Raw genomic sequence first — 134,241 nt, 5'->3', positions numbered from 1 at the left:
AGGCTAACTTTTGTTACTTGTAGTGACTTTTGGATGGCTCCTCTGAATAACCTCTTTTCTTGCATTTTCGACCTGATTCATATGATGAGATAAGTAATGCTTTTATCAACAGCCAGCACACTATTTTTGGCGAGCTGCCTTGAGCCTGACATCAGCACCATATCAGCAGTAGACTTTGGTGCTCAGCATCTTTTCACATGTCTCTGAATGATCCATGTGCTATTGGTATGCTACCGGTTACAGTCTTGTAACCGTTTTGTCCAAAAGCCAGTTCTTTCCTGCTGGCCTATGTAGGGCTGAGGTTTAATGAATTAGTTCCCAGACCCCGAACCTTACTGCTTCGGAGTTTCCTCACACATTTTTTATGTTTCTTTTTTAAACAAAAGAGGGCCACTCTCAATTATACCAGAGAACTCTGCTTTTTGTGCATTGATTCTTATTTTGACGTTTCTACTGCTACTTACTGTGGAAAATAGTTTCTCTTCTATTCTCTGCAGTGATGAAGACAGTTTTGCCTAGTGTCCTACTGCTTGGATGAATGATTAGTGAAATGACTCAGATGGTTATGGGCGTTATTCAAACTGTCTTCTTGTTTTGTCGCTAGTTATAACAACTGAAGAGTTTCCTTTGTTCCTTGGGAACTTTTGTAATTATTAGACACATAATTAGCTTTGTTCAAGTCCTATTGGCTGCATGGTGAAAGCAAGGCTGGCACATGAAGTCAGCTGCCCTGGGACAGCCACCTCTCATCCTCAGTGTTTGCACATTCTGTCTGAGGAGTTAATCTGACCCTCAGCAGATGACCATAGGAAAAAAGAAACACTCAACATGCTATTGGTATGTGTAAAATATAAAACATATTAAATAGTTGTCCCATTGTGTTTGCCAGGGACAAAGCCTCAGCTGAAGCACCATGTCCAGGTATGTGTGATGCACTTCAAGAGGGCTGTAGAGAGGAGTTGGGACAGTAAGGCTAGGGATACAAAACACAATCTGCAGGGAAAGATTGAAAGAAATAGACTTGTTTATTGAAGAAGAGACTGAGGATAACATAATCTTCAAGACTGAAGAGTGGTTGTACAGAGGAAAGGAATTATCTTTCCTCCACCACTTGTATTAGCCATTAGAACAGACTTTCTAGTGATATGGACAGTGCTAGATGAAACTGACTGAGGAGTATGCAGTGCCTTTGGCATCACCAGCTTTTAAAAACTGTTAAGCAGCTGTTTCTCAGGAGTAGTTTCAGTCTGGATGACCCAGCCCAAGCACCAGGATGGACTCTCAAGGATCTTTCCAGACCCTTTTTTGGTAAGTATTCCATGACATTTCCTGCTCCAGCATCTAGTAGATGTCATCTAGGCATACAATGACAACACATCTTACAGTTTCCAACTTAGCAACAGACTCTGCTGTGCAGAGTAGAAGGAGAAAGGAAAGTGAAAGCAGAAATAATAGTAAATGTTATCTTGTAGCCTTTTTGTTAATAAACATTTTTTTATAACCTGATTTGGGCTCTGGCATTGGCAAGAGCCAAAGGTCTTTATCATATCCTAGTTTTGTGCATATAAAAAGACTGTGTTATTTGGTTTCAAGGCATAAAGGGTAAAGGAATACAGGGCAGTTCCGGGCTTTGAGTGGACAAGAGAGTCATACAGCATGAGTTCCCAGCAAGGCAATTCTAGTAAATGTAAACCTGTAATCCAGTCAAAATTTTCTGAAAGTGTTGCAATCTTTCAGCAGGTCCTGGAAAATTGATTTTTCTTCATTTCTGAGACTCCCTACAGAGATAATAATTCCTATGTGTGTCACAGTGTTGGATTTGATGTTATTTGAATGAGCAAATGAAAAGCTGTTAAAGATTCTCAAATAGAAAGGCACTACAGAAGGCTTTTCACTACTATACAATACTTTCCAACCTCAACAGGCAATCTGCGAAGCAGGCTGTTGTCCTCTGACCACTTGCCAAATAGAGATAAGTCACAATTGCTCCACAAAGGCATTTGTCCAACATGGCACTGCAGCTAAACAAGTAACAGCTGGAAGAAATGATGCCAATTTGAATGCTAGTAGATGCAACACAAAGAAAAGCAAACATGTCTCTATGCCCATCTAAAAAACAGGTATCACATGGTGTAAGATATGGCCTAACCTTTTCCACAAGAGGACATGATTTAATGTGTTGAATGAAGGACAGAGAGGCCAGTGTGACACCAAAGAACATGGTACATACAGTATGTCTTCTACCGCTTTCAGTACACCCCTTACTTTGGCAGTACACAATATCCAGGGAGAGTAGAAAGCATCTGCTGGGGAAAATAAATATTTGCACTTGACTATCCTGTGAAAGCAGAGTTGCAGTTGAAGTAGTTCTACGGAAACAGAAATGTGACTCACACAAGACAAAGGACAGCGAGATGTGGTGGCAGTGACCTCGAGCTGTGTCCTTCACAGCACAGGATTTAGTTTGATCAAAACACAGAAATACCTGTGTAGGAAAATTTCAAAGTTTCATTGTTGTTACTTTTTAAAGGAGCCTCACTATTGTCTTTCCCAGTTCCCAAGTTTTGATTATTTTTCCACAGTGCCTATGCATTAAATCATTACCCAAGTAATCCCGCTTTTATTCTGTATACCACAGTCTAGTTTTAGGTAATCCAGCTTTTCCTATCAGTGTTTGAATACCATTTCCTTCTTTTTAATTTATTTTAATTTAAATTAAATTTAATTTAATTTAAAAATGTACTTTAAAAATTTGTAAAATTAAGCATTTATGTAACATCAGATTTTTTTTTTAATTAAAAGGTTTTAAAAAGACAGGATGCTTTCTGAAGAAGTAATTTCTTGCTTCACAGGCCTGCTGATTTCACAGCACGACAACATCAGGATCCCAGAATTAACACCATGTTTGGCCAAGATGAGTTGATTGCTGTTAACCTTGAGCAAGACAGGTTACTCTGCACAGAAAGGGGAAAATAGCTGTAGGATTTTGTCCTTACAGTAGTCATCTGTCACAAAAAAACACATCTTGGGCAAATCACTCAGATTCTTCAGTATGCAGTGGGATTCCTTGCCGATGCTGCAAAGCAGCAGCCACAGGTAGGAACTCACATCTCTACTTTCTTCCAGTAGCAAAGCCTGATAGAGTGGGAAAGTGGTAGTCTTCCAGGGGCTGAACGGGCACAGGCTGCAGTGATAGACATGTTGGGCTTCTGGATGTTCATACACCTTCCTCTATTTTCCATAATTGTCCTCCCCTACACGGGGTTCTGTGGATGCTGGCAACATGGCAGCACTGATGTAGCAGCTCACTGCTAACAAAGAGGATGCTTCTTTACTTTCCTGCATCCCCCTCCCTTTCCCAGACACAGTTCTGACCCTTTGCTCATGCTGTTGACAGTGCTTGTCTGACACACTAGCAGGTTCAACTCACTAAGTTTACAGAAAGTACCATCCAAAAGTAGTCTTTTGCCAGCTGATGGAACTGAATTGGTTTCACGTTGGCACCAGTGCCAATGTAACAGAAGTGGCAGGAGTGCATGATTTGCAGCGGGTTCAGCTTTTTGGAAGCATCAAACTATTAGAATGGCTCAACATCTCACAGGACTCAGCCACAATTACCTGGCACAACAAAAATGTTTGAGGGGTTGCAGTATGCATCCTGCCTTTAAAGCCAGCTCCTAATGCCTTTGACACCACCTTCTAATGCCTTTGACCTCCTGTCTGACTTGCAGTGTGAGCAGGAGGTGGCATTAACCACCAGACATCACACAGCACGCTAACAACTTTTTCTGACCTTCTTCAAGGTCAGAGAGCAGAGACTGCAAACAAGGAACAGCCATATTGCAGCTTGCAGGCTGCCAGCTGGACCGTAGGTAAAAGTTCATCTAAGGACTTCAGATGGCTTCCTAAGTACAGCTAAAAATGCAGCTAGAGTCTAGGTAATTCATGCAGGACATGGGCTGGCTCTGTTTCAGCCCTAAGACCATGGGGAATCCAGTCCTGCAGAATTAAAGAACGAGCTTACATATTTAATTGCTTTTCCTTTCAAATGCAAAGACACCAAGAAGACAGGGAAAAGAGAGACAAAAAAGCAATTAAGAGTGACATAGATAAACAAGATAAGATAGTGCAACTGAAAGCTGAGACAAGAGACATGAGGAGAACAGGCATGTATAAATTGTGAAGAAGCTTCTACTGGTGCTAGACTGTTTGAAACAAGAAGAAGGGGTTTCTAAGGGAAAACAATAATGGATCTTTTGAAAACAGATAAGCTGCCAGTTCTGTAACAGCTGACGTGAGGATTAAGGCATTTAGGTAGTTTGTTCTGGAGGAAAGTGCTACTGCTGAAAGTTACTTCTCTTGACACCTTTAGCAGTCTGAGAGCCAAAATGATCCAAAGAAAGTGGCTGGAGGTTGAGCTGAATTTCCTGGAGGCGGTCTTGAGGGACCTTGGAAGGCCACAGCACCATGCAGTCACACCTCAGGAGACGCAGCATGGCCATTCTTCAGGCTGCTTGGAGAGCAGGACATAGCAATAGATTATATACTTCCACTTGGATGGTGTTAAACATTGGGGGGTAGTAGTATTTATAAATTTTATGGGAACTAGCCCAGCTCTTGTAGTTCTGACACATCCTGCATTTTATACGTTTCCGAAAGTCATACATCCACTGTTTTTATTATTTTTATATATTAAACTACAGTCCCTACTGAAAGGCTTCTATGATGGATACAATTGTATGTGTATGAAAACACGGTAACTATAGAGGCTACACAATGTTTTTTCAAATGCTTCTCAGCAACATGGAAAGGACAGCACTTTTTCTGATGTTGATTGTCACTGCAGAGTCCATTGTAAGACTGAATTTTGGAGATTATAAACAAGATGCTTTGTATTTCTAAAACCTTGGAGAGCAGAAGCAGTTCCAGAAGTATGGGAACCCCAGAAGATGGCTTTTGATTAACAGAAAGGAGTGGGAGAGGTGCAAAGAGTGAGCAATGAAGTGTACAGTATAGATGATCTTATTCTCTCCATACTGTCTGGCATATCATCCGGGCATTTAAATGGTGGTTAAAGACTAGGGGGGAAAAATCACAGTGGTGTGCAGACGCCTGCAGCTCCATCTATTTTATCTGAACAGAGCTCATGCAATTAGCTCAACAAGTCACTAATCAGCCAAAAAAAAATCTTAGTTTAACCACTGCCTGCATCACCACTACAGAATGATACAGCTCCCAAAGTGAACTGCCCTCTCACCTGACCATGCTAACACGTAGCTGTGCATGAGTCTTTTCAATATAAATGTTACACCCCTAAACTGAAGGATGTCAAGTACCAGATTAGTTGTGTCTGAAAAGCCCTCTAAGCTTAGCCGGACACTGGCTTCTGGATACCTGCCCAGAAATGGTTCCAAGAATTTACTTCAGCCCACATAGCCTCTGCAGCAGCTCTGCGCTGTGCTGTGGTCCCCGACCAACGGCAATAGGAGACAGAGCTGCAGCAGCAGTGAGACCTTCAAAACTTCAAAATGCAGGAAGACAGCATTAGGAATGGAACACCTGGCATGTTATCACAAGTGCAGCACTTCTTATAGCAGAAGAAACCAGAACTTGGACTCTTACAATCATAGCTGTTCTCTCTGTGCCACAGAATTTTTATTTTTCTGTTTCACATAAGAAACAATGAGAGCATTTTTGCATTTTCTTAAATAACATTCTTAGTCAAAATCAGCTTACACAGAAAGCTCAGCTGAATATATATATATATTTTTTTTTTTTCTTCTTAGTTCTTCTAAATCCAATACAAAATACATCAGTTCTCTGGAAAACAATTGTCCAGACAGGCCACAACATTCTTCCTCTCATCCAGTGCTCTCACTCCCAACAGTTTCAGCAACCCCAGAGTATATTTACCAGGTTTGGAGTATTTGCTGTTTGCTGACCAGTGGCGATGGGATCAGGCCCTAGAGCTTCTCATTGACATTTGCTTCCTTCTCCTTTACTTTCCCCATTCTATTTACTTCAAATGCACTGGAACAACTGGAAATGTAAATGTTAATGAATGATAGGCTCATTAAATGGACGTAGGTTTGCCTCCAGGTTTTAGCTGATTGCTCTTAGCCTTGTGAGGAGTGTCCTGTGAAAATGCTTGGAAAGACAGAGCTCTGATTATATCGGAGAGCAGTGGTGGGAGGACTGATTATTATTTTGCAAAGTTCTCAGGGCATACGTTTTGGAGGCAAAAACAGGGAAAAAAAAGTCTTGAATGAAACGGGACAGGTGCCCGAGGATTGGAGGAAAGCAAATGTCACTCCAGTCTTCAAAAAGGGCAAGAAGGAGGACCCGGGTAATTATAGACCGGTCAGCCTCGCCTCTGTCCCTGGGAAAGTAATGGAACAGCTTATCCTTGGTGCCATCTCAAGGCATATCAAGGATAAGAGGGTTATTAGGGGCAGTCAGCACGGTTTTACCAAGGGTAAGTCATGCTTGACCAACCTCATAGCCTTTTATGAGAATGTAACAAGCTGGATGGATGATGGCAGAGCGGTGGATGTCGTCTACCTTGACTTCAGTAAAGCCTTTGACACAGTCTTCCACAGCATCCTAGTTGCTAAGTTGAGGAGGTGTGGTCTAGACAATAGAGTAGTGAGGTGGGTTACAAACTGGCTTAAGGAGAGAAGCCAGAGAGTGGTGGTCAATGATGCGGAGTCTAGTTGGAGGCCAGTATCTAGTGGAGTGCCTCAGGGGTCAGTACTGGGGCCAGTATTATTCAATATACTCATTAACGATTTAGATGAGGGAATAGAGTGCACTATCAGCAAGTTTGCTGATGACACTAAGCTGGGAGGAGTGGCTGACACGCCAGAAGGCTGTGCTGCCATCCAGCGGGACCTGGACAGGCTGGAGAGTTGGGCAGGGAATAACCTGATGAAATTTAACAAGGGAAAGTGTAGAGTCCTGCATCTGGGCAGGAACAACCCCAGGTTCCAGTATAGGTTGGGAAATTACATAGTAGAGAGCAGTGTAGGCGAAAGGGACCTGGGCGTCCTGGTGGACAACAGGATGACCATGAGCCAGCACTGTGCCTTTGTGGCCAGGAAGGCCAATGGCATCCTGGGGTGTATTAGAAGGGGGGTGGTTAGTAGATCAAGAGAGGTTCTCCTTCCCTTCTACTCTGCCCTGGTGAGACCACATCTGGAATATTGTGTCCATTTCTGGGCCCCTCAGTTCAAGAAGGACAGGGAACTGCTGGAGAGGGTCCAGCGTAGGGCAACAAAGATGATTAAGGGAGTGGAACACCTCCCTTATGAGGAAAGGCTGAGGGAGCTGGGTCTCTTTAGTTTGGAGAAGAGGAGACTGGGGGGTGACCTCATTAATGTTTATAAATATATAAAGGGTGAGTGCCACGAGGACGGAGCCAGGCTCTTCTCGGTGGCAAACAATGATAGGACAAGGGGTAATGGGTACAAGCTGGAACACAAGAGGTTCCACTTAAATTTGAGAAAAAACTTCTTCTCAGTGAGGGTAACGGAGCACTGGAACAGGCTGCCTAGGGGGGTTGTGGAGTCTTCTTCTCTGGAGACATTCAAGACCCACCTGGACATGTTCCTGTGCGACCTCACCTAGGTGTTCCTGCTCCGGCAGGGGGATTGGACTAGATGATCTTTTGAGGTCCCTTCCAATCCCAAACATACTGTGATACTGTGATACTGTAATGAAAATCGACCAAAATATGCTCCCTGGATTTTTGTCAGGATGCTGACAACTGCTCATCCTAAACCAAAGGTCTAACCTCACATCTTCAAATATTAGTCTAGAAATGCTGATGTTAAAATATTTCACTAGTGCTTAAGGTGCTGTTGCAAAAGGTGCAGCTGAATTTATAGAGCAGATGATCCTCTAAAGAGGACGTTAAGCCTAAAGACATGTTGTTAAGTATTGCACTGCAAATACAGAGATGTATATTCAAACATTGCTCTGAGCTCATACAGGCTTTGCTCTGTTGATTCTAGTTGATTGTGGCCATTGGGGTGAGGAGTCAAAGGTGGCAAGGTGCAATAGCAGTCACTTTGAAATTTTGATGACAGAGTCTGGCTGGTTTTATTCATAGCACCACGCTGGTCCATCTTGGCTCCAACATGTCTCAATTTTAAAATCCTCTCAAGCGTAGACTGAAATGTTTGCCATCAATGAACACCATGCACCCAGATACAGACACTCACCACCCCCACCTAACCTTACTTGGTACTTGAAGAGGTGCTTGCAAACATGAACTTTAAAAGGTACAGTCAACAGAGCAGGCAGGAGCTCTGTGGGACAGGTAAAAATATTTAATAAATCTCCTTTCTCAGAACTGCAGCTCAGCTCTGACTGCCTGTGTTTTGAGACCAGATTTGAATATCTGAACTTTTCCCTGTGTAACACATGACACAGTGAGTTTGTGCCAGGTTCCAAATCCAGCTCCAAGAGACCTCTCCTGACCAGATAGGAGCCAGTGCAAGCAGTGTGACCTTACTGTGAGGTCGCTCTGCACTGGTGTGTTAAAAATAAGTCCCTTGCTTTCTGCTTTATGCTTCTGTAGTTGCACTAATGGATTAATGTCTGAGTTACTGCAAGCAATACAAAGAGAAAAAATACAGTACTTACAAAATAAATGTGTGATCATGAGAAAACTAGGAAGAGTAGTGCACATGGAAGCTGTTTATATATTTGTAAAGAATGCATAAGATCCTGTAGCAAATGCATCATGTCTTTTGGTAATATAGTGCTGTATTTTATGTCAACAGTAAATTAATCACAAGCATTTGTTAACATAAGCCTTGTCTACAGAATACAAATTACTATGCCTTCATACGTTCAAGACATTCAACATGTTCATTAATAACAGTGGCAATAATGATGATGCATCAGCTAAAATATTATGCCAACTGTGTCCATTCACAGTAATAATTCAGACCATCCTCTTTCTTAGTTTAAATATGCTCAAATGCACTTCCTTGCAGAGCAAGCACCGAAAAACAAGTGGGAAACCATAAAAGAATTGTACCTAAAATTTTGCAAATATTCATTGTTTGGCTTAATTTGCTCTTACTATACGCTATTAACATAAGAATTTGTGTTTGAATTAAGTCGAAATAAAGCCATGGTGTCACTTGACAGAGCATGGAAAATAAAACATTGCATTGTAAATCACAGCTCTTGCCTTGAAAACTACATGATTAAAAACTGTAACAACTACAGTCATCTTATTATTACTACTGTATCACACACCACACAAAACCTGAACACACATATATTCAACAGTCTTTACCTCTCAGATTTCTACTGGACATTTGCATTAAGACTAAATTATCTGATCACCTGTACATTCTCAATGAGTTATATATACAAGTCTATGTGTGCAGTATATGCAGTCTGTAGCTTTCCTAGTTTTCATATTTAAAAAAATATGAGCTAACAGCAGTTAACATTACATGTATGTTAATACAACTTCTAATTCATTGAGGTAGATATATGAATAACAACAGTATTGTTGAAATATTGGGAGAATAGCATGTCTGTCTTTCTCTTCTTTGTGCCTTCTGATAAACCCATAGCTATTTCTAGTACAGTTTTTAAGTTTGTAGGTCTTTCATATTAACGGTATAAAAGGGCAAATAGAGGCCAAACAAATTCTGAATACAACTGAAATCGCACTGATAGTGAAAAGAGGCAAAGGGGTGCAATTTGTACATGATTTGTAATACACACCCTTATTCCTCAAGGCTTTAAAAGGTCCTCATCCAATACACTGCACTTCTGAGCTGTTAGTAATGAGTCTTTGGGGTACTTTTGTGGGTTCCGTTACTGTGCATATGCACATTTTATGATCAAAGAGACTGAAATCAAAAGGTGGAAGCCCAAGTCGAGTGCCAAGAGCAAGACCTGAACATCAACAGGAAGCTGCTGCCTCCCCTGAGAATCAGAAGAAAATTACTTTGATTCCTAAATACAGACTTACAAGCTTATCCTTGAATACCCTAGAAAGCAGCACCACTAGAGCAGGGCTGGGACATGGGATTTTCCATCTGTAAGTCCAAAACTCATCCCTTTTTTGTATTTCTCTTTCCACATTAACATTTTCTAAGACCAAATGCCACTCTGTGAAAACAAACTGTGCAGCTCTCTGAAGACCAAACTCCTGCAGCAGTACCACTGAAATATTTTATTGTGTCAGTATCTCAGGTTCTTACTATCCCTCTTGAATATCCCTGGTCTCTATAGTTTTGTTTCCCTCCATATAGAAATACATAATAATTTGTCACAACTGCATTAAATCAAAACAGAAGTGATTAATGAATAAACACATTTGGTCAGTACAGCTACCAGCCGTCACAGTTGTTTTCAGGAATGGAGAATATCAGTAGAAATCAAGGAAATTAATAAGAAGAATTTTTCTGGCCCTTTCAGTGGCCCACAACAATCTGAAGATCCCGTCTTTGTGGTTCTGTTTTTCTCATGAAGTCCTCAAAAAAACAGTTGCAAGTAAAAATCACTGCCCTGAGCCTCTGTCTGCGCAGAGGAAACTCCAATTAGTACAGACATGTTGCACCTACAAGTAGTCAGGTTGCTCCTCTGGCAAAGCTGACTCCCAGAAGCAGCTTGCTTATAAGGTAGAACTGCATGGAGAAACTGAAATGGTGCCTTCTGTGTTCAGCAACAGCAGAACTGTTAAATGAACTAGTGGAGAATTTCCTTTTTTTTTTTCCTGTCTCTATTTCTTATACGAAGCATGTGAGTGCAGGCTTTGGATAAAAGCCAAGTCTTTAAATAGCACTGGTTGCCAGCAGAAATCCAAAGCAGTAGATAATAAACTCAGAATAACAGAAAGAAAGAAAAACTGTCCCGATTTCCACGGTGTTGCTTTTAAGTGTCTGGCTGGGGCTTGCCGCTTTTGCTTTACCACAGAAGGGTTTGAAAGCAGAAGCCAGCGTCTCTCCCGCTCCTTAGGGGCTGACCATGTCACTGCACCCTGCATGCACTCACCATGTGTCTGCAACAACCATAACACAAGTCAACTCCACAGCTTCTCTCACTTCTGTTCAGCACCAAACCATTGGAGAATGGTGAGGAAATGCACCAAAAAGGCAAGCAAAATAATTTACATATATTTGTTGTTCAGCATAGTGCATCTGTTGCATGGTTTCCATATTCATGTTGTTCTCAGTGGAGAATCATTTGCTTTGTGCTATAAGAGCATACACCCCCGAGCTGCCTTCTTTTCTCTGCATTCACTTGCTCCTGTATATATTAATTATTTCAATGGGATTTCTTCCTCGTTTTCTATCCCCATAGAGTAATAATGATTTGTTCTATCAGCCCTCACAGTAGGCAGATAAACATAACTAGCATAATTTCACGCCTAGAGAATCTGAGACAGGAGGGTTATACACCCACTGCTGCCACAGCGCGAAGAGTGGCTGTAAACACCACTTTTGGCACACAGGATTTTCTTTGTTGCCTCCCACGCTGTTGAGCTTTTCAAAAGTAAAGGACAGCATAACCTCTTAGGAAAAAAAACAACAAAACCAAATCTAACAGGCACTGTGCACATCATGGCCACAGTGGTTTTCATTTACAACATAAAAATACGTATGCTCAATTTTGGCTGTGCATATGTGTCCTTCCTATCTCCCAATACACGTTTCTTGCTTGTATACATGTAAATGCTCATGGATTGAGGTGTGCATATATGTCAGGATGTCCAAGATAGGAAATTTGGTATCATTTAATGTCTGGTGAGCCACACGTAGAGGAATGTAGGTCTAGACCACATTGCAGAACAACTCAGAAATAAGACAAACAGAGGGAGCCTGCGGCTGCCCCCAAGACTGTGGCGGGTGGACGTGATCTCTTGGCATGGCTGAAACAAAGCAGCCTGACCTCACAGCACCTCCATAATCCTTTGCTTACACAGGGATATCCAACACCGCCTTGGCTGGGCACTTGGGCACAGTCATTAAACAGTAAGGAAGATGATGGCAGCTAAACCACTTGACACATGTGAGGGTTTTACTTGCTCTTTCAAATGTCAAAACCAGGTCAGAACTATGAGGCAGCAAAATTAAACCAGGAAGAATCCTCAGGGTGGCAGCTAATGCAATTAGCATAGCTGGGAGCTAGTGAGGCAGAGCGGGCAGCGGTCCTGCCTCACCTCAGCACGGCCCCACCACTCACCAAGGGTTATTTCAGGACAGAGAAATTGCCAGAGATTATTCCCTATCCTCCACGTGGCCATATCGCTTGCTCTTTCTTTCTAGAAATGTCCCTCCCTGAGGCTGCACATGATTTATAAGTTAATAAAGGGGATTCAAGAATACAGGAGATTTCTTCCAAACCCTTTGTCCTGCAAAACCTACAAATCTATGCAGAGGAAGGTAACATTTCAATGTTACACTTCCTGGCCTCCAGCAGTTCTTGGTTGAAGGGCTTCTTCCTGAGCCAGAAGTGCTTAATAGACCTTTCTGCATTTTTTTTCCATGACTCTTTCTAATTGTTTTTACAATAATCTAAACTTTTGGCATCCACAGCATCCTGCAGCAATAAGTTCCACAATATAACTATGCACAGGATGTTAAAAGCCACCTTGTTTTGTCTCTTCTGAACCTGTCACCTCATCATTGTCTTGATGTTCCCACATTCACTGACTGACAGCAAATACTTGACCTTTTCAACTTTCTCAGTGCCCCTGCTAATTTCAAAGACCCTCTTCATACTCACCACCCCAGATACCTGCTTTTAAAGGTGATGTGTCCTATTCCATCTTCTTATTTCACTCCTTGCCTCTCTTCTTACTACTATTACTACTTTCATCATACCCTTTTGACATGGAGAGACCAGAGCTGCACACGGCTTTTGACATTTGGGCATACAATGGTTATATACAAAATGTGTATGTATATATATGTGTGTGAGTGTGTGCGTACAGACCTATATACGGCAGAGATGTTTCTGGTTTTAGTCTCTATTTCTTTCTTAAAATTTTGTTAGCAGTTTAGTTTTCTTCTCAGTACTCAGAACTGCTCTTATGTTTTCACGGAAGTATTTATTATCACTTCAGGCAACTCTGCCCTGAATTGTATTCATTAGCTAAACTGCTTTTTATATGTAAAGCTTCCTGGTAGAAATACATGGGCTGGTTCTCCCATATCTCCTCTCTACCTACAGTATCACAGCCCTGCAGATAGACTTCCACGTGCCCACTGGCCCAGTAACGGAACCAAACAGTGAGGAACATCCTGGTTTATCCAGTGTGAAAGTACTGACAACTAATACAGCAATTTTTCAGATAAATACGGAAAATGTGCAGCCAGATGTCGATGTAGAATGAGTCACGCTGAGCTCCATAAGGATCTGAGCATCAGACAGATCCCTAAATCCACCTTAACGCAGTTTGTGATCCATCCTATGTTTACAACACTCACAGCGAAATGGAAGGACCCAGCCCTCAGCTCCCTTTTCAGTAAATATTTGTTCTGTAGAGAAGGCTGGAAATCTCCATCATCAGATCTGAAAAACAAGGTAGACAAACACCTCCCCAGAGTAATGCACGTCTAACTAATCCTTCTGATGCAAGAAGACTGGCTGATTGACCTCTCAAGGTCCTTTCCTTCCCTAATCTTAAAGTGTCTAAGATTATGAGCCATTTCACAGATAGGTAAACAGATCAGACCTTATTTTCTCAGAGCACATTTGGGGGTGACAATTTGCAAAGAGCTTCCTCTACCATTCTTCCATTAAAATTCCCCATTTCATAATGGTTTCTGCAGTACTACTGTACCTTTCTAAACCAGTATAAACCCGAAGAGAAGCTGGGTGATACCTGCTAACCCTCTGACATATTCTTTGTTGCTCAGGTCCCTTTTTGATTTTTACAGAAGGAGGGAACAGAGTAGACACAAAATTCTTATCAGAAAATAATAACAAATCTATCTTGGGTTCTTTGAAAATAATAGCAGGTTTGTACTTGTAGCTGACAAGTGTTACGAACTCAAGTTACTGGATTGCCATTTACGAGCTGTTTTCCAAAATGCAGTCATTTATCCCTGCTGCCTGCTTTCCTCTGCAGTATTTTAAAACCAAAAGTTTGATCTCCCCATTTCTCTATAATGTCACCTTTATTCCTGCCATCGCCCTGCAGCATCTGCAGCAAGGCTTGCTTTACAAATGTGGCTGATTATGTTCTTTATTTATCACCTGCTGGCAAATCCAGTGCCAGAATTTCAGGAATAACACCGTTAACATGCTGCGTGCTCTGTTGATTATTTCTCTATTGACAAAACTGAGAGCTCGCACTGCATAACAGTGAACTAAAAAGCATGCAGTGATGAATTAAAATGGCAGAACTCAATTTCAGGCTTCAAAACATTTACCAAGCAAATGCTATTTCGAAAAATGGCAACCAAGTGAGTTTAGCACAGCGGGATTAGCCCCTCTAATGGTTAAAAACTCAGCAGACTCAAGCTCATCACATGGAGCTGCTAATTATCTGGAGAGAATGTTATTTGTGTGCAGCATGCAAATGGCCAGCAGCCCAGAAAGGCTGTATCAGTTACAGGCCCATGATCAAATTCTTCATGCACTGGCCCTGGGGCATTCCAGGTGACATGGGAGTGACACCCACACCAGTGGCGAAAGCGCTGGCCTGCCATTCACGGGCTCCTGCCCTGCCATCTAGTGGGGTGTTGCTGTATGTCATGGGCACCCGAATAAGAATTCTAGAAACTCTTGCATCTGAAGGGCAAAGACAGAGATCCAGTGCGGGGAAAGCCTTCTTAGAGTCTTCTTTATAGGGCTCACTAAGTTAACTGAAGACACAGCTCAGTGTCTTCGGGAGAAAAGTAAGCAGAGAGATGAGGTGGCTGTTCAACCTGAGAGGGGTGTCTGTAGATGCAAGTTGTAACCCTGGCTTAAGATGCAGGAAAAACAGCTGCGGTGTGAGACAGAGCCATGAGAGGCCTTGCTGAGACCCCGTGCCCCCATGGCTCAGCAGCTGCATCCACACTCAGGCCCTTCCCTTGCTCCCTGCCTGCGTTACAGACTGCAGCTATGCTGGGCCTGGCCCTGCATCTTTCTGGTCGTAGCCCTGGCTTGACTTTGAACCTTAGTTCAGCTCCAGTGGCTTCACTGCGAGCACAAGTAGTTAAATCTCTGCTCCCCTTTTCCTTAAGTTTGGAATGGAAGGAGCCCTTCCTGCATATCTCTGAGTCAAAGGACTATACAACTTTGTATTTCAATAGGACTAAAGTAGGGACTCCTACCAGAACTAAAGCTCCGGGCACTGCAGAATCTGAATGCTTCTCCTTCTGTGCACATGTGATTTCCACACAGACTCATCTTGACATGCAGGGCAACAAACACATTCTTCTCTGAACAACATCCCTTTTCCAACCCCTCTTGTCCATTCTGCATAGGGATATAAGGATGCTGTTTTTAAGCCAATTGTGTAACTCGTCTAAACCGGTATGAATGACAGCACATAGTTCATCTAAGCATCACTGGGTGACAGAGAATAGGGCTAGAAAGGACCTAGACACACTCTGTCCCTCTGTTGTGGGGCAGCATCAGCTATTATCTATCTGTATCATTCATGTTAGATCCAACATGCTTTCTGATCTCACCTGAGCAGGTTTCTAGCCTATTGTCAAAAACTTGCAGGGACTGAGAACTAGGCAGACAGCCTATTCCTCGCTTCTCTATTGACAGTACTGGAAAGCATTTCCAATGCCTAATCTAAAACACCCTTGCAGCAAAATAAACTACTCATATTCCTCCTAGCATAAATTGACCATGGTGGACAGACTACTCCTCTCCTCTGAAAGAAATTAAAATCTCTGGTGACATATTATTTCTGGGTGGAACAAAATCATTATTTCTCTTTCTACTCAGAGGCTGTGTTTTTCAGACCCCTCCTTATTCCCACTGCTCTTCTGAACCCTTGCTGATTAGTCCATACCTTTTCAAAGTGCGCTGCCAAAGCTGGAGTTGGTGCTCCAGGAATGAGCAGAGATTAACCCCTCACATTTTTAAGACAGTAGATTTTCTTACATATAACATCACTACTTATATATTCCAGAATGGTGTGGGCTTTTCCTAAAACAAGTAAGACAGAGGATTTTGGTTCAGCTTTGGATCCACCAGTACCTCAGATCTTTTTCCGTAGAACTGCTGCCCAGTTCTCTGTCCTGAGTCTGACCTTTTTTGCTTTGCGCTCAAGAGCACAACATCAGAGCAGCCATATGGAGTGCAGCATCAGTTCAGCGTCCCCTGGCATTTGCCAGCAGCGGAAGCCTTGGGAAGAACAGAGGACCAGGGCCAGTGGAAGGCAGCACTTCCTGCACATATCCTCTCAGCTTCCAGCAGTGTGTGGCTCAGAGCTTGCCTGAACCTTGTGTTGCATTTTTGTGTTTAAAAGCCCTGGATGGATTTTCCTTTAGTAAATTTGTTTGGCTGCTCATTGACCCACTGGCCTTATCCAAGTGCCTTCTGATTATTCAGGCCATTTGTCCAATGTGTCAAGATAATTTTTTAATTCTAAGTTTGTCCAAAATGTCAAGATCATTTTTAAATTCTAAATTCAATCTCCAATACATTTGTGGTCCTTCCCAACTAAATTTTGTTTGCAGCTGTAGTGAATGCATCCTCAACTCCAGCATTCAGCACATTAGTGAAACACTGAACACTAGCAGACCCAAGAGAGGAGCAGGCCTCTCTACTGTAGTTCTTTTAGTCAAATGGGTCACTAAATCTAAAATAGGGCTGCAGTTTGGGGCAGCACCTTGCTTCAAAGTTCTCATTTTGGCAATTCCAGTTCTCTTTTGACCTGAAAACACACTAGTTGTATTGCAGCCTGACACCCTCACACATCCCCAGTAGTGGGGTTTTAGGTGAGCTGAACTAGTGCATGTGAAGTCACAGATAAAAAGGCTCTTTGTTGCTGTGCAGCGACCTTTCTGTCTGTTTGAAGAAGTGCAGCCAGACGTCAAGCAAAAGAGCTGTGGGTGTACAGCCAAGGAAGGAGAGGATTTTCAGGGACCCAGCCACAACGGGAAGAATTTTAAATACTGTAAACGCCTGGGTAACAACACCTATGTTTCTTCTGAGTGCAGCAGGGGTTGTTGCTAAACTGAAGAACTTTCTTGCAGTCTCAAAAGTGGTTCCTGTGTCTCTGATATCCTCATCCATTTAATCCAGTCTAACATCTTCTATTATTTGTGAGTAGATCACATCTGAACAGCTACACTGATGACCAAAGCTTGACTCTTTCAAGTGCCCATCTTGGGATCTAAGATATTGGTTTAGTACACTGCCAATGTAGATATCTAAATGACAAATTTTGGCTTGAGATGCAGAAGTCTCCAAGGATTGCCAGGGACTGAAAGGCTGGCTGTATTGCATAACCTAAACACCTGAAAGAGTCAAATTGATGGCCTGGTTTCCTGAGGTCACTTCCTAAAGAGTAAAAAGGTTTAGCATCTAGAGATCAAATCTTTACAGTCCTGAAATTCCCTGGAAAAGGAGCTTGAACAAAACCAGTTAGAGGTACAGTTTCCATCTGGGTAGGTGGCATGAGGGGCTACAAAGTCACACCTCCCATTTCAGTCCTAAATTCCAGGCAGGTTTATGAAGACCCAAGCAGATCACATGCTTGTCACACATCCTCTCTCCCAATGCAGCAGCCTCCATACCAGGAGGGGGGCACAGGGCACCGACTGCCTTGCTAAGCTTCTGGTGTCAGGTCTTGCTCAGTCATTTAATCTTCAATTTTTCAGTTTCTCTTTACCAGGAGAGAAGTATACAGTTAGGACTCTCTCCACCACATCCAGTAAATGATGTAAAACATCATCACCATGTGACTTTCACAGCCTCCTTAAAGGTTAGGAGAACACACTGGTCCCATCCCTTGCTTCACAGCCCAACCTCACCTCACCTCTCTTCCTCCAGCCCCACCTCTCCTTTATTTCCACTGACTGCACTTGTCAGGAGACTTTGCTGGGGGCAGGATCTCCTCCCTTTTCACACAGCTCAATGGGAGTTGCCACAATGGGCTGAAAATGTACTGTTTACTTAGAAAAAGAATAGCAAAGTATCTGCCATTTTAATCCAAGACACAATTAGTTGACCACAGTCATATCAAATTACATTAAAAGCATCATCTATAAAAATACAGGATTTCCATCAGTCCTTGGAGATTTACACATCTTCAAAGATGAGGTGCATTGTCAGAAAAACATGTCACATCATTTTAGATGTCAGTCAGCACCTAAAAAGACCCTGCTGAGGAGGGGCCACCTTTGTAACCTACCACTCTGCAATGTATTAACCCTGGCTGGATGTGAGAAATGCTTGAAGGGGCTGCCTGCATGGAAAGCAAGTGAGGACCACCAAGGTTTTCTTCAAACTATGCTGTTTTCTTAAAAAAAAGAAAAAAAGAAAAAAAAAAAAGGTATTTTCTGATCTAGTTCATCACATAGTATCAGCACATGACATAATAAAATATTTATATGGCATCACAGGAAATTTTCAGCACTGGTACCTTGGTGAAGTGCTTCTTCCAAAGCCTACACCAACTAAAACATCACTAACTTAATCCTGGGGCTTATTCAGGGTTTTCTGAGTTTAAATTAGTCTTAAAAGCAACTAAGGATGCTAAAAGGATGCAAAACCTTGTCATGCCAACATTCGTAGACTCATTTAAAGCTTTTAAAACTTGTTGTTGATTTAGCTTAACTCTACATCAAATTGGTGTTCACACAGGAGCCTTGACCTATTTAACCAACACATTTTAAAATAATATTTCCCATTTCACAGCTGCCATTCTACGGCAATACTACCTGAAGGTCCATCTCCCTCAGCAGTTGTGCCTAACAGTTTCTACCCTGATTCCAGTAAATTAAGGCAACCATTGAATTTCTAAGAGGTTTCAATACTACTACAGAAATATTCCTTTTTCTAGAAGAATCTCTTCAAAATAAAACCAAATTGAAGCACACCTACTAGCCCAATGTTTTTAGCTGCGTATTACACTATGGAGAAGGAGCCAAATGTTCCCCTGTCACTCAACTCACCGCTAAAGATGTAAGTTGCTCTTTTTCCACTGTGGTCTGTAAAAGGAGGGGGTATCTTTTATCAGGCCAGATGCCACTGAGAAAAAACAGATAAGCCCCCTTTTTGGGAGCCCCTTTTTCAGGCCTGAAATACCAGCAGTACTCTTGAAAGAGAAAACCAGCAGAAAACAACTTATACATTTAATTAGATTACATAAGCGGCTAGACGATCTGAAAAAAAAAAATTAAAAGGGAGCACTGATAGCTGGAGCAAAGGATGGGATAGCAGGGGAGGAGATAAAATGTGACCTCCTCTAGCACACACAAAGAAAGCAACGAGTAATTTACTGCCTGGGGAGGGTGAAGGACAGCGAATTGTATCCTGTGCCCTAGTGTCTCTGTGAAGTCCGGGATCATTAACAGCATTAAGCTTTTTAGGTCCCATGATGTCTTTTGAAGGTATTTTGCCAGTGCCCCCTAAGAATCAGGGTTCATGGGAGGTCTACATTTATTTCAACTGTGACAGGCTTCTGCAGAAATGTTATGTGCCAGGGGGAAAAAAAGAGGCCTACGTGTTACTGTTCTCACTGTCCTTCTGCTTTTCATCTTGACCCTGACTGCTGGGCTTTATCTCACTTAACTGTGGAAAAATATACCTGAAAAAATGAAAAACATGTACCTGCTTCAGTCAGTCCTTCTGCATACACAGAAGTGGTGTTTGTGAGCATACCCAACTCAATTTATCTGAGGCAGTAATAACAGGAAGAGTCTGTCAGCTCCTTAATTGTTTGCCCATTTTAAAAAAGACATCACTTATTTGGAGAAAGCACAGCACTGAGTACAGTTCAACACATGTCAGGGCCCTGAGAAGGTGTCAGGAGCTCCTCAGCGGTAAGCACAGCCAGCATTGCAGCAGTCATTACAGATGATGGAGATCATAGCGAGACACCCTGCAGGTGAGAAGGCAGCAGCTGGAAGCAGTCAGGACAGCCCATACACACGTTATCGGGCAGTTAATAGTGTGAGCACAGCAGATGACATGGTGGCACCCCCAACCGTGGTGTGAGACAAGCAGCAGCACTTCCTAGACATGCTTGGGAAAGGTTCGGAGCATTTCTCCTTGAAAATTGAGCTTGTGCCAGAGCTGAGGGGTGAGATTCATGCCCAGGTCAGTGAAAAAACAAACAAATAAAAAACAACAACCAAAAAAGACCAAACAGCAAGAGGAAGAAGGCTCCAGCTGCTGGGCAGATTTATAAATAAAAGTGAAAGTTTTTTATCCAGTTCAGGGTTGGGGGAGCATTTTTTTCATACTTTATATAGAACTATAGAATCATAGAATGTCGTGAACTGGAAGGGACCCACAAGGATCACCGAGTCCAACTCCCGTCCCTGCATAAGACAACCCCGCAGTTCACACCATGTGTCTGAGGGCGCTGTCCAGTCTCTGCTTGAATACTGAAAGGCTTCAGGCTTGGGGCCTGTCAGTCGATCTGCCACTCTAAAACACAGTGAGGCTCATCACAGTGGCAGACCTTCCTAACGCCCGGCTGGGGAGGACTGGCCTTAGACCGCAGCGTCTCCGGCCTCGTCAGCACGTCACTCTCCTGCCAACAGAACCCTCCTGGCGCCTGCGGGGAGCCGGTTTCGCTGCAGAATCCTCCCCCACCTCACAAACGCCGCCACAACGGCCTCGGAAGTGTCGCCCCCCCGGGCACCAACCGCCTCCTGCCCGATGGCCGCGCGGGGGCGCCGCGCGGGGCGTGGTGGGCGGGGGGAAGAGGGCGCGCGTGCGCGATGACGCGCCGGGACGTGCCCGCTATATGAGCTCGGGCCGGCGCTGACTCGGCCCTTTCCGCCTCGCTCCCGCCCGCTCTCGGGTCGCTGCGCAGAGACCCGCGCCGCCGCCGCGCGCCCCCCGCCGCCGCCATGATCATCTACCGGGACTGCATCAGCCGTAAGGGCGTGCGGCGCGGAGGGGAGGCGGCCGCGCTGGGGAGGGACGCGAGGAACCGGCTGCTGGGTCGAAGGAAGCAGCTGGTGCGGCCTGGGCCCGGGCGCGGGGCCTGGCGGCGCCGCGCATGCGCAGTGCGGGCGGGGGGGTATGGTCCGCCCGGGCAGAGGCTGCGGGGACTGGGCCGGAGCGCCGGGCCCGAGGGTGGCGGTGGTGGGGACACGGAGCGGAGCGCGGCCCGCAAGGGCGGCCGAGGAAGGGTGGCTGCGGGCCGGGCGCGGGGAGGCGGAAGGCGGAGGCTGACGCGGCGGCGGCCGCCTGTGTGTGTCTGTTCCCCTGCAGAGGACGAGATGTTCTCGGACATCTACAAGATCCGGGAGGTGGCGAATGGCCTGTGCCTGGAAGTGGAGGGGAAGGTGAGTGGCCTGCCTGCCCCGCGGAGGGTGGGGGGAGGCAGGCGGGCCTCGCCGCGGTAACGCAGGGCTGGGCCGCGGGCGGGGGCAGGGTTTGGGGCTCTAGAGGGGGTTGGCTGCCCTGCGAGGGGTTCTGGAGGAGGGGGGACCCACCATGGTCTGGTGCCTGTGGCGGGGGCAGGGCCGGGTGATGCTGCAGTTGGTGTGTGAGAGGGCCTGGGGTAGCCAGGGCGGAACGCGGTGCTGGTGTAATGAAGCTTGGGTCAGGTGTTGGGAGAAAAGCCTGGCTTAAATCTGTGCTTGGGCTGCAGTCTGATTCGTTGCACTGAACTGTGGCTCTGAAATCATGCCCTGCTGTCAGGTCATAGATGTGTGAGAGCAGTAGCGATTGAATTTTTGCAGAGCAGTTAAGTTTTTTGATGTCTCTAAATCTAGATGGTCACCAGGACAGAGGGTCAAATTGATGACTCTCTAATTGGTGGCAATGCCTCTGCTGAAGGTCCTGAGGGAGATGGAACAGAAGCCACGGTCATAACTGGTGTTGATATAGTAATAAACCACCATCTTCAGGAAACCAGCTTTACAAAAGAATCCTACAAGAAGTACATCAAGGACTACATGAAAGCGTAAGTGTTGGTTGGCTTTTTCTTTAAATGAGATGGGAGGGTTGTTAGGTCATTGAGATTTTAAAAACAATGTTGAACTTTATTCCTAGTAGGTATTAGTTCTGATACAGGTGCCAAACTGGTGGTGAACTTCAATACCATCTTAATACTTGGCAGACCTGGAGCTCTAAAGAATTGATATTGGAGTATCTAAGTTTATCTTGGCTGTAGTAGAGGACCTGATCATGTGCTTTGGATATTTGTAACCTTGTTGTTTTCTTTTGTATTCCTGGATGCCAGACATTATGGGGAAGGGGGTGGGGTGGTGAAGAAAGCTTCAGGAAGCTTTTCTGATATGATAGTTTAAATGTCCAAATATAATGTATGTGAGTGTAGCTTTCTGTCAATTCAAGGTATAATTTGTGTTGCTTGGTGCTTAGTGGGTTGGCATTAAAGGCAATAAAGATGAAAAAATCAATTATAAAGTGCTGATGCTCTTGGTGCCGTGGAAGTGGCTTGCCTAGGAGTAAAATGAGTTTGATATGAATGGCAGACACTATTCTGCTAACTCGCTAGCAAAATAAAGTTAAAATTTGGGGTCTTTGCGTGGGAGAGAGGGGAAAACAGCGAAGTCAAACAGTTTGACTGCCTGTAACTCTTTCTGCTATGATTTGGTGCTTCATGGTAAAGTTATTAGGCTAGAATATGTTTTCAGAGCTTTTTTTTTTCCTTCCAGAATTAAAGCCAGACTTGAGGAACACAAGCCAGAGAGAGTAAAGCCTTTCATGACAGGGGCTGCAGAACAAATCAAACACATCCTTGCCAACTTCAAAAACTACCAGGTAATGAAACTTAAGTATTCATATAGCAGTATTGCAGTGATATGGACTGCAGTTGGTTCATCTGGTGAACTAGCCTGTTTAGAGTTTTGGAGGCTCCTGTTGTGAGGACATTTAAGTTATCCTTCTCAGATAGTATTAGGGGCTTTGAAAGGGAGGAGAAACAAAGAGACTCCTAAACATTTGGGGATGTCATTTCAGCTTACAACATCTGTTGTTAACTACATTTGCAGTTATTTCCGCTTAGAAACTGTGGAGTTAAAAACCTGAAAGGTGGATCATTTTGGCCCCTGCTGTGTCTTGCTCTGCTGTTCGTAGCAGTGTGGTAAAATTATGGGGCATTAAAATAGAGAAGATGCACAAAGCAAAGTCCTTGCAGCTGGTCATGGGGACCTTTAAACTGAACTAGTAGAGGTTATAGCTTGCTTGTATAAAAAGCACTTTCCCCTTGTTGTAGCTCATTAAATGTCTCAAACATGTTTCTCTGAAGTTCTTTGTAGGAGAGAACATGAATCCAGATGGTATGGTGGCTCTCCTGGATTTCCGTGAGGATGGTGTGACCCCATATATGATTTTCTTTAAGGACGGCTTAGAAATTGAGAAATGTGTAAGTATTGACCTGAATAGGATGAACACATTTAACTTGCATGATCAGCTCTTTAAGTGCATTGCTTGTTCTGTCATCTCCCTGTTGAAGTTGAGCAGTAACTGCCAGTTTAAAAACTTGAAATTCATTTAAGTATAGCCTGATTGCTGCTTTGTATTATATAAAGTGTGTGAAACTTCCTTTGTGTACTATTGAATCATACTCAAAGGGGGCGTAGCTTCACTGCAATGACTCATTGGTGAATTAATGGCTAAGAAATGCAGTAGGGATTGCCTTGGTCAGATGTGTATAATTGGTAATGGTTTTAAACTAAGAGATTAAAGATGATGTCCTCTGCAGTGGAGCATTTCTATTTTGCATCCCTCTTGTGGGGGTTAATTGTGAAGTACCTTACATGGTCATGTTCCATCTTTCACTTAATCTGATGCCCTTATTTTGTTATGCAAGAATCATCTGTTGTATTGCCCTAAATTTGGGAACATGGTAATACTTGACTGAGTACTTAACCTTGTTCTGGCTGGAATCTCCCAACTGCCTGAGCTCAGGCAGCTGCTGTGATCTGCTTTCTTGGTACTTAGGCTGAGTTGAAATGTGGCTGCAACAAAACAGTCTTTGGATCCCAACATTTGAATTTTTTTTGGCTTATTCTGAGTGCTGTGGAATTCACTGCAGACTAGTAGTGTGGGATCACCAATTGCTTTGCTCAGTCATTTTAGACTTAGGAAGCGTATTTATAGCCAGCTAAATTTATCTGTAGAGCCTTTTACATGCTTTCTGGTATGCAAGTCATGTAAAGATGCAACAGCTTCTAATGTGGAGCAGCAGCCCAGCTAGAAGAGCACTCTTATTGGCCCAGACACACCACCTCCTGCAGCTTGATGGGAGGGCGATGTCTGTCTTGGACCCTAGAAGAGATCTGGAAGGTACCTCTTCTGAGCAGAAGCTGGTGTGCATCTTCCCTACTTGGGGCAAACCTTTGGGTGTGTAATGTAGATAACCCCACCTACTTAGAGATGGGCTAAAAGAATAGCAAGGTGTTCCACTGAGTAAGAAAACTTTGAGCTTCTTGGCACAGCTCTCCTAAGAGACAGCATGTACCTTGTAAGCTTTAGTACTTGCTTAGGTCATGCTCTTATTTGAGAGGACATTTGAAACTTGATGCGTCAGTCAGAAAGGGTGTGAATGAGTGGCTTCTCTGGCTTGCTCAGCAGCTGTTGCCCATTGCTCTGATTGTAGAAATCCTCAGCATCCTCTGATAGACCATGAGCACTTGTCCTATTGCTCTCTGGTTTGCACTAAGATGCAAAAATAACTTCCTTGCGCTTTCTGCCTGCCTGACTGTGGCAGCTCAGATTGAATTAGGGAATACACAAATAGGTTGCAGAAACTTACCCTGTTATGATCTTGAACTAACACTTGTTACTCTTGTTTCAGTAACAAACAGTATGATTTTGGATCACCTGTCTTCATAGCTGGCTGCTGTTTCTTCTTCATTGGCACAACACCAGGAATTGGCAATGTCTAACAACTGGACTGATGTCATTTTGAGCTTTATTCACTTATTTTGACCCTGATTTGGAGTGGAGGCATTGTTAAAAAAAAAAAATCCAACCATCTGTCGTGTAGATTGTCTAAAATAAAACTCATTTGAACCCGTTCCAGGTGATGCCTTTTGGTCCAGTGTGTTTCTTAGGGTGACTTGCAGGAGAGGTTGCAGCAAGATGTTTGTCCAAGGATTTTGTAGTGTCAGTAGTACAGCTTGATCCTAGTGCATGACTACTGACTTTCTCCAGACAGACCTTGCACAGTTTCTACTGGTGGCATTGGAGTACAAGAGCAGGCTGAGGGAATAAGGCAAAGCTCAAGAAATGTTATCGTAGTGGAGTGGCCCTTCATCCTTTGTGATTGCACAGAGGCTTCTATCTCTGGAAGATACCAAAATTAATAAAAATGCAACAGAATGGAATATGTGCTAATCAGGATTTTGTCAGATGCAGATACTGGAGTCTGTCTTCAGTTTTAGTAGGACTTCAAGATTAAGGTAGGAGGATGGAAGCGTGCTGGTATTAGACTGAAGCTCCAATCTGAACTCAGGTAGTGGGAACATTGTGGGGTGGGGGTATAAGCACCAGGTTTTCCAGCACAGCCTGGCTGTGGTATGAGCTCTGACAGCTATTCAGGAGCAGATTAACTAGAAATCAGTCAGGTTACAGGTGTTTGTGCTTTTCTATACTTGCCTTGTGCTTGGGGTGGGAACTGTCAGAATGGCCCTGCCCTGTCCTGGGCTTATTATGAAGTAGGTACATCTCTGGGCTTGAGACTTACCTGAGCATTTGTAACTTCTGTTGCTGCTGTGTCCCTCCTTAGGAAATGCATCTGTTTGACAGACCTGGAGCAAATGGCCATTGCTTCTCTGGTTCTTGCTGAGATGCAACAGTAATGGGTTCCTTGCGCTTTCTACCTGCCTGACCTTGTGGCAGTCTGGATTGAATACAGGAACACAAACACCTTCGCAGAGCTCCACTAGGGGAAGGGGTGTTCTTGTTGCTGCTGATACTATGACTAGGCCTGCCCAGGGATGTTGCCTCGATCTGCAAATCATTAATTGTTACAGGCACAGAAGTTGAGGTGCTTGAAAAAGGGGAGGCTGTTCCCTGCTCACCAGCTGTTGATCTGTGAGGCCTCTGGCCCACACTTCAGCAGAGTCTTGGCATCTTTGCCTTGTGTTGGGGTTTGGCCTGTGGTGCTAGCAGGCTGAGGAGGAGGCAGGTTTCTGCGGGAGTAAGATAGGAGCAGCAGTGGGCTTGGGAGGAGTGAGATACCGTCTGTGGAGGTGGGAGAAGAGTATGCTCTAGTTATCTTGGGGGTACTTGTCTGGTTTAAACACACACAGTTTTAGTTCTGTGGGAGCTTCATTTACAGTTTTTTGTAGCTTTCCCAATAAAGGGTCCCAGGCCAGCTGTGCGTCTGGCTGAGGTTCAATTTTGGTGTAACCTGAGTAATGTAAATTATTGCTTCTCTGCCTTCACCCAAGGGTGCTGAAAGGTGAAGAGGCAGGTTCAAAGTCTCAACAAAATCAGTGCGAGGCAGCTCTTGCTTTCCTTCTACAGGATTTGTTTATTGGGGCCGGGTGAGGATGTTCTCTCACTCTTCCTGTGGCATCTTTGTTAAAAACTAGGAGCCTTAAAGGAAGGGGCAAATAGGCACTTAGTTTGAGACTTCTGTGCTTCTTGGTGGAATATGTCTAGTATGGACAGGATAGTGCTTATGTGGCGGTGTAGCCCCTAGTGCCTCCAGCTCCTGCTTCCAGTGAGTCAAAGTGTTTAAAACTGAGTGGAGCTGGGATGTGGGGATGAATAAAAGCAGCTGTTCCCCCACCTGGCTAATTATACTGGGGCTGGAACCCTGGCACAGGCCTGGAGCAAATTGCTGTGTGGCAGCTGGGTGCAGATGATGAGGTGCTGCTTTGAAAAGCAGGTGCTTAAAAGCATGGTGAGCATAGCCTTGCTGTTGGGTTGAATGGCTTAGGGCAAATGTGTGTGCCTTCCTGTCTGTACTCCAGGCTAACTGGGATATTTAATTGCTGCAAGCATGCCTAACTAGTGGGTTACATGCTCCTATGAATCTTATATAGTTTTCTGTGTGGCAAAGCCTCTGATGGGAAATCTGCCTTCAGCCCGTTGTAGGAAAGTATCAGTTCAACAGCTCCTGAGATGCAGGATTTTGTTCTGTTTGTCTATCCAGTGAGCTGCAAGAGAAGTGGTTTTGCTGCTGGCTGCCCTGCACTTCCCAGAAAGGCATTGCTGCCTGCAGCTTCTCAGGGAAAAGGGCAAGTCGTGTCGCTCTGCAGCGTCCACCCTGCCAGGCACCAGGGTGGAGAGGTTAAACCACACTTGGTGGCAGGGAAGGACCGTGGTGGTGACAGGCAGCAGTCACAGCCATGCTGCTGGCGTAGCTGCCTGCAGAGGAGGCAGGGCAAGGGGAAGCCGGGATCCACCTCCTTGCGCTGGGAGTTGCTACGTGTTGTGAAGTGGGAGGCCCGTGGGCTTGTCAACAGTTTGTGATGCAATTCTGAGCTGGAAATGAAGTCAGCATATTTCCGTGTAACCCAATTCCTCTTCTGCCCCCTATGCATTTCAAGCAGCTGTTTTCTGGGACTGAGAAGCTGAAGTGATTTGAGAAGGCAAAGCTTCATGCTGCTGTAATGCTACAGCTCTGCAGTTAATAAATTGATAAAGTCCTCGTCATAATAAGTTACCCTGGTGCTGTGTAATCACAGCCCTAACTGAAGGACAGCTTTAAAACCTACACCCCTTGTTTTAAAAAGTGTGCTTATCAGGCTTGTATCTCATGTTTCTGGGAAGAAATTATCTGTGGCTGGAGGGGCTGTGGAGCTGGGAAGGATCCAAACAGCTTTTTTTGTGGAGCCTCCCAGAGCGGGTTAAGCGGCTGGGTAGAAACCTTTTCTCTGTCCTGGCCTCAGGAGGCTGCTACTGCACCCTCCATGAGCCCAGCCAGCTGCTGGCAGGAGAAGGATGGCTGATTGCTCACAAAGAGGAGAAAAAAACCCTCCCTTCCTAGTTTCCTACTTCTGTGGTTAAGGGAGTGATGCCTTGGGGCTGGAGGAAGCAGCTACTGTGCTGGGCACATGTCCCATGGTCCCCTTGGCCTTTCAGTGTCCCACCCCACTCCCCCTCAATGCTCCGTCTTTGTCTGACAGTTTTGCTGCCCCAGCTGGGTCTTGGCCCATCTACAAATCCCGTCTTTTGTTGTTTTTCCCCCTGTCTCAAAGCACCCCCACAGCATCTCCAGCTCGTGGCCTGTGTGAAGGGGTTCAGCCAAGCGCTGGCAAAAAATCCCACCTCCCATGGGGTGGTGACCATGTTGTTAACATGGAACCCCTGCTGCAGCAGCTTGTTGCTCCTTGCTGGCTGCTTTGAGAAGGGCTGCAGGCTCAGAGGAAACATGGAAACATCTGGTGTGCTGGGAGAGGTGCTGGTGGGGCCATGGAAGCTGGAAACCCCTTCTGACCCCTCTTAGGTACCTAGGAGAGCCATTCCTTGGCTTTGTCCTCAGTGTGGGCAGAGGGTGAGTGCTGGAGCCTGGGTGGGGGATGGTCCTGGAACGTTGTACAGCCCTCAACTTTGGCACAAGGAGGGAGAAGCTGTGAAGGGAAAACTTAAAATGGATGTAGGGAAGAGAGTTAGGTTTGTTTTGTTTGTGATTGGTTGGTTGTGGTTTTTTGTTTTGTTTGGGGTTTTTTTTAATGTGGTTTAGCTCAGTGCCAGAAGGGACTTTTTGTAAGCTTATGACATGCTTGTTGTCAGAGGAATAAAATTTCTTGTTTTTTAAAAAAAAAAAATCTATAGAAAACTTAAAAGCTGCAACTTGCTTCTTTCCCTTAGCAAGTCTCTGACTGTTGATCTGCCTCAGGCCAGCCAGCTGCAGTCCTGGTGGTGTTTTCAGCCAAAGCCATCTAGGGAGGATGTTTTTATTAAACAACAGTAGTATCTGCATCAAGATACTTCTACTTTTTCACACACTGCTGCTGCCTTGGAGCAGGCGAGGTACCTCCCTCTGCTCCTGTAGACCCACAGCTGCACTTCAGCTCTGCAGACACTTCCCTGGAATGCAGCTGCTGTTGTAAACTGGGACATTTCTGCACCAGCCAGCAAAGAAATCTGTGTCATCACCAGCCCAGAGCAGAAGAGCAGCCATTAACACTGTGTTCATTTAGCTTGTTCATTTTCCTCCTCAGTAGGAGGAAAAAAGACCTCACCAAGCCTGGAGGTATTTATCATAAACAGCCCCAAATGCATTGCCTGGAGCACAGCTGTGCTGGTTTGTGGTCCCTGCACCTTGGCTCCCTTTTGGTTGAAGCTGCAGCTGGAAGCTGTTGTGTGAACATCACAGTAAAGTGGCTCTGGCCAGGGCTGAGGGCTTGGGGGAGCTTTTTTTGGGTGCCAGCAAATGCTGGTGACCTTGGAAGTGCGTTCTGCAGGAGTGTGGTAGGATGTTGATGTGTGTAGCTGCTGGGTGTTCTGAGCCATTAGAGTTGCATTCATCTCCTACTTCTGGCAAAAAGAAGCACAACACCCTTCTATGCCTATTTAGACTACTTTGGTGTGTGATGCTAACCTCGCCAGTGAGGCAGTGGCTGAGCATGGTGAGAAAAATGCAAAGCAATCATTTTTCTGTAGTCCTGTTGCCCTGAGGGCCAACAGCTGGGGTTCACCTCCCCGTGACCAGCAGCAGCAGGAAGGACCACTCAGGGCATTTCAGAGAGCAGCCCCCTTTACTCCCATTGTATGCAAGGTATGGGCGTGCTGGCAGCCCTGCCAAAGCATTGCAGTTGTTTCATTTTTATAGGGCATGTCCAAAAAATTAAATGCCCGGAAGGGCTTTAAGGGTTAGCTTCCTAAATTCTTTGTGATAGAGTAGCTGAGGAAAGGCCATGTAAAGCTGGTTGCTCCCTCCCTGCTCACTGTGGCTGCTCAGCCAGCGAAGCCCCACTGCTGCTACTGGAATAGTCTGGTTTAAGGGCTGAGCTCCATCTCCTCTACCTACAGCTCTTTCTGTGCCAGCACCCCTGGACCCTCTGGTTGAGGTAGGGAGGGATGAGTTCTCTGCAGGTGTGTGGTGGCTGCAGCCGTGGAAGTGCCTGCAGCTGATGGTGCTTGGGTATGGTGCCCACAAAAATGTGTTTAAGGGGGTTGGTGGGGCTGAGTGCTTTGACCCCCATAAACTCACCTGATTTTTAATCTGAATGGGCAAGATGGCAACTGCCCACAAGTAGAAGGGGTTTCTGTTCATCACTGCCACGCTTACTGCAGGCCAGGCAGCTTTGGGAAGGACACGCAGGAGGAAAATCTAATGTCTGGGGGTGAGAGAGATGCAGCACTTAGTGCTTGCAGCCTCTCCAGCCACTGGAGTATAAACAACCTCTTCCCAAGGCTGGGCTTGCCTGGGTGGTGGAGTGAGGCTCTTCAGGAATCCTCACTGGCTTTTACGTGAGTGAGGCTTTGGAAATTAGAAAACAAACAAACAAACAAACAAAAGCCAACACCAAACAAAGCCAACACACCAAACAAAGCCAATGCCATCCTAACTTAAATTAGATGTGTGAAGCCCAAAGCAGGTGGGTCTCATTTTGCTCCCCTAGTGCTATCAGCCCTCCCAATACAGGCCAGTGGGGCAGCTGGATGAGTGCAGGCATGGGCCCGGATTGCTGAGCAAGGATTTTCCATAATCTCCTTCACTGCTTTTTTATCAGGCCTTTGACCTGGCCTGTTCCTCTCATCACAGTATCACGGTATGTTTGGGATTGGAAGGGACCTCAAAAGATCATCCAGCCCAATCCCCCGCGGGAGCAGGAACGCCCAGGTGAGGTCGCACAGGAACATGTCCAGGCAGGTTTTGAATGTCTGCAGAGAAGGAGACTCCACAACCTCCCTGGGCAGCCTGTTCCAGTGCTCTGGCACCCTTACTGAGAAGAAGTTTCTTCTCAAATTCAAGTGGAACCTCCCATGCTCCAGCTCGATCCCACTACCCCTTGTCCCACCACCTCTTGTCCCACCACCGTCACCGAGAAGAGCCTGGCTCCATCCCAGCGGCACCCACCCTTTATACACCTATGAACATCAACAAGGTCACCCCTCAGTCTCCTCCTCTCCAAACAAAGACTTCTCCCCAGTCTTCTCTTCTCATGCTCAATACTTACTCATCTTACAGCTGCCAAAAGCCTTCCCTGCCTCCTGGAGATGCTCAGGTCTCTGTGGAAATCCCACTCTCAAGAGTGAGCTCCAGAGGTAAAGCTAGTTAATGGAACAGAGCAGAAAAAGCAGTCTTTCTCTTCCTTTCAAGACTGAAATCCAACTGCTGCAGCTTCTCCCTTATTGATGTGCCTGTAGTTGCAGACATACTGGCTACAAAAGCCCAAACCCCTTTACAAGGCCATCAGGAGCAGAAATGCCCTCTTGGACAGCTGTCCTCCGAGGAGCGCCTTTTGGCTGAGGTGCTGCTGAGACCAGCACCGCGCAGCTCCTTTTGCTGAGCGGGCAAGAGGACTGGGTCACTCTCAGTTCAGCTGCTGGTGCTTGAATCTCACTCATTACACAAGCCCTTAGTGTGGTTTGCAAAAGCCATGCTCAATGGCACCTGTGTTTGCTGATCCCTTTGGCTTACAGGTGCCCCATGTTTCTCAGCCGAAGGTATTTATCAATTCCTTATTCCAAAATTAACTCAAATTTTTGTGTGTGTGGTTTATGAGAACTGAAGGTGGAAGAGTTTGACCCTCTTAAGCCAGAAGACAGATGTGAACTTTAAGACACCTGCTGCAGCACAGGCTGCTGAACTCTGGTGGAAAGGGCCTTTTTTTGATCTTTCCTGTTTGTCATCCTTGTGCAAATAATTAAGCACTCCATGAGGAAGGCTGACCCTGCAGCCTGGTAGCTACACATGGTCTCACTTAGGAGAGCCAAGAAGGAGCCTTCCAATCCTGCTACCAGTGTGAGAAACAGGCCAGGTTGTACCCAGCCGCAGCTCTTCGAAAAGCTGAAGCAGCAGAGCTGTCTTCTAGGTGAACCTGGAGTAATGGTTCAGCCCTGATACTGCGTTAGTGAGAAAAATGATTGGTTAGGAGTCAATAAATGCAGTGACTAATGAAAATGCCGTCCTCACTATGGGGATATGTGAACGTGGGTGGGCACAGCTGAGACACGCAGGAGGTACATTCAGCTAGAGCCAACTCCAAGCAGCTGGTGGAGACAACGCGTAGCTGACTGAAAGCATGGATGACTTGGGGAGTACTGAGACTGCAGCAGCTAGTGAGCTCCCATCCCACCCCAAGCTCTGTGTTGAAGACATGGTGTCAGCAGCAGAGGTCTCAACCACATCATGTTCTGCCAGCCAGCAGCTCATGTTCGCACTTTGTGCTTCCTGCTCCTGTTCCTCACACTGCCCTGTCTGTCCCACCAGCAAGCAGCCTCTGGACTGGCTGCAGCCAGGCTGGTGGAGGATGGGTGGAGCTGTGAGCTGGTGCAGAGGGGAGCAGGGCAGCACTGGGACCAGCCTGTCCTGTGCTCAGTTCAAATCCACGGCCCTTCCCCAGGCAGCAGTGGCAGGTGCTGGGCATGCACCTTCTCACCTGCTGCTTATCTGAGGGAACTGGGGCTGTTCAGCCTGGAGAAAAGGAGGCTGAGGGGATACCTGATCGCTGTCTACAACTACCTGAAAGGAGGTTGTAGCATGGAGGGTGTTGGTCTCTTCTCCAAAGTAGCAAGTGATAAGATGAGAGGAAACACCCTCAAATTGCACCAGGGGAGGTTTAGATTGGATATTAGGAAAAAGTTCTTCACGGTTGTCAGGCATTGGAACAGGCTGCCCAGGGAAGTGGTTGAGTCACCATCCCTGGAGGTGTTTAGAAGAGGTTCTTAGGGATGTGGTTTAGTGCTAGAGTTAGGCTAGGTTATGGTTGGACTCAATCCTGAGGGTCTCTTCCAAACAAAACTGTTTCCAGCCCACTGGAATGGAGATTTCTCTGCTGGGGCAGCTACATCAGCTCAGATCCATGCTGGTACCACATGGGCTTACTATGACAATTCTCATGTCTCAACTGGTCATTCGTAAGGAGTAATGCTAGACAGGCTTTTAATCTCATTTAATGGCATTTAGCACATTGATACTTCTGCTTGTGCCTGTGGGACCTGCTCATGGACCAATGTTTCAGCCACTAATATGCAAAAACATCTGCATGAGCAGAGTTCAGCAGCGAGCAGAGGCAGCAGCACATGGGAAGACCAGCGGCAAGTTGGTGTTCAGCACTGCTGTGAGTTCAGAGCTTAAATTAATCCAAATGTGGGAGCTGGGGAATCAGACTTGAACACCTACAAGCCGCCTCCTCTCCTTCGACAGATGGCAATCCTGCTAACAGCACTTCTGTAAGGTCCCTCTACAGCATATGCTGAGGGAATGGCAGGAAGATGTGCCAGGGGAGGTTCAGGTTGGACATTAGGAAAAGGTTCTTCACTCAGAGGATGGTGGAGCACTGGAACAGGCTCCCCAGGGAGGTGTCACGGCCCCAAGCCTGACAGCGTTTAAGAAACCATTTGACAATGCCCTCAGGCACATGGTGGGAATTTTGGGGATGTCCTGTGCAGGGACAGGAGTTGGACTTGATGATCCTTGTGGGTCCCTCCCAACTCAGGACATTCTATGTTCTATGAACAAGTGAAGCAGAGCTGGAGATTTTTTGCTGGTCGTTACGTGTTGGATCTAAGTGACAATGCCTCAAATACTGAATCATTATCACAGCCTCATGTGAAATTAGACTGGTCCCACAGTACCTTGAGTTACTGCAGAAGGGAGAACGTGGGGCCTGTAGCAGCATGTCTACCCCAGATGTTTCTGCCTCTGGGGTGGGGTGTGCTGCATGATCCCTGTGGCTTGGCTGCAGGCTGGATGATGACCTGCCAGCGGCACCTAACAACTCCACCTTCATCTTTCCCATGTGCTGCCAGCAGGCAGGAGCCAGCAGAGCCCCTGAATACCCGGCACAGGTCCTGGTGCCGGCACAGGTGAGCATCTCTCATCCTCTTGGTCATCACCTCTGTGGGCTCATTGTTCTTGTCTCTCAGGCTATGTGCATTTTGTGGCCGACCTTGGGGTTAAAATCTGAGTTGCACCCTAACAAGCCAGAAAGCCTTCAAAATCATGCAGGAAGCAGGTAAAATGATTAACAAGCTGCCTGGGTTCTGGACTGTCCACTGGGTATGTTTTCTTATTTGATCCTGGTGTAATGTTTCCTGGTTCTTTTTTTTGAAATGGAGTTTCCTCGCTGTCCCGTTCCCTATTGTACCTTGAAAACTGGCGCTGCTTCAAAGGCTGCAAGTGAACCAGCGCACCTTGGCTTTCCTCAACCTTTTTGTTGCTCGTTGATTGAAAACTCCACTGCTTGTTTATTTATGGCATTCTCCATGTTTTTAATGATCCCCATAAAGATCAGTTTTTTTGTAAAAAACAAAACCCATTAAAAAACAGTGTGCTTGGTACGCTTTCCTTCACTCCTAACTAGAACCTATTTACCCTGTCCAAAGACACTCTGCAGATCAATAAAATAATACCCACTTTATTTAGATCTTCTAGCATTCCATGCTGCTGATTAGGTCCCTCTCAACTGAAGACAAATTGTGAAGCAGTATACTGACACAAAACCGAAAATACAGGCAGATCCAAAATACCTTCCTGCCAAACTAATCCTGCTGGGGCTCCCACTGAAGGTAACATTATCCCTCTGAAATGGCACAGTCATTTTTACTCTGAATACAACACTCCTAAATGCACGGCATTCTCCTGCATGGTTTTAGAAGACCGCGTGAGGACAAACACAAGGGAGAAGCTGACCTAGACTTTCCAGGTGCCTTCGCTGCTCGAACAGGATGCGAATGTAGCAAAGGAGCCCAGCTCATGCAAAAACTGGAGTTCTCGTCCTACACGCTTGCAAATGGAAGTCTCTGGAGCACTCAAACAGGAAGAGGACGACAGTGTGTGCAGGCTCTGGCTATTGCTGGGGAGCACATCATGTTCCATGGCAAGACATGAAGGCTGACATCCTGGGTTCCTCTCAGCATCCTCGGATATCTCCGGTGGCCATCAGCAAGCTGCGTGTTGCTCGCAGAGCCTGAGAAAATGGGAGTAAATGGTGATATTTATGAAATCACACACACACATCCCTGGAACGTGGTCTGTTTTTAAAAACGTCTCAGCAGTCCATCTAGGAACTGGATGCTTTGTGCCACGGAAAGATGAGCACCAGCAGGAGGCGCATCTGTAGAGAGATACTTTCACAAACAATTACAGAAAAAAATTAATTGAGCAAAATTAAAATGTGTGACTTACACACAGGGGGTCAGAATTGTTTTACAAACTTCCAAAGGCGTCTGACCCCCATCTGAACCCTTCATTGCTTCCAATTGGACCAATAATGGAATGTTTGCTTTTCACACAGATCCATTATTTTATTACTATGTGGAGAAGTGATGCACACATCTGATGGGCCTGAGGGAATGTGAAAGTTGTGCTATAAAATCTCACCTTCTGGTTCATTTACAGGTATACTACTGATTTTTTTCCCCACTCTGTTTTCTTTGCTGTTTTTTAACATAAAAACTTTGAGAATATATTTAAATAGTCCTGTTCCATCCCCCTTCATGCTCCCCACAAAAAGGATGCTGAATAGACGACCATTGCAATATGCATTTCAAAAACAGGGGAACAGAGACACAGATATATTAAGCAGTCATCTCCAAACACAAGGATACCCTGTAGCAAAGACGGCAATAAAAACACAGTTTGAAAAAACCATTAATACCTATGCTATCTTAATGACAACACGTGTTCAGTCAATAATGTAGAATGTTGCATGGTAAAAATTAAAATAATGTTTTTATTGGTACGCTTAAACAGACAACATAGGTAACATCATTTTAAAAAAACCCAAAACAGAACAAGTGAAAGATAAATCTATTCCTTGATGTACCTAATAGACAGACATTTCATTTTTTTTCCCACCTGGAGGGGACTGTCATCTTTCCACTGACCTGTGTGTCAAACTGCCTTCGATTTAGGCCTTTTTAACTGTGATGATTTGTTCCCATGGAGCCTATGGACTGTGATGAGCACTGCGGTTGTGGCTGTTTCTCCTAAAACCTGATCCTAAAGGGAGCATCATGTCTGTTCCACTCAACCACTGTACAAAGGGTTGTGCATCTTTTCAGCCCTCCAGGTGAAGCCCTGGCAGATCCCAGCAGGAGTGGGGGAATTAACCTGGTTCTACTGGAATGTGAAACCACAAAGTTACGGGTTTCTCTAGGACAAGTTTTCCTTCAAAGTCATCGAGAAAAAGCAAGATCAGAACTCAACAGAATTCTAATAAAGATAAATCTAATAAAAGTTTATTCTATAAATATTTTTCCTGTCAAAAGACAAAACACTTATAGAAATGTACAAGAAATATTAATTGGAAAAAAAAATGAAGCCACAGAAAGTGACAAAGTATCAACTCCTTTAATTTAGCTTTAATCTTCCAGAATTGCGCTACGCTCGGTCCTGTCTGTAAACCCACCACGGTCCCCTCAGTGCAGTCACTAATTTGCTCTTCATAAAGACTTTTGTTAATCACTCTTTTCTTCTCCTTGGTAGTGTCTGTATTCTGGCTTCAGCTCCCATGTGTTTTTGTGAGTCCCCTTCACGTTGTAGATGCCTATTTCTCTTAAAATTTCTTTCAAGTATATCTGAAAGGAAACAAAAATTAAAATTATGTAGGCAGGTGATTTCCACACAATGTCACACGATCTGCTCAATCACATCCACTTGGTTCATAAAAACAACTCGCTGGACAGCAGCGTTGGCTGATCGGCGCTCATTTGTGTCATTAACAACTCTCTGATAGACTCTGACCCCAGGCACCAAGAGGGATTAGAGCAGCCTGGGTGTGATGCCCAGTGCAAGCCCCAGGGATTACAGAACCATAGAATGTCCTGAGTTGGAAGAGACCCACGAGGATCATTGAGTCCAACTCCTGTCCCGGCACAGGACAACCCCACAGTTCACACCATGTGTCTGAGGGTGTTGTCCAGTCTCTTCTTGAACACTGTCAGGCTTGGGGCCGTGACACCTCCCTGGGGAGCCTGTTCCAGTGCTCCACCACCCTCTGGGGGAAGAACCTTTTTCCTAATGTCCAACCTGAACCTCTCCTGGCACATCTTCCTGCCATTCCCTCCTGGGCAGTCCCTGTGCAGCCCTGCTGGGGTGCAGAGAGGCAGGTTCCAGCTAGATGGGTGCTCCATACTGAAATGAAGCTCCCAATGCCTCCGAGAAGCAGTGCTGAGGTTACAGCAGACCTGCAGCAGCAGCACCCACAAACACGTGAGCTCACAGAGATGCTCCCCAGCTCCGGTCTCAAGAGGAGGTGCTTGCAAAATCCAAAGGCAGAGACATGGCTGAGGTACCTCAAGTGTCAGACATGCAGCGGGTCTGAAAGTTTGTACATTCCTATATTTCTCACACAACTGTGGAGGAGTGGAGGTACAGGCAGGCTTATCATAGAATAGTTTGGGTTGGAAGGGACCTTCAAAGGTCATCTAGTCCAACCCCCTGCAATGAGCAGGGACATCTGCAACTAGATCAGGTTGCTCAGAGCCCCATCAAGCCTGGCCTGGGATGTCTCCAGGGACAGGGCACCTACATCTCTCTGGGCAACCTGGGCCAGTGTTTCACCACTCTCAGTGTAAAAAATTTCTTCCTTGTGTTCCTCATTGCTTGCACATTTCTTTCTGCCCTGGCAGTTCCCCAGGGTGGTAGGACTCAGCTGCTCTGCAGGTCTGGACATTGTTGCCATCTCACACGTCTTCCTCCTGCTGGACTTTCTCCACCTGAGCTAAAAGCTCTTGGCTTTTCAGCTTCCTTGGGCTGGGATTATTTCAAAGCTCTCTGCCCTATTCAGAGTGCACCGAAGCCCCAAGCTTTTGGTTTTCATGCTGTTCCACAGAGCTTTAAGCATTTTATTATGGCCTCATTTTTAGAGGAGAGCTGAGTAGGTGCCAGTGATTTTTCTATTATATTGCAATATTAAGGCTAGGAAGATAAATTTAAAAAAAACAACAAGTCAAGCTATGATAATCAGTAGTATAACCTTCGACACAAGATAGCTCACTAATATCATCCTCCTTTACTCTTTACAATAAACACCAGTAATTTGTTTCATTTTTTAAAGAGCCGTTTGCCTGCTTGTTTGTTTAAATATTAATCGGGACTGACTCGAATAGATTGCCATGGCAACCACAGACCACAGTTTAAGAATCCCCACATTAAATTCATAATGGCTTTAGTTTGAGCAATTTAATCCTCTTTGAGTGTGTATATTGAACTGGAGTTACTGGAACCCTTGTATTTTCTGTATCTACAGTTCCACTAAGTGAAAATATCAACATAATCCATATCATTAAAAAAGCAAATATTTGTTGATGACATAGGAAAAAAGAAAAGCCAATTGCCTGGTCTCTTCCCATTTTTGCCAGAAGTCAGGAAATAAGTAAAAAGTATGTTCTCAAGTCAGTAAATAAAGTTTCTTTGAGAGAAATGGATGGTTTCTCTCCAGGTACACATCAAAAACGTACAAAGCAAAAAAAATTCAGATCCTACACTAACAACGATACTTTGTTTGGACTCATGTAGCAAAGTAATTCTTAAAAACCTATCTCGAAGCAACAAGGGGTATTTAAAAGATGACTGTGTGCAACAAGTACACAGACTGTGTATACAAGCCAGTTTCTTAGGGTGTTGCCTTTGAGCAGGAGCCGCGCGCGGGGCACAAGGGGTTCATTCTGCACTGTGGGGATGGCTCCTCTGTCCCAGGTTCCCAGCACAAACCCCAGCAGGTGGCAGCAGGAGATCAATACACGTCTCCTAACACACCTTTCCACATCTCTATTGCAGGAATGCTGTCATTATTTGAGAGTCAGGCGTTCAAGAGAAACGGCACTTGCTACTACAGCAATTAGTGCGCAAGCGGTTTGGACGGTGACGCTGTTGTTGCACAATGCATTTTTTAAAAGCTGATCAAAGCAGGTGTAAAAGCAGTTTCTATATGAGTATGTGTAGATGTGTACACCTGCGTATCCACTGCTTTGTCTGCAGTCCCTGTGCATGCACACAAAGCAGCTTTCAGGAGCGTCACCAAGAGGCACTTCAAAAGATGGCAGAGTGGGTGGAAGAAACACACTCAGAGTCAAGGTTAAATTCCACTCCGACACAAATTCCACACAGACAGATTAATGAGAACTCGAAGAAAAATCATGATTGCACCTCGTCCTGTGAAGCGCATCTATATGCAGCTCCTGGGCTGAGAGACCAAGTCTGCACCTGGGAAGCCGGGTCACGAGGGTGACGATGCCCAAGGGCCCAGGCAGAACGAAACCGCTATGGCCGTGTGGCCCGTGGCTCCCAGCAGCTCGCTGCGGTTTGGCGGCAGCGTCTTTGGGGGACATTTTGCATGATGCAATTCTCATCTCTCAATACATGCTTACGCCTCCAAACCACCCACTCAGTTAAATGAAGGCTACTTTTAATTTCAACTCGTTTTCAGACCCAGTTCCCCAAGCTGTTCTGCTCTTCTCTGGGCAAAACTTCCATGAGTTTTGATACAACAGCATAACAAATTTGAACAAAACCAACCCATACTGAACAGTGACTTAACGTCTCTGCCACAAGTATCAGCACTTCAAGCTGGGACTGTGAACTGCAGCAAGTGAGGACTTCCAACATATCCCATGTGCCATCTCCACTGTGGAGACGCAAGTGGTTTTGGGGAGGGTAGCTGAAAGCATCAACCCAAAAAATCACTCTGCATGGACAGATAACGCTGAAATATAGTGGCTTTTAGATAATTACAGATCAAGGATAATCCTGCTGTACTGTACCATACTTGAGAACAAGTGCCTTGATGAGTGCAGGGGATGTTATGAATTTTCCTGCAGGATGACTTTTCCTTCCAGAAAACAGGACCCTCCACCTGGGTCATCAAAAGAAAACTCTCACTCCATTTCTTTCCAGTGATGCCAAATACTGAATTTTAGAGCCTGGTGAGCGCTAATCAGGAGCCCACAATTTCTTCTCAGAAAGGGACTGAATATGTTTAGATACATATAATTCTAACACAGAAGCTAATCTGTAAGTAATCGGTGCATTGTTCCTGCTCCGGCAAGGGGACTGGACTAGATGATCTTTTGAGGTCCCTTCCAATCCCTGACATTCTGTGATTCTGTTCATTTATGGCAACCTCTGCTCTGTTATACCTTCCCTCATGGGTTTTTTTTGCATAAAAAGTGATATGTTATTATAGAATTACAGCATTAAAAACTCAACTTCCAAGCTCTGACAACCCTTCTGAAACTTTGAGGGGAAAAAAAACCCCATCATATTTAGGATAACCATTACTTAAAGCTGAAATAAAAGAATAAAGTACAAATAATCTACTTTATTTTGAAAAAAATACAGTTCATATCAGACCACTGGTTCCATACTGGCTCCATTCTTCATTGGTCACTCACATAAAAAGCATATTTTATTCTCAGCCATTAAGTCCAAATCTAGAATTACTGCAATATTTCCATGGAGCACTTGGTATTTATACTTGGGTAGGTGGTAGCAGATCTGCCTACTATGGCAAATTGTTATTTTTCATTAAAAAGGAAAACAAATAAAACGAAGTTTCCCTAATACAACGGTATGTTGCATTCAGAAGAGACTTGTTTTGTGATTTCATGACTGCAAAATAAAGATGGCAGCAACCTCCTGTGTAACATGCAACATATTCTGCTACAAGGATTTAATTTACTATTTACATTTAACACCGTGTAAGAAAAATGCCCTAAGATGGTGATTCCCTTAGACAAATGCATTTTAAATATTATTAGCCAGTGATGTAAGCACGTAGAACTTCATTTTAACAGAAGCCGAGGAGACAGCAGCAGCATTTTTTCCCTCATGACTGAAAATAACCTCAACATTTAGAAACTCAGAGGAGAAATTACATACCCAGACAATCTTAGACACTATGACAGAAAATAAAGCAGTAGAACACTCAGCAGAGATTAATTAGCAGCCAACCTCTGTACAGCAGAGGGAAAGCATGCCTATTCACCTGTTGGCATTTTACATTTTTTTGTCAGGTATAGCTGCTCTGTGAACAATAAAGTCACAGTGGGCATTAGGAATAGATACTTTATTTGCAGGAAAAAAAACCCTAAGTTGCATACCAGAGGTTGAAGTCCACAGCAACAGGGATGCTCGCGCAGGAAGGAACCAAGAGATGGTATTTTTAAATGGAAATGGATGCTGTTAGCAACTCCCTACAGAAGTTTTCAACAGGAACCCAGATGGGAAATGACGATAGCTTTGGATGACAGGTAGATGACGTACTGAAAGATAGTTTTGAATTTATCACCATACTGGCTACCCAGTGAACAAAGGAAGGCAGAGGATTTTGGTCAGTTATTTTCTCAGCATATTTGAGTGCAAGGAAGCTGAATGGGAACTGACACTGATGGCAAAACCCCAGCTGGGAATGAACACGAAACCTCTCACTTTCGCACACAGCTCAGAACTGAGACTGCACAGCCCACTCGAGAGAAGAGGGTTTAACAGTTTGACTGATCTCAGGAGCCCTGTGGGACTTTTAACTGTCAATAAAGACTCAAATAAGAAACACAGGTGCAATGATACAGCCCAAATAACAGATGATGTTGGGTAAAATTAATTTACAATTTCCTTTTAATGTATCTGCATTACTACAGTAGTTAAACAAAAGGGCTAGATTTGCTGAGACGAAAGTACACAGCACAGATCCACTGTGCCATGAGCAGAATATATTCAGGAGCATAGTTTAAGAAGGACAGCGATGGGCTACGAAGTTGTACGTCTAATCCAAAGACAAAAACTGGAGTAATCTCGCCCAGCTTTTGGTGCTTAATGAAGAAATTCATGTCAGAAGTGCAGTTTTCCAGGCTCCTTTGAGCTGACGCAGAGAAGCCAGTACATTCAAGAGGCAAATCACATCAGAGAAGGAAGAACACTTTTGTTCTCCCATGGCTTAAGTGGGAGTTGCGGGTGACTATTTCTAGCTGAAGTCGTGTTAGATGGGCTAAATCTGCATCTACTTACATTCAAAGTGATCAAGATAGTGGCTGTCACACCTATCTCTTAAAAAAATGAAAAAAATCCTTCAGATTTTCTTGCCAGTCCCTCCATATCTTCCTCCTATTCCTTCCTCCTCAGCTCTCACGATCCACACATCTCTGCCACACAGATAAGGAGTTGACTTATTACATAAATGAATGGAGTAGAAGACATGAATACATTATCCAACTGGTTTCTTCTGAGGTACTAGAATACCGTGAACCGACATGTATTTGAATTGAGTAGTATCATCTTTGTGCAGCTTCTTAACTGAACAGATTGTGCACCTCATTTATACAAATTCTGATACAGATCCACTTAATTCTAAACATACAAAGTGAGTAAAACTAGTAAGCATCTCCATTTTTCCCTCTCTTTTACAGAGGAATAATAGTTTAATTTTTCATTTTTTTAAATCCAGATGTCACTATTCCTTCTTCTGTCTCAGATCAAACAACCTTTGAAATCGTTGTTACGTTTAGATTCAAACATAATTAAGTCCCTTTTAAGTCTTCTGAAAACTGCAGCTAGGTTGAGGATATATATCAAAGTCAGCAGTGACAAGCATCAAATCATCAAAGATATTTAATGTATCCTTGTCTTCGCCTGACCCTGCCTGGTCTGCTCAAGGAAAGCTTGAACAAGGGAAGAAGGGAAAGAACTGGAAAGTTCAGGTTCATAGATGAAGGGGCTGGCAGGCACTGCAGGATAACACGATCATCATTTGAGCACACATCTTCATGTTTTTCTTGCTTGTATATCAAAACAGCGTTTAAAAAATAAAAACAACAAACCACATATCATACCCATAAACTATAGTCTAAAAATTATTATAATTGTAAAGGAAATTAAGTGATATTAGGGGTGTTGACATGATGTCTGAGCTCCTAACATGGATAATGCATACATTTAATACTAATATAATGAAACGCAATTTTCTAGACCCACGGAAAAAGAGTAACCCTCACTGCTGTTCCAAGATAAAGTTCAGAAGCTGAAGGAAGGGCTGACCACTCACACCAGCTCTATAATGCCAACAACAACAGAAATAGGCCATCGCTTCAGTGAGGACAGGAGTGTAACATGGGAGACATCAGAGCATTATAGAACTTGGTTTCTAGTATTAAAGAGAACCTAAATAAGAAAGAGACTGTTTAGGTTAGTTAAACCACCTCTGTCAAGAGAAAGCATACGCTCTGCAATGCTTAGTATCCTACACAGTGCTACGATAGCAAGTTTAAAACTTGATGATTTCCATTTGTTGTAAAAGACATTTAGAGAGCTCTTTCAAAGGTATATGGTGTATATTAAACTGTTTTCTGGGTATGGAAAATATACACAATAGTAACTACTGAACGTGGTTATATTGCAAGACTACTAGTACGTACCACCGGCTGTTTTGTTATGTCCACCAGGTCTTTAATGTTGTAATACTGATGTTTCTCAAAGGCTGAAAAAAGCATGTCCAACACTTGTTGTTTATCAGCTCGAGCCCGTTTTCCATCTTCTTTCTTCTTCTTCTCATATTCAATCTATCAGATACAAAACACATTTTAAAGACATTCATCTGTAATGCTGTATAATTCTCAGTGCTGAACATTAAGACATAAAAAACCCTCTTATATTTAATAAAACACTGTTCAATGACTCAGTTCTTTTCATCTGGAAATTTTTCTTTTGAGCACTCAAATGTTCTTTTACGAACATAAACTAAGCATTTTGTCCTCCGCACAATAAGCTTTTCAGATATATATCTCTACTTTATCCAGTAAAAAAACCCAGAAACAGAGACTTCATGATGTCCCCAAACATGGAGAGAGAATTAACATTAGTACAGGATTCCAAACTTAGATGGTATTTTCACTCCACTTCTGTTGATATCAGCTTCTGAAGTATAATGACAAATATCAAACAACCTACAGATTACTATATTTGGGAAAATCCACAGACCAACACGTCTACATCCCCTATCATAACAACCACCTGCCCAAAGGATGCTCAAATGGCCCTTGGGTGCTGCCTCATCTGTTCCCGAAGCAGCACTCAAGGCAACCACTCCACCAACACAAAACCAATCTTCACTGAGTGAAGACACACTTCAAGGATGTGTTGGGTGGTATCTCTTCAGGAGAAACCTGAGTGGCACACACAAAGTTCCACTAGTCCAAAAAACCCCACTCAAGCAAGTAGAGGCCCCTTGCTGCCGCACACCATCCTATTTCAGAATGCATATTAGAAAGTATTTAGCTACTATAATCTGCACAATATCACAAGATATTTTTGCAGAAACTTTTATCTCTGCCAGCCTCCAAAACTGTTTCTTGCGTTTCCTCACATTCATCCTTGGAAGCAAGACTTACACAGACCTGCACATCCCAAACAAGCCCCAGTCACTGCAGAGCACCAACCGCAACACCTGCCAGCACGTCACCCACCCCCAACACCACCCACCCTCGATAGCGAAAAACCACCAAGCTCCTAGGAACCAAAAAAAGTGACCCAGAAAGTAACAGATTTCCTGCAATCATCATGTGCTTTCAGGCAAACTGCACAGGTGGATCCCAAGAAGCACAACACCCAGCAGAAGAGAAGCCCATGAGCAATATGGGACACACACTTGGCTCCCAGTGGGATAATTTTGTATGGGAGTCGTTCCACCTCTGATGTCTCAAGCCTGATCCTCAAAATGAAGACCTTCAGAGAAGAAGCTTAGAAATGAAAATTCACAGTTCTACTGGATACCAAAAATCTTATTTTTTAGGAGAGATTGGTTTTATGGCACAATTCATTTTTTCCTACGTCTCCTTGCCAGCTAACCCCCTCCTACTCTCTGAGAGAAAATAGCCTGTCTCTTGGTCTCTGTCCCAACGTGGCTGAAGACTATTACCACCTTTGCCGTTGCTCACAGGTCTCTGGCCAGCCAACTCTCTCTTTCAAATCCCAAAACAGATGGACGTTGTTAAACTGAATGCAGAGCAATTTTTCCCAACCTGTACCTTGAAATCTGTTGCTTCTGCTGAAAATCGAGGATGGGCTTGGGCAACCAAATACTTGTCTGCTTTTCCAATTGCATGTTAGTGTTAGGGAAGATACAACCTCTCCACACAAACCCGCACTATTGATTTCTATCCACTAATACACGTTAGTGTAGTTATTTAACTCTTTAGCCTCTGCATTTAAAAAAAACAATCTTCAAAACAGTAATAGCTTTGCAACAATAGCAAACTGTAGCACCAAGTAAAACGGCTTCACAGAACATCATCTTGGCTGCCATGATCTACAGCAGAACTGCTACGCCAGGAAAACTACAGTAGCAACAAAAATCTAGGACACTGGCCTTGCTATAAACAATAGTAATAAAAACATTTATTCTGAAAGTCCAACAGACAATTCATTAGGAACCTCTGCTGACCTTGAGAAGGTTTTACTTGTAAGTTTTGGAAGCCCGACTGTGGATTCAATCTCTGTTTGTCTGCCGGGATAGTTTCACTACACAGGATAATGCCAGTAGACTGCATCTAGTCGTAAATACATGAACTAGAACTGCAATGGCATTGAAATATTTATGAACACGTCTACTCAGGTGACGCTCTTTAAAACTACAAATCCAAAATACAGTCAGGAAACATAACAGAATATTAGTACACAGCTAAAGAGCATAATATGACACCATTCCCGTGGCTGCAAGCTGAACTCTTTACCAAGTGTCATGGGCAGGCTGCACTCAGGGTTCCCTGCAACTCCACCAACAAAGCAGTCTCTACTGCATATATTCATGTAGTCATATAGCTATTGGAGAAGCAGGGAAATTCTCATTCACCCAATAGTCTACTGTGACCTACAGCACCATCCATGGCCTGATGGGTGAGCACAGGTTTCTGTATGAAGCATCAAAATAGATTATACAAAGAGTGGGATGTGGGATGGCCCTTTACTGCATGAAATATAAGATGAAACCAGAGATGTGTGAAAGTGCTTGTCTCTTCTGCTACCTGCAAGTAAGGAATACACTCAATCAACTACCTGACTGCCAAAAAAGTTCTCTATGCTGTATTTTCATCTGACCTGACAATAGGCAGTTTGAGGCATTAAAAATGCTTTTAATTTACACCTCGCTTAAGTCAGAATTTACTAAGATACATGATGAACATTTACATTTTTCCTGCCAGAGAAACCATCTCTCCAGGGCAATGATTTACTACCACTGTCATGTTCTAACTCAGTGCAAAGCTGTAGGGACTTGCTGCAAGGACAGTGGTGCATTCTGAGGACAATGAAGTATGCAGGGTTTTAGACATGCATTTTGAATTTATTTTAGCATGATAGCTGTCCCTTTGGTATTAAAAAATACATGGACCTGTCACATCTCAGGCTACAGTGTTAAGCTGATACTTCATGCTAGCATTGAAAGCACCTGTTATGATCAGAACCCCATTACACTGCGTATTTTGGAAGTTGCATTTCCACTTACAATAACAAATTTGGTTTCTATTTTATAGTATTATTTGAAAATGGCTTATTTGCCTTTTAAGCTGGAGAGAGTCAAAGAGCAAATCCACCAGCCCACAAGCAGTGAGACTGAAAGTGCTTCAAATAAACAGATGAGTAAGATCATCACAAAGTATGGCAGTATCGTCATTTTACATGGAATGAGACCAAGGTAGAGAGAATACCTGGCATGCACAAAGTTGCAGACAGCACCATGTTACATTATGTTTTCAGAAGAAAATTAGTCATCAGAAGCAACCCAAACATTAAAAAAAATCTAATCTAGTTGAGTAAAACAAGTTTTTGTCCAGTCTGAATACTGCTCCAGATTTTTTCTCTTTTGGTATTCCATAGTCAAACACAGGAATTACCGTCCCATAGGATATACTGTACATTTCTTTCCACATAAGAAGGAAAGCAAGAACTACAACTTTATGGGATCCTCTTCAAAAACCAAGACACTGACAGTATGTTCTTCTGGAATCAGAATTTTCTAGTTAGCCACTGCAATTAACAGTAGTGAGTCTTTCTTGAGCCTGAGTTTTCAGCCTTTTTTGACTCAGGGATTCAAAGAGTTTTCCCATTTCTCTGTGCAGCTGCTGATCAGGTCATGGCTGATACTGGTTAACACCACCTTACTGGATTTCAATAGAGCCCTACTGCATTTGAGGCACTGCCTTATGGGAGACTAGGACCAGGGACTTAATGTTTTGAATATATGCACATGTTAACATTTCACAAGAGGAGGAGATGGATTAACCTGCCTTAATTTGCTGCCAGAAAAGCTTTTGGTACTTTAGAGGTCAGGTCCAGAAGACAGTAGGTGAGAAAAAGGCATATCTCTTTACAAAGATTGTCCGAGTTCTGGGTTCCTATGTACATTTGAGGTCGCTTCTCAGTGAAGACCATATATTTGTTTTTAAGGTTAGCAATTTTTCCCTGACTCAAAGCAATTCAAGTTGAAGGATGTGATGTGAAAGATAAAGACAGCCAGTTACAGGCTGCATCACTGCCCTAACAGCAGCTGTTATGCCTGCTCTTACCAACCCTTCTGCAATTTTCTACCCCTCAAACAACACAAACAAAATGAACAAGAAGAAAACCAGAAACAAACTGCAACATCCTCAGGCGGAAGGTCAAACTGAAGTGATGGAAGAAACCAATCTTCTCCTTTCACCTGGGGAGCACTGGGAAAACTGTGACCAGCAGGAGGAGGTAGGTTCTCCTCTTCCTTTACTCTGCCATGATGAGGCCGCATCTGGAGTACTGCCTCCAGTTCTGGGCTCCCCAGTTTAAGATGGTCCAGAAATGACTGGAGGGAGTCCAGCAGCAGGCTACGAAGGTGATCAGGGGCCTTGGGACATCTTTCTTATGAGGAAAGACTGAGAGAGCTGGGTCTGTTCAGCCTGGAGAAGAGAAGGCTGAGAGGGGATCTTATCAGTGTTTATAAACATCTCAAGGGTGGGTGTCAAGAGGATGGGACCAGGCTCTTCTCAGTGGTGCCCAACAACAGGATGAGGGTCAATGGGCACAAACTGAAGCACAGGAGGTTCCATCTGAATACGAGCAGAAACTTCTTTACTTGGAGAGTGCCAGAGCACTGGAAAAGGCTGCCCAGAGAGGATGTGGAGTCTCCTTCTCTGGAGACATTCAGCTCCCACCTGGACACATTCCTGTGTGATCTGCTCTGGTGAACCTGCTTTAGCTGGTGGGTTGGACTAGGTGATCTTTAGAGATCCCTTCCTTCTAACCCCAACCATTCTGTGATTCTGTGGGTTTTGTTTGGTTTTGTTGTTGTTGTTCTTTTCTTTTTTTTTTTTTAAGGAGCAAGAACAAGGGTGAAGCACTGAAGTTATTATTCCTTCTGTGCCTGACAAAGCTGTGGGAACAACGCGTAAGTAACACGGCATAATGGGAAAAGCTACTGGGACTCTCAAGCCAATCTCTGAGAGCAACAATGAAAAATCCATGGTACTGTTTGTGCCTCTTCAAATGACATATAGCGAAAATGTGCTTAGCTAGCAACTAGCTACGAGCTACAACTCTCTCCATGTGAAGAAAAAAAATGACTCGCTTTAAAATTGATGCTTCCTACACAAAGGAGCAAAGTAACAATAAGGAAATTCAACATTAACTTCACTGATCTTGGGTCTCTGACAGGACTATTTCACAAATGGGTATAAAACAGTCTCCTGGAAATAACATGAACTAGACTTTTTAACCAAAGCACAATCTTTTTTTTTGCTATAATAGTAAATTGTAATGCTCAGCATTCTTCTTTTTCTATTGTTTTAGTGCACACTCTTCCCAATAGGAACATCTATTTTAAATTCTTTGGATGATCTGAAGTAAATCAAGGATGAGTATTTGCATTCCATTTACAAATGCAATGTGGATATGCTAAAATTCTTAATTCATTAATGTATAAAAACAACTTGCACAGAAAACTGAATATCAAACCCTCCCTTTGTTGAAAAGTTATTTGCAGCTGGGGCCCCAGTTGCCCACGTTTTAATTAGCAACATTCCGGCATCTCCCTCCAACTTCAGCAACAGCTCCCGCTGTTGTCTGAAAACACGGAGCGCATTGTCAAGTGATATTAAAAAAAAAGCGTGGTATCTGTCGCTGTTTTCTTCTTTTTGTCTTGTGAGTACACTGCTCACAGCAAGCTACAATGCAGCCTTTCATTTTTTTCCTTCCTGTTTTCCTTGCAAACAGGATTTTTTATGCAGTAAGCGTAAAGCACTTGTTGAGAGCCACATTAGAGAATGCATGTACACGGTAAACTAATTGGATTTCTTTAAAACTGTGTGGTTTTTAAATTTAAAAAGCATTAAAACATTATTTGATTTAATGGAAGGACCATTTTAGAACAAGCTGTCTGGAGTGGAAGGTGTTTTTCCCTGCAAGACTTCATACAGAAATCAATTTCTCTTTGTTTACCTTCTCAGGATGTTGCTAAGTTTGCTGAAAAGCTGCCAGAATTTCCCTCTTGAAGGATTCATTAACACTGAAACTGATGTATTACACTGCTTCGGTAGACAGCTAATATGAAGGTGATAAAGAAGTGAGACTAAATCTAAAGTTTCATTTAAAGATGTTTGAAAAAAGTCTTAAAGGTTTATGCATCCCCTGAAGCAGAGGTACCCATCTCTTTAGTACAGGAGAGTGGGAAGAGGGGAGACCACAAAGAAGCCTCTGAAGGGGTAACCAGGACCACTAGAGAACTCTCCTGCTGTATTACAAAAAATAATTAAGTCACAGAAAGATCCTAACTGCAAGAACATTTACTGCAACCTTTTAAAGATGCGTATCACATACAGATATACGGAAAACGAAGGTCCCTTTCCCAGAGATGAAAAGCTAAATTATAATCCTGGCATATATCGTAATGGAAATGCAATTTCTTCTAATAAAAAGGCAGGCTTAATGTAATTTCTTGGGAAAAAAAAAATCACTTTCCCCATCCTTGTATTCAAACAAGCTATTACTATTTCCCTTCTACATGTAATTTCTTACTCTCCTCCTTCCTGCTGTATGTTCATTTATGGGTACACACTTAAGCTCCATTTAATATTCTATCACCTCTTAATTCAGGAAATGTTGCTCCTTACTTTCTTATTTAGTAGATATTCCTTCTTTCTTCAGAAACTCCTCAGTAGATGACTGAATGTATCAGCATTTATGGTAGATTGTACATTTTCTGTTCCTTTTTGTGAAAGGTCTTGTCCTCAACAGGTCTGTCATGTTCTATGATTCTATAATTCTATGATTCTACGTGACTATAAGCAATACAGCAAGTTTGAAGAAAGCAACTACTGCTTGAAAACATCAGAAAACTTCAACCAAGAGGTTTTAAAAGATCATAGACGTATTCTCCCAGACGTACATCCTTTCAGCCATCTAACCTGAACCTTAATAAAAGACTTAATGAAAAGTAAGGTATTGTAGAAAGTAGCCATGCCTGGGCCTTTAGAAGCAATGCCAAGAGTGACTCAAGTATAAATAGGTATGTCCTACTAGATTTTTTCCATCAGAACAACTTCAAGACAGACAGGAAAAGTAAACACACTGCCAATGGATTTCCATAAGCATGGACTGCTATGTAACCTCTAAAATCATTACAATTAGGACACAAGAACGTCATAACTTGTAAGAAGGCTGATTACATTTTGGTTATACCCCCTGAATCTCATATAAGATTTAAATTTCTGTAATGATACGACAATTGGCAACTGGAATAAAGATTCAAAGGTTGTCTCCAGGTTGAAGTCCTATTGTTGTAATGATGCTAGTGTCAAGGAAATGGCACAGAATCCAGGTAAAAAGAGAAGCTGTACATCACTGTACCTTATTCCAGAATTAAAGAAGAAGAATAACAGTATCATCATAAAACAATATACTCATATAAAATTGCATTTGCATAGCAGGATATACCAGTGTGACTATTTTGGTTAAATGTCATTCCCTTAGCTGAAATAGTTATATTGGTATGATTATCTATGTATAGATCAGACTTTGAATAGTAACTACTACAAAACAGTCCCATGAGAGATAAACTATTATTTTTGGTTCTGTGGAGAGACTGCCTTTCAGAATAATGCTTAAATATCACCCAGTATATTGTCATTTGTTTTATGTAAATAAAATGTTAATAAAAAGTGTAGAAGTTTAAATGACTAATACAGTGATTCATTTTCAGTATGACTTACCATTTCGCACATTCAACAGTAACAGTGATTATATATGCATACATACAAATTACTCAAAGAGGATCTTTAAGAAAAAGTACATTATAGTTTGTATGTACATCAACTGATTTGAAACAGCAGTGTGGGTGTAATATTGACAAAGATAATGATGCAAATAACATGTACTAGGAAGGTATGAAACTGGGAAAAATTATCACCTGTTATTCTTTTCGACTTGTTGTCATCTCCTGCGAAGAACTGGAAACTAATGATTCTTTTCAAGTCTTTTACCCACCTCCATACGATATTTTATTTGGCTCAAAGGAGTGCTTCCACACCTCATAGCACAAAGCCAGAACTGCCTTTTATCCCCAAATTTCAAAATTACATTTCAAAAAGAGTCCAAAGGAAGAATGTAATAAAGACACCAGAAAAGGCTTGGGTAAAAGTGGTCTGCCCTCATCAGGTAACACAGGAGAGTTCGAATTGGCAGACCTCAGCCCCAAGGGTGACATTGGTCTTGAGACAGAAAGGACATCCCCAAAAGACAAAATCAGGGAGAAATGAGATAACATGGAACATTTCCAAAGACAGTGGCTAACTGTGACCCAAAGGGCTGCGGGACGGCAGCAGAATGATTCTGGTGTCCTGAGTCAGATTCTGGCTAGGAGAATAAGGGAAAATACTGAAAGGTACTTACATTATATTGATGATTAGCCACTGGTTTGTAGTTCGTGGTTACGGCTTTGTCCAGCTGCTGTGATAGCCTTACAGGTTTAGAAGATTCTTCTATCTGTAATCTGCAAAATAAAAGAAGAGAATTAATAAAAAGTTCAGACAAGCACACACTCAAAATGAATTCTAAAAATCTGCAAGTATGAACCAGCCCTTATCAAAGGTCAGCTGAAAACAAATCATGAGGCAAAACAGCTGCACTCTTCTGAATTAAGTTCTTCCTACTCTGTTTTTGCTTGAGGACATCATGGATTATTATGACATTACATGCTACAGGAGATACTGAAATACTAAAAACCAAGCAACTGTGAAAGGAAGATGCTAAAAATCATGTCTGAAGACAAATTTTATTCTAAAAGCCTGACACGCAGGTGGAAGAAAAGCCCGTGCGCTTTCAGACGAAACCCAACACAAATGAACCCAGAATCTCCCAGCTCACTCAGCTGAGGCCTGAAAAAGCATTTGATCCACTCCTGCCCAGAACACAGCAATGATCAGACTCTACGACCTTCTCTTAGATACTTTAATGTAAAAATATAAATTTCTGTGACCTTTTTTTCAGCGTTATAGTACAGTAACAGAGCACAAATAACTGTTTTTAAAAACATGAAGATAAAGAAATCCAGCCAGGTTCAAACCATCATACAATCAAGTCTCAGTCATACAGCTACCAATAGGTGACCTTCAGTTCTCCTTGGGGAAGGCTCTCAGAAGGTCAGAGGTTGAACACATTTTGTCAAGCACATCTCTATATAATTTAAAGCTTATGCATGATGGTGTAGAAGTGCTCCCTTAACTTCAGGTTTAACACTCCTTGAAACGAAAACGCACAAACCCAAGCTTTAGAAAAATGCAAGACAACATCCCTTCAGAGAAAATAGCCCAATGGCACATACAATTAATATTGAGATAAAACTAGGTTATCATCAGTGATGTTATTTTGTTTCCAAAGGTTTATCTTATAGGCAGAAGAGTCAGTTTTCACTGAACACAATGTAAGACTTATAGCCCAATAAATGTACCATGATGTTTGCTTCTTTCCAAAGGAAAATTAATATGATGTCATTAATGCAAATAATAACTACAAGTTTACTAAAGTAAAATACAATAGTGACAAAAGAGACTGTACTTTAAAAAACACTGTGTTTCAGATCACTGATTTCTTTTCATAAAAATATAACATACATCCAAAAAGCTACATTTAAATTCAGCATGCATCTGATTTAACACCTGAAAAACCTAAATAAATTACATTTAAAGTAAGCATTAAATTAAGAAATAAATTCTCTAGTTGTAGCAACTGGAAATGAAGCAAATCATCCTTCATATTGCCGGACAGTAGTAGCAGGCAGTTTGGTCTCATATGTAGACAGAAACTTGCTTCCTCTTGCATCTTTGTAGGCTTGCCATTTGTTCTATGGTTTTAACTACCCTTAAGGGACCATTGCCTTGTATTCTACATTGCTAAATCAGGAAAAGGTACGTCAATGTCTTCTTCTGTCCAAATGTAGCACATTTTTTCTTAGCTTGAAAGAAAATCAATGGGAAGGTAGATGAGCGGTGAACACTTTTCACCCCATTCTGGCAAATAAAGGCAGAAGTTTTTATCACAAGAGTTTATCTTTTGGCCTTCAATCTAAGTAAATGATTTTAAAGATTTTATTGATCTGGCTACCAAAGGTCTTCTAAGTTCACATTTCATAAAAAGGCACAGGCTAAAGATAAATCAATATATTTTTTCCAAATCTGCCTTTTTTTTCCACTTCCTCATTGCTTATTTTTTTTTTTTTTCTTTTTGGTCTCAGTGACTTTTTTATTTTAATAGTTTGGCTTTAATTTTTTTTTTTCTTAGCCATTTTTCCTATTGTTTTGACCTGGGGAGTTTTCCAGTCCCCACTGTAGCTATTTTTCACGTCATTTCTCCCTTCTCCCATTTTTCCTTTCCGTAAAGGAGGTTTCCTGCTCAACCTTTTTTACTGATAATGCTCTGGTTCATGAGACAGGGGTTCCTGGAGATGGACTAGGAATTTACATCTCTCTTTTCCACTTCAAGGACACTGCACCACCTTCATGTGGACCAGATTTAGTTATTTGATTTGTGATGATGTTCCAGAGTCCTTCTCATTACAGCTGCAGCTCAGGCGAGCAACACACAAGGTTCCTAACAATACTGAAATACATCAGATGGTATCATGTTTTCTGGGAGCGCTAGGCTTTCAATGGTGGCATTTCTCTGTGATTAAATCCTTCTTGCATCAAGCTTTATATTCATTATTCTTTACAACGTACATTTATAATATCCTCCATTTCTTTAGGAAAACGGCTAAAGAACAATGATGAAATGCCAGAACACGGAAAATACAGATTGAACACCTCAGACTGCCCTCAGAAGGAAAAGCTTTAGAATGGTGATGTCAAACGCCCTTCAGTTCCTGAATCAGTTAGATACTCGAGCATGCAAACTATTGATAGCTCTTCAGCCTAGAGCCTGTCATGACCCTTAGACACCACTCAGCGTTGAAGGTCTTCACTTGTTCTGGCATTTTAAATTTACAACACAGGAAATTTCAGTCCCTATTTCACCACATCTTCCATAAATCAATCCTTCTTTGCACAAAAGAACACCAGCGATTTATTTCTTAACATTTTTCACTTGCCATGCAGGATATACACATCAGCTTTTTTATTTTAACCTGCTAATTTCCAAACCAGTAGAAAAACAAATGCGTAAGAGAGTTCAGGGGCCTCCAAATGTTGATGGCAGTGAAGTTACATTTAACATGTGAAGTTCCCCAACATGGAGTCTTGAAAGCAAACAAAAACTTCTTGCTTGCTTGGGATGGAATGGAAATGGACACACTAAGTTTGTTTGTGAAATGGCAAAAGATCTCAGAAAGATCCACCTGTACCAACTAAGAAATAGATCAGCTACAAATGTATGTGGCTCTGAAAGAAATTTCAGAGATAATCATGTTGGACTTCAAGATTTCTTGCCAATAGTTGCCAAATTGTGACCCACAGATCTCAGATGGCTAATAGTACAATGTTAACTTCTTTTTCTTTTTCCAGTTGATAAATTGCTGTAGTGCAAACTAAAAGTATATACGTTCCTGGTATTACTTTTTAATGCAAGCAATTACAGCAAGTGCCACATGTCAACGTGGAAATCTAAATGGGAAGCACAGTGACTCAGGAGGCAAACCTTTTTATTAATATGCATTTATTCTACACATGCATCTTGCTCTTCTCCCTAATGGCTGCCCTTCTCATTTCTTTTTCTGCGGCTTTCAAGATCTCCTGGAGAATGACAGAGCCTCAGGTTGTCTTCCTTCCACTCAGCTTCCCTGTGGAATATGGTCACACAACCCTATCTGGAACAACAGCTGCTGCACATCTGCAGTTAGCGCCTCCAGAATGCACAAATACAGGTAAAAGGTCTGACAAATGTGCTATAAACCCCAAATTAGCAAATGCTTCCTGTGTGGATGAAGCAGTGAAATTTGCTTAGTGCATTACAAAGGGTAAGACAAATAGCCTGTAATCATTTTGTCCAGATGATTTGTTGGTACACGCACTATTTGCAGGGAAAATATGGTGCATGTTTTGTTTTATTATTTTTTCAAAACCATGCAATTAATTCTCCAGTATTCAGAAAGCAATACATCTGGGTGAATATAATTGACTTTTAAAATTTGTATAGCATTGCTGAAAAAAAGTTGATGAAATATACATTCTCATAATTATACACTCAAAACTGTGTAACAAAAGCTATGAATTGGGCATTATACTAGCCTTTTAGATTAATGTTTTAATGTGTTACAGGTATAATTACTTTAAAATGCTTATTGCTTAAACAGAATTTAAAAAGAAGCATTAAACCAAAATATTATGAAGCGTTTTATACAGGTTTTTCTCAGAGTGGATCTGCTGAATGTTAATTGAAACTGTTGGCAGGAATAAAGAAAAAAAAAATCAATAGATATTCTGAGTCACTGGTGACACAGATTTAAAGGAGCAGTGGCTTTTTACCTATTACTCTTTATTATGATTTGCAGGAGTATGACAGTTGAAAGCCTCAGTTATGGCTCAGACCTACACACAACTCTCCAAGGAGTTAAATTTTCCACTTGACTCTTTTTGAAATAGCTCGTGCCATAATTCATGCTAAAATCTGGGCTAAAAAAGAGAATGCAGATTTTTTTTTTCCCCCCAAACTGCCAATAAATTAGCGACAGAGCAGCCACCAGCCGGCACACTGTGGTTTTCTCTTCCACCCCCAAGATCAAATATAGCTCTTCTGCCTTGAAATACAACAACTAACCAGCACGGCATCAAATTCACCACGGTCATTTCCCAGCAAAATACATTTTATACTGCAAGTCTGATTTGCCATTGTGCCTACAGTTGAAAAAGGGAAAAAACATTCAAACAAGCTGGAAATAATTCTATAGGACTTGTCAACATGCAGCAGGCTCATACAGGGAGACAGATGAAGGCAATATGTACCCTCCTAGGAGGAGATGCTCATTGGCTTTTAAATATATGTATCTTCCAGCAATAAAAAATAAACCAAAGACCTTTGGAATAGATAATTTCCTGTGATTAATCTTCTGCCACAAAACAAATGTTTCAAAGATTAGAAGCAGATATTAATCAGAAATGCTGCTAGGGCTTGAATTCTTGACATTTCTAAAGAAATTATTGTACAGACAGGACTGAAAAGTTTTAATACCTTTTTGTGCTTGGCTGTATTTACACAGGGCACCTGCAAGTAAGGTGCCAACCTTACTGTCACAAAAAAAGAAAAGTTGGTTTGCTTCTCTCTCTGCAGTATCATTCAACAGAGATGCACGGGAAAAGAGCAAGCCCACTGCCCAAAGCTTGGGAAGGGATGAAACACAAACTCTCCACTTCTGCACAGTTTTGCAGCTTTATCTTTTCTGAACTCACAGAATCACAGAATGTCAGGGATTGGAAGGGAACTCAAAAGATCATCTAGTCCAATCCCCCTGCTGGAGCAGGAACACCCAGATGAGGTTACACAGGAAGGCGTCCAGGTGGGTTTTGAATGTCTGCAGAGAAGGAGACTCCACAACCTCCCTCGGCAGCCTGTTCCAGTGCTCTGCCACCCTCACTGAGAAGAAGTTTCTTCTCAAATTTAAGTGGAACTTCCTGTGTTCCAGTTTGAACCCATTGCCCCTTGTCCTATCATTGGTTGTCACCGAGAAGAGCCTGGCTCCATTCTCCTGACACTCACCCTTTATATATTTATAAACATTAATGAGGTCACCCCTCAGTCTCCTCCAAGCTAAAGAGACTCAGCTCCCTCAGCCTTTCCTCATAAGGGAGCTGCTCCACTCCCTTAATCATCTTTGTTGCCCTGCACTGGACTCTCTCCAGCAGTTCCCTGTCCTTCTGGAACTGAGGGGCCCAGAACTGGACACAATATTCCAGATGTGGTCTCACCAGGGCAGAGTAGAGGGGAAGGAGAACCTCTCTGAACCTACTAACCACCTCCCTTCTAATACACCCCAGGATGCCATTGGCCTTTCTGGCCACAAGGGCACAGTGCTGGCTCATGGTCATCCTGCTGTCCACCAGAACCCCCAGGTCCCTTTCCCCTACACTGCTCTCTAATGGATCATTCCCCAACTTATACAGGAACCTGGGGTTGTTCCTGCCCATATGCAAAACTCTACACTTGCCCTTGTTATATTTCGTTAATTTTTTCCCCACCCAACTCTCCAGCCTGTCCAGGTCTCTGGATGGCAGCACAGCCTTCTGGCCTGTCAGCCACTCCTCCCAGCTTGGTGTCATCAGCAAACTTGCTGACAGTGCACTCTATTCCCTCATCCAAGCCAGTGATGAATATATTGAATAGTACTTGCAGAAGTTCTCAGCATGGTACGAGGGGAGTGAAAGCCAAGGACTGCTCCGGCAGGGGGACTGGACTAGATGATCTTTTGAGGTCCCTTCCAACCCCTAACATTCTGTGACTCTGTGTGTGACTAACTCTCTTAGTCCTTTACCCAGCAATTCTCTACTTGAACCAGACACTTCCATGAAGTTTCACAATATCTCATATGGGCAAAAATATTTTTTCCTTGCTTCTCTCTTTTGCAAAGCATCCCAAACATGACGCAGCTAGGTCCTGCAAAATCTCATCCAAAACAAGTTAATAAAACAAATGCAACAATATAGCTTCACAATTACTTCTCATGTTCCTTTGGACTATTGCACCTTGCTGAGGTTCAGGTAGCACCTTTTCTGATTTTCTTCCAAGCAAGAATGTTAGTAATATAAGAAGTGAGCAGATGATGGGCAAGAGGTGAAAACTCCTACAAGATGCTGAAACTTAAAGTTTTTGTAATTCTGTGAGAACTAAGGGAACTCAGCACCCTGTGGGGCACATCCTGCTAAAACAACCCCATGTCAGTGCTCAACCACAAACATCATAGGAAATTATCAGAATGACCACATTGGTAAAAATAACCATTATCTAATAATAATAATGACAACAATTTGTAGCTACACAAAACAATCTGTCATATATTCTGAAAGATAAGAACTAGCAACATGCAAATTCAACATGTTGTATTAGATTTTGTTGTAAGAAGTCCTACTGTTTCACATAAAACGGAGGCGGATGACTGCAGCCCATCGCATGGATGAATCTACTATTCTCCTTCAGACGTCGAATGTTACTCCAGCACACACACCCAGCCAAAGCAAAGTGAGCCTGTCCTCATTTATAAAGACAGGCAGACAGAGAAGAGGATTAGCTGAATGGAAATAGCACTAAGAAGTGCATTTGCCAGCACTAAATAACAAAATGTTTCAGATTATTAATATAGAATATGATTTATAACTGATTTTAAGTCCTGAAATCCTGACATTTCAAGAAAGGTGCTGCAATTATTACATGTTCTTCTACATTAGGTTCTTCCGAAGCTGACATCTTCAAATATATATGTTGAAGGCTGAGCAATGAATCATATGAATATAAGATAATTTCATGTCTAATATTGAGACAGGCACCACAGTCATAACTGAAGCCTCAAATTCTACAGATCTTTCCCCAGTACAGAAAATGAGATGATATGAATAGCAATTCAACAATAAGTAACAATTTCTTATGCATTTTATTTTTTGGTTTGATAAAATGGGAATACTTGATTAAAACTACTAAACTGCCATTTTTCTTCTCTGCGTTTAGTATTGCAAATGATTAAGAACCTTCTGGACCAAGGCTGTGAGGATAAATAATGTAAAGATAAAAAAAGACTTTGGCGTTCTAGGAGTGATGTAACTGAATAACTTTATTATTTGATGCCCAACTTTAAGCATTTTAAGCGATGTCCTAATCGCAGAATCACAGAATGTCAGGGGTTGGAAGTGACCTTGAAAGATCATCCAGTCCAATCCCCCTGCTGGAGCAGGAACACCCAGATGAGGTTACACAGGAAGGTGTCCAGGTGGGTTTTGAATGTCTCCAGAGTAGGAGACTCCACAACCTCCCTGGGCAGCCTGTTCCAGTGCTCTGTTACTCTTGCTTGGGGGAAGCACCAGGAATTTCACAAGCCCATTACTAAAGCTACAGAAGGCAAAGACAGAGATCTAGGAAAAGTGTTTCATTAGTTAACACAAGCAGAATAGAAAATGCCCAGCCCTTTAATTTTAACATGAAGATTATCCTCTCAAATGAAAGTATTCTTTTCTAAAGGATCACACACAATTTTAACTATGCATGCACATATATTTCAGTCATTCCTGTGAAAAAAAATCCTTTAGGAAATGACTGTACAATATCACTTCCTCCTCTTTTATGCTACTAGATGTCTTAGAAGGTAAAAGCTAGAAAAGAAAACAAAGACGGCATGGTTTTGGAGAGCAGTCAGACTTCCTGAAAAAGTGTGAGCTAAAATACATGCAAAAACATACTCATAAGTGCACTTATTGTCTTTAAAGCAAAAGTGTAAGAAATAGTTTTGTCTACCTTGTTGCTGGCTCAAGACTTTTTATTACTTCACAGTCAGTTGTTTGGAAATTATCTTCTCTTAATAAAACACAAGTCTATTCTAAATTGTTATAAAATGAAAACAACCAACCAACTGAGAAAGAAAGGATTTGAAACACCGTTGACAAAATGCAGATTGGCAAAAACGACAGCATGAGTGAAAGGGTTAAACTCTGAAAGTGCCGAGGACTTTGAGTTCTGATCTAGGTGACACATGATGCTCATGTCCCTATGATTTTTGAACAGGAACCTGGAAGAAGACACGTTTAAAGTCAAGCACTATTCCCAGCTCTGCACTCTGTTACACCAAGTACACCTTTCTAAAGAATTATGTAGTTTGGCATCCTGTTCTTAGCCTGACTCTGGAGACCATCAAGTTCTATATCTTAGGTCTGTCATGTCTATCCTGGGTTCCCCACTCTCCTGCCAATACCATTAAGCAACATGTCTGTATGTGCACCTGCACTTGGGAGCTTGCAGCTACAAACTGATTCCTGTTTAAGAAAAGCTTCAACATGAATATTTGCTTTGATATCATAAACCAATTAGTGCAAATAGTCTACTTGGATGCCTGAGGAGATAAGAGGAAAGAAAAGATCTGACATCCTAATGTAAAACCAAGACAAAACAGATCTTTAAAAATGAAGTTACTTTCAGTTACCTATATATTTTAAAGACAGAAATGATCATTATCAACATGAAATGATAATCTAAATTTTTTCCCATGTACTACTGACTGAAGAGTATTCAGTGATACCTCAGGCTCGTAATTTCAATGTCACTACGCTACATCATTTACAGTAACACATCTTGTCGTGATTAAAAAAAGAATCACCATGTCCATGCCCTTTTATCATGCTTTTAAAGTCTCCTTTCCCACTTCCATTTTCAAAGATGCAGTTTCCTTTCCTGCTCCCATTTTCCTCAGTCCCCAAATTTCTCCATAACAAATGGACTTATTTGTTAGATGTTATTTCAATTTAGATTTTAGAAGAGGAATTTTAAATTCTCAATTAGTAATTATTTCTAAAAGTAAAATAAATAGACTTGTCTCAAAGTCACATAATCTTAATTTTCCTGCCACAACTAATCTGCAGTGTTTGTTGCTGCTTTTAAAACAATGGTATAAACAATGGGGACTTGTAAGTCGAGACAATACAAAGCCAAACACTTCTTGCTGGTGTTTGCAGATCCAGAAATGGTGTAACATTTTGCTAATGGGAACAAGAAACGAGAATTTTAGCAATAAGTCTGTTACACAGAGAATCTACAACTTCACTGTACTCTGGAAGGCCTATGGCTTGAAATACTGGTAAAAAGGCAGATGATTTACAAGGTCAGTTCACTCTGCAGTGAAACTGCTCGCAGCTAAAGAGAAGCTGGAAAGAAAGAGGCAGACTGTTGGCTACAAGTCTTCAAATGAAAAAAAAGTCCCCATAGCATCTCAGCTCACTCTCCTCCATCTGAACCTCTCCTCCCCTTCTCCTGCAAAACGTCTTCAGGGAGTTACAGCTGCCAGCACTCTGCCTCCAATGACGCGCTCCCACCCCTACAACTCCGCTTCCCAGCTACCTCTACCTCTCCCCCCACAGCTCTGCAAACAGCCACGGCATCTGGCTCCATTGGGGATCTTCCAGCTAAAATTTACTGTAAACAACTCAACAGTTTGTGGCAATCTGGGAAACATTTGGATTGCTTCCCTAGGAAACCTAGCTGGCTCAAATTCTCAAGGTTTTTCTCTGCCTCTTCCTTCCCCAGCATGCAGAGCTAAAATGCCAGATAGTGGAATGCTTTTTTGAGGACATTCACCTCCCTTCTATTAAAATAAACTTGGACATAATTAGTGAGGGACTGCTGCAAAGGGCACCAAAATGAAACTGCTGGGAAAAAGCACTGTGCATGCCTATGTGTTAATGTGTCAATGACTACGTACTGCGGTCGATAGCTTAAAAGGTAATCTTGCACAGTTCAGCTACCCTTAAATACCTTAACCATATGCTTGCACTGAACTGCTGAATTAGCTCACACTAAATGCTGAATTAATCCATCCAGCACTCTTTCCTACAAGCAAAGAGAAACAAATTGTTGTTAACTGAACACTGAAAATACTTCTTCTCTAGAATCACTGAATGGTTTGCATTGGAAAGGAAAGGACCTTAAAGATGATCTATTAATAGCTGCAGCCCCCCTGCCATGGGCAGGGACACCTTCCACTAGACCAGGTTGCTCAAAGCTTTGTCCAACCCAGCCTTCAACACTGCCAGGGATGGGGCATCCACAGCTTCTCTGGGCAGCCTGTGCCAGTGACTCACCACCCTCATAGTGAAGAATTTCTTCCTTACATCTAATCTAAATCTACCATCTTTCAGTTTAAAAACACTGTTACTACAGACCCTGGGAAAAAGTCTGTCTTAAGCTTTTTAATAAGCCCACTTTAAGTACTGAGAGCCCGCAATAAGGTCTCCCTGGAGCCTTCCCTTCCCCAAACTGAACAACTCTGGAGTGTCTCAGCCTGTCCCCACAGGAGAGGCGTTCCTGCTCTCTGTTCACTTTTGTGTCCCTCCTCTGGCCCCTCTCCAACAGGTCCATGTCTTTCCTGTACTGAGGCTCCAGAGCTGGACACAGGACTCCAGGTGGGGTCTTACCAGACCAGAGCAGAGGGGCAGAATCACCTCCCTCAACCTGCTGCCCACACTCCTTTTGATGTAGCCCAGGATATGACTGGCTTTCTGGGCCGCAAGCGCACATCACCAAGTCATGTTAAGCTTCTCATCAACCAGCACCCCCAAGTCCTTCTCTACCTGGCCGATCTCAATCCATTCTGTGCCCAGTTTGTATTGGTGCTTCGGACTGCCCCACCTCATGTGTGGGACCTTGCACTTGGCCTTATTGAACTTCATGAGTTTATGTGGGCCCATGTCTCAAGCCTGTCAAGGTCTCTCTGGATGGCATCCCTTCCCTCTGGTATGTTGATTGCACCACAGAGCTTGGTGTTGTCTGCAAAGTTGTTAAGGATGCCCTCAATCTCACTGCCCATGTCACTGACAAAGATGTTAACCAGCACCAGTCCCAATACTGACTCCTGAGGAATGCCACCCATCACTGGTCTCCACTTGGACATTGAGCCATTGACCACAATTCCGAATGCAACCATCCAGCCAATTCCTTATCCACCAAGTGGTCCATCCATCAAATCTGTGTCCATCCAATTTAGAGACAAGGATGTTATGTGGAACAGTGTCAATGTTTTGCACAAGTCCAGGTTGATGACAACAGTTGCTCTTCCCTTATCCACCAATGCTGTACCCCGTCACAGAAGGCCTCCAAATTTGTTCAGGCAGGATTTACTCTTAGTGTAGCCATGGTGACTGTCACCAATCACCTCCTTATATTCCACGTGCCTTAGTGTAGTTTCCGGGAGGATCTGCTCCATGATCTTGCTGGGCACAGAGGTAAGACTGACTGGCCTATAGTTTACAAGGTCTTTTTTTTCCCTTTACAAAAAGGTGGGTTATGTTTCCCTTTTATCAGTCATTGGCAACTTCTCGAGACTGCCACGACTTCTCAAATATGATGGAATGTGGCTTAGCAACTTCATCTGCTGGTTCCCTCAGGACCCATGGATGCATCTCATCAGGTCTCATGGACTTCTGTACCTTTAGGTTCCTTAGATGGCCTCAAAGCTGATCTTCTGCTACAGAGGGCAGTTCCTCATTCTCCTAGTCCCTGCCTTCTTCTTTTCCAACTTGGGCAGTGTGACTAAAGCACTTGCTGGTGAAGACTGAGGCAAAAAAGTCATTGAGTATCTCAGCCTTCTCTATATCCTGTGTAACCAGGTCTCCTATTTCCTTCCGCAGAGGGTCCACATTTTCCCTAGTCTTCCTTTTATCACTGACATAGCTATAGAAACTTTTCTTGTTGCCCCTGACATCCCTGGCCAGATTTAATTCTATCAGGACTTTAGCTTTCCTAACCTGACCCCTGGCTACTCAGATAATTTCTCTGTATTCGTCCCAGGATACCTGTCCTTGCTTTCACCCTCTGTAGACCTCCTTTTTAAGTTTAATTGAAACAAATTCAGCATTAAGTTAAAAAGGAAAACTTTGTAGGCTAGGCAACCCTAGGAACCCCAAGCAATGAGCAAGAGAGAAAACACAGGAAAGGAAAGTAACCTGTCTTTCTCCTTGGTCCATGCAAAAAGGTAGTCTTGTTTATCCTCCAATTGGAAAACTCACCAGTTTTTCCTGCAAGCTGCAGAAAGAAAAATGTAATACACCAAACTGAAGAGCAGACTGAAAGATGTATCAGCTAAAGCAGAAAACAGATTTTTCTTTTGAAAGTTTGATCGTCATTCTGTCATCCAACTGTATTTCCTTTGCCAACTGTACAACACTGCTGTTCCGCTGTATTCATTCAAATAGTTTAACTACATTTTACCTTCTCCTATTTTGGAAAACAAGAGCTTCCCCAGCTCTCTCTCCTGATATATTACATACCTGCCTACCTCACTTGAAAATCCCTGCTACGACATATCTCAGCTGTTGTTGAAGTGGGGACTGTGCTCCCACAGCAGAGCAAGGGGGCACATGGCTGTGGCAAACCCAGAAGCAGAAACCAGCCAAGGAGGGAGCCTGGCGAGTGGGAATAGGGGTGGGAGCTGCCAGGCTGCTCTGCGGTGGGGAGGTGATGGACACGGGGAGAGAAGAGCCACCCTGAAGCCACCCACCACACACCTCTGCTCCCAGCCTGGCATCGTTCAGCCTGGCTCAAGTCGCCTTCTCCTGGGTCTGGTCTTCAAAATCCTGCTCCAGAGGGCAAACATGAGTGTTGTTTTCTGATAAAGCCTGACTTTGGTTTTGTGCATCATCTCCAGGGCTTAAGGTGCGACTCACAGCCACAGGTGCATCACCATTAGGTACTGGTAATATCTCTCAGTATTCTGAAAACACCCTCAGGATCTGGAGGCGGTGGCTTGGCTTCAAGCACTGCTACAATTTTAAACCAACAATTGTCAAATTTATTTTAAAAAAAAATCTTTCCAATACTTTCTCTTAAAAACACACTAATGACCACAAGGCACAACAAGGGACACGACTAGGTTTTGTGGCAAGTGAGCCCAGAAAGCATAAGCTTTAATTTTGCATTTAAAAAATATGATTTAAAAACTAACTTTGCCTTTGTTTTGGAGAAATAAACAACAACATAAGCTTGGTAGCTCAGAAAGTTATTTTTTGAACCCTCCCTAGGGAGATTATTTATTAAGAAATAAACTTAGCTCCATGCACTTCTGAGCTCTGCTACATTAGTATTCTCCTCTTAATGAGAGATTTTCAGAGGAGTGCCTGTTATTTGTGAACACAAAGAAACTCACTCAGACTTTGTGAAGCCGTACCTATTCTGTTATTAAATAAAAAAACCCTCCAAGATTTGATTATAGATTCATCTGGCATGACAAATTCCAAAACCAGTTAATGGCTGAAGAACAAACATTGTCTAGCTTCTCTAATAGAAAGCTGGATAATTGGGTTTGTCTGTAAGATCTGTGTGAAAGCAGACTCCATGCATGTGTAATTTGGCTTAGTATGTCCTCCACGGAAAAAAAAATATTGAAAGAAGCTTCAGGACCATTGTATTTTAAAGCCTGCTCTGCATAGTTTTTCTTAATTATACCTATGTCTGCAATTTAAAAAAATAATATATATAAAAGAAGAAATGCTTCACACTCGTTTCACTGGTTTGTCATAAACCTGAACAGAACCAAACTGGGTAGTCAGTTATCCTATCGAGAAAAGAGTATGGTTTTCCAAAAACTTCTACAGGTTTTAATTCAGTGTGCATATATGTATCAAATGGTGGTGTGAAACAGCATATCTTAGTGTACTGGGTCTGTCTGGGATGAGGTTAACTTCCCCTATAGCAGCACATATAGGGGTTAGGGTGGTGCGGACCTACCCATGCACTGGCCATTGCTGAGCAGCTGCAACACAGCACCAAGGCTGTCTCTCCAACACCCTACCCAAGGGGCAAGAGGTTGGGAGGGGACAACCCAGGGACAGCTGACCCCAAACGACCAAGGGGATATTCCATACCAAAAGAGATATTCCATACCAATGGGCATCAAGATCAGCAATAAAAGCTAAGAGAAATGAGTGAGGGGCATTTGTTATTAAGGCACTTGTCTTCCAAAGCAGCTGTTGCACGTACTGGGGTCCTGCTTCCCAAAAAAGTGGCTATACACCACCTGCTGATGGGAAGTCGAGCACACATCTCCTTTGGTTCTGCTTTGCTTCCACACGCAGCCTTTGCCCCTTTTCATTTAACTGCCTTTATCTTGACCCATGAGCTTTAAAGTTTATTTTCTCCTCTGTGATGCTGAGGAGGGGGAGTGAGAGAGCAGCTGGATGGGAGCCTGGTGGCCAGCCAACATCAGCCCACCAACATCAGCTCATGAATTTGTAATTTTACCTTGGTATTAGAGATTTTGAAAGCTGTAATTTTTTAAAAAAAGTTTAACATCGATGTGGGAAGAATTCTGTACTAAAAAATATGCATACTGCTGTCTGCAGAGGATAAACAGCAGTAAATATAGGTCATCTCAGAATGATGTGAAAGGCTGGACCTTTCTTCAGTGGCATACATGGTATATTTTTAGGAACAATCATGGTATATCACATATACTTACTACTTTACAAAAAGACAGATTTTATTTTCCCCACTCATATGTCTCCTATTAAATTCCTTCCTTTTTACACAATATTATCACCTTGAAGTACATGTATTAATTCTTCTTGTATATTAATTACTGGCTTTGTACAAAAGTAAAGATACATGCTTCTCTGGGTAAAATGGAAAACAAACCATCTTTTGTGAAAGTCATGACATTCAACAGCTTTGGAGCTCGTAGATAATGTTTCAATTTTGTAGGAGATTGATTTTTAAATTCTAGCCCTAACTTCAGAGGAGCTGAGGACACTCTAGAGAGAAGAAGTGGGAAACAGAATCCCTTACAAGAAAGAAACAGCTGTAGCAAATATTTAATTCTCAAAATGCAGTGAACAGTCAAGCAATTACTCAGAAATGTGAGAAGCCTACAGGTTTCTTCCAAATAGACGCTTTTGTATCATGTTATTTCTGCAGTATTTTTCAGACTACTTGCTCTACCACACCCTTTCATTTTATTAACTCCACAGGATATTGGAGGATTCCCACATCCTTCAGGGCAGAAGGAAATGGAATATAAATCACTTATCACTTTCCCATCTTTACTGCTTTCAACATCTGTATCAAGAGATGCAAACATTTTGTGTTTGTGCTAGGTAGGGAGAAGCAGCTGTGTCTTCTAGCATGTTTCTTCAGCTACATAGAACCTCAAGAATTCTACAGCAGTTCATCATCTCAGCCTAAGTAGTTCCGGCTTTAGAGGTTACAGGATCTGTCTGAGCTGAAGAAGACAGATACTATGCACTGTGGTTTTTTCTGCATTTGGCTTTGCAGAAACAGAACACAGCTTTTCTGGCCTTGATAATTTTGGAAAATCCTCCATTCTGAAGAAATGAGGAAATTTCTTTTTCACAATGGGAAAAATGACAATTTACACAAAGCATTGTTATAATTAATTTGAAATTCCTCTCCACTCCATAAATTAAGAAAATAGTTTGCCATCATTTCTTCTCGAGTGCAAATTCTATTAATGGTTGTGTGAAAACCAGGTTTGCAACAGTACACAGATTTACATTAAAAAAGAATAATGAAAAATAATAATATATAAGAACAGCAGATTATAAAGAATATAGTCTTCTAGATTTAAACAACATGCCTTTACAATAGGTGTTCTGGTATGTGACACCCAGGTTAACACATGAAATAAACACCTTAGTGCAATAAAATGCAAACAACCCGAAATGAGACTTCTCCCTTTGCAAACGTTCCATGACAGACGGTACCGGAGTGGTGTTTGCTGCAAACCAGATTAAATCAGTTTTAGAAACTGAATTCCATTGATGAACAGATTGCACCATCTGCTTCCACTAATATACATTAGCGAATGTGTATTTTCCATAGCTGCATATTTACCTTGTAATCAGAAGACTACAAGACAAATAGGTATATCTTAGCTACAGAATGACTGAAAAGCATCATCATTTGTGGATGTCAAGGGTGTAAACAGAAAAGCAGTTACGTTATTTGAAGGCTGTGCAAAGAAGCAATGAAATGAAATGAGGCAAAAGAAAATGTAAGCAGCACACTGGGACACTAGCAGTCACTGCAGCAATGAGAGAAACACAAATGCAAAAAGCATAGATGTAATAAAGTTTCTTACATGTAGAAAAAAAAGAGAAATAGTCTTCCAATCAAGGCATTAGTAGAGCTGGCTGAAAATCTGAATTTTTATTACATTGTGTTTTCAAGAAAAAAAAGAAAAAAACTTGGATCGGGGGGTAAGCCAAAACTTAAGGTTTTCATGGAACAGAAATCCTTCAAAATTTTGTTTTGGAAATCCAAACATGATGTTCCCAAAACAAAATATGCTTTCCCAGTATCCTCAGCAGCTGCTGACTGAAATTAATGCAATTCTTGTCATTCCACAACTGCCATTTCCATGGCTTGCTGCGAGGATAAAACTCCCACTAACTACCTTAGGCTCCAGTGCAGGGGCTGCCGGAGCATCTGCGGTGCCTCATCCCTGCCAGCCCAGCCCTGTGAGCTGCCTGGGAATGCCAGAGCCCGGCACTCCCCGGCCAGCCGGCTCCTGGTGCCACCCACTATCACAGCACATGGCCCAACGACTTCAGAAATCCTGACATCTCACACACAAGATCCTTTCTTATATGCGCCTGAAAATCAGGCTGGCACACTGGTTTGATGCTCATCTGAAGTGCTGGCATTGAAAAATGAACCTGAGCTAAATGCTGTGATGCCAGGGGAGGGTGCTGGTCTCTTCTTCCAAGTAACAAGCAACAGGACAAGAGGAAATGGCCTCAGGTTGCACCAGGGGAGGTTTAGATTGGATATTAGGAAGAATTTCTTCACTGAAAGGGTCATAAAGCACTGGAACAGGCTGCCCAGGGAAGTGGTTGAGTCACCATCCCTGGAGGTGTCTCAAAGACACGCAGATGTTGTTCTTAAGGACATGGTTTAGTGGTGGACTTGGTAGTGTTAGGTTAATGGTTGGATTTGATGATCTTAAAGGTCAATGATTCCATGATTCTATGATTCTATGATTATTATTCTATGCATCTGCACTAGTGAGGATGATTATTTCCAGGCCAGTAAGATATTGCAATTAATGAAATATTATTTTATTAAAAATGGCAGTCTATTCTGAAAGGAGAGTAGGAGAAACAAGAACTATTGGTGCACTATTACACCTCAACATAAAATCACAGCAGTGTGAGAGAAGTTATGTTGTAAGAGAAAACAAAGAATAGAACTCCTTAGGGCTGGAAAAGAGAAAAATGAGAGACGAAGACATGACTGAGTACAACAAAATCATCTGGTCCACTAAGACAACAGAGAACAATTCTGTTGTCTGAATACCAGAAGTAGCAGGCATTAAATCTATAGGACAGGAAAATTCAAAGCAAACATAGGAAAGCAGCTCTTCATGCAACTTGTAAATAAATGATGGATATCTGCAGGATATTATGGTTGCTAAGAGTGCATATGGGTTAAAAAGGATAAATTTGGAAAAGATAACTGTATTGATGGCTGTTAAACACCAGGACAACCCAATAGTCCTTGAGGTAGAGCTGCTGGAGACTCAAGGATTGTGCTGAGCAAGTATCAGCAGGTGCTTGCCCTGTTCCAACAGTCTTCTCTAAGCCACCCATTACTGGTAACTCTTTGTGATATTTGGTGAGACCCAACAGAGAAAGTTTTAAATTCAGGCATAAAACATGTCATATGCATCAAATATAACATTATATGTATCACAGGTCAAGAACAATGTGCTGGATTTAGCAGGAAAACTGAAGAGTCCCTGTTCTCCTCCCTTCCCTTGAGCGGTTCAAGGCATGAGGGGCTCCAAGGCATTCAAAAAATGAGCAGCCGCAGAGTTTCTTTTGTAACTACTGCATAGCTGCATGTCGGTCTGTAAGAAATACATGAAGATTTGGATGTGCTAAACACTTGCTCCAGCGCAATAAAACTGACAATCCAGAAAGAGAAAACATATCAGACGTTGTTGTGATTTCTCCTCACTCACTTGAAATGACAGTCCTGAGAAATGTTAATTACTAGGCCAACAATCAAATGTCATAAATAGTTACAGTAGACGAGGAAAAAAAAATAATTTAAATGTCATTCCAAATGTGTGGTAGATTTAATTAGCTTCTGCTCAAAGGTACCTGTTCACAGAAGGATGGGATCCAATACAAGGACAGAGAGGCATGTATTGTTGCAATCCTATTGTTGAAAATAAGCCTAAGAGAAGAAAAATTGAAAGGAAGGCTTTCTGAGTCAAGTAAGCATTATTTCAAAAGAAAGGCTTTTGACTTCAGAGTCTTGGAGGGGAGAAGCATCTCATACGACCCATACAGGCAAAGGAAAATAAGATGAACCTGGTTTTTGCCTGAAGCTGGGAAGTGTCCATGGCACAGAATTTCTGGCAGGACATGCAGAAGAACACCATCAGTTCACCCACCAAATTCAGACTGGTCAGCTTCTTCATTCATCTACTTCCCTGCTTGAAAACATGGCATAAATTCGACCATCTAAAATGCAATTCCTTTCATGACCCTTGGATACAGTGCATTACACGGAGTATTAACAAACCCCACTGCGCCATGCCCTGAACACACGAATAAACACAAAGGCTCCACTTTGGAATACCCTGCAAGCCAAATAGTTAACCCAAAAATAGGCAGAAGAGGAAAACAGTGAAACATTTATTCCTTCTGGCCAATGAAACTGCAGAGAAATTGAATTACTTGTTCCAGATGGACATCCATGACAAATCTTGGTGTTTACACCTGTGATAGAAAAGAACCAAAAGAACTTAAGATGAAGTTAAAAAAATATAATAATTGGGAGTTACTACATTTAGGCAGGATAAAGTCACATAGTCGCTGACGTGTAACATAGACCTGATGAGGACAGTCCCAGGCAGGGAACCCTATGCATCCATACAGACATTCAGATAGGCCCATCTCTTAAAGCTAGAGAAAAGGAAGAATGAAAATGTAGACAGAAACACCTTACAGAAAATAGGGAGGTTTCTTTGCAAGAGTTGTTTAAATAAACAAGAAGCCACAACTACATAAATAAAAGAGGATTTCTTCAAAAAGGAGCAAACGCACAATATACTGGCAAAAAGCTCACCAACAAACAGAAAAGAGTACTTCACATCAAATATTAGGGACATCAGACAGAGATTTTATTCATATACTAGGGGTTCTTAGGAAAAACACATCAATTTGTAGGTGGAGATAGTGAAGTTGTGATTGCACTTTAATCTCCATCCAGAAGTCAAAATAGGGCACCCTCGATGCTACTTCAGTGAAGAACAGAAACTGTTGATGGAGTTAAGTATTCCTTTCTTGTAATCTTGTTTATTTAAAAAAAAAAAGTCTACAATCATTTTCAGATGAAGCTGCTTGTTTTGAGTCATTTACTTTGACAGAATTGTTTCAAAAAACCTCCTATCTACTGCAGCCAGAGGCTATATCTGAACAAGATAGTTCTCTTGTTAGTTGGCTTTTATATAGCTAAATCCTCTAAACCTACCTTTCTTTCCCTTCTTTATTAATACTGGAATGAACTGGAAGTACTTCTGCATCTTACCAAACCTTCAACATTTCTTTTTCTTTAACTTAAGAAACAGTCTGATCAAAACCAAAGCAAAACATTATTTTTGTTAACATAAAGAAGATGCTTGTACCTTGAATGAAAACTACTGATATATCTTAAGAGAAGCCAAAAAAGAGGTGTGTGCACATTGCCTGGTCCCTGAGAGCTCAGAGCTGACAACCCGTTTCAGTCTCAATTCCTTTCACAAGGGACTTACAATTCACACTCAAAACCAAAGACAAAGCCAGGTTTAATTTATTTTATTCACACAGTAACTGAGTCCAGGACACTTCCTTGTGTTCATAGTGATTAATGAAGAAAAGAGATGCAACTGTCGAGCCAATGTGAGAAGCCAAGTTATCCAAAGAGCACTTGGGGTGACAAAGCAACACTTAATCATTCTGAAAGAGAGTGTTACAGAATGGTTGGCCTTCACTTTGCTTTTTGTTTCAGGAAACAAACCCCACCATTACACATTACAACCAAGTATTATATGACCACAAAATATAGCTAAGATTCTGCACCACCACTAAAGGGCTGGATTTAATACCCGCTGCACCCGATGGAAGTCTTCCTCCTTGAATTGATAGGATTTAGGAATCAGGCCCTAAGAGCTCTTAATAACCACTTGTTTGGTGTAGCGTGTAATGAATTCAAGACATTATTTTAATTTTGCCAAATAAATCTCTTGTACATCACTTACTTTTTATATAGACACACACAAATACATCAAAAGGCCCATACAAACATCAAAGATGATCCTGTCACGAGTTGATTCCCTTGCTTCCAAAAAAGACATAGGTCTTTCTGAACTTAGCAAGAGCACTTGCTTTCTAGCAAGTTTTGGACATCTACTCACCAGGTTTCCTAAATCCCAGACTTGAACTTTATGTTTATTATTTTATTAAAATAATGGTATATGCAACATTTGGCAAATATGCTTATAAATCCTCATCTTCTCTGGATGATATGATACATAGGAAGGACACTTGTGCTTCACTCATTAGTTTCTGAAATTGATCTGCCCATAATCTATGTAACTCCAAATTACTTCATGCATAATTAGGCACTTCCCCATTTTCATTACTCATGTTTATCTCTGTAATATTTATGCAGCACCAGTCATACAGCTGCCCATGTACTGGTTGGAACACATCACTAATTACATACGTTTAATTTGGTTGTATTCCTCTACAAGACAGGATATTGTTTTCAAGGGCCTTGTTCCAGCCTCATCATCCAGATGTTCAGGGACCAAGAAGTCCCTGAGGTGTATAAACTCATTTGAATTTACTGACCCTTTCAGAGAAATAAAACCACAAGTAAAATATGTACGCCATTTTATTTCCTAACTTGTATATCTATAGCTAAAAAAAACCAGCTTGGATTCACTAAAGTTTGTAACACTTTAGCTGTGACTCCCTACATACTGTTTTACAATAATTTTTAAATTATATTAAAAGAAATGCATATTTTATCTGTTTGAAGTTTGAAATCTTTGTTGAAAAATAGTATCAGTACATCAGTTTATGACTCGTTTTTCTCTCATGAATTTAGAGGAATGACTGTACCCTGTTTAGGCCAAGCAGCTGCTTTTCAAGCGGCCTTCACAAATCTTACTTTCCTTCATACAGCTGAAGGCCCAGTATATACACAGAAGATAAAAATACAATCCTATTTATTTCCTCAAACTTTATCCTATCCTTCATTTTGCCAGTGTCTACACTTACACAAATGATGTACTTAGGTAACTAAGTGAAACTTCACTTTCAGTTGTACTATGCACATTTATAAACGTGAAGTAGAGTGCAATAGAAAATAATTTATTCAGTTATAAAAGCCTATGAAGTAATTAAACCAAATAATGCCCATATTCCAGTCCAAGTTGTGACAAATATGATTACATAAGCACAGGCTATGTAGCAACTGATATACTTCATTGAATATATAAAACTGCAGCTCATTTTCCACAAGCACTGGTTCTTCCGTGTGCCCGAGAACAAAAATCAGCACATGCATGCTACAGCTAATTTATTATTTACTAGCCTAGCATTTCACGTACATACAGCTTAATGAAATAATAATTAAAAATAAAATCTAAATGCTATATAATAAACATCCTCCAGCAAAGTACAATCTAATATCCAAGTGGCTTTCAAAGTTACTTTTTTTGAAAAACAACAAAAGGATATACGACTTGATAATTCTTCCTGTGCTGCACAAAGCAAGTCTAAGAGTTCAGGATAGAGAAGGGGGAAAAATATCTGTGCATGATTCTAACAAAATGGCTCAAATACGGAAGAACTATTTGCTAGCTTTCTCCTTGTTAGGGTACCACAAAGTGGTACAGTTTGTGGGAAGCATTTCCCCCCTAGAGTGGCTATTACATTCGATATTTGTCTACAAATATCAAGAAGAGAGCTAAAGAGTTAAAAAAAATAGCAACAAACCCAGTTTTAATAATCTACTCAGATCAGGTGATTTACGTGTCAATTTATAAAACCTACATGATTACTCCTACTCCATTATGCGGCAGTGTAACTATGATGTAGGTGTTTCTCTCCAAGTTACCCCATCAGTCCTGGTCAATATTGCAGTAATAAACTGTATTTCATTCTACCGTACAGTTGTGGTAGAAAGAGAAAAAGGGTTTAGGTGCATGCAGTTAGAAATTAAAACAGACACTTTAATTCTGCTACAGTTTAATAGGAAATATCTGTATGATTCAGTTTCACAGCATGCATGAATATAGATCCTCCAGGGATTTAATTAGCTGTATTTTATCATAAATTGCATTCCCATAGACAGATGCTGCTCCTGCATCATGCTGATAATAACAAAGACCAACTGACATTTAAGAGCACATCTGAAACATGTTTTTCTGACGACATTAGGTGCAGTAAGAGAATTACTAGCTAGTACTGAATAAAAGTATCAATGGTTTTCCCAGCTGGCTTACCATACTGACTTAAAGGCCACTTTGGTTTATACGTTATAAACAAATTAACCTCATGAAGTTACACATTTTGTCAGCCTACAAAATGTGTCTTTTCCTTCTGATATCAAAAAGACTGTGTATGAAAATTCTCAGTTTGCTGTACAACAGGCTACAAAAACAGCCACTTGTTTTGAAAATGATGATTTTGATCAATTAACCTCTTGCCAGCTGAAAGGTCATTTCTGCACGATAGCTATTTCTTAGCGCTCTAAGCATTTTGAACATAGTTTCAGATTTCTAGGATGCATCACTTATTTCCTGCATTTTACTTCAGAGAAAGAATACCTAGGTTTCAAGGACAATGCTGAAAGGTCTTTTTAACATGTGCCAACAATTGCAAAGTAGTTAAATGATCTTGAATTATTTAAGCAGTTCCCAAAGTTAGGAACCAATGTCTGAGTCAAAATTAAAATTCAAAATAAAGCAATTATTTAAAATATAATTTGAAAATGTATTTTTTTCCATTTTGAAAAGTATTATATAAATACAGACCTAACGCATATTTCTCTCAGATATTATCACGTAATATCTCCAAGTACGCATCCACATATCAGTGTTGATTTCCATGTAGTCTGCTATTTTTATCACACGTTTTTATACTCCCGCCTACACTCAGATACACTAAAATTTCTCTTTCAAGATGACTTCTTAATTCAAAATATATTCCAGAAAGCTGGGATTTTCTTCCTCTTCTTTTTTTTTTACATAAAGAAATCTGGCCATGGATATTTTTGTGCTCCTGCTTCTCCTATCTGTTTTCCAGTTAGAAAAAAACAAAGGAGTGAACTACAATACAGATAATGTTCAGCCTTGTAACAGGTTTTGAACACAGGGCTTGCTTTAACCTCAGAAACAGCTATAGTTAACACTGTTGGAGAGCTAGGATCCTTTCTTTTCCTTCTTTCAGACGCAACACAGGAACTTTAAAAAATGAGCTTAGGAGCCAGAATATGTCTCGTTGCTTCTAGCCCCAACTAAAGGTTTTTCTTGATTTTGCAAGTGATTTTTTTCACTTCCCTCTGCTTTTAAATCTGAAGTGGTTGCATTGTCATGGTCATGACGGTCTGAGGATTAACAGGAGCCTGGGTTTGTGAGAAGTTAAGCACGTGTGTTAGCCTGGTTTTTTTTACATTTAGATTCCTCATCTTAAAGCTGTTGTCACATTCCTAACTTATTCTAACCTGAGTTCATGGTTCAACCAATTCTGCAGATGGACAGAAAGACGCCCATGTGTCTCTACCGTCTGCAGACTGGAATCACAAAGCCAAAGCCCTATGTTATTCACTGAAATGAACCCTGTAAAATCCCAGATTCCCTATGCCTGTTAATGGGAGTGCTGCACAAAGCCTCAGAATTGAATAGAGTCCAAGAGCAGAAGGAGCAGAGGAAAGCTCTTTGGTGAGCTGTTTCTTTTCCTAATTCATTACTATTTCTTCTTTATCTTCCTCCTTGGCAAGGTCTCAGTCAGCACTTAAGCACATACACACAATCTGAGGGAACAGCAGGACAGTAATTCAAATCTGTATTACAAGTTGCAGGGTACAGTTCCTCCTGATTCTACCACTAGCAATAAAAAAGGGGATAGCCAGATAATCCTGCAAAAATTCAAAGACCTAACATAGACACTTCATTGGCATTAACTCTGGTTAGGACCCAGTGTGTTCACACTTCTCTCAGTTACTCTTTCAGTGTGTCCAGGACCTATAAGACCTGTACCTGTTAATTTCTGGCAGTTCTTTTTGGACTTACAGCAGAATGAATTCTATGACACATCTGCCAGGATGGATTAATACGTTAATAAAGTTGGAAGCTGGCTGTCTCTGGCATTAGTTAGTTGTAAAATAAAATGTAAATTGTCAGTAGAATACATTGTATGAGTTGAGCACAGGGTTATAGTAAATTGCTTTATATTTTTAAACTGCTGTTGAAGACGACCCCTGGATAAACTCACTTGCAATTTCATCCAAGTTAGAAAGGGCCACCCTGAGCTCCTGTCAGCAAATCTTTGATGGTGCTTGGCAACACGAGGAGCATCTGGCACACTTGAAGTTTAAGTGAGATAAGTACGCTGGATGAGAGGAGGGAAGGAACAGTGGGGATGGAAATGACACACACAGAGGGTGAGCAATTGAAAAAAATCAGTCTGTCCTCCACAACGTCCCAACTCCAGTCAGTCTGCTGCTGGCAGGTTTCACTATTGCCCTCTGGCACCTTCCAAGTGTTAGTTCTGGTCTGTGCACACAGTGGTTTCTAAATTGTTCTGAAATGGCCCAACCAGAAATGGTTTTAGATAGCTGTGTTACAACAACTTAGTAAAGACAATGGATCCTAAAGAAAAAAACATGAAAGAATTTTGATAGGGTGGGTGACTGATATGATATACATGGATATCAATAGGATATTAATTCAGTTATGCAGAATTGCTTTTAGTGCAGAACATTATCAACATTCAGGTGTGTCATAAACTTTGGTGAAGGTGCGCACACTTCTCTTCTTTTTTAATTATTACTTCCATTAAGTGGTTTGCTATATTAATCACACTCTATTTGAAACTTTAATTTTGAATACCAGCGTTTAATCTCTCTTGGGTTCACTGTATGATGCACCTTGCTTCCAAACTCATGGCTTGAAAGCACCTGAAACAGGAGGAGCTGACAACTCTCAGGTGCCACAGTGCACATTTTAACTTTGTATTTGGACACTTCAGGCTTTTTGTGAAGCGCTGGGAAAGCACAGAGCAGTCACCAGGAACTGTCACCTCTAAGGCAAAACAGATCTTCACAACTCCTGTGCAACACGGCATTTCTGCCTTCACTGCACGGGCAGGAGTCAGTTTCTTGCCTTAGGCATCAAACTGACTGTTCAGTCTTACATCCACGTGTTACTTTCATCGTATCATGGAATGGTTTGAGTCAGAAGGGACTTTTAAAGACCATCTAGTCCAATGCCCCTGTCACGGGCAGGGATATCTGTCACCAGATCAGGTTGCTCAAAGCCCCATCCAACCTGGCCTTGAACACTTCCAATGATGGGCTACTCACAACTTCTCTTCTGGGCAACTCATTCCTGTGTCTCACCACCCTCATCGTAAAACATTTCTTCCTTATGTCCGATCTAAACCCATCCTATTTCAGTTTAAAATCGTTGCCCTTTGTCCTGTCACTACAGGACCTGGTGAAAACTCTGTCTTTCTTATAAGCCCCCTTTATATTCATATAGTGAAAGGCTGCAGTAAGGTCTCCCCAGAGCCTTCTCTTCTCCAGGCTCAACAACCCCAACTCTCTCAGCCTGTCCTCACAGCAGAACTGTTCCAGCCCTCTTACCATTTTCATGGCTCTCCTCTGGACCTGCTCTAACAGGTCCATGTCTTTCTTATGCTGGGGACCCCAGAGCTGGACACAGGACTCCAGGTGGGGTCTCACCAGAGCAGAGCAGAGGGGCAGAATCACCTCCCTCGACCTGCTGGTCACACTGCTGGATACAAATGCCCAGGATACAAATGGCCTTTCTGGGCTGCAAGTGCACACTGTTGGGTCACATCCAGCTTTTCATCCACCAATATCCTCAAGTCCTTCTCTACAGGGCTTGTCTCAACCAATTCATCACTCAGTCTGTACTGACATTGGGCATTGCTCTGACACAGGTGCAGGACCTTACATATTATCATATATATGTGCATGCCACAGAAGACAACCGTATTATACAAGAACAAACTCAAAAAAGATTGTAAACTAAAGTAACACTGATCCTAAACCTTAATGACTGCGGGTACTTGTCAGAAAACTCCTCAGTTCCAGCCTTCTGCCGTGGGCAGCAGGGAGGGATGGAACTGAGGGGCAGCGTGTCTGCAGCACCCTCATATCTCCCTGTTGGGGTACATCACAGCTTTCAAGGTACAAGGTTAGCTCAGAAAAACCTCTGCATTCAGGTACAGATAAAGCACATCAGCCCTGCAATGGATTCACATGGACACTGTACTATTCAACAAACACGATTATGGCCAGACTTGTAATGCTCTTCCTGCCAGTGCAGATGCATTCGTGTTGTGTCCCACTGATGACGCTGGCTTAGTGCACAGAACAAATTCTCAGCAAAGCACCACGGATACTGAAATGACAAGGATTAAATCCCAGCCAAAACCACTGACTTCAAACAAAGGAGGTTAACACCTTAGCAGAAACATCATAATAGATCATAACCAGAAATCCTAGGAATTGTATGATTATTGTCTATGAAGTTCACCTAAGAAATGTATTTCATTAAAAAGCACAAAGCAGCTTGCAAATTTAAACTCGATGTAGACTCCAAAGGAAGGAATAATTTCATGAGTCGCACATCACTAGCAGTGACATTTAAGTCACATTCTGTTGATAAAATACCATTTAACAGAAACTATCTCATTCTCCCACAGCCGTGTTGGTCTTGTGATGGTAACAGAATTAAAATAGTAGAATATATTTCTCTTAAGGCCATAAGCAGATGTGCCTATATTTAAATGCAGGCATGGAAAATACAAATAATTTGAAAACTATTATTTTTATAGTATTGTTAAATTTGTGCATGTACATGAATGTACTTAAGAAATATTCTAGGCAGTGGTACTTTGTTTTCATTTCTGCTTCTTTCAAGCTATGGAAAGTAACATTCTGCAGAAGAGCTTCTGTGCGAAAAATACTACTGAAAATTATCTGCACTTGATTTGAAATGTAAATAAAACCCCTGTGATTTTAAAGTCTCTTCCCTATATTTGCAACTTAAACATAATTTGTTGGCCTCTGATACTGGCAGTCTCATTTTCTCTACCCAGATGATTCAAGGGGAAAAAAGTTTAAGTATTCTACATGACTGAAATTCAAATGATTTTACATTATCTCTCTCTTGATTAAAAAAAAGAAAGAAAGAAAAAAAAAGAAACTTACTGTTCTTTTTCATTTTATAGTGTTCATTTGAATTCAACTCCCAAGCCATTTTGAGAATGTCCCAGACTCCAGCACTGGCAGGTGGCTGTACAATATTCTCTCTTTTGGAAAACATTTCAAGACTATGCGCAAGTAATAACTGATGGTTGCAGTGCTTCAGTATCTTATATGAATATCTGAGGTATTTAGAGAGGGAAAGCTTCTCCCGTAAAATGTAATGCTGTGATTAATTTCTAAAGCTAGGACCTTTTCCACCCACAGAGACTTTGAGGAGCACAGGAGATACCTCTGTTTGCTTCCTCCATGGTATAACGGGTCCTATGGCACTCTAGGACTTAAGCTCCCACTGGAATTTTGCTGTGTCTTCAGGAATTAAATCACTTGCTGATCACAGGGAACCCCACTTTGAAAAGCATCAGAGCCCGAAAAACAGACGCTCTCTCAAAAAAGAACCAGAAATAGAGGATGGAGGCTGTGTCACCAATGAACTTGTTTGAACTTGGTGACCTCCCAAGTAACAAACGATATTCTGATGGACACATTACCTACGCTGTAGCCCTCCAGGTCATTGTTTTAGTGCCTTCCTACAGTTCCATGAATTTCAGAACTATTTTAATAAGTCAGGAAATCAATACATCACCAACAGAGCTTGCCACCTGGCATTTCTAATGTTTTATTTTTGCACATGGATAACTTTTAGTACTAAGATATCACAGAATTTTTGGAGCTCCTTGGCAGCAGGGTGACTGTTGGATAATAGTAATCTACTGATCTCTCACAAATTGCAAATACAATCAGTAGTATGTGAACGAAGTTGCTTAAAAATAGATGTGCTGTAGTGCTGACATTCTACATATTGTGTAAATTTGAGCTCATCAGCCTGGTAGTTGCCAAAGCAGTTTTGCAGAACCCAGAACACTGGTAGCACTCGGCATGACTACAGCATCTGGCGTGGTGGCTCAGAAGGGATTCATGAGCTCACTGAGCTCTGCTCTGCAACAGAGAAAATGAAGATTTACATCTGAACTCTGACACCAGTGTAGAAATGGCCTTTTTTTCATATCAGCCAGCTATCCCACCTTTCCCTGACAGGGTCAAGCATGATCGTAAACAAAAAGAACAGAAGGTTGTTATGTCTAGTAACACAGGATAAGTCATGAGAGTTAAAACCGTACTCTCTTTCAGAGATTTTCACCCCTTAGAGTGTGACTTCTATACTACAGATGGAAAAGAAGATGAAAAGAAGGAACTGATGCTGCCCTGGGAATAGTACTAAACAAGTCCCTCTGAAATCTGGAAAGTACCTTTGCAGCAGAGTATCTTTTTAATTATTGTAGCCCCGGTAACAGTAAGATAAAAAGACCTCCAGCACTGTATGACACCAAAGACTTCGGTTTCGAGAGAGGGAATCTCTGCCACTTGACATTTAGATTTACTGGAAATACATGTACCCAGAACTTGTGGTGCTGAGCACTGGTACTGAACGAGGCTTTTTTTCAGCCTGAAGAAGCTGGCTACAACTGAAGCCTGAACATATTCCAGGGGGATTATTTTTAGCCTCACCCCTTTCAGAGCAGATAAAAAGGAACTGAATGCTTTTTGGCTAATTACCACAAAGGCAAACCAGATAGGTTTTGAAATGCAACGCCTCTGATAGCAGAGGAAAAGGAGGAGTGTGCAGCAGAAGACGAATACTGTTTCATGAACACTGTGTTAAAGAAACAGGACAATGAGAACTCTCCAATCACTACTACTGATTTCCTTCCCCAGGATACAAGGAAAAATGCATACAATATTTGCCATAAACTCTTCTTAAATATTCATCCCTAAACATCTCTCTTCTTTCTGAAAACTACATTCATACTGGGCTCCTCTCAACACCATGCCTTTCTAAAAGGCACAGAAGACATTCAGCATGCCACTATTAAGAAACATGAGAGCATTGCAGCAGCATCTTATCACAAAATTTCAATTCCAAAGAGATGCAGGGGTGTCTGGACAGAGTCTTGGGCCACCAGCTCCTGGTGGCCCTGCTCAAGCAGGGGTGACCAAGTGACCTCCAGAGGTCCCTTCCCAGCTCAACCATTCTGCAATTCTGTCATCTGCAAATGATCATATTTAAAAGAAGGAAAGAAGGTAAATTTCATTCCACACTTTAACAAAGCCATTTTAAGATAAAACAAAAGGAGAAGTAAAACAAAAGGAGTCAACCAGCCAGGATGCCTGCACCTTTTTAATCCTTTGTCTCCAGGCATTTTTGTAAACAGAAGGGAAGTGAGATCCAATGATCAGATCAATGGTCTCATGCCTCCCTTCCCTTCCCTTCCCCCCTTTTTTTTCTTTTTTCCCTACCCTGCCTCCCCCCAACCCCAAATTAGCCCATATACACCTGGCTACTAGAAACCGAACATAATAATAGGGTAAAAAGGACATGGTAACCTTCTGTATCCAGCTGCAGGTTTGAGAGAAACATGATAAAGTATCTGCTGCATTATGAACAGCAGGTTATTCCCTTATTTGTTAGCAGTATTATAATGGTTGGAAGCAGCGATCAAAATCAGGGCCTTTTCATATCGTTGAACAAAAAAGCATGATAATATAAAAGACCTATTAAAATCCAGTCTCAGAACTGCACTTGTAAGAACAGTAGAAGAGAATAGATAAAATGGAAAGGACAAGAGACAGAGAATAGAGCCTAAGATCACACAGAAATACATAACAAACCAACAAAAGCAACTCTCCCAACCTCTGAAATGGAGAATAACCACTTCTCTGTGCTGTTCAACTCACTTCGCTTTAACTTTATTTTTCTTACTTCCTCTTCTCTATTACTCTATTCAAAATATGTGAAAAATGGACCAAAAACGGACAAAGAAACTTGAGTACTAATGTGCCTGCCACTTTGCAGTACAATTGTTCGCAAGGAGAATGGTACTCGCTTGATTTGTAAAAATCGGTGGGTACCCAAGAACACAAGCGAAATATAAAATCCATCTCTGAACAGTACAGCTTAACCCTTATGAACAAGATTACTAGATCATTTTCTAAAAAATGGACATTATTCTCCAGGAAAAATTGGGATTGGAAATATTTTAACACAGGGAAAACAACATTTTTGTACTTAATGATGAGTTACTCAAAACATCCTGGGGAATGACTTTTTGTATGATATTGAATCTTCCTCCAAGACAAACAAATTGATCTTCGATACCTGAAAAATCAAAGTTGCATTGACTGACAGGCAGATGCAATCTCAGCTTGGGTAAAAATGGCCTCCCACTTCAAACAAACAGAACAGCATCTGTGTAGTGTGGTAATTTTTTTGAAAAACACATGAATGTATTAATACATTTTTATTTTGAAAGTGAACTGTGGCAGAATGCAAACCCCCCTTTCTCTCACTCCCTCCTTCGATATGGAAGGAGTAGGCACATCTCCCTCTCTCTCTGCTGCTAGAGGCTAACAGCTTCTTTTGTTTGACCCCAAGAAGCCGCTGGCCAGGGTCGTTAATAGAGAGGAGAAGGGAGCGCTGAGGCACCAAGGAGCCGCTGGCGGCCAGTGTGGGGGATGTTTGGAAGCTTCAGGGGCACCCACAGCCAGTGTGGAGGTGCAGAGAAGCTTCTGGAATGCCTACAGTCAGATCTGACCAGGCTATAAAAAATGGGATTCTCGTCAAGACTCCGCCTCTTGTGCGGATCTCTTGGAGCACGAGCCAAATGCTGCCACTGAGAGCCCCCCCAGGACAGAGACTTCGCTTGCCTTGCCGCCGCATGTCTGAGTAAATTTCTCCTCACAGGACTGCGAGTGTTTCTACTTTCCATGCACATTTGCACGTGTATTTATACTTTCCATGCACATTTGCACGTGTACTTTCCGTGCTCAATACGAGCACGTGTGTAAATTATTTCCTCGCATAATCACGAGTGTATTTTCCTCCCATGCTTCCACATAAGCATGTGTAACTTTCCGTGCACATTTGCACACGTACTTTCCATACTCAATACGAGCACGTGTAAAATTAATCCTCGCATAATCGCGGGTGTATTTTCCTCCCGTGCTTCCACATAAGCACGTGTAATATTCCGTGCACATTTGCACGTGCATTTCTCCTCGCAGGATTGCAAGTGTATTATAAATATACCCCCGCAGGATTGCGAGTGTACACTTTCCGTACTAAATACAAGTACATGTATCCCTTTAAAAATAATTCCACACCGTGTTCAGGCAAGTGTGTACTCTTCCCTGACTCCGGGACGGCTCGGCCATTGTTTTGGTGAAGCCACGTGCATGCACACTGTGGAACGCCTGTTGTGTTAGTTGCTGCCCCTTAATAATTTACCTCAACTGATATCCGAACCTGTATTTAAGTCACTTTTGGAATGCTAAAACCCTGTTTCTCACCAGTTTAATAAAACTTGTTTTGGACCCTGTTGTCCCTCAAACTAACCTCGGGGTGCCCCCTGACAGGAACACATAGCCAACTAAGCATAACTACAAGTACATACATGAAGTGGCATGCCAGTCAAACTATTCATTTTGTCTTGCTAGTTTGGGAAAAAAAAATGCTCATTTTCAGCAATATTCTGAACTGTCAGTCAGCCAACACTCACACAGTATTTTAGAGAAGATGAGCAACTTGTGTGCTCTAACTAAATGTCACTTGCTTGGCCTGGACCACCAAGTGTCAGGACTTGTAGTGGCGCCTGGAATATGGCTGTAAAGAAATGTGAGTTTTCAATCATAGAAGTTCATTAATTATTCCAGAATGTTTTGCAACCCATTTCTCATAAAAGTTTATCGTGCATGTTTCTTCCAGTAGCTTTTTCTAAGGACTTTCACCACACTCTCTGTAGAGAGCTCTTAAAAGAAAAAGCAAGAAGATACACAAAATTCTTGCAGCCTTGTTACAAGCTGCCATGCTGGCAACTACCATTTTCACTAATGATATTTCAGAATGTATTTTTAAGTTACTTAAGAAAATTATAGGCATTACCAGCCTCACTGCAGTGTTAAATGTCAGCTCTTCTAGGCTTTCTGTAATCCTGGGACTTTTTTTTTTTCAGTGTACAGTTTGGGAGAGTTCAGTAATTCAGATTATGTATAGTTGAATCAGAGTCTCCCAAATCCATTCTGAAAGGTGACCAGCATTTTACATTTGAGAAAGAAACCCCAGTTTTTGCCTGCCATCCGCACTGTTGGGGAAGCGCTATCAAACACTACATTCAATCCCTGCTTGAGCTGTACTTTGCATGTGCCTTCAAAACCTCCTCCGACATCTGCGAACCTGGTGCCCGGTCACCCACTGCAAAGGACCTGAGCAGTCCTGGAGACCTTGTTGTAGGTACTCAACTCGACAGTCAGTCTGAATCAGAGCTTCGCAGAAGTCGCTCCCAGAGATTGTTTTTTTCTTCTTCTTCCTACTTTTCCTCAAACCAAAACATAGTTTGAGTGTATATGATACCTATGTGTTCAAATTATTTTTGAAAATAAAATTACTTCTGTGAGGAAATGGAGAAACAGAAGTAAACAGAAATGGCAAAGAGGGGCTGAGAAAGAATTGGAGAAGAAGAAGGCTTGCTATGGTCAGAGGGACAAACAAAATGGACATGAGGACCAGTGCAAGGATGGAAACAGGTAATTTGGCAGAGAGAGCCTGAGACACGGTGCATGCCAGTCCCCCATTTTCTCTCTTTTGTGCACAGCAAAAGCCCCTTGGGAGTATCAAAATCTTATTCTCATCTCCTCTCAAGTCATCTGGGGCCTGAGGGGACCCTGAATGTTTGGAGGACTCCTCTGTCCCTGTGCCCTGTCCTTCCCCATGCAGACAAGCCTCTCGGAGGACCCCTCTTTTTGGGGACTCATCTACCCCAAGGCAGTTAAACATTAGGATAATGGAATAAGGGTAATGGAAACAAAAATCTCTGAAGCCTCAGGAAAACAAAATGAAGGGACAGATAATGCCTCCTCATGGTGGAAAGCTGACTACAGTGACATGAAGAAAACAGTCTAGTTTGGGTGGGATGTAAAGCCTGCCCAGGGCAGCCTGGGAGAGGGGAAAGGCAGCCTGCCTAAGGTGACATGGATGGTGGGGGCACAAAGCTGGTGCAATTGCAGTGTGTGATGTACAATCATAGAATGGTTTGTGTTGGAAGGGACCTTAGAGCCATGGGCAGGGACACCTTCCACTAGAGCAGGTTGCTCAAAGACCCATCCAACCTGATCTTGAACACTTCCAGAGATGGGGCATCCACAACTTCTCTGGGCAACATGTCCCAGTGCCTCACCACCCTCATAGTGAAGAATTTCTTCCTTATATTTAATCTAAACCTTTCCTCTTTCAGTTTAAAGCCATTATCACTTGTCCTATCACTACAGGCCCTGAGAAAAAGTCCCTCTCCAGGTTTCCTGCAGGTGCCCTCTAGGTCCTAGAAGGCTGCTATAAGGTCTCACTGGCATCTTCTCTTCTCAAGGCTGAACAACCCCAACTCTTTCAGCCTGTCTTCACAGGAGAGGTGCTCAAGCCCTCTGATTATCTTCATGGCCTCCTCTGGACTCACTCTAACACGTCCATGTCCTTCTTATGTTGGGGGTTGCAGAGCCGAATGCAGTACAATGAGACGTGTGTAATGCCATCTGTGGTACATACCCCTTGCTACAACAGCTTACACGTCACAATCTTCCTTTGTCCAAAAGGATTGATCGGGCAAGAGGGGAAGTATCAACCAGAAAGGGTGGCACAGGGGTAGTAGTATCTGTGACCACCACACAGTAAAACCATCTGCAGTTGGAAACAGACTGCCCATATTTTTCACCACACAGTCCAAATATTTTTAAAGTGGGATCATGAGATCCACTCCCACAAGACAGAAACTAGGACAGGTGCTTCAAAACCACATATTATTTTCCAGCTAGCTGCAATAGCATCACCAGCAGCAACTGCAAATGTATAACTAATCATTAAGGTGTTACAAAGAACAAATGCACTGTTAATAAAAAAATTCTAGGAAATTCAATAGCATGAAGCTTTACTAGTGCAGGATAGGAGGTGTTACATGGTATTTGTTCCCCTTCTAGAACTTGAAGTTCTGGAAAATGGAAAAAAAATAAATAAAACTGCCAACAGCCTAACTTCCAAAATGGAAAATACCAGTTGAAGGTCACACCACCTTTGTTTCACCTTTCTAACTAGTTATCCCTAGACACACACTTGTACCTTGTATTCAAAGTGTTCCAAACATCTACACCCTTCCTGTAATCAAATCAAAAGTTGCTCCTTCGGAAAAAACCCTCCTTTCTGCTACACTTGATAATGCTTTCACCAAATTCTGTCGTTTCATTACCCATCCTTAAACCCATGGGTCACACATATCTCCCATCGAACTGCTGGCAGCCCCACCACAAAATCATCTCCTTGTCCTCTCACTGAAACTCTTCAGAGCAACATGGAAATCAAATGCCACGCCACGTACCCAGCAGCCAATTTCCCTGACCCAGAAACAGATGGTAAAATAGACAGGATCCATATCTGCATTTAATACCAGGGAGGTATATTATCCTTGATCACTGTCAGCTGTCAGAAAACAAATTATTACAGTTATTGCAGGTGCAGCTTAATTTCATTTTCTGTGCCTTCAATGTTTGAAGGAACTGCGTTTATCTTTTAATTGTATTTCCTTCCCAACTCAACTTACTATTGTAGCACTTAAAGCCTACACAACAGACTTGCTGTTTTATCAATATTATCAATTCCACCTTTGGAGAGTGTCTCTCATGTAAAGCACAATAGTAAATAGAAAAGTGAATAAAATTGGGTTTAATATAACACAGTTGTATAACTTACATGGTTTATCTTTAATTCTGTCAGTTCTCTTAACCACAAACACAGCCTGCAGCATGTTGAGGGTGGGAGAGAGTAAAAGGAGTGAAAAGTTAGATCCTACTTCTCAAATACCAGAGACGGTATTTGGACATAAACCAATTCATTCTGAAGCTGTGACTGCTAGATCTGCTCAATCTCATGCTGATTCCCACCAGAAAAGGATTTAAAAAAAACCTTTGTGGTAGAAAGTGAGAAATCTTTAACAAGATGGAAAGTTAAGAAACTAGGCATACGCAGCCTGACAATTTTTCCACAAAAAAGAAAAAACAATGGTAATATTGGTTTTCAGCTGTCAGTGCTTCCAAACACACAACCTGCCTTCATGTTTGTATCTTTGTTGTTCCCATAGGAGCTGGATACAACAAAATCACAGACCAGAAGGGGTTGGATGCATGTGTGCAAGAAAGAAAGCAGAATGCTGAAAAATTCAAAGTTTGGGTAGCATGTCATTAAAACTATGTCTTGCTTTGGTCTCCTGCTGTGGCCTTTACCAGAAGAAGTTTATCTGATCGACTAATAGAAAACTCTGAACAAAATGTAAAAAAGCACTTGGATCAGGCAACCTGTGATTAAACCAATTATGAAGCAAATACATCCCACAGACTATATTCGTATATATTTAAAATTGCCAGATTGAAATGAGTCCTTTTCTAGGAACACCACATTTGCTTCATACTCCATTTTACACTGATGACGAAAATCATTATAGCAATCATAGAATACACTCTGAAATGAAGTAGCTTGCTGTACATGAGCAAACTTATGGCACTGATTTGCCAACAGCTAGAACCTAAGTCTCAGAATTGAATGGACACAGTAAGGACATAGTAGAGCAGTTTAGATGACAGAAGGTTAATAAAACATAAGATACTGTAAAAGTCATACATGACACACAGAAAACAGAACAGGAATTGGGCAAAACCATCACTTCGTCTTTTCTGCATTTCTTCTGACAATTCTATAACTAGGCATGGATGATCCTCTTCCTGCAATTTCCTGCTTTGCATTTCTCTATTTAGAAACTCACAATATAAAAGGGTAATTTAATTAAAATTCACATGCTTAAAATATATAAATACGTATTTAATATAATGCACAATTCAATTCCAAATTGGATTTATTACTAAAGAACATCATCAAGTTAATTATCCATACGATATATGAATCACATGGCAAATTCTAGATGTGTTGGATTAAATTTTCAGAAGTCACTAAGTGATTCTGTTAAATGTATGTCTGTGGTTTCCATGCCACTTCTGAAATTTTCAGCCATTATCTTCTCTATCAAGCATGCCAGTTACAGTATAGTACTTCTCCCTGAACTCTTTCCTATTTTGGGCATTTTAAATATCTTTTCAGAGGTGATCTTCATCTAGCATGGCACAGTATTGATTGGAATTGAATTTGGACGATCAACACAGAAACTTGTACTCAAGAAGCGTGTCCTGAGCAGACCAATGTAAACCTGTAAGTACTCAGGAAATTCACCTTTAATCATACTTGAATATAGCAATACCTTGAATATAGCCATACATTCATATGTTCGGGTATGAAGAGGCACAACGTGTGCTCTTGTAATAGCTTTGCACACGATGGAACGCAGAAGTCTGCATCATCCCATCCGATGACACCAGAGGGAGGCACAAGCCCCACACCAGGTTTCATTCCCTCCCTACAGTAAATACACCCGAACAGCAAGAACAGTTCTGATCCTGTATAAATCCCACTTAAGACCATGATACTGAAGTCATCCATCCCTAGTAAGGCAATAATAAAAGCATCGAAGTCAGATATCACATATCCATTTGTAATAGAGCATTCCTACCTTTTCAGTTTCATATAATTTTCACTAGCTGCAGGTCTGCATTCAGCACGTTGCACCACTATCCCTTCCAAGGCGAGTTTATCTAGAAAGAAAAAAAAAAAGGGCAACACTGGACATTAACATAAAATTCACCAACAAGGTCAACATTTCAATTATTTTTCACTAGAGAGCACTTAGTAAATACAATGTAATTATAAATTCTCAAATCTCAAATTAAGTTGTAAAATCACTGTTATTTAGACACCAAACAAATAAGCAGGAAAAACATGCTTACACAGCTGGTATCCCCTAGACTACCTTATTTTGCCATCAGATCTTTTACATATCAAGAATGAATCACAAAGACCAAATTTTAAATAAGACATAGTAACCATGTAGTCCACTTTTCTCTACGTTTTTGCACTCAGATTATCTAGGAAATGTTCTCCTGGAAATGCGCATTGAATACACTCAGTGACCATGAAAATAGATTAATCTACAAAGAGAATCTGATCATTAAAGTATCTAAAATTAGTGGACATTAAAATGAGAGCTGATTTTATTCCTATCCTCAGAAAAAAAAAGAGTAACCTATTTTCATCTTATTACAAAAAGTTCTGTAAAGGAACATAATGTAATAAAGTAATAATCCTACTTATGCTAACAGTCAGGGAAAACAAATAAAAACTTGCAGTTAGTAATCTAGGAGATCACATACAAAGTTTTGGTTAATACTACATTTACCTCTGTAACACAATCCTGTGTAACCTGAGGGGAACACATTTTTGCCTAAAACAATGACGACTAACAGAGCAACCCAAAAGTATCAGCCTACTCTGTAAAGTAGAAAAGCCTAAAAATTAAAAGCAACTTGAAGCAGAAGGGAGAAGGGATGGTGGCCAAACACCTGCTTTCCTACTACGATGCTCTAGTGCATGGTGGGTGCGTGGAGCTGTGTCGCAACTTAACCATCTCTTTTGGGCACAGCCAGTGCAATATCACAGAATCTATAAAACATACGCTTCTGCAAACAGCTTTGTGTAACAGGAAAGAATGAGTTTCTTAGCTTTAATGGCTCTTGCTACTTAAAATGTCCTTCCAACAGAGAGTCTCATCTTGCTATTGATGTAGGGTTCTACACTGTCACCATCACCTTCAGCTGGCAATGCCACCGAAGATAACAGGAACACTTAGAAGTATTGATGCCAAGTAACACCAGGCACTGAGATGCCTGTAACTTCTCTATTGCTTTACAGACTGAAATATCATGCATCAAGAAATCTAAGTCTGCTCTCCCTGAATAATGCAGAGAGCAATTATTACTTTGACACCAAGTATTTTAAAATGATTTAGTTTCAAATTCCTTGGTTTGATTTAATCTAAATCCTTGAGAAGAATAAGAATGCCATACTATTCCAGGTAGTTTTGAATGAAACAAAGCAAATTTCTAAGAAAACACTTCTGGTTTTATAGATTCCTAAGGTTTACAGTCAGGAGAGACAACCTGGCCAATTTGCCTGACCTTTTGTGTAATACAGACAGATTTTATGCTCTTTCTTCAGTACAGAATCTAGCAATTCATATGTGGCTAAAGTGGTACTAATATTGCTGCTTAATTTCTAATTTCTGACTACTGCTGTAGAAGGTAATAAAAATATGACTCTATAAACACATAAGCAACAAAGGGAGGGCTACAGAAAATCTCCATCCTTGGAACAAGTGGTGGTTTTTATGTCTTTCTATACTATGTTAAGAGCCTTTTAGTACCTGGTGGTTTATCCCTGGGAAAGTACTTACACACTGTAATTGAGTCACTTCTCAATCATCTTTTCAATAAATGAAGTAATTCAAACTCGTGCATTATCTCACCACAATGCAGATTTTATGCCACACTTAAATCAGTTTTGGGTCCCTTATCTGCACCTTGTTCAACCTTGCAATGATGGTTTAAGAACAGAGAGATCAGAAAACAGACATACTACTGTTGTACTGCTCTTACCAAAACCATATACAGAGGGAAAATAACCGATACAGGAGCTGGAATCCCTCACCTCACTTTAACTATCTCCGTTTTATTCAGCAGAATCTCTGAATTGAGCTGAGAGGAAAGAAGAGAGACTTTAAGAAAATTGGTCCCATCTCTTTTAGGATTCAATTATCTGCCCTGCACTGGTGGGATTTGTGTGTGGTGGTTTGTTTGTTTATTTGTTCTGGTTTGGTTTTTTTTGGTTGGTTGGTTTTGTGCAGAGGGGAGAGGTGTCTGTGTCTATGCCCCATGACTGTGCTTCATATTTAGATGGCTAAAACTAGATCATTTTGTCTCTAAAAACCAAGCTCTGGGGGTTGATGGAACTGACTGGCTATTTTGTCACTAATATATCTATTTTGAGTCTTTTCTAAGCCTCACATTCTACCTATGTCCTCCACAGTCCCTGTTCCTAGGAATATAATTGCCTCCAGCTTGGTTAAAATGCATTCTTTAAACAGATTCTGTGAATTAAGTGATCCCAGTCACATCATGACAGTCCTGTCATAGTTATTCACTGTCTGACCAGCATTTGTGTCAACCGTGACACATTTTATAAGTACTGATTCTCACTCGCTACTGTCCCTCTTGCTAATCCTGGAGGAAGCCCTTCAAGCTACAACCCGAGTGGTTTCCTTCTGATAATTACTTTCTGATAGCTGTCAGCCAGTTTTTAATCTTGTTCTGTGCTTGCTGGTGTTGTTTTTGTTTGGTTTGGGTTGGGTTTTTTTGATATAAATCAGTATGTCACAAGATTCTAAATTATGTACAATACAAAATGCTAAGCGTGCTGCAAACATGCTGTTACTTTATCAAACTCACAATCTCCTAAATAAACAAAATTAGGTTGGTTTGACCATAAGACCTTTACACAAAGCCATGTTTTGCCAGCATTCATTACATTTCTGATCTTTTCTACCTCTTGAACTCCATGATAATTTTTCCACTCGTTTCTATGGTGCAGGTTCAAGGCTAACTAGTCTCTCCTCATCAGAGCCATCCAGCCCAGCTGTCTGAATATGTCGCTATAAATCTCTCTGTGCCTTGTACAACTTTCAAATCATTATTAAGTTTCAAGAATCAGGCTCAGTTAACCCGGTAGCTTCCCCACACTAACTATTTAGGAAATGAACCTGCCAATTAAAACAAGCTTACCCTTAGTAACATCTCATTTTTGATGTCTCAATACCCTCTTTTAATTACCACTGATCCAGATTTGGCTTTTAATGTTGCGGTCACTTCACAGTACAAGGCTGTCTGCAGTCTCCAAGATCCCCACCTTGCAGCTAAGATAGCTGGCTGTCAAAGCTCATCCACTGTCCAAAAGCCAAGGTTTATGTCCCACTTTCTTTGGACCCTCTTGGAGATTTTAACACATCCAGAGAGTGCTGCAGAATAAACGTGCAAAGATGGATGCAAACCTCCAGATGCCTCTAGTGGGGGGACAGTTTTTACCTCCTTCGAAGCCTAACTCGCCCTCATTCACCAAACTCAAGTTCAGAGACTTGCACCAGCACGTCAAGAAAAAGACACTCAAATTAGTACGTCTGCCTTGATATTTCCATAGTCCAATCAGCCAAGAAGCCAAAGGATGAACAAGGCATGAAAGCTGCAATTCCCTGATAAAAATACCTATTCAAAATAAAGCAGATAATTCAAGATAAACAAATAGGTCTGGAAGACTAGTTAAGAACAGTGATTAGAAGGGAAAACAAGGCATTTTCCCAAGCACCTTGCACCCTCAGTTGCCCCATGTGGGGTGACAGGTACAAGTACGCTGTAGGTGCAGCTCCACATAGGTTGGTCTACATAACCCATAGCTTCATGTCAGCTGCCAAACACATGCTCCCGCTGACCTCCCTGCCTGAATGCCCCAGTACCAATTCATAAAGGAATTTCAACCTTTGACTGTCTCAGTGAGATAACAGGGAGATATGCTGGGGAGATGCTGATTCCAGCTTCAAATTCTGCTAACGATCACCATCAAACAAAAAGAAAGTGGTTAGAATGCTTAAGGCAATCTTAATAAACAGGCACTGGGGAAATTTACTGGAATTGTGCAGAAGATGGTCTGACAGTGGTTGGGTTTTTTTGGTTAGTTAGTTGTTTGGTGTGGGGGTTTGTTGTTTGTTTTTGAGAGAGAGATGAACTGGCTTGGAGATTGTAACATGTTAGTTTTCTACTCAGCACCCACTTGCAACTTCCAGCTGCTAGGTCTTGTTAGCCCATTGCTAAGTTGAACATCCTGTTATGAAAGGATTTCTGAACTTATGTAGTCTCCACCTTTATAAAACCTAATAAAAATAAATCATGGTTTCTCAAATCTTCCATTAGACCTATTGTTCAGCTTTTTAATCATTCTAATTGGTCTGAGAAAGTTTAGTCCATGAATTTCTCTCCAAGCTGTGGGTCTCACGGCCAGGCTTGGCAGGGTGTGGGACAGGATCTGGGGTTTACCAGCTCCTGCTCTTTACCAGAGGTGCTGGTGATGGAGGAGATGAAGACCTGCCACAGGACACATGATTCCCAGATGGCAGGAAAAAGCAGAAGGAAGCACAGTAAGGACAGGCTACGGGCACATCTGCCCCCGCTCCTCAGCAGGCAGAAGTTGAGCTGCTGCTTCCCAGCGTCCAAGTCAGAAACCCCAGTTCCCCCTGCCAACTTACACCTCTGTGCAGCTTCCCAGGCTGTTGCACACGATGGCTGGACAAGGAGCAGCACTGTCCTACGCTTGACCTCAGCTCTGCTCTTCCAGACCAGAGGCAGTTTGTGGCACCTCTTGCCCATTCGAAGGGCAATCTCAAAGTTGGTGCCCTTCTCAGATCAGCCTTCCCTGGAAGCTACGCAGCTAGAGGACAGGTTCACCCAGTCTTCACTTGGCACTCCATTATTTAGGAATCCAAAAACATACAGCACACTTGTTTTACTGACCACGGCACAGAACAATGACCTCACATTCAGTTCTCAATATGCAGGCAGAGCCTCTGTCTCAACTCTCCTGCAAACATATGTACACAAGCCCCATCTACAGTGTATTCCTGCAAATAAAAACTTAATATTTGGTTGTATTAAAATATTATCCTAACAAACTATCCAAATGGTTCTGTAACAGCAGTGTATCTCCTTATTGATTACATTCTCAGTCTGTATCATCTCCAAACTTCATCAGTAACTGCCTCCTTGATCACCGACTAAAAATAAATAGGATCAAGAACCAAATCACTGCAACATTTTAGCAATAATTTTCTGCTTAACATTTGCCAGTTGGAAGCCTGCAGATAATTTTTGTATAGTTAAATGGAAAACTAATACCGTATATATTCTAATTCAAAATGACAAACAAGACATACTCAAAAATTTAACAGAAAAAAGCATCACCTGCTTTGCTGAACAAATTGTAATAAAAAGGGGAAAAAAATTTGACACGATCAATTTTCCTTCTACCCACACTGATTGATATGATATTAATCTTCATTAATTTTTTGACTGATTGACTTCTGAATCAGATGTTTTACTATTTTTAATACAGTCCCTTTTTGTTTTTAAATACTTGGGCCATCCAATTCACCCTTTAAATACCGGCATAGCATTCGCTTTTTCAGTATTGTAGAACTGCAGTGCTCAAAAATTATTTAAAATATCAACAGCAATCGTTGATAGAGTTTCTTAGACAGCTCTTTAAAAAGTTCTGAATGCAAATTGTTCAGACTTGCTGATTTGAAAATCTTCAGTTTTAATGAGTGTGTAGAGCTTGTCTTCAATAGCTGTTAATCAACATCCTGGAGTTATTGGAATGAGAACCTCTATGCCACCAACACTGTGAGACAGTAGCTACTGAATGCTTTAATTGTCCAACAACCTGGCCAGTTTTCTGTGTTATGACATTGAGCAAATAGTAAACTGCCTCAATAACCCAAACAGATTTCATTAGCACGGCTTCCTAATACACTTCAAGAATTCTTTGCCTCTTATAGCTGAGATTTGTCCTCATATCATTTTGTACTGTAAAATGAAAAAGTAGCTGGTTTTGGTAACCCAGGTCATTTCTACTGACAACAGACTCTCAGTGAAACTGCTGCTGCTGCTGTTCGGACACGTAAGTAAACTGAACCACGGGTAAAGCACCAGTCCTGAATCCTCAGCTCCATGACATGCTCAAGTTTCCAGACCAGGAGGTTCAGGAGGAGGATGGAAGTTGAGGAGGAGTGAAGTTATTTTCCAAAAGGAAACATGCAGGACAGAATGAGGGCAGGTGCCCAGTCCCCTCCTTTTTGGATTTATTTTCCTGTGTAGCTGACAAACACCGGTGCTGCATTTTCACTGTGTCCGGGACGGCTTGTCTGACAATGAAGAAATTGAGAAGCTCTGTGGATTGTCCTCCTGGTGCAGCCCAAAGGGTAAGTTGGAAATGGAGTACTACTACTACTGCTACAGCCACTCTCTGAAGTGTGTGCAAGAACGCTTAGTATATTTTCTGACTTAATTGGGAACCAAAACAATATCCATTCAATTGCTGGATTCCCATGCTATTCCTTTTACCTGAACGGCAAATCCCACTAATGATTTGTCAAGTGGCTGTGACTTCAGGATTGAGAGCTACCAACATCGGCAAGCAGACAGTGCAGAAACAAAACAGTTTACTCGGGGCACAGGAGAGCACACAGAAGCAAGATGCTCCATCTCCGTGCCAGAGGGAAGCAAGAAGATCTGGGATGCACTGGGCATATCTCAACTATCGCACACCAGGTGCACAACACAAAGACACTAAGAGCAAAAGAATGGTCAAAGCCCTAACCTGATTGTGAGAAATACTTGCATACCTTTACCAAAATGAACTTTTGCATGGACAAAAGGGCAAAAAAAGGAAATACAGTTCCTCTAGGCATAGCTACACTGTCAGAAAACAGTGAACGATATGAAACCACCCCACTAAAATTACACTTGCTGCAATACCATATGTATCACCAAGTGCACAGGAAGAACGAGGGCTCTTCAGAAAAGTTGTAGTATGGCACAGAAAGTGGAAAATTTTCATAAAGATATGCCAGGCTTTCATTTTGTCTTGCAGATGACTGTCAGCTGTAGAGAAGTAAAGTTACATGGGTTTGTGGTGGTGAAAATTTTACAGCAGCTCTACATTTTTCAAGTCTCAAAGGTTTAAATGTAAATATTCATGATCTCCACAGAGTATATTTTCCACATCAAATCGATTTTGAATATTTTATCCTACAAAATGCTAAAATGATTTTGCATGATCTTTCAAAGAATAGTTACTGGTTCACAAAAGTGGAAAATTTCAACTGCAAGTGTTAGAACATGGAGAGGAGGATGAGCATGAAAAACTAAGTGAGCAGATACTGTTCTGTAACTGCTGCCTCTTAAAATACAGACAGCTTAGCTGGTTGTGAAAGATTTCATATCTTCTACAAATCCCAGCTCTCTTTGGAAATCCTTACTTACTTGTGCCAGGACATCCCTAGTCCAGCTTCAAAGCATTTCGAGATCACTGTGTAAGGTCAAAGCACCACAGGAATAGTTCTCTTAGGGTTTAACAGCCACTGACATGGTTCAACACTGTAGCTATGTGCAACCTAAGCACATTAACTGAATTTGCCATCACTTGACAACAAATTAATTTTGAATGGGTGTCTCTTGTAATGAAAAAAAAAAACCCACACAAAAACACCACACACTTGAAACTAATTGGATTTTTTATTTTCTCAGTTCTTCACTCAATAATTGTGAAAGGAGTTAATTTTGAAAAAAAAAGTCCAAATCTTTAAAAAACAGAAACAGGTGGAAACCTCTTCAACTGAAGTTATGCTGAATGTATCGATGGCATCAAAGAGTTAAAGTTAAAACCATGACTAATTCCTGATAAATTAAATCTAATGAATAATGTCTGCTTAATGTATCACACGGCAGCAGAAAAATTTAGCATATCAGTGCTAGGAATACCCTGGCAAGGAGTAGAGTAGGTAAAAAAAGTGCATTTATTTCTACTAGATTCAGTTATCAACTAATAAAATAATATAGTGATGACTCTACAGTATCAAAAAGCAGCCTTAGAGACAGCAGGAGCAGTAGGAATGAAATAATTAGAAACAGAGCAGAAGAATTTACAGAGGAATAATCTGACTTTTCATTGTTAATCAGCAAAGCAGGAGAGATCGACCTGTGAAGTGAAAAATACATCTTGAAAAAGACGGGACGTGTTCTCTGGGTCCAGCCCAAGGTAAGCGCTGGCTCCCGCCCGTGCCGGGGAACGCGATGCTGCAGCTCCTCTCCGCTGTGCCAAGAGCTTCCCCTCTCCTGCTCCGGGCTGCAAATGTTTAAAGGGGAAACCTTTCTCTAAGAAGCGACTAAGAGAGAGCCTCAAAGCACAGATTCAAGGAGACAAGACAGCCGTTTGATCCATGCACGCTCTGCCGATGTTTCCCCTCTCCCCGTAGCCAATGTTGCTAAGCTATAATGTTATGTGGCGTTCACAGCTATCTGTAGGCACACTAACCCTTTGTTCCACAGGGCAGCTGAGTTGTTTCTGTCGAGAGAGAACAAACTGATGCTAGATAGCCTCAGTGACTTAAAAAACACCACTGATATAAAACAGTAAATCCCCTTTCTCAAATAGTTTTTACCTATGGCACAGAGAAAGGCAAAAATCAAAGCCTAATCAGGCTGCACTTGTGTTGGTGTGGATACTCCCACCGACTCCTAATGGAACCTGTCACTACAAACTCCAAACAGTCAGACTAGCAAGTCCTCAGCATCGCTTCCAGAGCATCTTCTGTGAAAACATCTCACCACTGCTCAGCTGTCCGATAAACGAGGAATATGTATGTGTACACACTCCACAGACGACCTCCTCCTTGTACAGATGGGGACACCTTTCCTTTCAGTGTCGTCCTGCTGAACGTACCACGTATTGTAATCAGTACCAAAAAAAAACCAGGGGAAAAACGCTCTGTGAAAATTAAAATCCTTGAAACACAAACAAAGCTATCTGTTTAACACCATAAGTGCTAAGCACAATTTGGCCAGCTGATACTACCAATACATCTTAAAGTATTACAAATAAGGTGTCCTTTAGAACAGTAGTATGCATTTCTGTGAACAACGCCCAAAACTATGTAAACTTCTCAGACTTAAAGGAAAGAGACACACAGTTGTTATACCCTTCTTCCCTTATACAGTTAAATGCAAATTCTCCTTTACAGTCATATTCCTGATATCTCCCTGCATACACAGCTGATACGCCACCTACTGCAAACCCGAGCTGACAGTCGGAGCAATGCTAGCAGCATTTCCATTCCAACATCGTGCCGGAGCTGAATAAAGGTGCTTTAAAACAGAAAAAAAGAGAAACCTCTTTGCCAGCTGACAAGAACCAAGCAAGAGAGCTGGCTTTTTGTCCTCGCTTCGATAATGGAGAGAAAAATAAGCAGAAGAGAAAAGGAATGTGAAGAAAAACACAGCAACTCCGAGGGCTCTGAGCAAGACAAGGACTATAAAACGTCTCTGATTACTCTGAATGTTGGTGGCTATCTATATATCACACAAAAACAGACATTAACCAAGTATCCAGATTCTTTTCTGGAAGGGATCATAAACGGAAAAATAATGTGCCCATTCGATGCAGACGGTCACTACTTCATAGACAGAGATGGACTCCTTTTCAGACACATTCTCAACTTCCTACGAAATGGAGAACTTCTGCTACCAGAAGGATTTCGAGAAAATCAACTTTTGGCACAAGAAGCAGAATTTTTCCAGCTTAAAGTACTCTCGGATGCAGTGAAATCAAGGTGGGAGAAGGAACAGCTAGCATCTCGAGAGACCACTTTCCTGGAAATCACTGACAGCCACGACCGTTCACAAGGACTTAGAATCTTTTGTAATGCTCCTGATTTCATTGCAAAAATAAAATCCAGAATTGTACTGGTGTCCAAAAGCCGGCTGGATGGATTTCCAGAGGAGTTTTCAGTATCTTCAAATATTATTCAATTCAAGTACTTCATAAAGTCTGAAAATGGTACACGACTGGTACTGAAGGAGGACAACACCTTTGTCTGCACCCTGGAAACTCTTAAGTTTGAGGCTATAATGATGGCTTTAAAATGTGGATTTAGACTGCTGACCAGTCTGGATTGTTCAAAAGGGTCGATTGTTCACAGTGATGCACTTCATTTTATCAAGTAATCACAAAGGCAAAGGAAAGGAGCATGCAGCCAGTAAACCTCCTCGACCTGCAGCCTCTCGGCATCACAAATAATGTATCTAACTAGCCTCGTACCACTGAGCTCGGCTGCTAATCAATTGATGTGAGCTAATGGTATGTAAATCTCATAATGACATCCATCTCTGGCTTACTTAAGCTGAATGAAAATTTGATGCCTGAATTTAATAAAAATTCTCTGCTAAACGTTGTAAACACAGATTGAATGCTTTATGCTATTTGTAAAATGTTTTCTCAATTCTGTCTTTCAACCAGCGAGTCTAGCTGAATTTTTGTGTACTTGTATGACTAACGTGCACACACCTAACTGCTCTGCTGAACAGCAGGGAGAATATTTTCATATAATAAGCAGGCTTAAAATATGTTTTGCTTATAATGAATTCCGAATGGCTTTTAACTGGAATAAATGATTTTGAAATGTCCATTAGTGTTTACGCTAATCTATTGTACTGAGTTTACAAAAACGAGATTGCAAGAGGATTTAAAATTAGTCAACTTGATTTTAAAGTTAAATGATTTGTCAACCCACTTAAAACCAAATTTATAGCTGTGTTACTACATTAATAACAATCACCAAAAACATGTAAGCCAACCAATGTTATGGGGATTAGTTCTATCATGGGAAATTAATCTGCACAGAATGTTGAATTTTCCAAATATATATACCTATCAAATGCTAACTAAAAATACTTGACATAAAGTTTCATGTAACAGGTTTCCAGTAATGACATCCTACAATGCTTAAGTCACTATCTCCTACTAATCATTTGTGCTCATAAGGACAGGGAATTAACAGAGCCCTTGCTTTGCACAATGGCTTACTAAAAGCAACTAGTACTATTAGTTTTGAACAGACCACCTGCTGGCATTTAAGTTGCATCACTCTAAGAAACAGAATACATAGCTTCTTTTGTCTTATCTCCACTATTTAGCACATCTCTTCATTTATACTTTAAACAAAGTTCTAATAGCTTCTATGGAACAACTGTAACTAATTTAACCACAAGTATTACAAGCCAGTCACTCCGCAAAAGCAGACTGGAAAATCATCACAAAAGGCAAGAAGAAGCTGCACTAACTCTATGTTCAAGATTTGTCCATCAGTGAACCAAACCATCATTCACAGCTCATACGAACCCAAAATTCAAGAAAAAATGCTATTAAAGAAAGAAAAAACAACCAAGTAGTTTCTTAACCTTCCCAAAACGACAATTTTGTACAGAAAAAAAATACTAAGAACATCAACAATATTCAGTACAACCCATACTAGAGGTGACAACCGAGGAAAAGAGCTAACACAAGACGGGTTGTGAACAGTTTTCTTCTGGATTTTAGAGGGAACAAATCCATCCTTAGCTGTAGTGACTGGGAATACAAAACCAAGTTCCACTTATCTCTCGACATGAAACTCTATTTCACTCGTTACATACAATAGGTGGTGTTAACTTGGTCCCTTGCCAGAGTTGAATTAAGAGAGGGACTCTACATCTCCAGACCAAGCAGTAGTGACTGAAAGATATTCCAATAAGATTTAATCAAATGGGTAAATCCAGCCCCTTCAGAATACTCCAACAGAATGAACCCACTGTCCAGAAACAATGAACTTTTCTATCCAGTCCCTATGTTATGGACTTAGAGACCATAAAAGATGTGGCTCTAAGTGGAGCTTTTCCAAATTGAACTCTTTAAAAATCAGATCACTCTACATTTCTGGCATACATGCTTAAGAACTGCTAATGTATCCCAAAACTTCTCTGAGCTTGTCCAAATTTATTAACTATCTACAAAAAAAAAAAGATATATAGTAAAAGACAATTCTTTATGTACACCATCACTGTCTCATCCTCCCTTTCCCTCCCCAAGTAATTTTCAAATTGATATCTTCAAAAAAATCCTCATTAACTACTAATCCTGTACGTACACAAATCTATAGGACTTCTGTGAAAGTTGCCCTAAAAGAAATCCAAAATCCTACTGATCTTCTAGGACAAGAGCTAAAACCACCATCACACAGAACAATGACATGAAAAGCCCCTTATGGACACAATTCTTTACGTGAACAAGGGACAAGACAATCTAAAAAAAGCTCCATAACTAGTTTACAACTTTTAAAGAAGCTTGCTCTCTGTGCTGTCAGATACACAGCCAGCATAAGCACAGAATCTGGAGGAGGCTGTTGCTCCTAGGATGTCAAATCATCCATTTTCACTTAAATGCTTTTGGTTATATCCTTCGCTCGTAATGGATCCTTGATTGAGATTTGAAGTGTCATTGCAATTGAAAAGAAAAAACAAAAATAACAAAAGTAAATTTTTATTTCAAACAATTAATATACCTACACGTTAACTAAAATATTTTGTGGTTGTTTGCCTTTCAGTTGGGCTCTTATGGCGCCAAACATCAAGGAATCATTAGCACCTCACTATCAGAAAGCAGTAGCAGTTTTTCATCATAGCACGACTTCACTCATGAAAATGCAGTAGGGAATTTGACTGGTCTGCATTTGTTGTAGAAAATACTTTTGTAACATAAGCTGCTCACAAGCTGGTAATCACAGGTAAAATTTAAGCCATCTGAAAAATCTCCTAAGAATATTCTATAGCTCTTCTTAAAAGATTTACTGCAACGCTTTTATTTGCCAGGCTTTTGGTTCTAAGTACTTACCTTCCCTAATAACCTATGAAAGAGAACTTGAACCTCCTATTTTTTTTTTAAGTGAAAAATGTACATCCCTAATCATTAGTAAAAATAAATCCCTGTGTTGTTTTATTTTTGTTATTTAGAATTCAATGATTCATTACCTTAAATGCTATTCACTGCATTTTTAAAACATATTTCTATGTAAGTAACATGACATCTACGGCATATATGTAAAGCCATCTGCTATAACACTAACTTCAATCTTGTCTTCTTTTCCCATTTTCATGAGCGCTCATGCATTTCTACAAGTGGCAGGGTTTTAAATTTTTACATGCCATCTCTGATTGAAGACACCTCACTCAGCTGTTTGACTCACGCAGAGGAAACAGAAGGAAGATGAGGGTAAAAAATTCATTCTCTTCTCTGTTCACATTGAATCACACCGTTATCAGCTACAATCGAGCACTTCAAACTGGTTATAAAGTTAAATAATTTTTCAAACCAGGGTGTGGGGCGGGTGTCTTGCTTTGGTATATGAACAAAATGACCACATAAAAACTCCATACTGTGACTAATGTTTCCTTTTTACTCCATAAATATACTAAATATAACAAATATATTTTGCATATGTTCAGCCCCTCAGGTGGATACTTGTGTTCCACCACTGTAGAGTGTGCCAGAAAAGGTACCCAGTTATATATAAGTTACCTTTTCTGTCTTTCTTTAAGGTTGGAAATGTAATATTTAATACTACTACGACAAAGAAAACTGCAAAACCAAGTGTTTAAGTCAGAAATACAGCTGTTCTAACAACATTACTTAGAATATGATGTGCATGCAAGGTATTTTTATTCCTCTTTCTCTAAGACTTGGGCCACCATGAACTTATCAGAACAGTCCTACAAGTATCAGGAAAGAACAACAGCTTCCATAATTTCTTTGATGATCTCCAATTGCTCAGGTAGGAGTAAAGAGGATCTCCCCCCCTTCCCTAAGGAGGCACTAAGCCTGTTCCCAGGCTCGGGCAGCTCCACCTGCCTCCCTGCCTGTGTTTTTTGGGTGGAGAAAGGGGCCACTGAGCAGAAAGGACAGAGGGAGTTGAAGGCAGGACAGAGCCCATACACTACAAGAAGAATATCCTTGTCCTTATGACTTCCTTGAATGACTGCTCATGAAACTATATAGCTGCCAAATTGACCCAAATACCCACACTTTGACGCCCATCTTATCTATTGATGGATGAAGAGCCAAGGGCTCTTTTATCCCACTTGGTAGTACACTGGCATAGGTACCAACAATTCGGTTTATTTCTATATAAGGACAAAACCAAAAAGTGGCTGCACTACGTCAGACTAAGGTCTGTCTAGCCCAGTGTCCCTGGTGACTGTGAACTGTTTCCATCCCCTGAGCCTTCACATCTCTGGGCAGAATCTCCATTTTTGATGCTTTGACCCTCACAACCTTTCCCTTCTCTTGTTCCTCCCCCTCATCATACTGCTACTTTTCATTTTTCTCCCCCTGTACTCTTCTTTTTTCACCAGGTGTGCTGTGGGGCTTTGTTAGGGATGCCTTAGGAAGAATATATAAAACCAGAAAAAACATATTTGATGCTCCCTTCAAGTTATTTCCTCCATCTCCAGCCACTTACTGCTTAATGATTTCTAGAGCCAGATGTGGTTTCTGGAGGTAGCCTTGATGCTGTGACACACACATGTTGCACAAGAAGCTCACATTACAGCTCCAACTCCACATCTCCAGTACCTGCTCACCCACTGAACAGTGTTTCACAGCACCACAATAGCACTGTTGACCTTTTTAAATACCCACGTCTTATTTTTAATTGCCTTTTTGCATTTGTACCTGTTACAACTGTGTAAGTGACAACTGGTCACTTCTGCAGCAGGTAATATTTGTCTAGATCTTAAAGGGGAAAAAAATTACATCATCATTTGCAACAATCAGTGGTACTGCTATTTTCATCTCTTATTTAAAAGCATTACAAGGTTCCCATTCAATAAAATGTGAACTGCTTAAGAAAATTATCTTCCTTCTTTTCTCCCTATTAGTACACAAGCAGAATAAGGGCAAGCAACAAATACTATAATTTCATAACGGCAGTGCCTCATCCATGAATTTATTTGAGTAGAAGGGTCATGTTGCCCTAATTCTGTTAACTAATGAATCAGGATTGGGGATGAAGAGGATGAGTTAACTTGGGTCTATGACAAAAATAAATATTATTTTCTTAGGCTACAATTATTTCATCTTTGCTAAATAATTACTGGCTAACCCTAATTTTGTCTCCTGTCCTGCAACAAATGGCAGAAATTTTTAGACTGACAGGAAAGTGACTCCTAGTTACAAACCTGAAGGTATTCTCATATGAAGAGATGGGCTTCTATAATTTACTACGTTGAAAGGAAAACAATTGATAAGGCATGAGAAATTTAAGATCAGAAAATTAACATTATGCTTTTGAAGTACATAGGACTTACAGAATGTCTATCACAGAAAACGCTGTCTCAAAACACTGCCTCTATAAATCATCATCATTTACAATAAAATGCCAGAAAACAAGAAGTGAGGCAAGGGCTGGGGAAGGCAGGAGGGAGATGTACGATGACACCTGAAGAACATGGACGAGCAAGCACTAGGAAAAAGAAAATACAGTTGCCTTTCTTTCTGAAATAAATTGCATAATATCCTGTAGAATTACAAAATCGATTTCTTTTCCTAAAAGAGTGTGTAGTAGGAGTACCATACACAGCTAAAGCAACCATCTCCCAAAAAGCTGTTTCTATTTGCACTGGTTTAAAATCATTGCCATTATCGTTTAACACTACATTTGTTCATTTTAAGCTTCAGAAAATAATACTGCTCTGCCACTTCAGAAAAAAAAACTGTTCACAAAGCTGGTACAATAATTATAGCTGTAAACAGCAGCTACTCATTTAAAACACTGTTAGAACATGATGACATGCAAGTTCAACATATTAACATTTCAAAACTAAGTAGTTAGAAGATGACTTATAAATTGAGCTATTCTGAAGGTTTGTAAACTTCCCCTGATAACACAAAAATGACTAGAGTATTGCCTTGTTTACTGGTGATGTGACTTTGGGGGAGATAATCTTGATTTACAGAGTTCACGAAACCCATCATCCTTCTGGACATTAAAGGTGGATTCCACTAGTTCCACCTCAAGTATTATTTCAGTTACCTGAAAAACCACATCTCTAAGCTTTTCCAGGATACAACTTTTCTTTTTTGCCTTTGACACAACCCCACTCCAAGCTTTCAACAGCAGCTGTTTCCCAAGTATGGAAAGTCTGGCCAAGAGGAGGTAGCAGCTTTTCTTGCTGACATATCCTGAAGGGAGATTCGGTGTACCATGTACAGGGCTGGCACTTCACCAGCTGCAGGAGTGCACCAAGAAGATGAGAATTCAGATTTTAAAGCCCAAGGTTGCTTGCTAGGGAAATGCCCCAGGAAGATGAGGGGATCCGAAGAGCTTGTTAGAGCCATGGGTCTGATGCTCAGGGAAGCTGGAAGTGCTGGAATCTCTGAGGGAACAGGGTGGTGAGAGAGACCACAACACCTGGGCAGTGGGAGATGAAGAGGAGGGACAAGGGACTCTGTTTCAGTGATCATCACCTGTGGGCCTTGGGTTTATGGAGAAGGCACAGATGCCAACACAGAGGTCATATAACACAAGTAATGCCTAATTATCCTGAAACCACTATATATTTTTTTTAATTAGAAAAAAAAAATCCCTTTGGCTTTTCATATGTGTTGTTTCAGAAAGGCAATTTTCTTTTTTGCAGCAGAAGTCAGAGAAATTCACTTTAAAAAAAAATTGTTAATAGAAAGCCTCAAGCTACAAATCTCCTGCTGCAGCCCCACAGAAAGCTGTTTGTTATCTCAAAGGAGGTTCTTGATTTTGCACCATAGCAAACAGATGAAGGAAAAAAAAGAACAAGTCAGAGGTGGACACAGACTCTCTCAATTAGTAAGAAAAAATTAAGCAAACAAACTAGCAATGAGCAGGCTAGGCATCAAAACACTGTAAACAGAACAAGCAGCTGTAACACCAAACCCAGTCATTTATTGCCTCGCTACTACTTAAATAAAGCCTTTGGCAAGTATTAGGGATAAAGCAGTACATTTTCTCAATGCTGAAACCGGTAGTCTCAAAGGAGACAAATTAAAGGTCCTGCAAGCCAGGCTGATAAGAATCAGCTAAAGAGAGAAAAAGCTATTCTCAGGTTAAGAGTCTTATCAATACTTCATCTAAGGCCTGCAGCATTGCCAGGGCTTGTGATATTTCCAACACATTTTCTAAAATGAACAGCAAATAATGTTCTTTCCCGACAGGGCAGAAATCTAACAGGTAGGCTATCTTATGCCTTCTCATATGATAATAAAAGTCCACCTCTGTAAGGCTTTTTTTTGCCAGGCGCAGATGATGGTTTTAGGGTTTGCCCACAGAGTACTGTGCAGAAATCCCTAAGACAACCTGCATGAGTAAGACAATTTGCTGTAGCACAGCTCCTCTATTGCCGCAAGATGCTGGGGCTGGAAAAGCCTTAGAGCTCAGGAAGAGCATGAAATAAGCTTTGCTAGACTGTTTTCAGCCTCAAGCATCCAGAAAGCCCAGGTCATACTGTGCTGCAGCCTCCAGTGCTCTCGCAGCTGCAGTTAGCAAAGGCAACACACAACCTTAGAAGAGACGCTCTTGCTTTTGCCTTCACTGCCTTCCCCCTCAAAAGTTCCTTCTGCGGTTAAAGGGAAGAAACTTCAACTATTCCCAGTGCAAGCTGTGTAGCAACAGTATAGAACTGGGGAAAAAAAGATAGGGGAAGAAAATAAAAAGCAGAGCCTGAGAGTAACAGTACTGGATCAAGCTAAAGGTTGCTTTGCTCAGCACTGTGACTCCAGCAAAGTGGCCAAAAGCAGATAGATATCCATGAAGAAGCCTAAGGGCAGAGCAGACATATAATTCTTGCAGGTGTGCATCCCAGTGTCCACCAGACTTTTGTGGCTTGAGGTCTCTTAAATCAGATGTCCTCCCAATCTCAGTACTCTCGGTGGATTTTCTTTCACATACCTCTTTGGTCTCCTCTAAGGTCATGTAAGTCTTCAGCAAATAGCACCTTCACATCTACATCTTCTGGCATGGAATTCAACAGCTCTGAGTACAGAACCACCTCTTTTTATTTACTTTGAAACTGCCTCCTGCTAGCTTTACATCTGCCACACACCAGTCTTGTACCAGCCAAGGCAGCAAGCATTTGATCTCCCTCTGCCCTTTGATCCATCATTCAGGGCTCTAATTTGTGATACTGCAAAGGTCTGAACGCATCAAATGCGATCGTGCTGGTAGGTGGGTGAACTGCAATAATCAGGCAAAATCCCTCACGTAAGACAAACACGATTTGTGGGGTCACAATCTGTGACGCCAGGCATGGCTGAAATTCCTGGAATGTCTCAAGAGTCAGAAGGGAAGACCAAGAACTCAGATACGAGCCAAAATCATCCTTCTGCTCAGTGCAATGCTTCGACGAGCTGGATGCGGACATGGCTGATAGACAGAATAGGCTCGTGGGATTAACTCCCGCTGTTTTATATCAGGTTCTGTTCTCAGGATGGAGACTGCATGACTATAAACACATCAGTGTTGCCCAGACAAACATAAATATTAGAATATTCATACAGTATACTAAAATGAACAGCCAGATCCTAAAGACACTAAGGCCAGCTATGCAAATTCTTAAAAAATTTAACTCTAGTTAGGATTGACCTTCATTAAATCCATGTCCTTTTTGCTGATCTAGCAGTGCACCTTCCCTAATTCTCCACAATATTTATTATAAACAAGATGATAGACTTTGATTATATAGTACATATGCCTTAAGGCAGGAATTGCTGCTTCTTTGTGCTTTTTAACAGCTACAAAAGGAGTCTCGATACTGATTATGGCTCCTGGAATACTACTGGGAAGTTCGTATTTTAAGTTTTGTTGCATTTATCTGTCAAGAAAAAGAGTTATATTTTCCAGACAAAAACAGTTTATGTGGCTTGCAAATGACAGATTACATAGCTAAATTATCTTCAGCACTGAGTTTTGAGCTAGTATTTAGATTAAGAATTACTGTTTCATTCCTCCTGATGATAATTTTTCAGTTCAAATTCCAGTTTTGAAGTAGAACTAATATATGTTCCAGTTTTGAAGTAGAATTAATATATGTTAACTGCTCTAAAGTGGCTGAAATCAAATGTGCATTTAGCAGCTTCATGCAGTTCTGTCTCATAACGTAAGAACTCTGTGCCTTTAACAAAAAGTTGCTGATTTTAACACATGGAGTTCAGTGTTTATCAAAGTGCTTACACTGAATTTCCAATATTCCAACACACATATAATCAACATCTGATTTTTTTTTTTTTTTGCAACATCAAAAAACGAAGCAAATGAGAACTACAGACAATTCAAATGTTGTGTATTTATGTCTGCAGTAAAACATGTACGTTCACAATTGGCAAAATTTTAATATTAGGTTCACACTATACTGTCTGCAGCCGCTCAGACAATTTATTCCTTTTAGCAAAAGTCAAATCAGAAATGGTCCCAATGGTGTCTCTCCCTCCACTAGGATGTATTTGTATTACTCACTGGCAGGTTTAGGGAAAAGAGATGACTAACACCTTGTCCTAAAGCATGTTAAGTACTGAAGGCTGCTATTTGCTATAAACTTACGTCAAAGACTTTAAGTCATGAAATTTGGATACAACAGGAGTTCAACTGGCTTGAAGTACGTTCAAGAATTTCAATGAGTAAGTTGCACATGAACACTCCTGGATATAAACATTCTTCAAGAAAAAGGTGCATATGTCATTTGTGTACAGAGCTGATACGCACCTCTCCCCCGCCCAAAAGCAACACTGTGCTTTGAAAACTACTGTCTCAAAGCTTAGGCAACATTATAATAAATTGCTGCCCATCCAACTTTCATTTAATGCAATTCCACAAGGACAGTACCTAATTACATTTGTTCTTACATGAGAATACATTGCTTTACCATATCATTCTCAACAGACTACCCAGGCTCAGGGCAGAAGCTTCTGGGCATTTTCACTGGGTGGGGGGGAGGGGTGGGGGGTGGTGGTGAAGACACATTTTAACTGGCAGAAATGTTCATTTCTCACAGCTTCTGTAACCACAACAGCACTTCCAAGTGGGTGCAAGCAAAGCCATAGGCAAACAGGAGCAACATACACATATTTGGGTTTAAATCATTTGCTCAGCATCATATGGGAACAAGAGACAATTCTAATTTCTCTTTTCCTTTAGCTGAGCATGTAATTTGCTACACCCCTTTCACATTTCACCAAAACCAGCCTTCAGGCACTAAACAACATTGGTTGGATCCCTGAGCACTGTTTATCACATGCACTAATCAAATAGGATTTTTGTATGGAACAAGGGATCTAAAATTATCAAGCTGTGTATGCGAAAGGAGCTCAAATTTAGTTAAGGTAAACTTGTTTCAGGTGTGCCTTAATTCCTGAATATTTTGACTGTAACCAAAGCATCATTCAAGATATTATGAACGCTAAAAGTTTACATGGGCTCAAAAACCAGCAGGGATACTTCATAGAAGGAAAATCCCCAAGGGTCTGTTAAATAAAACACCATCACCCCTGGCTTTGGATCTGAGCTGTGAGTCATTAAAGGCTGGAAGAAGTATTTTGGGGAGGTATCACTATGCTTCTGTGTTGTTCTTACACTCTTCTCAAGGCGTCTGCAATTGGCCATCCTGGAGGACAGAACACCAGACACAAAAGATACCATCTTTGTCTCAAAAGTACTTGTTGTAGGCCAAGATAAAGTAGATTAACAGCAAAATGGAACACTCAATAACCTGAATTACTTGAAAGGCACTTTGGAAACAGTTATCCATGTTCAATGATTATTTTGAGAGAAAAAGTGAACAAGTGAATAACCAAATAAGCACAACTGATGACTGGGAGTTCTCCTTTAAATGCCCGAGTATAACCAACTACCATCACTCAGAAACTGAATCCACAACCAGCTTGTTTCCATTAATGGGTTTAGCACTTCATCTTGTCAGCGTATTTAAACAGCCCCCAGCATCCAGTAACTCATTCTTCTGACCGAAGCAAAAATACAAACAACTGAACATGACCATCTTACATAATATTCACAGAATAAGGAGGAGACACCAGGAGTGAACAACAGGCAATTCAATCATTCAAATGCAAACTGAAACTGAATTAAAAACCTAAAAGCCAAGCAAAACCAAGTGTGCACCTGTACAACCAAGGAGCATCAGAGAAATCTAATGTAATACCAAAATTCTGATTCATTTCAGCAGTTAAACTGTCAAGATCTGCTTTACGTGCAACATCCCACAGCAGTGAGTCTCAGTTTTCAAGTGGTATAAAATACCAGTCTCTAAAAAGTAGCCCTTCATAACCTTAAAGCCACACCACAATTAACATATAATCAAAGTGAACAGGTTTTAACAAGTAATTGAGAAAAATTGCAAGTTATAAGACACCTTGGATTCAGTACAAGTCTACAGACATTTCTAACACAAGCCATAAATCTCTGGACATGCTTTAGCCACTATAATAAAAAGCATCTTAATATTAAAGAGCTTCCTCCTACAAAAAAAACAAAACCCAAACCCTGCACCTAGCCAGACACAAAGTACATACTTTTGACAACATTTATTTGAATTGTGTTTCAGTATCAAAAGTCAAATATTAGAAAAAAACCAAACATCTGCATGTTAAAGTGTCCGAAAAAATGCATTCAATAAGATATTTTGAAAACCTGTTAGCATTAGGCTTACATTTAGGAACTGTCTTTAAGACAAGCGGGAGACTCCTTCCAGTCCATCTCTGCTATTACCACTTGTGAGCTCCAGCCCAGTCCCAGCTCTATTTAATCCGCGTGCATATCACAGGTAATCCTTCTACTAACAGGCCTGAGATTTGTCTATATATTTTGTATTAGCTGTGCCTAGTTTCACAGGCTCTTGCTAACATCGGCACTTATTTGCACTAGTATGTTAATTATATTTTTGAAACATCTCTTTAATAAAAGTAGAAAAGGGGATCTTTATTAAACGCTACCTGCACTTGCAAACCCCTGTGTTAGAATAAGACTTTCTGGAACTGTCTCCTTCAGTGGCTGTAAAGGGAAGTCTACACAGACCAGCTCAGACCTGAAATAAAATCTATAGATTCCTAAGGCTACCTGATACCCTATCTGATAGAAGCATGCTGCCCATTTCACAAAAACAACAACAAAAACCACAAACAAAAAGCAAACAAACACAAAACCTACAGCAAATAATTGAAGGGAAATACTTTTATTTACTACTCTGAATCATGTAAAATCCCAACATTTACTATAGCAATTGCAGTTTGAGAAGCTCCCTTAGAATGTTTAACTGTACTTACAACATCATTGGACTGACTAGTATGTAACTGGTAGGTAATATCAGTGCACTAACAATTTTTTACTCTTTCCAAAGAATTTATAAACCTTCCACAAGAAAGATCTTTTCACCAGAAAACCAGAATAAAGTGCAATACTAGAACACTATTTTTCTGACTGGTTAGTCTATGCAATTAAAATCAAATAAGGCAGGACTGGGAAATTTGGTACAAACTTTCCAGTCAAGAGGAAAGAATTCAAACTAAAAGATACTGACAATGAACCTAAAAAAGAGTTGAGAAATAAGTTTTTTTTTTAAATCCAAAGGAACATTTAAATGAACATTTCATTTCCAAACCTTTCCCTCATCATTTCCCCCCTTCATTTAAATAAAAAATAATAATAATTTAAGCTTCTGGTCACAGCAATCGGTTTTTTAAGTCATTTTTCAATTTTATGAAATTCTACCCTAGAGATATAAAAAGAATACTTTTTTAAATAAAAAATCTACTGATTTATTGAAAAATAGAACTGAAAAGGTACAATCATAAGTACTAAGTGTTTCAAAGAAAGCATCCACACTCACCACCGCTGCTGCTTTCGGATTTGTCATCTGGTTGGCTTTCTGGAAAAATAAAATGAACAAAAAAGGAAACGTAATGTTTCTGTGTTGATTATTTCAAATTACATCTAAAAAGCGGGTTGCAAAATAAAGAATTATAAATAATTATAAAAATCACAAACACTGGGTTTTATTAACATTTATAAATTCACTTTCTGGAGAATAATTTGCCAGAGGGAGCAACAAAATAAAATCTCCCTTAGTGTACAAACTCCCAACTTCCATGAGAGAACTTCATTAGACCTCTGACTGAGCTCTGCTGGAATGAAGTTTACACAATAGTTTATACATTTAGACAAAATCAATAGTAGGACTATACTTGAATAGCATCCATGTATCTCAGTGGTCACTCTAGACAAATGAATATTGGTTTTGTATATTTAAAAAACCAGAAGGTTCTGCAGAAGAGTGCTTTTAATTGGCATTGGTTAAATTTTTGGACATGATCAACCCCTCCTCCACCCTTTCTGTAGATCACACAAGGATTTATTTCTTCAATCTTCTCTCTTTCTGGTCATTAGCCTTCAAATGATAGTGTAGCCCATCTTGTTAGGTACAAAAACCAGGTGTAATCAGAAACCTCTCCTGCTCCAGAGAATCAAAGTAAGTATGAAGGAAAAGCCTAGATACAAATGTTGCAAAGTGACTTGTCAAAAAATCATCACTTCAGTGATTGGTAGAGTCAGATTCAGAAACAGCTTTCTGCATTAAATTCCAACCCAGCATTTCAAGAGACGGCAGCCGGTGCATGTATTTTGGTAAACTGAGTTCTAACGCTTACCAAGTCCTATGAAATTAAACCCCTACATACATTTGTCAACCTGAAATTTCACTGCTCCTCCTATACTTCCCATTTTTATACATCTTATAAGGTAGAGAATAAAAAGAACATTTTCACTTATCTGAAATACACTTAGAAATGGTAAAATATACTTGCCCTTAGCTTTCACCTCAGCAATGTCACAGATATCATTACCGACTATTTATTTACAGGCCATACTGAATTACTGATTTAACTCGGAGAGTAATTTTTTAGTTCAGTTAGTTTGATCATTTCTGCCATTTACAGGCTGGCTATTAACAGAAAACATGAAATATTTTACAAAACCTTTTCCTTACTACTGATTCTTGCTGGTTTTCATGGCTGATGGCCCTGTTTATTCACTGAGATGGCTGACAGCCTGAGGACTAATGCAAATGGAAAACCGGTATCTCACAGATCCTTCTTTCCTTACAGGTGCCATCGTTAGTCTTAGCAGCTGAAGGCGTGTGCTTTCTCATTGAGAAATCATTATACGGCCTCTTCTTACCCATAAGCATTCACAAAGCAAGTTAAAATCCCTGCTAACTTTCAAATACACATGCAGGATAGCCTGTTTGCAGAAAAATACGTATTTTCTCATTGACTTTTTAATGTGTATATTTAACACATTTACAACATCATGTTATTACCCAACCAATAGCCCAACTCAGTCATAACTTTATTAAGGAAATATTCAGTACACAGACAAGAAGCAAAGAGGATGTAACAAAGAACATGCAAACATACTATGATATCAACCCCTGTGACAACTGAGCAGCTGGATTTAAACTCTGACTTCTTAACTCTGTTTCAATGAAGACTAGCTACCCAGCCAAAATGACTGTGTAAGACACCACACTTAAAAATTCTTGCATCTCTGATTAAAAAAAAATTGCTCCTCTGATTCAAATAACAACACACGTGTATCATGTCTACAGGAGTGTTTTTGCTTATGTGTAGCAACAGGATCTGCCCTCAACAGCAGAGACAAAAAAACAGACAAAATTCAAGCCTTGCTAAAGAGTGTGTGTTTTGTTGTTTCGTTTTGTTTTTCCTCATCCTTAGACATTTCCTTACAAACAGGTCACAAGTCTCTGCTTGAAAAAATCTTCTCGGTACTATTATCACGAAGAAGGTAAAGGAAATCATACTATATCTCCTCAATATATTTTATTAATGCAGATTACAGCTGCTCAGCCTCCTCCGCAACGTGCAAGATTCACGAATAAATGTCAACAGGTTGGGGCTGTTTGGTTGGTTATTGTTTTGTTGGTTTGGGGTTTTTTTTAGGGGGGGGGGCATTACACATACATCAGTGAGACTGATAAAAACAAAGAAAAGTCAAGTCACGGAAGTGGGCAGGAAGCCAATTCTACTCCAAATGTGTGGAGTCCATTCTATATATTTTGTGCATTTTATCCTCAATTATTTAAATTTGTACTGGAATTAACAGTCTATAGTTTTAATAACAAAACCAAAAATAAATTAGGAGCTTACCCCTGCCAGCCAGCTGAACCCAGTTTACAGGAATTTGTTAATCCTCACAACACTCATATGAAGTAAATAAATATAATTTCCATTTTTTAGAGATGGAGAAGAGAGATGATGTAAGGAGTCGCAGTTGTTGTCTAAAGGAACCGTATGTCACAACAATACATATGAGATCTTAACCCATCAAGATGCTGTCTGTAATTAGACTAGCTTGAGTCACACATTCTGCTTTTATGATCATGGGTTGCATCTTCTTTATGATTCTCACAAATATTTGGAAATTTGCATAAATGAAGAGATCTGAGAGGCTGTTGCTGCTTCTGTTTCTTTTGATCATGAGGCTGCTGATAGGTTTTCCTCTCGCGCCAGCAGCAGTCCTTAAAAGACTGAAGAACATAAAGGAACGACAAAGCATTAAGTAAGACCCCAAAGCATTTTGGAGACTGGAACGTGTGGTTAAATGACAGTCTGAACAAAGACAATTGGAAAATACTGTTGAAGTAGACAGGTGTGCGTCAAAACTCCTCAGCAGGCTGAGCTGAGATGGCAGAACGATAAGGGAAGGCGTTTATTTCCTAAATAAGAGCTTGATGAAAAATTTGAGAAGTCAAACATCCATCTAGTAAGATTAGAAGTAGTATCACAAGGCACCAAGATTCTGAGCACTATGTATTTTACTGGAAATAATTAAATGTAACAATAGGAGTAACTGCTTTAATGGAAGAGAGAAACATCTTTCCAGGATTTTTAGTAGTGTTTCCTCCCTTCACATTTCTTTAAATGGCTGGATATATCTGATGTTTCAAAATACAAATATACAAAACACAGAGTACAAACCTCTGAATCTCCATTTTCACCAGAATATAATCATGTATTGTAAGTTATATAGTAGGCGTGATTCATGTACAAACTCAGAAAAGGTTCTTTCACACAGGAAAAGCTGTATAAAGCGGGGAAAAAAAAACACTAACCCAAAACAAGGGGAGAATATTCAAGGGGTATGGGAGTAAAGAAGCTGTTTTAAGGTATATAGGCAGTGTTATGTGTGTTATTGAAAAAGAATACAAAAAAAAAAAGGCAAAACAAAACCAAACAGATCTGAAAGAAGACTTAAAACTGGAGATGAATGCGATGTCAAGAGCCAGCAATCTTCTGTGAAGCATGAAATGGTGAAACAATCCATGCATGAATGCTGCTCAGAAACAAAGGTCTGGTAGTCATTCTGTCAATGGAATTCTCTAAACACTTTTTACTGTCAGTAAGATGGAGCAAGCATGACGGAATTTAAAGTCACTAAAATAAGCATGAGGGCAATCCCACTTATAAAGGGGGAGTTGTGAAGAGATATTCCAAATTTCAATAAAATTAGTCATCTCACCCAACTTTAGAGAAATATCTTACACTTTATTTGTGCCTACAGTGTAAAATCTTCCTCTCCATCCATCAGTCCTTCACACTTAGGGATGCAATTGCCTGCCAAATTCTGTGTTTCCCAAGTAACATTAGTAAAACCTTTCACTAAGAACTAGCTCGGCAATAAACTTTTAACATTATCTATAACATAGGTGCTTTTTTCATTTCTATTTAGAGCCAGCAATCCTAAACTACCTGCTGGCAGAAAAATTAAACAACAGGCAATTAAATCAGTAAGGAAATTAATTTATAACAATCAGAAAAGTTTGCTGTTATATGTTTAACAAAAGCATGTTCCTATTACTTTAACCAAGAAACAAACTGTCAAATAATAACACTTCCTTATGCCAGGGTGTCTACCAGTAGGAAGCTCAGAAAAAACAATTTTAACAAAACACACCTTATATCAAACCCATGCCTTGCCCCTAGACAGTTCTTAGCTACACACATATAAGAAAAATTCACTTTGTTCAATACAACACATTGAAATATATGCAAAATCCTTTCATTTCCTCCTGCTCAAAAAATTACAGCTATGATAGCTGATGACAAAGATAAGATAAAGTGACTGGAAGCACAAATAGCATTGTTGCATAGCAACTGTTGATGTACATATGGTGATGTTTATGGAACAGAATGTAGTTCATATTTAACACAGAAATAATACTGAAACCAGCTTAGACAGCAAGACCTAGACAGCAAGGGACAAGTGTGCTTTGGATCCCTCTGCAGTCATCACAGAAGCCATGATTCCCACCAGCTCTGCTAAACCAATGTTCAGGAACACCAGCGCAGGTCTCAGTGATCTGCCCAGCAATGAAGATGATGCAATGTCGCACATGTGCAAACAGCCTTGCAAAGGAAGGAAGGAGATACCTTGCAGCTACTACTTTTGAAGTGCGCTGTAGTACTCTGTTATTCATTAGAGCTATTTCAAAACACAGAATCACAGAACGTTGGGGATTGGAAGGGACCTCAAAAGATCATCTAGTCCAATCCCCCTGCTGGAGCAGGAACACCCAGGTGAGGTTACACAGGAAGGTGTCCAGGCAGGTTTTGAATGTCTGCAGAGAAGGAGACTCCACAACCTCCCTGGGCAGCCTGTTCCAGTGCTCTGGCACCCTCACTGACAAGAAGTTTCTTCTCAAATTTAAGTGGAACCTCTTGTGCTCCACTTTGAATCCATTACCCCTTGTCTTACCATTGGTTGTCTCCAGGAAGAGCCTGGCTCCATCCTCATGACACTCACCCTTTACATATTTATAAACATTAATGAGGTCACCCCTCAGTCTCCTCTTCTCCAAAGCAAAGAGACCCAGCTCCCTCAGCCTTTTGAAGAAACAGGAGGAACCCCAGAGTTAGTCTACAAAGAAAGTGCACCATGTGTAAAAGCCAGCACAGACTACATTTTTAATGGGATCTGCCTTATCCAGCTTTATATTAGCTCAGATCTAATCCAGACACTGCAGGAAGATCAGCAATTTGCAATTCCTTAGGATTTAGACATAACAAATGGCACCTCAGAAGATGAAGAAACTGCAAGTTATTAGACTTTGGACATCACCATGGTACCTTAGAAGAACCTACTACTGCCCATTAACCAACATGGAACCTCAGAGATGCAAAGGTCTACAATGTAAGAAGTAAAAGATTTCTTCCAACTGCACCATGAATTAGAAGTTCAGTTAAAACACATAGAAAAATCGACTCAGAAGTCTAGAAATCACATCATGCAGAAAATATTTAATTAACTCGTCAAATCTTTTGCTTGCTATAAGTGACCTGATGAGTCAACTTGAAGTGCTGAATTATCAGGAATACGTAAACTCCCTGCAGCATCTTCCAAGATTACAGAATATTTCAGAGGAAGCTTTGTCATCCCTCATTCATTTTCTGAAAGACCATCAAGAAGATGGTCACTACAACATAAGGATCGCAGGTTTAGAGGACAGCACACAGAATAGATCTCAGGACCTTCCGTGTGCTCCAAAAGAGTGGGAACAACAACAACAACAAAACCAAAACCAACCAACCAACGAACCAAAAACTCCACCTTTTACAAAAGAGACTGAACTAGTTTATGCCATTTGCTCCATTTTAGGTAAGTTCAGCCCTCAAGAAGGGTATTGACTGAGAGCAACAGTGCATGAAGCACATTTTATCCATATTTCATTTGCATAATTCCTCCAGATGCAACATTAGCAATGCCATCTGCAGTTCCACACCAGCTTAATCTTTGGCCCACGGTTCAAACTGGCCTACTGATTCTGTTGCGTGGTGAACTTCGCAAAAGAAAAAGGAACAAGATTACCAGTGCTTTTCACAAAAATAAGCTAATCATAATTTTAAGACAAATACTGGTCAATCAACATGAGAATGAATTAATTTCATTTTCCTATGACAGTGTCTTACTGCGGACTGACTGATATGCAAAGATGTGTTAAGTTTTTATGGAGTCTTTTTCCACAGTTGATAAAATTATAGTGTTTTTTTCCATGTGGACGTTCTGGCATTGTGTAGGGTAGCAGCCGTTCTTTCAGTTGGGATATCCATATAGTTTCGTTCCGCTCTTCAAACACCTGTTTTCACAGTAGCCATAATTCACTACGAAATTTACTGAAATTGGCTATGGAGCTCAAAACATATTGGCAATGCACATTTGAACACAAGAGTGTGGCTGCAAGAACATGGTGTCTGTAAGAGATCTGACTAGAATTTGGAGTATTTGTGTAAAATTCATCTTTACAACCAAAAAAAGTCACGCAAGAAAAGCACATTAAAGTTTATTTTTGATTGTATTGCCAACACCAGCTTTAACACAACAGCAACACATTTTAGCCATTTTGCGTTTAAGCAAGTTTCACGGAAACTCACTGACTGCATGTTATGCTTGCTTATCTCAAGCAAAAACAATTTTGACAGGGTCTATGCCTACTCAGTGCTTCATTCCAAACATTTCTCATTTCAGTAACTACCCTTTGCTCCCGATTAACATAATAACTTCTACTCAAGAGATCCATGGTCCTTGAATAACATTTTCTAATTGCTAAGAAATGTAAAAATTTTAATTGATTAAATAAAAATTGGACGGCTTCTAAGTACCTAAAGGTTTCGAGACACTGGTGTTACAGATGGTAAAACAGAAATAAATGGGCATCTTTTAGCTACCACACTCTAATGACTTTCACTCTAACTGATGACAAATATTCCACATTCAAGCTAAGCATCTGCACTCACTGCAGCTTACGTTACAAGGTTTTTAAAGCAATATTCTCTATCAAAAGTCATTTTGGGAAGAAAAATCCCATGAGATTTGCAGCAATCATGCAAAGTCACTAAATGTATACTCTAACACATCTTCACACCTGAACACTCTCTTTCATCAAGTATTCTGAGGTTGGGGCACAGAGGAATGAAAAAGGATGAGGAACTACTAGAATGCTTGCAACATTCTTGAAAACTTCCTCCCTATCTCTTTCCACATTTGTAGTCTGCGAATTATAAAACCCATTATTTTTAAAGTGTTAAGTGTTGCAATTCACACACATGAAAATACTTTTTTTTTTTTTTAACGTGAAAAACCAGTAACACATTAGTTTCAAAGAGAGGGATTAGAAAAGTGCCCAAGTTGTACTATAAGAGTGTATTTCTAAACACAACTGACACAGTCCAGCTACTTGCACCTTAATACCTCAGTGCTCAGCCATTACATCTTTAAAAGAGATTTTATAAAGGAGGTGGTCAACTTACTAAGTATTCTAACTCTGTCCTGTGAGCTACAATTCTCCCTCCCTCATTTATTTGATAAAGCATGCTGCAGTTTTCTGCCCCACAAAAGGCAGAGATATCAAAAAATATTACTATGATTTGTCTTCTGGGGACACCAAAACCTAAGTGCCTGAAACTAAGATACCTTTTGCAGACAATGAGACATGCTCTGAAGACACCTTCCTTCTCTCTCTAACACCCAGGACATGAGGACGTAATTACAGCAGAAAACCTTACAGGACACAGGAGTTACATGCAAGGTAGTCTGCTGAACTTACTGTCTAACATGCAATTTCAGACATATGATCTTGAATATCCTAAGCAACCATACAGCTACTGAGCTGAAATTAAGACAGGCCAAACTGCTGAAATTCAGTGAGAAAAACTATAATCTTAGTGCTGCACTCTTTGGTATTATGACTTTACTAAGCTTTAACACACTTAAACCATATACACGCTTCAAGAAAACGTGGTGAACAGTTGTGTTTATTGCTAAAATGGGTCTGTTCAACTGGACAGAAGAAGAATCAGCATTCTTATAAAACTATATTCACAGCAGAGACCAATTCAAGGAGAAAAAAGAAAAAATTAATTGATCCAAAAACTACATGGGAACACAAAAACATTTTTCTAGTGAAAACCCTACAGGTTTCACCATGTACTGCACTCCATGTGCTCTGTTCTGTTCAGCAGACCCACAGTTGAAATGTACAGGATAACCCCATGTGGAGAACTTAAACTAGTTGTTGAATCACATGAAAAAAAGAGACAGACACAAAAAAAAGTACAACAGGGTTATGTATGCAAATAACAACAAAACAGAGCAAAAATCAGACCTTTGAGTCTTCTGGCCTTTACAGCATTCAGTTTATTGAAAACACATATACTGGAATTGTAACAAATAACTTTAATTCTGACTTACCTACTGAACTTTCTGTGAACACTGTTAAGGTCTGTCCTCCCACACTTTGCAAAATAAATGGGTGTTCCCTTGGTGCACTGACTGAAGTGGGTTTTCCTCCAATATCACTGATGTTTGCGAGCTCTTCATTCAAAGTAAATGACACCTAGCAGTCACAGTTATCACAGTGTTACTAAACAGATTCAATTACACAGTTTTACGAGTTATGGGGAAACAAAAAAGAGAAAACACAAGTAGTATAACACATTTCCATTTCCAAGACATAAAGAGTGGGATAAGAGCCTTACTGTATTGATCTCTTGTTGAAATACAGAATTCAAAGCTTTTATGTACTTAGTAAAATATACTTATCTTTAAAAAAAATGTAAATTACTTCCTCCTGAAGTCAGAGAACAATTTGATTTTACTAAAATGTAATGCATGATAGGTTTTTAGACGTTGTTCAGTATGAGTGCTTTTAAAATGCTTCACACAGCTGGTGGAGTTCCAGAGAGAAGTGCTAACGTACCACAGCAAGTGTTATTAGCGCAGGGACTCCTGAATTGTGTGCAGCCCAGGAGAGGTTAAAATATGGCTCCTTTGCTATGCTTGCACTGTATGTCAAATACAGAAGCTGAGGAGGTACTGGGGGGACTTGGTAACCAGAATCCCTACCCTCAAGACACAGCAAGAAACGTGAAGAGGGACATTTCAAACCAGCACTGTGTGCTCTACCTGCACATCCTGCCATGCAGGGTCCCTGGGAAGCCACCCATTCTCATGGGGTTCCTCACCACTTGGCTTCACACAGACTGCAAAATAAGCTTTGTGCTTCTAGTCAGTATCAAGATTTTGGTGTGGGGCTTACAAAATTAGGGAGGTTTGTTCATATTCCAGCCTAGAAGAGTTCAATCAAACATTCAAACCTCCAGTATAACTTTCTCCACTTATCCTAAAAGGAGTTTAGCCAGGTTATCAAATGGCAAATACAACATGCTTCCCTGGCATTTTTCTGTCCACAGTTTCTTCCAATTCAGTGACAGACACCTACATGGTACATGAAGTAATTTTAACTAGTCCAACTTGCCTTATCTCCTATAAAAGATAGAGGCAGTTAGTGTTATTCACTGAGGCTGCTAATAAAAGCAGTTACCTTTGCAGGAAAACCTTCAAGCTGTTCTATATTTAGTAGGACCAAATTCTAACTACAAAACTGAATACTTCTGAAATTGTAACCTTCCAACTTCATTTGCTTATCATCCTCCTTAGTTCTCAGACAGCCTTTTGCACTAACTCATCTGAAAATGTTTAGAGAGAAGGTCCCTACTATGCTGCTTACAGATGGGTAAATAAACTTAGGGAACAAAGAGACTTGACAGAAGTCTCACAGTAAATTGATGGGCAGACCTACAGACAGAATTCTCTCTTCCTGATTCTGTGGTTCAATGCTTCATTACAGGTGTAAAAAGAACAGGTGACACTAGAAACCAGCACATTCTAAACAATTTTCAGAATTCAAAATATAACACATTCACAGCTTTTGTATTTAGTAATTACTTACTTCTGTTCTTCCTTGATTTCTGCAAAAGAAAATATTTAATATTTTAGTTTCCATAATCTAATTCCACAAGTTTAGCTTCCCTGAAAAAAAGCAAATTCAAATTCTAGTTTTGTTACTCATCTTTACTCTCAAGATTCTCAATTTTTTTTTAGACTGATGCCCAAGAAAAAATGGGAAAAGTTGGCAGGTGAGAACAGAAGTAGCAAAATAGCACACGTAAGTTAAAGAACATACTCCAATTAGATGTGCATATTTCATGGATTTAAGAAAACAAACTTAATGTAATGGGATACAGCCACTCCTCAGTATAATTTCATATAATGTCTATTCATAATCACTACACAAGCAAGTACCATTCAGGTACCAAAGAAATATGTACAGCATTTGCAAGAAACAGGATTATGTACTGTAAGAGGTGTGATATAATCAATTTTACTGCAGGTAATTTCTTCCAAGAATTGCAACCAATAAAGGTATGGTAAAGGCTTACTTGGTAATCCTTAGTTTTCCCACTTCACCTCTTCCTGAAGCTTTATTCCACTGCTGTGACAAGTACTTGGGGACCTAAGAAGACAGGTTTTAAGAAAAGCAGATTTTAAAATTCTGTATAAATCATGTATGTGTAAATACTTCAAATGTTTTCACCCCCTGCAATGAGCAGGGACATCTTCAACTCAGTCACATTGCTCAGAGCCCCATCCAACCTGGCCTTGAATGTCTCCAGGGATGGGGCATCTACCACCCCTCTGGGAACCCTGGGCCAGTGTTTAACTACCCTCTGTAACAAATTTCCTCCTTGTATCTAGCCTGAATCTCCCTTTTTAGTTTAAAACTGTTACCCCTTGTCCTGTCACAACAGGCCCTGCTAAAAAGTCTGTCCCCATCATTCTTATAGGCCCTTTTAAAGTACTGAAAGGCCACAATAAGGTCTCCCTGGAGCCTTCTCTTCTCCAGGCTGAACAACCCCAACTGTCTCAGCCTGTCCTCACAGCAGAGCTGTTCCAGCCCTCTCTCATCTTGGTGGTCTCCTCTGGCCCCTCTCCAACAGGTCCATGTTTTTCCTGTACCGAGGCTCCAGAGCTGGACACAGGACTCCAGGTGGGGTCTCACCTGAGCAGAGCAGAGGGGCAAAATCACCTCTCTTGACCTGCTGCCCACACTCCTTTTGATGCAGCCCAGGGTATGACTGGCCTTCTGCACTGCAAGCACACAGCTGGGTCATGTCCAGCTTTTCACCCACCAGTACCCCCAAGTCCTTCTCACAGGGCTGCTCTCAGTCCCTTCATCCCCCAGCCTGTACTTATACTGGGGGTTGCCCCAACCCATGTGCAAGACCTTGCACATGGCCTTCTTGAACCTCATGAGGTTCACATGGGCCCACTTCTCAAGCTGTTATATAATACATATATATTTTGTTAGGGAAAACAAAAAGAATAATGTAGCACAAAAATAAGGCTGTTGTAGAGTTCCAGATTTCCCAAATGAAGGAGAAATCTTGAATCTCAAACACTATTATCCAATCATGAAAGGCAAAAAAAAAAAAAAAAAGTCAGCATCATATTCTTAAACTAAGAAGTCCAAATAATTTCATCAGGTAAAACTGTATTTTTTAAATATTCATTAGAAATTATCATCTCTGTGGGGGAAAAAAATGGCAACAAAAAAACCCACAATGATGAGAAGACGGGCAATTACAACTCTGAGACCAAAACGTGCTGTAAAGGGAAAGTTTAGAGTTGAGGAATCTCAGCCAAATTGAGCAGCAAACCACAGCCCTACTCCTACCTGATGTCTGCTTCTCCCAGAGCAGAACCACCTCAGGGAGATCTGCCTCCCATCACTCATTCTCACCCCTCATCGGATTGGTAAAACTCTTTGTGCAGCTGGTCAGTACATAGAAAGAGCAGACTGACCTGGCTGGGAGGTGTCAGGGACTTCTGTGTTTTAGCTGTGCCGATTTTGTATTTAGCAGGTGGAACAACCAAACCAGTGCTCCAACCCATTTCCCCAAAGGGCTACACAAAGCAGAGGTCAGTGCAGGGACAGGAACAAGCTTTACCTGATACATTCAAGGAATAAAAGCTGCTCCAGTGATGCTGACTGACCTACACACAAATTCCTACAGGTTTTGGTATCTGAGCCTCAGGTGACCTGGGCTTATGAGGGACAGTAAAGGCACTGTCCTAGTTTTGTTAAAAACAAGTTTCTCTTTTAGTGAATTTGCCTGTCAGCTAAAGCCTTCATATTAGCTGCATTTTCCTGAAAATCCAGGTACACGTTTTGTAGACATAGCAATGGAATGCGAGCTGACCGGTAAGAATGGATGTACATCTCATGAGAGGGGCAACAAGAAACAGGTGACCAAAAACTGACCAACTGAGTATAACATCCCATTCATGTGAATACTTCATATAAAAGTGGGAGACCATGAGGTTCTCATCCCTTTTCCTTATGGCCGACATTAGGAGAGGACCTTGCTAGTCGTCCTTGTGAACTCAGGCCTAGTGACATACTGAATCCAGTCCAGAGTCCAGTCCAAGACTTCAGGTGCCAGTCCTTCATCTGCTGGAGCAGTTGCCAGGACTTTTAAGATTGGTTTTGTATATTTTGTATTATTTTCTCTATTTTTATCAGTAGCATTAGTAAAACATTTTTAATTTTTTCCAACTCTCTTCTCTCTGTCCTTCTTTCCCTCCCCATTGCCTGTCCTTAGTGGGAAGCGGGAGAGGGAGGACCTCAAAGGGGAAAGGGGGGCAGAGGGGGCTAACAATACATTTGCCATGGTTTTATTGTCACCCCGCAATCAAACCTCGACAGGCACCTACACAAGCAACCAACAAGCTGGGAGCTGGCTTTCTAAGCAGACACTTTTTTCTCTTTTCCCATCAATGTAGCATTAGCCAAAATCACAGCCTGCCTCTCCACTCTCTGGTCAAAAAGCTACCAGCTAACTACTGCCAGAAGAACTACACCCCAACAGCTGGCGCTTCCATGGCCAGCCTCAATGCCTTGCTGCTGCCGCTGTGCCATACACCCATGCTCCTCGGACTCCCAGATGTGACAACACATGCACATCTGTGAGCAGCAGCAACAGCACTTCTTTTTTCCAGAGACCATAGTGCCAGGCGAATGTGTCCATTGCTCAGAGTTACCATAGTTCTCCTTAAAGACCAGGCAAGCTTAAAGATGACAAACAACATATATTCCATGAAATCAAAAGTTAGTTTTGATATCTGGTGCTATCGCTGATGAACACCTATAAATCTGCACAGTTCGTCAGGACTTCAAAAAGTGTCCTGTGCTGGTGGCTGCCACTGCCCTGCCCCAGATAGGAGGTGCCAGGTCACCCCATGTGTCAGTGTGCCCAGGCCTGCTGAGGTGCTTCAGGCTTCTCAGTTTAAGCCTAGAGGAACAAGGAACTTTTCTACCTTCTCTGCTCTACCACATGGCATCAATTCCAGTCAATGCCTTTCCTTGCAAGAAGCCAGCTCCACCAGTTACAAGTACAGAGTGCAATGTTTTGCAGATGACAGGTTTTTGCCCCACCATTTAGCAATTACAGCTGTCTTTTCTATGATGGCTTTTTGTAAAAACCGAACACGACACATTAGTACAACAAATGGGAGACTGGAATAACTTCCCCCCTACACACAAGCTATTAGACGTTAAAGTACTTTGGCACATAAAGAGATGGGATACAGACCTGAGGCAATAAGGGCAATCTCACATCTGACTATTTAAAACTAATTGTAAGATCTTTAAGTGATAGGGAAATTACAGACTTTTTTCAAGAGGAAATAGCTGAAAGCAGTCTATTAGGAGCTACTACTTCCTATAAACCCTTTTCTTTCTAGTAAGGATGCAGCACTTTCTGGGAGAACATCATTTTAAAGACTTAGAGTAGTCTCAGTGCCTATCAAAACAGTGACTTGTTAAAGGAAAAATCATTACTGTTCCAACGCCATGTACTAAAGGAGTACTTTGATAGAGGAATTTTATATTTTTTTTTCCTTCATGTGCTCATGACACATCACGACAAATCTACATTCTTTAATTTTGCAGCAACGTTCTTTAGTGGTACAGCAAAGTTTATTCTGGCTCAGACAGTCCACAGCTACTGAAAACATCTGTGCCCGTGTAGAAAAACAGGGTGAGACACAGCCAGTGAGAAAGAGAAACATAGTAAGCTCTGCTCTTCCAAGCAGTGAAGACTACTCCGTAGTCTGACTTTTGTCTTGCATAGAATAAAACTAAGCCAAGTTTCACTGCACAGCTGAGAAGGCAAAGAGCCCATTCCAGGAACTTGCTGACAAACAATAACCTGCTAACTTCCTAAAGCTCAAATGAATTTAACAATAACCTTGCATTTACCCGTTCTTCAAAAAAACCCAGAGAACACCTTGGTACTGGTGCTTAGCACTTCCATTTATTCTCACAGCATCCCATGAAGTACTGTGGAATAGCTAGAAAATCCAGATGTCCTCCAAATGCTCAGCCAAACTAAATGGCAGTCCAGGTTTCCAGAAAGTCCTGGATCACTGGCTCCAAAATGCCACAAATGCACAACAGAAAGCCACGAACTAGCACAATCTATTGATATTTTTTTCCCACAGCTTCCAAAGTGGTAATTTTCTACAGCAGATTTCATGTCAGATCAGATATAATTTCCTTTCTAAGGCCAAGATAAATGCTATGATGTGCCCCAGCTGACTCAATAGAAATATTACTATGTGCTCTCACCTAATTTGTATCTAATTTATATTGCCAGGTAATAAGGTAGACACACATCCAGTATGAGTGGACAAGAAGTGAAGGATTCTCACGCTGTTAAAATCACTGACTTGCTATTTAATATAATCAGACACGGAATTTATTCAGATTAAGAGGTTGCAGATCAATCACACTTCTTTCAGCTGCATGGGAAAACAGTCTCAAAGAGTGCAATTAATCATCTTTCTGCTGGCCTGTCTGCAATCAAGAGCTATGCAGAGAGAGAAAAAAGGTTATGAAGGACTGTGATCAAAGGATTACTTTTAGCTGTATGGAGTTACTTCAGTTAAAACCAGATGGTACTCTCAAAGGCACATGCTGAACTTTGTAGCTCCATGCTAACAGCATAAACAGTCACAGGAAAGATTAAATAAAGCTTTACATTCTGCAGACATCTTCATTTGCCATTTTCTTTTAATTTTAGCATAATAAAAATTTAACTTACAGGGAACAGTTAGTTTTCAAACTCTTAACACTCCTTGAAATAAAGTCCAGGAAAGAAGAATGACCTACTTTTACAGAGCAGAAAAAAGTTTCAATGATCCCACAGCAGGATTTTGAAAAATATACACCCACAGAAAGCCTGACTTGTGGACAGAATACCTGCCATACTGAAAGGCTACTGCATGTTTCCAAGACAAGTGGCCTTTATCCTGGGATTGGTAGGTAAGAAAACCCTTCTCTTCAAAAACCATATCATTTAATTACAAGAAGAAACCTTACGCACTAAGGAGCATTGTGTCAAGGCCCCTTCAGGCTGCTGTTTCCTTCCTACTACTCACATCACATGTCCACCCAGGCTCCAGTACACAAGGGACACTGCAGGTAGCGTGTGACACAAGGGGCCCTGCTCCATGCATCTTTCAACTTATTCACAGCTTCCTATCTGCCTTTAGAACAAAAGCAGCCCACCTGTAATAAACTACTTCCAATTTTCTATATGAAATAAAATCAGCTCTTTCTCTATATAGCAATCCATATGCAGTAAGTACATCAGAAACTGAGTAAGGCTGATGTCAGGTTCTATGCTTTCGCTTTCCTTTTAACATACAAAAAAATAAATTATATAAAGATACCGTTTTTCTAAACATAGATCCAATACAGCAGATTAAATTTTAAAAAGTCACACAAGGAACAAGAAATCAACAATTCTAACAGCTAATGCTAAATGGGCTTCCCTTTACCACAAGTACATAACCAACAGTTTTTATAGTATTTCCCTATCTTAGCTTTCACTGAAAACAGAGAAAAAATATTCCAGTTGCTTTCTGGGTTTGTAATAAAGGCACTCACTCAATTCCTCATACCTCCTCTTACTGCTTATGCTTCTAAAGTACTCATTACTACATTTTTAAATTGCCTGTTAAGTAGTCTCTCAGGAATCCTTCCTGTGCTATCATAATACATGCTAAAAGGAAATTAAATAAGACAAGTTTTTTATTCCAGCAGAACTGATTGCTCTTTCCCTCAAAGGAAGGATAAATTCGGCCTCATTATCCTAGCTAGTGAAGATAAGAAGTACAGGTGCTACATATTGTCATGCCTCGGAGTATGTTGAAGGTCTTAGTAAGAAGATCACATCTGAAGATATTCAAAGGATAAAATCCTGTACATCCTTTGCTGTGGTATACCAACTTGAGCAACTTTGTAATTCCTTTTATTTCTATTGTACTAGAAGATGGTCAAATAATAAAATCAGTCCATGTGCATGAAGGATTACATTAACACTTACCCAGAAAAGCAATACTTCCATGTTCCTTTCAGTTTAGTTTTCTCATTAAGCCAGGCAGCACCCTGTGATCAGAGTGGCATCAACTAGAAGCACAGATGTGCTGAAAATTCCTGGCTTGCTTGAAGAACCACCAAACCATATCAGACTAAAGGACAAGTAAGTTCAGCGTCCTGCCTCCAAATGCCAGCAACAGCAGTGATTATAGCAGAACAGGAGAACCTAAGACGAAAAGATATTTCCCCAGCATGCTCTTCTAATTACAGTGATCTTTGACTCAGAAGCCTTGAGGTATGCGATAATATTCATTTTTAATATCTCAGTTCGATTTTCTTGCCTAAATTTATCTAATGCCTTTTTGAGCTTCTGTAAAGTTTTGACATCCACAATTTCCTATCACAACAAATTCCAAAATTCAACTACATCTTGTGCAAAAGAATAGTATCTCCTTTGTTTGCTCTGAGCCCCACCAGATGAATTAATCTGATACACCCTTAATTCTTGTGTTAGAACTGACTCTTCCCTACTCATTTCTTCCTTATCCACCTGTGACATTACTCTACAGACCTCTGTAAGATTTCCAAATCAATCTTTTTCCCAGCCTGAAAGGTAACAACATACTTATGAGTTTCGTTCACAGCCACCATTCCTTGTTCCCTAAATCATCCCTGCTGCTCTTTTCTGTGGTGTTTTTAGGTCTACTGTGTACTTTCCACAACAGAGGATGAGACCAGAACTACACAGTTATTCACGCTACAGGCACTATGTATAAAATAACAATGCATAGTAAGGTGCATAGTACTTTCTCTTTTGTTTTCTGTATCTTTTGTAATCATGCCCAAGGTTGAATCTACTCTTTTGACACAATATTCTCAGTTACCCATATCTACTGTGAAAATAAACCTTTCTAATGACAACACCCAGCAGAGACCAAATCACTGTGTAACTATTAGGACAGTTTTTCCCTATCCATATCAGATTAGATTTTTAAGCTCTGTATTTTATCTGCCATTTTATCATCCTGTCACTCAGTATCATTACATACTTCTGGAGCTTTTTATTGTCAGTTTTCATTTTTACTGACCTGGATAAGTTATTACACTCAGAGCACTACAGAGTGTTCATTGCGGTTTCACAAAACCAGATGCTGAAGTGCCAATACAAAAGAGGAAGCCAGATGGAGCGACCTACTCACCACCAGAAATTCTGCAGAGCAAAGCAAGTCTGAAACTCCCCACCATTTTCAAGGACCACAATAAGGTGTTTGGATAGTTGACATATGATGGTGTCACACCCCCTCGCCTCCTAGGACTGGTATTTGGGTACTGCCCTGTCGCCATGGGTTCTTTCAAGTGTAAGGTCTGAGCCTTTTCCCTTCCTCCCCAAAGGAAAAAGAGGAGTAAGCTACAGCTTCTCCCCAGACAGACCAAATACACGTCAGTAAAAATGGGCACACATCCACAGGGGACTAGAAAGGGGCCAAGGCACATACTCCCCAAAACTGCTGTGAGTCTCCTCTTCCCTGAGCCAACATTTCCTGTTGCCAGCAGAAACAGCCAAACCACCTTGACTGAAAGATGCTCCACAGCACAGAGCTCAGGAAGAGACAGTGGTGGCCGAGTCAGCAACAGCAGATGTGAGCACGGCCCGGCACCAGACAGGTGCTTGGGTTTAACATGCTGAGCTGTTTATCCTTTCATAGCACCTTTGCTACAGCTGTACTTCTCTAGCACCAATGTAAGCTGTAGTGACAAGACACAGGCCATTTGTTTTCCCTGTGGGTTTGGGTTATTTTGTTTATTTGTTTATTTTTGTTTCTTTTTTTTTGTTGTTTTGGTTTTTTGGTTGGTTGGTTTTGTTGGTTTTTTGGTGGTTGGGTTTTTTTTGTTTGGTTTTGTTGTTATTTGGTTTGGTTTGCTTTTTTTTTTTTTGTTTGATTTGGTTTTGTTGTTGTTGTTTTGCTCTGTTTTGTGGTGGGTTTTTTTTTCCTTTGTGTGTGTGTGTGGTTTTTTTTTGGTTGGTTGGTTTGGATTTTGATCAGGATGTGAATTTGGGAGCAAACTTTCTGCGACTCTCAAGAGTTTTGGGAAAACAGAAGTTACGCTAACACGTTTGTTACTCCCAATAAAGCACAAACCGAGGAGAACTCTCAGACAACTCAATTTTACCTGCATTTGTGCAATCCGCCCCAGCAGCTCCCCGGGCAGACGCCGCGCGTCGCTGCTCGCCCACCCCCGCCCCCACGGAAAGGGAAATGGGGCCACTGGCTGCCCGGGGCCACCAGCCAGCCCCGGCCCCACGCCGCAGGCCGGCTCCCCCCGCGCCCCAGGCACGGCCCCGCACTCCGCAGCCGCCGCCGCCACCCCGGGCACGGGAGGGGAGGCCCAGCCGCCACAGGCCGCGCCGGGCCTAGGGGAGCGCCGGCAGCCTCTCACCTTCACCAGCCACATGCCCGTGTTCTGCTTGGCCCCGGTGAGGTCTAGCTCGCCCTTCTCGCTCATGGTGGGGCAGGTGGCCCGGCTGAGGCGGAGGACGAAGCGGGCGGACGATGCTTCCTGCTGCCGCGGCCACTGTACCAGTCCGGACCCGCAGAGCAGCGCACTCCCCGAGGACGGTGGCCCGCGGTGGCCAAACCTTCTCCGCTCGCGGAGCACAGCTGGGCAAGAGCGGGACGGCGAACCCTTGCTGCGACGGGCCTGCGGGTTCGAGTCCCCGCCCCGGTGCGGCCGCGGGCAGGGCGGGGCCTCGGCATGGCGGCCACACAAAGTTGGTTTCTCCCTGCACGCGAAAGGTTGTCCTGGCATGCTGGAAAACGGCAGCAGCATGCAAAATGATATAGAGAAACGGGAAGAGCAGTGTGCAGAGAGTAGACCCTGCCATGACAGTGCTCTCTGGTGTGGGCGGGAAATGGCAGGCTGGGGAGCAGCTCCATGGAAAGGAGTCAAAGCATCACCGTGTGCCCAAATTCACTCAGGTGAGGAGAAAAGAGCAAGCGAATCGTTTACCGTGGATAAAAAGTGACTTATTAGGCTTAACTTTCTGTAAAGAGCACTCATGTGAAGCATTGGAACAGACTATCTAAAGATGGGAGAGCCTCTCAGGCACTGAAAGTATCTTAAGTCAGGAGAGAGCAAGTGTCTGACAGTTCAGCGTTGAGATGGGGGTATTTGGCTTAGGTGACCTCTCTACATCCCTGTTTTATGGCTCTTTCCCTATCATTGGGGGAGGTTTCCTAATGTCTAAACTGTTTCCCTTGTGGCAGTTTAAGCTCATTATTTCTCTTCTCTCCATTGTGCACACAGAAAGCATTTTATTACCTTCCTCTCTGCAGTTTTACTTTATCCCTTCACTGAGATGTATCCCTTTGGTTTGTCTCCACTTATATTAAACAACCTTAGTTATTTCAATTTTGTCTCATAGGTCATATTTTCTAGACCTCTGGTCATGCCTGTTGCTCTCTGAATCCTCCAGGGTACAGGTTTACGTCCTCCTTGAAGTCTGGTTGCACACAGTGAAGCTCATACTCCGTCTGAGACCGCACCAGCAGCAAGCAGGGAATATTTCTGGTACAATATGCAAGACATTGCTCATCTGGCTTGCAGAAAGCTATCTCAGTATTACATCTCAGACATGATAGCCTGTCTTTCTAATTATAGGCAAGCATCTAGGTAACCAAGGAGCTCAATACTCTTATGTACGTCTGAAGCAACAACAGCTAACATTGAACTATTCTGATTCGGATTAATTAAATTTAAAAATTACTTTTGTTTTTACTTTGAAACTGCACATGTCTGCAGAACTCAGCTGGGTGGATGAAACTTGTGCTGTTAGTCAGCTTCCGCTCAAAATTCAGATGTCATTAAAACAACCTTTCACAGACATGACAGAGGCATCTCCTCGAATGCTAACAAAAATGGAAGCAGATGTATCTCAACAGCAGTAAAAACAGCCACTATTTGTGGAATGGTGCAACCTCCAAATATCATAGGTCTTAGGTTCTGTTCACCTGGAAAAAGGGTGGATCTGCACAAACACCATCACTTAACAGTTTGTGTTTGGGTCCTACTCCACTGATTATCTGTGCTGTACACAGGACAGTTTGTTCCTGGGGTCTCTTTGAGAAAAAATACAGTGAGTGCCTCTAAGAGAAACTCAGAGGCACATCTGGGTATCCAAGAACATATGGATGCAGCCATACCCTACCTCACTCTTTGTTACCCAGCACAGTATTCCAGCATAACTCCAAGAAACCCTTCACCCTCAACTGCAACCAAAAGCTCTCAGATGATTTTTCAGGATCCTCACCCCGCTATAAAACAACTTGGTGATGGGTCTGGCAGAAATGAGGGGCTCAGTGAAATGATTTTTCTAGAATCACAGAATGGTTGGGTTGACCTTTAAAGATCACCTAGTTCCAATCCTGCTTGCCATGAGCAATTCACTAGACCAGGTTGCTCAAAGTCCCGTCCAGCCTGGCCTTGAACACTTCCAGGGATGGGGTATCCACAGCTTCTCTGAGCAGCCTGCGCCAGTGCCTCACCACCCTCATTGTAAAACATTTATTCCTTATGTTCAGTCTAAACCTACTTGCTTACAGTTTAAAACCGTTGCCCCTTGTCCTGTCACTACTGTCCCTGGGAAAATGTCCCTCAGTCCTTCTTATAAGCCCCATTTATATATTGAAAGGCTGCAATAAGGTCTCCCCAGAGCCTTCTGTTCTCCAGGCTGAACAACCCCAGCTCTCTCAGCCTGTCCTCACAGCAGAGATGCTCCATCTCTCTGATAATTTTTGTGGCCTCCTCTGGGCCTTCTCCGATACACCCGTGTTTGTCCTGTGCTGAGAGCCCCAGAGCTGCAGGCAGGACTCCAGGTGGGGTCTCAGATTGTCCCCTAGGATAAACAGTGAATTAACAACAAAGTTGTCCCCCTGCCACAGCTTCCACCTCTGTCTTTGTACTCAGATCACATCTGCCATCAGTTGAAAGAAAGAAAGAAAAAGAGAGAGAAAGAAAGAAAGAAAAGAAAGAGAGAAAGAAAGAGAGAAAGATAGAAAGAAAAGAAAGAGAGAAAGAGAGAAAGAAAAAGAAAGAAAGAAAGAAAGAAAAAGAAAGAAAGAAAGAAAGAAAGAAAGAAAGAAAGAAAAAGAAAGAAATGGAAAAGATATTTCTAACAGGAGTTACATTTTCAGTGAGGTGGCCTCATGGTGGGTTCAGACAAGCCTGCACTCTGCGGGATGGGAGATGGAAGGAGAGGAGCTCAGCTT

The 134,241-nt window shown here is 41.5% G+C and overlaps 3 protein-coding genes and 1 long non-coding RNA gene across 4 annotated transcripts; 3 read left to right on the top strand and 1 right to left on the bottom strand.

Moving 5' to 3' along the window:
* The first annotated feature begins 20,904 nt into the window (after positions 1 to 20,904).
* Positions 20,905 to 25,160, top strand: TPT1 (tumor protein, translationally-controlled 1). Its single transcript, XM_080359349.1, has 6 exons — positions 20,905 to 21,042; positions 21,382 to 21,455; positions 21,888 to 22,078; positions 22,794 to 22,899; positions 23,387 to 23,503; positions 24,938 to 25,160. The coding sequence occupies exons 1-6, from the start codon at positions 21,015 to 21,017 to the stop codon at positions 24,938 to 24,940; spliced, it is 519 nt and encodes a 172-aa protein (XP_080215475.1). The 5' UTR covers positions 20,905 to 21,014; the 3' UTR covers positions 24,941 to 25,160.
* An 8,872-nt stretch (positions 25,161 to 34,032) lies between these two features.
* On the top strand, positions 34,033 to 36,410 carry LOC308052763. Its single transcript, XR_013923584.1, has 3 exons — positions 34,033 to 34,226; positions 35,508 to 35,611; positions 36,127 to 36,410. It is a non-coding gene; the product is annotated as an uncharacterized lncRNA (long non-coding RNA).
* A 133-nt stretch (positions 36,411 to 36,543) lies between these two features.
* Positions 36,544 to 131,661, bottom strand: GTF2F2 (general transcription factor IIF subunit 2). Its single transcript, XM_080363378.1, has 9 exons — positions 131,414 to 131,661; positions 122,970 to 123,043; positions 122,480 to 122,498; positions 120,940 to 121,084; positions 112,508 to 112,546; positions 89,575 to 89,656; positions 52,115 to 52,214; positions 43,624 to 43,767; positions 36,544 to 36,792 (listed from the first exon to the last, which is right to left on the bottom strand). The coding sequence occupies exons 1-9, from the start codon at positions 131,477 to 131,479 to the stop codon at positions 36,673 to 36,675; spliced, it is 789 nt and encodes a 262-aa protein (XP_080219504.1). The 5' UTR covers positions 131,480 to 131,661; the 3' UTR covers positions 36,544 to 36,672.
* KCTD4 (potassium channel tetramerization domain containing 4) lies at positions 99,005 to 99,778 on the top strand (the record flags this gene model as incomplete). Its single annotated transcript, XM_080363379.1, has 1 exon — positions 99,005 to 99,778. One exon carries the CDS (start codon positions 99,005 to 99,007, stop codon positions 99,776 to 99,778), a length of 774 nt encoding a protein of 257 aa, XP_080219505.1.
* Positions 131,662 to 134,241: the final 2,580 nt, after the last annotated feature.

This window comes from Nesoenas mayeri, assembly GCF_963082525.1.
Source record: "Nesoenas mayeri genome assembly, chromosome: 1".
Taxonomy (NCBI): domain Eukaryota; kingdom Metazoa; phylum Chordata; class Aves; order Columbiformes; family Columbidae; genus Nesoenas; species Nesoenas mayeri.
This window is presented reverse-complemented; position numbering and strand designations above follow the sequence as displayed.

Coding starts and splice junctions, on each gene's coding strand:
- TPT1 (XM_080359349.1), top strand. CDS start 21,015: ATGATCATCTACCGGGACTGCATCAGCC. Junction 21,456..21,887: donor GCCTGGAAGTGGAGGGGAAG/GTGAGTGGCCTG, acceptor CTCTAAATCTAG/ATGGTCACCAGGACAGAGGG. Junction 22,079..22,793: donor ATCAAGGACTACATGAAAGC/GTAAGTGTTGGT, acceptor TTTTCCTTCCAG/AATTAAAGCCAGACTTGAGG.
- GTF2F2 (XM_080363378.1), bottom strand. CDS start 131,479: ATGAGCGAGAAGGGCGAGCTAGACCTCACCGGGGCCAAGCAGAACACG. Junction 123,044..131,413: donor CGGGCATGTGGCTGGTGAAG/GTGAGAGGCTGC, acceptor CTGTCTTCTTAG/GTCCCCAAGTACTTGTCACA. Junction 36,793..43,623: donor ACATAACAAAACAGCCGGTG/GTACGTACTAGT, acceptor GTTTCCTTTCAG/ATATACTTGAAAGAAATTTT.